This window comes from Dendrobates tinctorius, unplaced genomic scaffold (assembly GCF_039654945.1).
Source record: "Dendrobates tinctorius isolate UK_male_01 unplaced genomic scaffold, ASM3965494v1 ptg000048l, whole genome shotgun sequence".
In the NCBI taxonomy this organism is placed as follows: Eukaryota; Metazoa; Chordata; class Amphibia; order Anura; family Dendrobatidae; genus Dendrobates; species Dendrobates tinctorius.
The window spans coordinates 9,433,461-9,577,639 of record NW_027361716.1 but is presented as its reverse complement, the minus strand read 5'-3'; positions in this window follow the sequence as shown (position 1 = coordinate 9,577,639).

Below are 144,179 nucleotides of genomic sequence, written 5' to 3'. Positions count from 1 at the left end.
CTAATTTAAATTGCTTGAAAAACTTTGTAGCTATCATTGCACACAGGGCACATCAATAAGTTCCAATAGGAAGTTTTTGAATGATTCTACAAGACATAGACTTATAGAATGGCTACAAAAATACAGTGATTGTCCTCTACCAGCTTTGTGACCTTTGGGCTCACTGTAGGACCCCTCTGGATTATGGTTGGCACTTTTCTTGATAGATCTTCATTCTTACAGTGGGGAAAATAAGTATTTGATACACTGACAATTTTGTACGTTTTCAAAAATACAAAGAATGGAGAGGCCAGTAATTTTTATTGTAGGTATACTTCAACAGTGAGAGACAGAATCTAAAAAAAATCCAGAAAATCACACTGTATGATTTTTACATAATTAATTTGCATTTTATTGCATTAAATAAGTATTTGATACAGTAGAAAACAAAATTTACTATTTGGTACAGAAACGTTTGTTTGCAATTACAGAGGTCAGATGTTTCCTGTAGTTCTTGACCAAATTTGCACACACTGCAGCCGAGATTTTGGCCCATTCCTCCCTACAGATTTTCTCCAGATCTTTCAGGTTTGTGGGTTGTTGTTAAGCAACATTGAGTCTCAGCACCCTCCAAAGATTTTCTATTGGGTTCAGGTTTGGAGACTGGCTAGGTGACTCCAGGACCTTGAAATGCTTCTATGTTGCTACTCCTGAGTTGCCCTGGCTGTGTGTTTTGGGCCATTATTCGACCTTTTCTTACTGTTTCTCTTATTCATTCTTGTCTGGACTATTGTAACTCTCTTCTAATCGGTCTCCCTCTTACCAAACTCTCCCCCCTCCAATCTGTCTTGAATGCATTACACCGACATCTCTATCTTATGCCAGTCCTTACACTGGTTACCCATCCACTCCAGAATCCAGTACAAACTTTTTACCCTCACTGACAAAGCACTCCACGGCTCAGCACCACCCTACATTCCCTCCCTTGTCTCAGTCTACCACCCTACCTGTGCCCTCCATTCTGCTGATGACCTGAGGTTAGCACCCTCAATAATCAGAACCTCCAACTCCTGTCTCCAAGACTATACACGTGCTGCGCCAATTCTTTGGAATGCACTTCCCCGGTCAATGCGACTAGTTCCCAATCCCTACAATTTTAAGCATGCCCTAAAAATGCATTTATTCAGATTGGCCTACCGCCTCAATACATTAACCTAACTATCCCGTGTGGCACAGTCAAAAGTTTTACCATAACCAGGTTCCCCGCATCATGTTCCCACATGCTTTATGCATCCATTAGCCCTCTGTGTCTGCACTGTTACACACTTAACATTATGGCTGGTCCGAACAATGAAGGCAACTGTTACCACCCACCTTTCGTTTCTACCTTTTTTCTTCATAGATTGTAAGCTTGCAAGCAGGGCCCTCATTCCTCTTGGGATCTGTTATGATCTGTGTGATTATTGTTATGCTGTAATGACTAATGCCTGTATAAGTCCCCTCTGAAATGTAAAGTGCTGCGGAACATGTTGGAACTTTAGAAATAAAATTATTATTATTATTATTATCATGCTGGAAGACCCTGCCATGACCCATCTTAAGTGCTCTTACTGAGCAAAGAAGGTTGCTGGCCAAAATCTCGTGATTAGTGTTGAGCATTCCGATACTGCAAATATCGGGTATCGGCCGATATTCGCGGTATCGGAATTCCGATACTGAGTTCCGATACTTTTAGCATATCGAATACCAGAATCGGAAGTTCCCATAATGCTATGAGCCAGTTTGATTTGATTCAGCCAATGAGAAATCCTCAGAAGTGTGGGCACATCCTTTTAGGCATGTAGGCATGTTAACTAATGGCATGGCTGTGATTGGCTGCTGAAATGATGTCTTGATGCACTATAAAAGCAGCTGCCGCCGCCATTTAGGGATCACTCTGCTGTGAATAGACAGCGGAGCCTTTCTGCAGCCTTTCAGTGCTAGTACCCAGTTCTCTGCACTGTTCACAGCTGTCTGCGAGGTCTCTGTGTGTGAGTGCAGCTCACGTTGTAGTGTGTTCTGCAGCCACCTCTGGTTGTAGTCCGCTCAGCGTGCGTCACTGCCTCATACATAGTCCTTTTTTCTTTTATCGCAGCTCATTTTTCCTGATTTTTTTTTCTCCTATTAGTGTGCTTCCATCCGTATCCATCTACATTGGTTGGTTGCAAACACTATATAGGAGTACATAGAGGAGCCTATTTTCTGGCTTGAGCCCTGCAGCCGCAGCCAGATTAGCATTAGCCTATTTTTTGGAGCCTCGTCTATTACATTGTAGGTTACCTTCCTGCATTGTAATAGCTCCAAAAAGTTTGTGATACTATCGCTTTCACATCTTTGGTCACATCCTTTTTGTTTTTTGAAAAAAAAAACACCTAAATAAAGTTCACCAAACACTCCATTTGACAGTTGTGTAGGCCACATTAGCTCATATTAAAGTGTAGTCCACACACTTTATAAAATTAGTGTTTCTTATACCTGTTAGCAGCTGTTCAGGAATAAGCACACTAAGCCCCTACTTTGTACTTTTCTGCCTATCTTTATCAGTCTACTAAGATGAAGAAGGCAGGGAGTAAGGCACGTGGTCGTGGTCATGGAGTTTCAGCAGGGAGAGGACGTGGGGATTCTGTGCCTGCTGGGGCACCAGTAACTCAGCATCCCCCAGTTTTACCAGGCAACAGTCCTTTATGCGCAGCTTTGTAGGACCTCGCCGTACCCCACTGCTGCGGGACGAACAAATTGAAGCCGTTGTCGGATGGATGGCATCTAACGCATCGACTTCAATTACTTCCACATCCTCTCAGGGCCAGAGCACTGAAGAGCAACCATCTGTCTCTTCACCACCTGCCAAATTGCCCAGGCTGTCAGAGAGCCCTGGACAGGAGCCATCTCTACTTCTGATCTCTGAATCTCTTGGCTTGGAAAAAGGGGGCCAGCCAAGCAGCATTCTAGAATGTGAAGAAGAGGGAGTATGCAGTGATGCGCAACTGCTTTGTCCCTCTAAATCTGAAGAGGCGGGTGGGCCAGTGCCTATGGTCAGCACACCTCTGTACGCATCAGATGATGAGACTCAGGTGCCACTTTCTGGTGCGTACTGTGCTGGCGAGACTACCCAGGAGAAGCAGGTGCTTGAAGAGGGGAGTGTAGATGATGAGGTCCTTGACCCATCATGGCTTGAGGAACAGGAAGGTGGTGGGAGCAGCTCTGAGGAAGAGTTTCCCTGAACGGCCAAAACAGGAGGGAAAGGGAGGGAGCAGACTTGGTTGCCTGTAGCCTCCACTTCGGCACCCGTTAGGAGCATTCCTCTTGAAGAAACCAAAACGGGCGCTCGCAGGACTTGCAGTGCGTGGTCCTTTTTTGACACAGTTGCAGATGACATTTGCTTTGTCAAATGCAAGCTGTGTAATCATAAAGTCAAAAAAGGGAAAAGTGTCAGCAACCTGAATACCACAAATATGTGTAAACATGTGCGGACCAAGCACGTGGTGGAGTTACAAAGACACACTGAAGATGTAGGCCAACCTACAGCACCACCTAACACCTCTTCAGCTCGTGTTGTGGCCTCTTCCTCCAGCTCACACACAGCTGGTTCGGCTTCCTCACAGGATCGCCATGGAAGAACCTCTGGCACTGTTGTCAAGAGATCCAGTGACATTCCACCCACAGCACCACGTTCCCTGTCATCCTCACACCCCCAGGCCACTCTACAGCCATCGGTAGCACAGGCATGGGAGAAAAGGCGGCCATACTCGGCCAACTATCCCTGAGCACAGGCTCTGAATGCTGGCATTGCAAAACTACTGGCCCTTGAAATGCTCTCATTCAGGCTGGTGGAGACTGACACCTTCCGTAACTTCATGGCATTGGCAGTCCCACAATACACCGTGCTCAGCCGCTTTTATTTCAGCAGGCAAGCTGTCCCTGCCCTGCAAAAGCATGTGGAGGAAAAAATTAAACATGAGCTACTAAACGCCGTCAGTAGCAAGGTCCACCTGACCACTGATGCGTGGACCAGTAACCATGGACAGGGACGATACCTTTCCCTCACTGCCCATTGTGTCAATGTTGTGGAGCTGGGTACAGATCTTGAGAGTGGCGCTGTACGTGTTCTGCCAACTCCAAGGATTGCAGGAATCCAGTCTGTACACATTGACTCCTCCTCATACTCCAGTTCTTCTGAATCAGCGCTGCAAGAGCCTGCTACGACCGATATGAGCACAGCCATGGCCAAATGTCAACAGGCCGTACTGAAATTAATTTCTTTGGGGAATCGAAGCCACACAGCGCAGGAGCTCTGGAATGCCATCAAGCAAGAGAGCGACGTGTGGTTTGTGCCAGCGAATCTCCAGCCAGGCTTGGTAGTGTGTGACAATAGCCGAAATCTGGTGGCAGCTGTGGGCCTAGACAACCTCACTCACATCCGATGTCTGGCACATGTGCTCAACTTGGTCGTGCAGAGCTTTCTGAGGGACTATCTGGATCTTGATGCACTGCTACACAAGGTCCGCATAGAGTGCTCTCACTTGCAGCGTTCCAACATGGCATGATCGCGCATTGCAGCTCTGCAGCGCCGATTCCGCCTTCCGGAACATCGTATCATATGTGACCTACCTACCAGGTGGAATTCAACATTACATACTACTAGTAGTGGGAATGTGGACAGAGCAGGAGACATTGCCGGACACACATCAGGGGATCAGCTGACGTTACTGAACCCCAGTAACACAGGAACAAGTGTTGATTGTGCAGACGGCAGTTCTTAGCAGAAACTGGTGGTGTTGGAGGCCAGGGTAAATACTAGAGACAGAGTGGAGCCAGAGGCCTAATTGGAGCACGTTTAAAATCAGTAGTAGTCTACAACAGATATTAAACTTGATGAAATTAGGCTTCAGCCTACACCCTGATTGACCCTGGGCTCCAACATCGCCAGTTGCTGCTCAGAAGTGCTGTCTGCACAGTCAACATATGCTCCAGTGTTATTGGGGTTCAGAAATGTCATCTGATCCCCAGCTGTGTGTCCGGCAATTTCTCCTGCTCTGTCCACACTCAGACAACTACAGATTTTAAACTTGCTCCAATTAGGCCTCTGTTTTTAGTATTTTCCCTGGGTTCCAGCACCGTCAGCTGGTTCTTGGCAGTGTCTTTGGCACGGGTACTCCCTCCTGCCCAGCCTGGTTCCAGCACACCTGCTATTTCCGGGTAGTGTCAACGTCACTTTGCCACCAATACGTTGTCCTGTTGTGTTGCGGTCGGGTTAGCCTAGACTATGGTGCCTGCAGTTTATGGGCTTCCTATGTGGGCTGCGGGATCTGGCAACAAAGGCTGGTTCCGTAGTGCCAATAGGACAAGCACCCCCTGTAGGACTGTGGGTTTCGGTAACTGCGGCCAGCTTTCGGCCTTGCAACTTTGTTTTTCATGGGTACCTTCTGCTACCCATCCGGGTTCCAGTACCGTCAGCTGGTTCTCGACAGTGCCATTGGCTTAGGTGCCTCCTTCTCGGTATGCGAGTTCCAGCAACATCTGCTGGTCCTTGGTAGTGCTTTCTAGCACAGGTACCTCCTGCTTAGTAACGAAGGTTCCAGTACCGTCAGCTGATCCTCGCTAGTTCCATAGGCTCCTGCATTGTCTGCTACCCATCTGGGTTCCAGAAACGTCAGCTGGTTCTCGGCAGTGTCTTTGGCTTAGGTGCCTCCTTCTCGGTATCCGAGTTCCAGCAATGTCTGCTGGTCCTTGGAAGTGCTTTCTAGCACAGGTACCTCCTGCTTAGTAACCAGGTTCCAGTACCGTCAGCTGGTCTTCGGTAGTGCCATTGGCTCTTGTTCCTTCTGCTGCCCCTCCGGCTTCCAGCACCACCAGCTGGTCCTCGCTAGTTCCATTGGCTCTTGCAGCTTCTGCTACCCATCCGGGTTCCAGCACCGTCAGCTGGTTCTCGGCAGTGCCTTTGGCTTAGGTGCCTCCTTCTCAGTATCCAAGTTCCAGCAACGTCTGCTGGTCCTTGGTAGTGCTTTCAAGCACAGGTATCTCCTGCTTAGTTACCGGGTTCCAGTACCATCAGCTGGTCCTCGGTAGTGCCATTGGCTCTTGTTCCTTCTGCTACTCATCCGGGTTCCAGTACCATCAGCTGGTTCTCGGCAGTTCCTCAACCTTCTTGTACCTTCTGCTACATTTCCAAGTTCAAGCTTTTGGAAATGGTTTTTGGTTATCACTCTGGATCTCCCTGACGACGACCCTGAAGACGACGACCTGGAAGGCCAAAAAGATGACCCTGAAGAAGATGACCAAGAGGACAAAGAACATGAAGACAACCACCAACATACAGAACAACAAGAGACAGAAGACCAAGAAGCAGAAGAACAAAAAGCAGAAGAACATTAAGCATAAGACTAAAAATCAGAGCAAAAGATATTATCTAAATGATAAGCAGAAGAAGACTAAGCAGTGTATGGGGTGAGTCCATTCCTCCTCGTGGTGCCCCTGGAAAATGCCTGCTGCTGCAGGCCAAACTGAACGCGGACAAATCCTGTTGTAAATCGTTTATGACAGGCAGAACGGAAGGTGTAATCTTCAAACTTTTATAGATAACTACAGGAATGCCTGTCACAAATAATATGATGAAGACGAAGAATAGGAAGAAGATTAAGAAGTAGAATATGAAGAATAATAGTTGAATAAGAAGAATATGAAGAATGTAATAAAAAGAATAATAGGAAGGTGAAGAAGAAGATGAATAAGGTGAAGAAGAAGTTGATGAAAAAGATGCTGCTGCTGCTGAGGATCATGAAGGAGAAAGTGTGGGAGAAGTAAAAAAGAAGGGGAAGAGCATGGAAGTAGTGAAACATACATATCTGACAAAATATAAAAAAGGTTAACATGGTCAATATCTTTGTAACTCCGAACGTCTTTAAAAAAAAATGTATTCCTGCTTTTCCATTTGATTGGGCTAAACCTCTGTGCCTTTAATGTCTCTTCCACCTCCCACAATACATTCTACATTATTCTTAGTTGTTTTCCTTCATGTAGAATTAACCTACAAGGAAAGAAAGGGTTTATTTTAATTTCGATATTTCTGTCCCATTGACTTGCATTGGTTTCCGATATCGGAATCGGCGATATCCGAAACTTTTTGGGTATCGGTCCGATCCAATCCGATCCAATATTTCACAATATCGGATGGTATCACTCAACACTACTCGTGATACATGACCCCATCCATCCTCTCTGCAATGTGCTGCAGTCGTCCTGTCCCCTTTTGCAGAAAAGCACTCCCAAAATATGATGTTTCCCTCACCATGCTTCACGGTTGGTCTTGGGGTTGTATTCAACCTTGTTCTTCCTCCAAACTCAGTGAGTGGAGTGGATACCAAAAAGTTCTATTTTAGTCTCATCTGACCACATGACCTTCTCCCATGCCTCCTCTGGATCATCCAAATGGTCTTTGGTGAACTTAAAATGGGCCTGGACATGTGCTGGTGTGAGTTTAGGAAGCTTGTGTGCTCTTCAGGATTTAATTCATGATGGTATAGTGCTTTACTAATGGTAATTTTTGAAACTGTAGTCCCAGCTCTCTTCAGGTCATTGACCAGGTCCTCCCGTGTAGTTCAGGGCTTTCTCAGAAGCATCCTTACCCCATGAGGCGAGATCTTGCATGGAGCCCCAGACAGAGGAAGATTGACAGTCATCTTGTGTTTCTTCCATTTTCTAATAATAATAATCTTTATTTTTATATAGCGCTAACATATTCTGCAGCACTTTACAGTTTGCAAACATTATCATCACTGTCCCCAATGGGGCTCACAATCTAAATTCCCTCCATGAGGCGAGATCTTGCATGGAGCCCCAGACAGAGGAAGATTGACAGTCATCTTGTGTTTCTTCCATTTTCTAATAATAATAATCTTTATTTTTATATAGCGCTAACATATTCTGCAGCACTTTACAGTTTGCAAACATTATCATCACTGTCCCCAATGGGGCTCACAATCTAAATTCCCTATCAGTATGTCTTTGGAATGTGGGAGGAAACCCATGCAAACACGGGGAGAACATACAAACTCCTTGCAGATGTTGTCCTTGGTGGGATTTGAACCAAGGACCCCAGCGCTGCAAGGCTGCAGTGCTAACCACTGAGCCACTGTGAATTGCGACAATGCAATTGTTGCCTTCTCACCAAGCTTAGTGCCTATTGTTCTGTAGCTCATCCCAGCCTTGTGCAGGTCTACAATTTTGTCCCTGGTATCCTTTGACAGCTCTTTGGTCTTGGCCATAGTGGAGAGGTTGGAGTGTGAGTGATTGAGTGTGTGGACAGGAATCTTTTATAGAGGTAACAAGCTCAATCAGATGCAATTAATACAGATTATGAGTAGTGTTGAGCATTCCGATACCGCAAGTATCGGGTATCGGCCGATATCAGCGGTATCGGAATTCCGATACTTAATTCCGATACTTTTTTCATATCGGATTCCGGGATCGGAATCGGAATAGGAAGTTCCCATCATGCTATGAGCCTGCTTGCTTTGATTAAGCCAATGGGAATCCTCCGAAGTGTGGGCACATCCTGTTAGGCATGTAGGCATGTTAACTATTGGCATGGCTGTGATTGGCTGCCGAAATGATGTCATGATGCACTATAAAAGCCACCGCAGCCGCCATTTCTGGTCACTCTGCTGTGAATTCAGTTAGGGACAGGCTGCTGTAGAAGACTGTGAGGGACAGTTAGAAATAGCGATTCTAAAAACAATATTGTGCTTTATCCAGGCTACATAAACCACCACTGTAGCTTGCTTTTCCCTAGCAGCGCTGTTTTCACAGCTGTCTGCAAGGGCTGTGTGAGTGCAGCTCACGCTGTGGAGTGGGTCCTGCAGCCACGTCAGGCTGTAGGCCACCCAGTGTGATCACTGCTGCCTCATACATCTTTTATTTTTTGAGCTGCATTTTTTAAATAATTTCAATCTAGTGTGCTTCCATCCGTATCCATATACGTTGGTTGCAAACACTAGTAGTAGACAGCGGAGCCTTTCTGCAGCCTTTCAGTGCTAGTGTCCACTTTGCTGCACTGTTCACGGCTGTCTGAGAGGTCTCTGACTGTGTGTGAGTGCAGCTCACGCTGAGTAGTGTGTCCTGCAGCTACGTCTGGCTGTAGGACGCTCAGCGTGCGTCACTGCCTCACACATATTTTTATTTGAGTGCAGCTCATTTTTTCTTCTATTAGTGTGCATCCATCCGTCTCCATCTACGGTGGTTGCAAACACTATATAGGAGTACACAGCGGAGCCTTTCTGCAGCCTGTCAGTGCCAGTGCCCACTTAGCTGCACTGTTGACGGCTGTCTGAGAGGTCTCTGACTGTGTGTGAGTGCAGCTCACGCTGAGTAGAGTGTCCTGCAGCTACGTCTGGTTGTAGGACGCTCAACGTGCGTCACTGCCTCACACATATTTGTCTCTGAGTGCAGCTCATTTTTTCTTCTCCTATTAGTGTGCATCCATCCGTATCCATCAACATTGGTTGGTTGCAAACACTATATAGGAGTAGATAGAGGAGCCTTTTTTTCTGGCTTGTGCCCTGCCGGCGCAGCCAGATTAGTATTACCCAATTTTTTTGGAGCCTCATCTTTTGCATTGTAGGTTACCTGCCTGCATTGTAATAGCTCCAAAAAGTTGGTGATACTATCAGTTTCAATTCTTTGTTCTCATACTTTGAGTTTGTTTCAAACAAAGAAACCACATAAAAAGTTCACCAAACACTACATTTTGAACTTGTGTAGGCCACATCAGCTCCTATTAAAGTCTAGTCCACACACACACACTTCATAAAATTAGTGTTTCTTGTACCTGTAACCAGCTGTTCAGGAATAAGCACACTAAGGCCCCCCTTTGTCCTTTTTTGCCTATCTTAAGCAGTCTTGCAAGATGAAGAAGGCAGGGAGTAAGGCGCGGGGGCGTGGGCGTGGGCGTGGAGTTTCAGCAGGGAGAGGACGTGGGGATTCTGCAGGGAGAGGACGTGGGGATTCTACAGGTAGAGGACGTGGGGATTCTGGGCCTGCTGCGGGCACCAGTGGATCAGCATCCCCCAGTTTTAGCAGGCAACAGTCCTTTATGCGCAGCTTTGTAGGACCTCAACGTACCCCACTGCTGCGGGAGGAACAAATTGAAGCCGTTGTCGGATGGATGGCAGCTAACGCATCGACTTCAATTACTTCCGCATCCTCTCAGGGTCAGAGCACCGAAGAGCAACCATCTGTCTCTTCACCACCTGCCAAAGTGCCCAGGCAGTCAGAGAGACATGGACAGGAGCCATCACAATCTCTACTTCTGTTCTCGGAATCTGTTGGCTTGGAAAGAGGGGGCCAGCCAAGCAGCATTCCTGAATGTGAAGAAGAGGGAGTATGCAGTGATGCGCAACTTCTTTGTCCCTCTGAATCTGAAGAGGCGAGTGGGCCAGTGCCTATGGTCAGCACACCTCAGTACGCATCAGATGATGACGAGACTCAGTTGCCACTTTCTGGTGCGTACGGTGCTGGCGAGACAACCCCGGAGAAGCAGCTGTTTGAAGAGGGGAGGGAAGATGATGAGGTCCTTGACCCATCATGGCGTGAGCAACAGGAAGGTGGTGGGAGCAGCTCGGAGGAAGAGATTCCCCTACCGGCCAAAACAGGAGGCAGAGGGAGGGGGAAGACTTGGTTGCCTGTACCCTCCACTTCGGCACCCGTTAGGAGCATTCCTCCTTCCAAAGGCAAACCGGGCGCTCACAAGAGTTGCAGTGCGTGGTCCTTTTTTGACACAGTTGCAGATGACATTTGCTTTGTCAAATGCAAGCTGTGTCATCAGAGAGTCAAAAGAGGGAGAAATGTCAGCAACCTCAATACCACAAATATGTGGAAACATGTGCGCACCAAGCACGAGTTGGAGTTGCAGAGACACCCTCAAGACGTAGGCCAACATACAGCACCACCTACCACCTCTTCAGTTCGTGTTGGGCCCTCTTCCTCCAGCTCACACACTGCTGGTTCGGCTTCCTCACAGGATCGCCAAGGAAGAACCTCTGCCACTGTTGTCCGGAGACCCTGTCAGATTCCACCCATAACAGCACGTTCCCATCCATCACAGCCATCGGTAGCACAGGCATGGGATAAAAGGCGCCCTTACTCGGCAAACCATCCCCGAGCACAGTCTCTGAATGCTGGCATTGCCAAACTTCTGGCAGTTGAAATGCTGTCATTCAGGCTGGTGGACACTGACACCTTCCGGGACTTAATGGCATTGGCAGTCCCCCAATACAACGTGCCCAGCCGCTTTTATTTCAGCAGGCGAGCCGTCCCTGCCCTGCAGAAACATGTTGAGGGCAAAATAAAACATGCGCTACTAAACGCCGTTAGTAGCAAGGTCCACCTGACCACCGATGCGTGGACCAGTAACCATGGACAGGGACGATACCTTTCCCTCACTGCCCACTGGGTCAATGTTGTGGAGCCGGGTACGGATCTGGAGAGTGGCGCTGTACGTGTTCTTCCAACGCCACGGATTGCAGGACTCCAGTCTGTACACATAGACTCCTCCTCCTACTCAAGTTCCTCAGAAACAGCAGAGCAGGAGCCTGTTACGACCGATATGAGCACAGCCGTGGCCAAACGTCAACAGGCTGTACTCAAATTAATTTCTTTGGGGAATCGAAGCCACACAGCGCAGGAGCTCTGGAATGCTATCAAGCTGGAGAGCGATGTGTGGTTTGGGCCAGCGAATCTCCAGCCGGGCTTGGTAGTGTGTGACAATGGCCGAAATCTGGTGGCAGCTCTTGGCCTAGGCAACCTCACACACATCCCATGTCTGGCACATGTTCTTAACTTGGTCGTGCAGAGCTTTCTGAGGGACTATCCGGATCTTGATGCACTGTTGCACAAGGTCCGCATAGAGTGCGCTCACTTGCGACGTTCCAGCACGGCAAGATCGCGCCTCGCTGCTCTGCAGCGACGATTTGGCCTTCCAGAACATCGCATCATATGTGACCTACCCACCCGGTGGAATTCAACGTTACATATGTTGGAGCGGTTGTGTGAGCAGCAGGCAGCAGTCATGGAGTACCAGCTGCATCAGGCGCAAACAAGTCGCACTGTGCGCCGTTCACACTTCAGCACCATTGAGTGGGCCTCTATGAAGGACATCTGCCTCGTTTTGCGTGCCTTCGATGAATCCACGCGGATGGCGAGTGCAGATGATGCACTAGTCAGCATGACTGTCCCCCTTATCTGCCTGCTTCAACAAACACTGCAAGCACTAAGGGATGAGGTTTCAGAAGAGGTGGAGGATGAGGAGTCCCAAATGCCATCTGCTTCTGGACAGTCTGCGCTACGTGTTTCCTCACAAAGGCCTAGGCAGGGGACACTTTGTGAGGAGGATGAGGAGGAGTCGATGGAGGAGGAAGACATCTCTCCAGAGGAGGGAGGTACACAAACCTCTACTCAGTATGTACAGCGAGGGTGGGGTGATGCAGAGCAGGTCGAGGTCACGCCTCAAACAGGGGACAGCGGTTCTTTGGCAGTTGGGAGTCTGCAGCACATGGTTGATTTCATGCTGCAGTGCCTGAGAAACGACCGCCGCATCGCCCACATTCTCGTCTCGGCTGATTATTGGGTGTACACCCTCCTAGATCCTCGCTACCGGGACAGCGTACAAAGGCTCATACCAACGTTGAACCGGGAGCGTAAAATGCGGGAGTACGAAGAGTCACTGGTGCAGTCCATAATGTTTTCCATTCCACCCGACAGCATTGTTGCAAGTGCTTTACAAAGCAGCTCTGTGCGTCGAGGCAGTGGAGGAAACTCTGCACAAAGAGGGAGCAGAGGCAGTGCCGCAGCACAAGGCAAGACCACTATGGCCCAAATGTGGCAAAGTTTTGTGTGTCCACCACAATTGTCTACACCATCAGCGACGCCTCGAGTCAGCAGGAGGCAACGCTTCCGTCAGATGGTGTCAGACTACATGTCTTGCCCTGTCGCTGTACTCCCAGATGGCTCTTCCCCCTTCAAGTTTTGGGTCTCTAAGCTGGATACATGGCCAGAGCTTAGCCAGTATGCATTGGAGGTGCTGGCTTGCCCTGCTGCCAGTGTATTATCGGAACGTGTCTTTAGTGCCGCAGGTGGTGTACTAACAGACCGTCGCACGCGACTATCTTCCGATAATGTTGACCGGCTGACTTTTCTGAAAATGAGCAAGGCCTGGATCTCCAAAGACTTTGCCATTCCTCTTACAGACTAAATTAGTGGTTGGCAACTGTATCCAGGTCTGCTGGTGTGTTCATTTTTCTACCACCTGAACTATAATCCCTGTGCTTCAACACAGCCAGTTGTCGCTCAGATGTGTCGTCTGCACAGAGAAACACACTAGCTCCTGTGTTACTGGGGTTCAGTAATGCCAGCTGATCCCCTGCTGTGTGGACGGCAGAGTCACCAGCTCCATCAACATTCAAACCACTACTGATTTTTAACCGTGCCCAACTTAGGTCTCTGGCTCCACTGTCTCTACTATTTCCCCTGACCTCCAACCCCGCCATCTACATCTCTGAAGTGGCGTCAGCACAATCTACACTTGTTCCTGTGTTCCTGTGGCTCAGTCCCATCAGTTTATCCCCTGATGTGTGTCCGGCAAGGTCTCCTGCTCTGTCCACATTCCCATAACCAGTAGTGGGAATGAGGACAGAGCTGGCGAACTTGCCGGACAAACATCAGGGGATCAACTGATGGGACTGAGCACCAGTAACACAGGAACAAGTGTAGATTGTGCTGACGCCACTTCAGAGATGTAGCTGGCGGGGTTGGAGGCCAGGGTAAATAGTAGAGACAGTGGAGCCAGAGGCCTAAGTGGAGCATGGTTAGAATCAGTAGTAGTCCACAACCTCCATAAAAACCGCTGCCCATTGGCCTCTGCATGCGGCATGCGTAATCCTGGGCACCAACAGCGTCAGTTGGTGTTCAGAAGTGTCGTCTCCACAGAGCCAAACACATTCGTTCAAGTGTTAGTGGGGTTCAGCACTGCCAGCTGTTCCCCTGCTGTGGAGATGGCAAGTCTCCTGCTGCCTTCACCTGCCCAAATCCAGTAGGCCCCAGCCTGCTCCTCGCCTAATCCTGGGCTCCAACAGCGTCAGTTGGTGTTCAGAAGTGTCGTCTCCACAGAGCCAAACACATTCGTTCAAGTGTTAGTGGGGTTCAGCACTGCCAGCTGTTCCCCTGCTGTGGAGATGGCAAGTCTCCTGCTGCATTCACCTGCCAAAATCCAGTAGGCCCCAGCCTGCTCCTCGCCTAATCCTGGGCTCCAACAGCGTCAGTTGGTGTTCAGAAGTGTCGTCTCCACAGAGCCAAACACATTCGTTCAAGTGTTAGTGGGGTTCAGCACTGCCAGCTGTTCCCCTGCTGTGGAGATGGCAAGTCTCCTGCTGCCTTCACCTGCCAAAATCCAGTAGGCCCCAGCCTGCTCCTCGCCTAATCCTGGGCTCCAACAGCGTCAGTTGGTGTTCAGAAGTGTCGTCTCCACAGAGCCAAACACGTTCGTTCAAGTGTTAGTGGGGTTCAGCACTGCCAGCTGTTCCCCTGCTGTGGAGATGGCAAGTCTCCTGCTGCATTCACCTGCCAAAATCCAGTAGGCCCCAGCCTGCTCCTCGCCTAATCCTGGGCTCCAACAGCGTCAGTTGGTGTTCAGAAGTGTCGTCTCCACAGAGCCAAACACATTCGTTCAAGTGTTAGTGGGGTTCAGCACTGCCAGCTGTTCCCCTGCTGTGGAGATGGCAAGTCTCCTGCTGCCTTCACCTGCCAAAATCCAGTAGGCCCCAGCCTGCTCCTCGCCTAATCCTGGGCTCCAACAGCGTCAGTTGGTGTTCAGAAGTGTCGTCTCCACAGAGCCAAACACGTTCGTTCAAGTGTTAGTGGGGTTCAGCACTGCCAGCTGTTCCCCTGCTGTGGAGATGGCAAGTCTCCTGCTGCATTCACCTGCCAAAATCCAGTAGGCCCCAGCCTGCTCCTCGCCTAATCCTGGGCTCCAACAGCGTCAGTTGGTGTTCAGAAGTGTCGTCTCCACAGAACCAAACACATTCGTTCAAGTGTTAGTGGGGTTCAGCACTGCCAGCTGTTCCCCTGCTGTGGAGATGGCAAGTCTCCTGCTGCCTTCACCTGCCAAAATCCAGTAGGCCCCAGCCTGCTCCTCGCCTAATCCTGGGCTCCAACAGCGTCAGTTGGTGTTCAGAAGTGTCGTCTCCACAGAACCAAACACATTCGTTCAAGTGTTAGTGGGGTTCAGCACTGCCAGCTGTTCCCCTGCTGTGGAGATGGCAAGTCTCCTGCTGCCTTCACCTGCCAAAATCCAGTAGGCCCCAGCCTGCTCCTCGCCTAATCCTGGGCTCCAACAGCGTCAGTTGGTGTTCAGAAGTGTCGTCTCCACAGAGCCAAACACATTCGTTCAAGTGTTAGTGGGGTTCAGCACTGCCAGCTGTTCCCCTGCTGTGGAGATGGCAAGTCTCCTGCTGCCTTCACCTGCCAAAATCCAGTAGGCCCCAGCCTGCTCCTCGCCTAATCCTGGGCTCCAACAGCGTCAGTTGGTGTTCAGAAGTGTCGTCTCCACAGAGCCAAACACGTTCGTTCAAGTGTTAGTGGGGTTCAGCACTGCCAGCTGTTCCCCTGCTGTGGAGATGGCAAGTCTCCTGCTGCATTCACCTGCCAAAAACCATTAGGCCCCAGCCTGCTCCTCGCCTAATCCTGGGCTCCAACAGCGTCAGTTGGTGTTCAGAAGTGTCGTCTCCACAGAACCAAACACATTCGTTCAAGTGTTAGTGGGGTTCAGCACTGCCAGCTGTTCCCCTGCTGTGGAGATGGCAAGTCTCCTGCTGCCTTCACCTGCCAAAATCCAGTAGGCCCCAGCCTGCTCCTCGCCTAATCCTGGGCTCCAACAGCGTCAGTTGGTGTTCAGAAGTGTCGTCTCCACAGAGCCAAACACATTCGTTCAAGTGTTAGTGGGGTTCAGCACTGCCAGCTGTTCCCCTGCTGTGGAGATGGCAGTCTCTCCTGCTGTCTCCGCATTACAAAGACAGTAGGCCTCTGCCTACACCCTCCTATTTCCTGGGCTTCAACACAGCCAGTTGTAGTTCGGAAGTGCCGTCCACACGGAAAGAGATACTTGCTCCCGTGTCTCAGTGGGGTTCAGTAACGTCAGCTGATCCCCTGCTGTGTGGATGGCAGTCTCTCCTGCTGTAAACTCATTCAAAATACAGTAGGCCTCTGCCTACACCCTCCTATTTCCTGGGCTTCAACACAGCCAGTTGTAGTTCGGAAGTGCCGTCCACACGGAAAGAGATACTTGCTCCCGTGTCTCAGTGGGGTTCAGTAACGTCAGCTGATCCCCTGCTGTGTGGATGGCAGTCTCTCCTGCTGTCACCTCATTCAAAATTCAGTAGGCCTCTGCCTACACCCTCCTATTTCCTGGGCTTCAACACAGCCAGTTGTAGTTCGGAAGTGCCGTCCACACGGAAAGAGACACTTGCTCCCGTGTCTCAGTGGGGTTCAGTAACGTCAGCTGATCCCCTGCTGTGTGGATGGCAGTCTCTCCTGCTGTAAACTCATTCAAAATACAGTAGGCCTCTGCCTACACCCTCCTATTTCCTGGGCTTCAACACAGCCAGTTGTAGTTCGGAAGTGCCGTCCACACGGAAAGAGATACTTGCTCCCGTGTCTCAGTGGGGTTCAGTAACGTCAGCTGATCCCCTGCTGTGTGGATGGCAGTCTCTCCTGCTGTAAACTCATTCAAAATACAGTAGGCCTCTGCCTACACCCTCCTATTTCCTGGGCTTCAACACAGCCAGTTGTAGTTCGGAAGTGCCGTCCACACGGAAAGAGACACTTGCTCCCGTGTCTCAGTGGGGTTCAGTAACGTCAGCTGATCCCCTGCTGTGTGGATGGCAGTCTCTCCTGCTGTAAACTCATTCAAAATACAGTAGGCCTCTGCCTACACCCTCCTATTTCCTGGGCTTCAACACAGCCAGTTGTAGTTCGGAAGTGCCGTCCACACGGAAAGAGATACTTGCTCCCGTGTCTCAGTGGGGTTCAGTAACGTCAGCTGATCCCCTGCTGTGTGGATGGCAGTCTCTCCTGCTGTCACCTCATTCAAAATTCAGTAGGCCTCTGCCTACACCCTCCTATTTCCTGGGCTTCAACACAGCCAGTTGTAGTTCGGAAGTGCCGTCCACACGGAAAGAGATACTTGCTCCCGTGTCTCAGTGGGGTTCAGTAACGTCAGCTGATCCCCTGCTGTGTGGATGGCAGTCTCTCCTGCTGTCACCTCATTCAAAATTCAGTAGGCCTCTGCCTACACCCTCCTATTTCCTGGGCTTCAACACAGCCAGTTGTAGTTCGGAAGTGCCGTCCACACGGAAAGAGATACTTGCTCCCGTGTCTCAGTGGGGTTCAGTAACGTCAGCTGATCCCCTGCTGTGTGGATGGCAGTCTCTCCTGCTGTAAACTCATTCAAAATACAGTAGGCCTCTGCCTACACCCTCCTATTTCCTGGGCTTCAACACAGCCAGTTGTAGTTCGGAAGTGCCGTCCACACGGAAAGAGATACTTGCTCCCGTGTCTCAGTGGGGTTCAGTAACGTCAGCTGATCCCCTGCTGTGTGGATGGCAGTCTCTCCTGCTGTCACCTCATTCAAAATTCAGTAGGCCTCTGCCTACACCCTCCTATTTCCTGGGCTTCAACACAGCCAGTTGTAGTTCGGAAGTGCCGTCCACACGGAAAGAGATACTTGCTCCCGTGTCTCAGTGGGGTTCAGTAACGTCAGCTGATCCCCTGCTGTGTGGATGGCAGTCTCTCCTGCTGTAAACTCATTCAAAATACAGTAGGCCTCTGCCTACACCCTCCTATTTCCTGGGCTTCAACACAGCCAGTTGTAGTTCGGAAGTGCCGTCCACACGGAAAGAGACACTTGCTCCCGTGTCTCAGTGGGGTTCAGTAACGTCAGCTGATCCCCTGCTGTGTGGATGGCAGTCTCTCCTGCTGTCACCTCATTCAAAATTCAGTAGGCCTCTGCCTACACCCTCCTATTTCCTGGGCTTCAACACAGCCAGTTGTAGTTCGGAAGTGCCGTCCACACGGAAAGAGATACTTGCTCCCGTGTCTCAGTGGGGTTCAGTAACGTCAGCTGATCCCCTGCTGTGTGGATGGCAGTCTCTCCTGCTGTAAACTCATTCAAAATACAGTAGGCCTCTGCCTACACCCTCCTATTTCCTGGGCTTCAACACAGCCAGTTGTAGTTCGGAAGTGCCGTCCACACGGAAAGAGATACTTGCTCCCGTGTCTCAGTGGGGTTCAGTAATGTCAGCTGATCCCCTGCTGTGTGGATGGCAAAGTCTCCTGCTGCCTACACAGTCGTACCACTACTGATTTTTAACCGTGCTCCAATTAGGCCTGTGGCTCCACTGTCTCTCGTATTTCCCCTGTCCTCCAACCCTGCCAGTTACAGCTCCGAAGTGGCGTCTGCACAATCCACACTTGTTCCTGTGTTACAGGTGTTCAGTCCGATCAGTTAATCCCCTGATGTGTGTCCGGCAATGTCGCCTGCTCTGTCCACATTCCCATTATCGGAATGTGGACAGAGCAGGCGACATTGCCGGACACACATCAGGGGATTAACTGACCGGACTGAACACCTGTAACACAGGAACAAGTGTGGATTGTGCAGACGCCACTTCGGAGCTGTAACTGGCGGGGTTGGAGGACAGGGGAAATACGAAAATCAGTGAATCCACAGGCCTAAGTGGAGCTTGGTTCAAATTAGTAGTCTACAACCGATCTTAAAATTTCTTCAATGCAGCCTAAGCCTGCTCCGTGCTTGTCCCTGGGCTTCAACACAGCCAGTTGTTGCTCGGAAGTGCCGTCTTCACAGAGTAAAACACTAGCTCCTGTGTTTGTGGGGTTCAGTAACGTCAGCTGTTCCCCTGCTGTTTTGATGGCAATCTGTCCTGCTGCCTCCCAATTGACAGCACATCAGGCCTCAGCCTGCTAAGTGCTTGTCCTGGGCTCCAACATCGCCAGTTGCTGCTCATAACTGACTTTGGCACGGGTACTCCCTCCTGCCCAGCTTGGTTCCAGCCCTGCCTGCTGTTTCCGGGAAGTGTCAATGTCAGTTTGCCACCCCAAGTTGCCATGTCGTGTTGCGGTTGGGTTAGCCGAGGCTAGGGTGCCAGCAGTTTAGGTGCTTCCTATGTGGACTGCGGGTTCTGGTAAGAAAGGTTTGTTCCATAGTGCCAGTAGGACAAGCACCCCCTGTAGGACTGTGTGATTCGGTAACTGCGGCCAGCTTGCGGCATGCCAACTTTGCTTTTCAGGGGTAACTTCTGATACCCCTCCGGGTTCCAGCACCGTCAGCTGGTTCTCATCAGAGCCTTTGGCCTAGGTGCCTCCATCTCGGTATCCGAGTTCCAGCAACGTCTGCTGGTCCTTGGTAGTGCTTTGTAGCACAGGTACCTCCTGCTTAGTAACCGGGTTCCAGCACCGTCAGCTGGTCCTCGGTTGTGCCATTGGCTCTTATTCCTTCTGCTGCCCCTCCGGGTGCCAGCACTGTCAGCTGGTCCTCGCTATTTCCATTTGCTCTTGCAGCTTATGCTACCCCTCCGGGTTCCAGCACCGTCAGCTGGTTCTCGTCAGAGCCTTTGGCCTAGGTGCCTCCATCTCGGTATCCGAGTTCCGGCAACGTCTGCTGGTCCTTGGTAGTGCTTTGTAGCACAGGTACCTCCTGCTTAGTAACCGGGTTCCAGCACCGTCAGCTGGTCCTCGGTTGTGCCATTGGCTCTTATTCCTTCTGCTGCCCCTCCGGGTGCCAGCACTGTCAGCTGGTCCTCGCTATTTCCATTTGCTCTTGCAGCTTATGCTACCCCTCCGGGTTCCAGCACCGTCAGCTGGTTCTCGTCAGAGCGTTTGGCCTAGGTGCCTCCATCTCGGTATCCGAGTTCCGGCAACGTCTGCTGGTCCTTGGTAGTGCTTTGTAGCACAGGTACCTCCTGCTTAGTAACCGGGTTCCAGCACCGTCAGCTGGTCCTCGGTAGTGCCATTGGCTCTTGTTCCTTCTGCTGCCCCTCCGGGTGCCAGTACCGTCAGCTGGTTCAAGAGGACAAAGAACAGGAAGACAACCACCAAGATGCAGAACAACAAGAGAGAGAAGACAAAGAAGCATAAAAAAAACAAAGCAGAAGAACATTAAGCATAAGACTAATACTCTGAGCAAATGATATTATCTTATTTATAAGCAGAAGAAGACTAAGCAGTGTATGGGGGTGAGTCCGTTCCTCCTCGTGGTGCCCCTGGAAAAGGCCTGCTTCTGCAGGCCAAACTGAACGCGGACAAATCCTGTTGTAAATCTTTTGTGACAGGCAGAACGGAAGGTGTAAACTTCTAACTTTTCTAGATAACAACTACAGGAATGCCTGACACAAACAAGAATATGATGAAGAAGAATAGGAAGAAGATGAAGAAGCTGAATATGTAGAATAATAATTGTTGAATAAGAAGAATATGAAGAATGTAAGAAAAGGAAGAAGAAGAAGAAGAAGAAGAAGAAGAAGAAGAAGAAGAAGAAGAAGAAGAAGAAGAAGAAGAAGAATGTAAAAAAAGGAAGTAGAAGAAGAAGAAGAAGAATGTAAAAAAAGGAATAAGAAGAAGAATGTAAAAAAAGGAAGTAGAAGAAGAAGAAGAAGAATGTAAAAAAAGGAAGTAGAAGAAGAAGAAGAAGAATGTAAAAAAAGGAAGTAGAAGAAGAAGACATACATGTCTGGCAAAATATAAATGAGGCTAACATAGTCAATATCTTTGTAACTCCTAACATCTTTAAAAAAAAAAGTTTAATTCCTGCTATTCCATTTGATTGGGCTAAACCTCTATGGCTTTAATGTCTCCTCCACCTCCCACAATACATTCTACATTATTCTTAGTTGTTTTTCTTCATGTAGAATTAACCTACAAGGAAAGAAAGGGTTTTTTTTAATTCCGATATTTTGGCCCCATTGACTTGCATTGGTTCCCGGTATCGGAATCGGCGATACCGATACTTTTTTTTAAGATCGGCCGATCCATTCCGATCCGATATTTTCAAGTATCGGCTGGTATCGCTCAACTCTAATTATGAGTGCAGAGTAGGAGGACTTCTTAAAGGAAAACTAACAGGTCTGTGAGAGCCAGAATTCTTGCTGGTTGGTAGATGATCAAATACTTATTTAATGCAATGAAGAGCAATTTAATTATTTAAAAATCATACAATTTTATGTTTTTTATTTGTAGATTCTGTCTCTTGTAGTTGAAGTGTACCTACGATAAAAATTACAGACCTCTCCATTCTTTGTAGGTGGGAAAACGTGCAAAATCATCAGCATATCAAAAACTTATTTTCCCCACTGTGTATGATTAACATTTTATGATAGATCAATGAATTACTGAAACTCTGTACCAAACTAAAACTTGGTATATGAATGTCAAGCACTCCCCTGCTTTACTGATAGACAAAGCACGGGGTGGGGTATAGATAGAGTAAGCAATTCAGTTACTTCCATAGCAAGCAAGGAAATTAAATGCAGAAGAACCGAAGATGGTAGTTTGTTTCCCAAGAAAACAAAATGTACTTTAGCTCATCTACGGTCTTTTAGTCACATCAAAATATTCTTCTGGAATCTCCTCCCTCATCAGATATGCAGCATCACTAGATGGATGGAAAAAATTATACCGGCATTGCTGAGCAGTCAGAATATTTTCTTTCCAATACTCTGGAATGAGAAACCTAACCTCAAAGCATAATACAAATATAATACAGCTCGGCCAAGTATATTTACTCAAGAAACGATTTGGGATTTGGGCTGCCCAACAAAGCAGGTATGGTTTTTTCATTCATATGCTGATGCTGAAAATTTGGTGAGGGAGGAGAGCCCAGGAGGATAATCTCATGTGCCTCAAAGACTGTAAATGTAGTAAAGTGCATCTTATTTTTTGGTATAAAAAAAATTGCTTTTTTCAGTTCTCCATAACTTTGAATTGAGATGAGCAGATCACGCTGTATTGATACTTCAGTCCATGAGACACACATTGGTGCTGACTAGTGATGAGCGAGTATACTCGCTGCTCGGGTGTCCTCCGAGTATTTTAGCGTGCACAGAGATTTAGTTTATGTCGATGCAGTGCATGATTTGCGGTTGCTAAACAGCCTGAATACATGTGTGGAATCCCTGTTTGGTAGAGAATGCCCAAATATATTCAGCCTGTCTACAAGTCACAAATCATGCAGTTGAGACGACGAAATCTAAATCTCTGAGCACGCCAAAATACTTGGAGGACACCAGAGCATGCTCGGAAAAACCAAAGCAACGAGTATACTCATTCATCACTAGTGATGTGTCTCAAATGAGAAAAAAAGCTGTCATTTCCCCAAATAGTGCTTTCTCATCAATGGTCTGTTTGTGATTTTGCAGCCCATGAACAAGAATTGAGCAGTGTCTAAAACAAGCAGACCCTTTCCAATTCTAGACACTGCCTGAAACCGTGTTGTACTGTTCGACCCAAAGATAAGTTTGTGAAGCTGCAGATTATTTATTATGAGGATCTGCAAATCGTGGTTAGGGCAGTTTGTTTATGGATAGGTGTCGTTATGGGTGCTGTTGCTTTTTGTCTTTTTATTTTTTTTTTGTATGAAATAATAATTGTTCCATGTGTACTGCTCGATAGTGTTTTAAACAGATCTCCCGCCATATTTTCAGTCACATAAATGATTTATAATATCATTGTGATTTATCTATTGCATCTACAATTGTTTATCAATTTCTCCGGTTCCTGCAGGTCAAACAAACGATACGTTGGCAAGTTACTGCAGATGTATGGGGGCTTTGAGTACAGATCTGTGCAAGTCTGTTTCGCTGTAGTATATAAGCTCTTATTGTTGCTAAACTGGCTAGTGTTTGTTGTGATATTATTTTTATTGTATTCCACAACACTGATTTATTCTACCCCGTAAAAGTCGTGAGTGTCCATTATTTGAAACATTGGATAAGAATGTGGTGAAGACGTCCATTGAGAGTGAAGCTGAATAGCAAAAGCTTTCCAACGTCTCAGATTCGGAAGAAGATATCCAACTGGAGAAAGTGTGAAGAATAGGACCGCATAAGTGGTGGGGAAACTGATTACGAGAATTCTGATTCTGAAGTTGGATCTGATGAGGGGTGATACCCAGAAAACTAGACCGATGTAAGCAATTTCAGTCTAGATATAAAAATGTAATCTGGAACTTACAGCCTTCTGCCCAGGCAGGGAAATTGTCCTCTGCGAAACATCGGAATAATTCTCTGATAACTAGCAGCTATTAGAGAAGTTTGGGATAACTGGATAGAGATACTTCCAAAATTATACAGTACTGAAGAAAATGTCACTGTAGATGTACATCTTCTGTCATTCCGAGGTAGGTGCCTGTTCATTCAATATATGCAGAGTAAGCCAGCAAAGATATGGACACTGTGTGACAGCAGCAGTTCTTACGCTCTATACGCTTAGGTATATACAGGAAAAACGCCTGGAGAAAACCTGACGAGAATCAGGCTATGAAAGTCGTTTAAGACTTGAAGTATGGACTAAGAGGGCAAAATGTGACATGTGAAAACTTTTTTACATCACACCAACTGGGGCAGCTGTTGCTAAAATGAAAACATACATTGCTGAGCACTGTACGTCAAAGCAAGCCTGACCTGCAGCAAGGTATAGTTGGTAAAAGAGATGTTCATAGCTAGACATTTTACTTTACTGGAGAAACGACAGTGGCTTCTTGCATTCCCCCAAAAAACCCAAACATGCAAACATGTCATTCTGATGAGCTCGATGAACCATGACAATTCAGTAAGTAGTCGAGATGACAAAAAGCAACAGATGGTATTAGATTATAATTTCACCAAAAGGGCAGGTGATACAATAGATCAACTAATAGTTGTATACACAAGCAAACGCAAAATCGATCGGTGGCCAATGGCTTTATTTTTTAACATTCTTGATGTATCTGACTACAATGTATTTGTTTTATGGCATGAAATTAACCAGATTGGAAGGCCAATAAACTGCATAAACGAAGACTTTCTGGAATAATTAGGAAAGTCACTTGTTATACGGTCTACTTTAGGAAGAAAAGTAACACCCCGAAGTGAAGGAGCAGCTGACATAGTAAACCGTATCTAGCAGAATGCTCAACAAAACATACTCTTGGCAGTGGATTATTCAGGATACTCTCCAAGCGTGCGAAAAAAGAGATTCTTTTTTCAGGAACAATCTGGAACAATATATAACAGGCTTAATAGATCGGGAATAAATCATTTGTGTGTCTCTATCTGTGCAGCATCTGCAGCAGGCTGATTCTCTCATACACAGACACAGGAAAAACAGGAAATACAGTCACATGTTCTCCCTGTGTGAGCCTCTGGAAGTTTTTTTTCTTCTAACTTTATAAACAGCATACAAATCAAAAAACTAAACACTCATAGACAGAAATGGAGTTGTTGCACCAAACATGTTCCAACACCCCCACTCAGTAACTACTTATTCTGTTAGTCCCATTGCGGTTCTGAAGTCCAAAAACTTGGCTCTTGATAATTGTTTTGTCACACCATCAGCTATCATCTTGTCAGACTCATAGTTAACAAACTCGAGTACACCACGTTCCACTAAGTCACATAAGTGGTGATGTTTAACATCAAGGTGCTTAGTCCTTGCGCTAATCTTCTCACTGCTGGCAAGTTTAATGGATCCTTGGTTGTCCTCATAGATAACTGTTGGTTGAGCTAAATGGCTTGCCGAAATCTTCCAAAAGTTGTTTCATCCAAATTACTTGTTGACTTGCATAAGCAGAAGACATATATTCTGCTTCTGTAGAAGATAATACGACTGACACTTGTTTTCTGTTAGACCAAGAAATTGAATTTTCTCCTAACTTGAATAAGTAACCACTTGTTGATTTCTGTTGGCGCTATACAAATAATAATAATAATCTTTATTCATATAGCTCCAACATATTCCACAGCGCCTTACAGTTTAACAGTTTCAAAACACAAGTCATAAGTAACAACGTTAACAATACAATAATTAAAGCAAAATAAGACGACCCTGCTCGGGAGAGCGTACAATCTACAATGAGGTGGGGGAGATACAAAGTACAGGTGTGTATTTACAATGATGTATTTACAATGATGGTCCAGCCGTCTTGAGGGATGGATGTGTGGCGCCCCTGTGGGTCCAGTCACCACAGAGGTACTCCATCTCATCCAGAGGTGTGGTATCTCACGACCAGGTAAGATGAGGGCACCTCACCACACTCTTAACAATGCATTCAACACACACACTAGCTAGTCAGGGCACCTGGACTTACCCTACATGAGGAGGGCCTCATCCCAGACTGGCTTGGAAAGGGTGTTGGGAGCTAGTGGGGAAGGTAGGTAATGGGGTGGAGCTTAGAAAGTGGAGTGATGTAGAGTAGCCAATGGGAACAGCGAGTGGGCGGAGCTTAGAGAAAGAGTGGGAGATTTGAAAGGAGTGAAGAGAGTTGCCTCAGGGGAAGAGCAGGAGGAAGATTGCTCTTGAAGCAGCTCCTGTCAGGAGGAGCTGCCGGATAGATTGGCTGGGAGTGAAAGCTCCCGGGAGGAATGAAAGGAATTTCTAGAGTCCCATACTGATTGCTATCAGGTGGGAGAAGAAATCAGGTCGCAGAAGGGTCTCAGCCCCTAGCCTAGCGAAGAAAACAACAAACTTAACTAGCAAGCTGACAGTTGTGGTTGCTGTATGGGCCACAGCGTATCCCACAGTTACCTTCCCGGAAAGGCAGCCACATAGGATCAGGGAACCGCCTGAATGACGAATTCTGACAGGATCCGCGGCAGCTAGTCTGGGACACTTGACTGTGAAGGTACTGGAAAGGGAGAAAGGAGAGGAAACCAGTACAGTGAGACGGCCTAGGAAGGAACATACTGAAAGGGAGTGTTGGAGGGGTGTACTCATCTACCTGGAAGTTTACTGGACCCCTGACCTGGAGTACTCAGCACTGAAGCTGGCATCTGTACTGCAGACAGACTGTGAGTAAAGCCCATTGAACTACATGCGATTGTGTCCTCCATTTTATTCCTGCACCACCCCTCCACTCCACACCACAATCCTACCAACAACTTCATCTATTCTGCCCTGGGACTACAGCCCTACCTGTGGAGGGCTACATCATCATAGCTGTGCCCAACATCCATCCCAGAGAAGCAACACCACAGCGCTGGTCACCTCTTACCAGAATACCTCAGGTGGCGTCTCGTATTTAACCAACCATAAACTTTATTCCCATCTTCTTAAATACCACGCAATTAATTGCCTTTGACCACCTGGGGCCACGGACCGGGTCCCAGCTGCCGTGACACCGTCCCCCATTGAAGTCGACGGGCCTGGCTCCGTGTACCCCGCAGCCCCCGGGCGCATCAGATGGAGATAGTGAATGGGCTACCATGCACACTTACACATAGAATAACTTTGATTAGTGAATAGGCCGGATAATGATGTTTCTTAGATTGGGAGGTTGTCTGTAACATAGCAAGGGGGGGTCTTTGAATAGTGTTTTTAACCGGTCATCCTTGTGTAGGATATGGTGAAGTTTCTTAGCCATTTTTCTGAGTATTTCAAGCTGTGGGTTGTATGTCACTACCAGAGGTATACGATGATTTTCCTCTTTTTTTCTGTATTGAAGTACTTGACTTCTAGGGATCCTTGTGGCCCTAACGATTCGATCATCAATGGAGGTGGGATGGTAACCTTGATTTAAAAATGACATTTTAAGCTGGGTTAGGTGTTCATCCCTGTCCTTGGGACTGGAACAGATACGGTTATATCTGAGGGCCTGGCTGTAGACAATGGATTTCTTAATGTGTTTAGGATGGAAGCTGTCCCATTTGAGGTATGTGGGACGGTCAATTGGTTTCCGATATACTGATGTATGGAATGAACCATTTTGGATTTTTATGGTGGTGTCTAGGAAGTTGATTTTTGGTTTTGAATGGTCTAATGTCAAGTTTATGGTTGGATGAAATTTGTTGAATTTGTCATGGAAATTTAGAAGTTCTTGTTCAGGCTCAGTCCAGATTATTAAAGACCCCCCCTTGCTATGTTACAGACAACCTCCCAATCTAAGAAACATCATTATCCGAAGTTCAATGCCCTCTGATTCACCAAGAGAAACATATCCTTGCAATGGGAGAAGATGCAAAACCTGCATTCATATAGAGACCAAAGACAAAATCCAAATTCCCAACACACAGCAGGACTATAAGATCCCAGGGACATTCACATGTTCCTCTTCCAATGTGGTGTATTTAATTCTATGCAATATATGTCCTGTGGGTGGCCTCTATGTTGGAGGAACAGGACAGAGACTGAGAGCAAGGATGAGGTCTCATAGTCATACAATTACAGACAAAAAAAACCATTTACCTGTGGCTAAACATTTCTGTGGTCCAGGACACAACATAGGCAATATGAAAGTTGTCATTTTAAAAGGCAATTTTAAATCACAGACTCATCGGAGAGTGTGGGAGCATAAATTCATTACTATCTTTGATTCTATTCACACAGGACTCAATTTGTCAGAAGGTTTTATGACCCATTACCATGTCTGAGCTATCTACTCCAAGTAGCCCTTTGATCTTCAGAACGTTTCATACTTCCTATCCGATCTTACCTAATTAAGGATTCTCTCTTCAAGCTCATTGTTTGTTTATTGAAATGTTGTGCTTTAAACTGTATATAAATAAGGTTTCTTCAAATACTTTGTCATATCAGCCTGATGAAGGGACATAAGCAGTCCCGAAAGCTTGCTTTGTAACATCATTCACTATTATTTGTTAGCCATTAAAAGGTATCATACCCACAAGATTCTTATTTTGTTTCTCTCACTGAGAGCACTTTATATATATTTTTTTCTACTGGCTAACACGGTACCAAACCACTTTTTTGTTTTAACAAGTACTTTGAATTGGATCCTATAATGAATGGGCAGCCAATGTAAGGACTGGCGAAGAGCAGACGGGTCCGAGTACAGAATAGCCAGATGGATGACCCTGGCTGCTGCATTAAGGATGGACTGGAGAGGGGATAGTTGAGTAATGGGGAGGCCAATTAATGGAACGTTGCAGTAATCCATGCGGGAGTGGATCAATGCTACAGTGAGGGTTTTTGTTGTTTCCATGGTGAGAAAAGGGCGGATTTTAGAGATGTTATTTAGGTGTAAGTGGCAAGAGTGGGCAAGAGATTGTATATTGTATATGGGATGTGAAGGGGAGATTGGTGTCAAACATAACACCCAGACAGCGTGCCGCCCACGGAGAGGGAAATGTCAGATTTAGGGAGGTTAGTAGATGGCGGGAGCAGAAGTTGTTCAGTTTTTGAGAGGTTGAGTTTCAGATAGAGAGCGGACATGATGTTGGAGACTGCGGACAGACAGTCACTGGCGTTCTGTAATACAGCAGGGGTAAGGTCGGAGGATGACGTGTATAATTGTGTGTCATCAGCATAAAGAAGGTACTGAAAGACAAATCTGCTGATGGTTTGTCCAATTGGGACCGTGTAGAGAGAGAAAAGAAGGGGGCCAAGGACTGAGCCCTAAGGTACCCCGACAGCGAGAGGAAGAGGAGGTGACGTGGAGCCAGACAACAAGACACTGAAGGAGAGATAGGAAGAGAACCAGGAGAGAGCTGTGTCCTTAAAGATTAGTATTATTATTATTCTTATATATGCCTGACTATAGCAATACATTAACCTGTACAACCCTTTTCTAAAGAAAATAAAGCAGACTGAAGTATTTATTTTTATTTTTCATTTGTTTTTGACCAACCATGTTCACATACAATTAAAATAATGCAACGGGTATTGAAAGAATAGGCTTAGAATAGCTAAATGTCAAAATCAACTGACTTAAAGGGAATCCGTCATCCCTTTTTTGAGATATCATATAATGATATCATTCAATTGTGTGTCACATAAGGATTCTCTTAGTACTTTTGCTTCCCCCTGACCCTGCACCTTTCATGCATAAATACCTTGTTTATATCGGTTCAGATGTATGTAAACTGCCACGGTCCGGTCCAATGGGCGGGGCTTATTCACCTGCTCCTCCCCTCCCTGTCTTGCTCTACACAAGAAGAAATGCGTACAGCAAGACAGGGAGGGGGGAGCAGTTAAATAAGCCCCGCCCATTGGACCGTGGCAGTTTACATATATCTGAACCAATATAGAAAAGGTATTTATGCATGAAAGGTGCGGGGTCAGGGGGAAGCAAAAGTACTAAGAGAATCCTTATGTGACACACAATTGAATGATATCATTATATGATATCTCAAAAAAAGGGGTGACAGATTCCCTTTAATAGGTCATATTAACCAAAACATTACAAGTGTATAGCCAACATGAACAGAACAGCAGGGTTCAAGAAAACCTGTCACCAGATTCATGCTTACTGGACCATAGCCGCACAATGGCAGCCAGGACTGTGTGACACTGAAATGCTGCAGTGTTTGAGGAGCTGACCGGGACCTATTTGGTTTGGCTGATTAGTCAAGTGTGGTTCGCATCTTTATTCTTCGCACTATCCATGTGTGGCGCCCTCAGGAGTACGGTCGCCACAATGGCATTACCTTCCTCCTAGGGAGTGTGATGTCAGGCTTGGAAGCAATAGGGGATCTCTCTGGCAGTTAACCACAGCACACAACACAGCTCCCACTCCAGGGCAGCAGAGGGAGCTCTGAACCCAAAACTGGGGGAGGAGCTGCTCTCTGAGGGCCGGGAAGGGAGTTCGTGTGAGGAGGGCAACGTGTGTGGATGTGAGGAGAAGAGCTGGGGGATTGAGCAGAGAGTTCAGGCTCATTCCCAGCTATTGCACGTGATCAGGAGCCCGGTCTCCAAGGCTGTACGGACACTGATGGTCCTGCAACAGAAACCGGAGGAATAGGAAGCTGTAAATGCTCTGTTCCCACATAAGACTCGGAGGCACAACAGCGACGTGTGAGCCAAAAGAAGAAGGCTACAGCTGTCTGCCATACAAGGGAGTTCTAAAGAGGATAAGCAAGTGGAACTTCAGTGTAACACAGTACTGCAAGTACCTAAAACTAAGCGCTAGGAAGGAGACTGCACAACCCACATGCCTAGAGAGATTCCTAAGTTGCTTCGGGCTAGCCAGCTCCTGCGCCATCTGTAATCTGGACCCTGGACTGCATTTGCCAAGCAAAGTAAAGGTAAAGAAACTGCACCCTGTTGTGTCCTTGCCTTCTTCCTGCAACCTCTCCAGCACTGCTACATCTCTGTGCCAGACACTGCACCCTCTTCCTCAACACCATCCCTCTTCATCTACTCTGCCCTGGGACTACAGCCCAGCCTGTGGAGGACTACAACATCATTGCGGCACCACACCATCTGTCCCAGAGGATCTGTCTGCAGAGTCGGTTTAACACCTTCATTGCCGAACACCACATTCACCTTCATTGCCGAACGTCACGTATCATTAATTCACAAACTTTATTCCATCACTTCATCCCTTTTACATGGGCACCCAGGGCCACGGACCGGGTCACCGCTGCTGTGACATTCCCCCTCTGAGAGACCAGCCCGGTACTGAGTACCCCACAGCCCTGGGAGGGCGACCCACATGACTAACAGTCCTGTCCCTATGTTAAAAGATAGAGAAAGACCAGTCAATTAACTGGAAAAAGGGTTGGGAAAGATGGCTGGAGTCCTCATGGAACTAGTTGTCCAAGAAACATAGGCCCTGATTTATCAAAATGTTTTTGCCTGAAATCTGGTGTAAATCAGTTAAATAAATTGCTATTTTTTTGTAACTTGAGGTAGCGCAAAGCTTTAGAAACTTTTGGTGTTTTCACGCTAGTTTCGACCAGTTTCAATGAATTGGGACCATAATCCCTAGCTGGAGTATTAAATTATGTGTAAAACATACACGGTTGCCATTGTGCAGCCACGGGTCAGGCAGCATGAATCTGATGACAGGTTACCTTTAACTCACCAGCCAGCATATAAATGAAATGCAAGCAATTGATTGCTATTCCTTTATGCTGCTATTCAAATCTCTGCAACCCCCCCCCGATAAATTCATATTAAATAAAGCGAGCAATTAGTAAAACTGATTGTAGACCATAAGCTATGCATATATCAGTGACAGTTAATATCTCCCTTCAAGTACCATAAAGCTTATGGAATGCAAACATGAGCGCTGACTGCTCTCAGCTGTGTATGCCGCTGTATGAGGGATGGTGTGATTAGCCCTGCAGATGGTCCTATAGATTATCTACGGTTATTTTTATAGATTGCACTGTTCGGTTGAAGATAATGAATTCTCAGATGGTTTCACCAAAAGAACTGAATATATTATAGCACAGACTAGAGAGGCGTAGAGATCTGCAAATTATGATGTGGATTCAGATTAGAGGTGGCGAATTACTTCTAACAAAATCCTTTGTAAAATTTGTTGTCTGATGTAAGAAAAAAAAAATCAATGTTGTTTTCTGTACGTTTTATCATAGGGAGCACACATAGACAGGGCTGGAACAATGTTGTTACAGAACCACTCAGCACCCAGAATATGTTGTGCAGTTATATGTATATATAATAGGTTCCATGTGAGATGCATGTCCCTAATGCATCAGCAGTATCCGCCCTCCCCCCACCTTTGTAATTCCCACTGTAAACATCCGCAGGCTCCAGACACCTGCGGCTTTTGTAATGCATGTCTGGCCTGACGCTTGTCTATTGGCCGGCCCTCTGTATCTGTGTGATATATTCTGTGTCCTGTGAGTAAAGTGTTGTCAGACTGGAAATACATGGAGAAGCAGTGATCTTTTATATGTGCCCATGCACTCAGAGGAATTCCAGCCAGCGTCATTCATTCAGACTCCAGCCAACGCAGAGCGGACCTCCGAAAACACGGGGTGGTATTGAAAGAGGTACCCCAGCTTGGAAGACCCCGTTACAAATGTATTTTGGTGTCCCAGGAAGATGAAGCCGATGATGACCCCTCTCCACATGAAACCTCAGCCCCCATATAAAGGAGTGGGTCATAGACTAAGGTAACAAGACCCAACAACCCCCTCCCCCCCTCCAATGACTCAGATAACAAGCTCTGATGACTAGTGATGGAAAGACACTAACATGCTTGAGTGCCCGTTACTCAAATCAAGCAACTCGTAATTCTTGGGTGCTTGATTCGCGTAACGAGCATAATGGAAGTTAATGGGAAACTCAAGCATTTTTCCGGAGGACCCTACCAGGAGGATCTGGGGGACGGGGTGCATAAAATCTCTGAAATGGATGGAAACACAGTTGAAATCTAATGGGAATAGCATAGGGAAGACACCTGGGCACATCTCTGACTCCCAGGCGCTGCTGGGAACAATGTTGTCAAAGTATTATGCCACTTTTATGGACTGACAACAAAGCATATAAAACCGAAGAAAAAATGGATTTTACAGGAAAAAATATTAGGAAACTTTCTTTCCCCCCAAATGACTTGTATATAAGAAAAAATAAAAAAGAGAAGAAAAAAAATGCCATGTATCACCGCATTTCCCTGTTGTTTTAAGCAATAAATAAATAATTTAAAAACATTATGTGGGGTCCGTCCTATCTACTATATAATTGTCTTATTCTGTCTGTCTGTAATGGAAATCCTGCCTTGCTGATTGGTAGCGGCAGTTAGGCTGCGACCAATCAGCAACAGTTGCTTAGTCGTCGCGGCAACACGGCTGCATTGCTTATTGTACAGGCACATTACAGCCATTAAAGGCATCACTGCTGCGTCGCTCATTACACAGGCACAGTCCTGTATATATTCTGGAGTACAATACATTAGGTAACAGCAGAACAGTGACTGCAGCTCTCTGTGTAACTTGCGTACAATACATTAGGTAACAGCAGAAAAGCGACTGCAGCTCTGGGTGTAACTGGAGTACAATACATTAGGTAAGATCTGAATAGTGACTGCTGCTCTGGCTGTAACAGGAGTATAATACATTAGGTAAGAGCAGAACGATGACTGCAGCTCTGGGTGTAACTGGACTACAATACATTAGGTAAAAGCAGAACAGTGACTGCAGCTCTGGGAGTAACTGGAGTGCACTACATTAGGTAAGAACTGAACAGTGACTGCAGCTCTGAGAGTAACTGGAGTACAATACATTAGACATTAGATAACAGCAGAACAGTAACAGCAGCTCTGGGTGTAACTGGAGTACACTACATTAGGTAACAGCAGAACGGTGACTGCAGCTCTGGGTGTAACTGAAGTACAATACATTAGGTAAAAGCAAAACGTTGACTGCAGCTCTGGCTGTAACAGGAGTATAATACATTAGGTAAGAGCAGAAAGATGACTGCAGCTCTGGGTGTAACTGGACTATAATACATTAGGTAAAAGCAGAACAGTGACTGCAGCTCTGGGTGTAACTGGAGTACACTACATTAGGTAAGAACTGAACAGTGACTGCAGCTCTGGGAGTATCTGGAGTACAAAACATTAGATAACAGCAGAACAGTGACAGCAGCTCTGGGTGTAACTGGAGTACAATACATTAGTTAACAGTAGAACAGTGACTGCAGATCTGGGTGTAACTGGAGTGCACTACATTAGGTAACAGCAGAACGGTGACTGCAGCTCTGGGTGTAACTGGAGTACAATACATTAGGTAAGAGCAGAATGGTAACTGCAGCTCTGGGTGTTACTGGACTACAGTACATTAGGTAAAAGCAGAACGGTGACTGCAGCTCTGGGTGTAACTGGAGTACACTACATTAGGTAAAAGCAGAACGGTGACTGCAGCTCTGGGTGTAACTGGAGTACACTACATTAGGTAAGATCTGAATAGTGACTGCAGCTCTGGGAGTAATTGGAGTACTATACATTAGATATCAGCAGAACAGTGACTGCAGCTCTGGGTGTAACTGGAGTAAAATACATTAGGTAACAGCAGAACAGTGACTGCAGATCTGGGTGTAACTGGAGTACACTACATTAGGTAACAGCAGAACAGTGACTGCAGCTCTGGATGTAACAGGAGTACATTAGGTAAAAGCAGAACAGTGACTGCAGCTCTGTGTGTAACTTGCGTACAATACATTAGGTAAGAGCAGAACAGTGACTGCAGCTTTGGGTGTAACTTGAGTACAATACATTTGGTAAGATCTGAACAGTGACTGCAGTTCTGTCTGTAACAGGAGTATAATACATTAGGTAAGAGCAGAACGGTGACTTTAGCTCTGTGTGTCACTGGACTACAATACATTAGGTAAAAGCAGAGCAGTAACTGCAGCTCTGGGAGTAACTGGAGCACAATACATTAGATAACAGAAGAACAGTGACTGCAGCTCTGGTTGTAACTGGAGTACAATACATTTGGTAACAGCAGAACAGTGACTGCAGCTCTGGCTGTAACTGGAGTACAATACATTAGGTAACAGCAGAACAGTGACAGCAGCTCCGGGTGTAACAGGAGTCTAATACACTAGATGGTCGCCCGATTCTATCGCATTGGGTATTCTAGAGTCTCTGTTAAAATAAAAAATAGTTATATACTCCCCTTCCAATGGCCCCCGGACTCTGTCCCGCCTCTCACCATGCTCCCGGCATCCTCCGGTCCCAGTAATGCTTAGCGAGAAGGGCCGGAGATGATGTCACTCTCACGTGAGCACGACGTCATCAGCGGTGTTTCGCGCAAAGCATTACTGGAACCGGAAGATGCCGGGAGCATGGAGAGGAGAGAAAGAGTCTGGGGGCCGTCGGAAGGTGAGTATATAACTATTTTGTATTTTAACAGAGACTCTAGAATACCCAATGCGATAGAATCGGGCCATCATCTAGTTTTTAATAACAGCTAAAGCAAAGAAGACAGCAGGGGGCTGATATTATCAGACTGGGAAGGGCAACGGTTATTTGCCCCTTCCCAGCCTAAAAATACCAGTCCACAGCAGCACCAGAACTGGCACATCACATTAGATGTGCTAATTCTGGTGCCCTGTCTCAGCTCTTCCCTAATGCTCAGATGCAGTGGCACACGGGGTAATGAGATTTGTAGTTAATGACTGGTTTGATTTATTAAAAATCCCAGCTGGCATCAACCCCTGGGGTTAGTAATGGAGAGGTGTCAGTTAGATACCCCCATCACTAACCCTGTAAGAAAAAGGAAAAAATACACTCCCCGACAAATGCCCATTTTGATGAACGCACACCTCGACACCCTGCCTGATGTCACTATTTCGTCAGAAGGATCATGTAGTATGGTATCCCCACTTTCACCAGCGTGATGTTTGCAACCCCCATTGGAGACGTAAGGTTAGCTTGGTACAGTTTTACATAGACACTCCCTGTTCACACTGGCCAAGGGAGGCATGCGGAGTGAGAGGATCTGGCCCACACAGTCACTGACATGGCACCACACTCACTCACAACTCTGACAGGCTGAGAGACCTCTTTCACTAGCACCAGCAAAACAGAGAGCTGCCAGCCCTGTAGAACTGCCACCAGTTCCTCGGTAACGGGATTATATTGGGCCAGAAACCACACCGGCAGCATGGAAAGTTATACCAAAAATACGGATGTGTAGATTCATGGATCATGATAAAAGAGCAGCCTAAGTTTAATTGCATATCTAATTGCCTTAAAGGAACACTACACAATACACTCTATACTCATTCTACTTAAATGCTTGTATATGCCCTCATCATCTCCTGCCTCGACTATTGCAACATCCTTTTCTGTGGTCTCCCTGCTAACACCCTCGCACCTCTCCAGTCCATCCTTATCTCTGCCGCACAAATAATTCATCTCTCTCCTCGCTACTCCTCCGCTTCTCCCCTCTGCAAATCTCTTCACTGGCTCCCATTCCCTCAGCGTATCCAGTTCAAATTACTAATACTGACCTACAAGGCCATCTATAACTTGTCTCTGCCATATATCTCTTAACTAATCTCCCGGTATCTTCCCTCACGTAATCTCCGGTCCTCTCAAGACTTCCTTCTCTCCTCCACACTTATTTGCTCCGAGTCCTCACCCAACCACCTCCAAGACTTCTCCAGAATAGCCCCCATCCTCTGGAATTCTTTGCCCCAACACGTCCGACTATCAACCATAATCAGATCCTTCAGACAGAACCTGAAAACCCATCTCTTCAGGAAAGCCTACAGCCTGCAATGATCCCCGCTGCCTCCTCACCACTACTGGAGCTGCTGCAACCCACCAACATACTGTCTCCTTCCCCACCATCCTGTAGCATGTAAGCCCGAAAGGGCAGGGTCCTCTCCCCCTCTGTATCAGTCTGTGATTGTTAGTTTGTTTACTGTAAGTGATATCTTTACTTTGTATGTTATCCCTTCTCATGTATAGCACCATGGAATCAATGGCGCTATATAAATAAATAATAATAATAATAAAAATAATATACACAATGGTTATACATATACAATGGTCACATAGGCAAATAAAAATAGTGTTTGAAAAGGAGAACAGCGGGAGTGTTTAAGAATTAGTAGAATTTTTTTATTGAACATATAAAAATATTTAAAAACCAGGCATATAAAGTGCAGGACAAGGACACCAATAAGTGGAATACAGTACTTTCATAATTAAATGTCATGCTGTATCACATAAGGAAGGGAAAACTTCAAATATACTGTAGCTATCCTCTGGTTACCAAAAACGTCACATTGTGGCTAACAATAAGACAAACTCAATCAAAATATATATATAAATACTAGATGGTGGCCTGATTCTATCGCATCGGGTATTCTAGAGTCTCTGTTAAAATACAAAATAGTTATATACTCACCTTCTGACGGCCCCCGGACTCTTTCTCTCCTCTCCATGCTCCCGACATCTTCCGGTTCCAGTAATGCTTTGTGCGAAACACCGCTGATGACGTCGCGCTCACGTGAGAGTGACATCATCTCCGGCCCTTCTCTCTAAGCATTACTGGGACCGGAAGATGCCGGGAGCGTGGTGAGAGGCGGGACAGAGTCCGGGGGCTGTCAGAAGGTGAGTATTTAACTATTTTTTATTTTAACAGAGACTCTAGAATACCCGATGCGATAGAATTGGGCCACCATCTAGTGTATTATAGTCCTGTTATACCCGGAGCTGCTGTCACTGTTCTGCTGTTACCTAATGCATTGTACTCCAGTTGCAGCAAGAGCTGCAGTCACTGTTCTGCTGTTACCAATGTATTGTACTCCAGTTACACCCAGAGCTGCAGTCACTGTTTTGCTTTTACCTAATGTATTGTGCTCCAGTTACTCCCAGAGCTGCAGTTACTGTTCTGCTTTTACCTAATGTATTGTAGTCCAGTTACACCCAGAGCTGCAGTCACCGATCTGCTCTTACCTAATGTATTATACTCCTGTTACAGCCAGAGCTGCAGTCACAGTTCAGATCTTACCAAATGTATTGTACTCAAGTTACACCCAGAGCTGCAGTCACTGTTCTGCTCTTACCTAATGTATTGTAGGCAAGTTACACCCAGAGCTGCAGTCACTGTTCTGCTGTTACCTATTGAACTCCTGTTACATCCAGAGCGCATTCACTGTTCTACTGTTGCCTAATGTATTGTACTCCAGTTACACCCAGATCTGCAGTCACTGTTCTGCTGTTTCCTAATGTATTTTACTCCAGTTACACCCAGAGCTGCAGTCACTGTTCTGCTGTTATGTAATGTAGTGTACGCCAGTAACACCCAGATCTGCAGTCACTGTTCTACTGTTACCTAATGTATTGTACTCCAGTTACACCCAGTGCTGCTGTCACTGTTCTGCTGTTACCTAATGTATTGTACTCCAGTTACACCCAGAGCTGCAGTCACCGTTTTGCTTTTACCTAATGTATTGTACTCCAGTTACACCCAGAGCTGCAGTCACTGTTCTGCTGTTAGCTAATTTAGTGTACTCCAGTTACACCCAGATCTGCAGTCACTGTTCTACTGTTACCTAATGTATTGTACTCCAGTTACACCAAGAGCTGCTGTCACTGTTCTGCTGTTATCTAATGTTTTGTACTCCAGTTACTCTCAGAGCTGCAGTCACTATTCAGTTCTTACCTAATGTAGTGTACTCCAGTTAAACCCAGAGCTGCAGTCACCGTTCTGCTTTTACCTAATGCATTGTAGTCCAGTTACACCCAGAGCTGCAGTCACCGTTCTGCTCTTACCTAATGTATTATACTCCTGTTACAACCAGAGCAGCAGTCACTGTTCAGATCTTACCTAATGTATTGTACTCCAGTTACACCCAGAGCTGCAGTCACTTTTCTGCTGTTACCTAATGTATTGTATGCAAATTACACCCAGAGCTGCAGTCACTGTCTGCTGTTACCTAATGTATTGTACTCCAGAATATGTACAGGATTGTGCCTGTGTAATGAGCGACGCCGCAGTGATGCCTTTAACGGCTGTAATGTGCCTGTACAATAAGCAATGCAGCCATGTTGCCGCGACGACTAAGCAACTGTCGCTGATTGTTTGCGGCCTAACTGCCCAGACCAATCAGCAAGGCGGGATTTCCATTACAGACAGACAGACAGAATTAGACAATTATATAGTAGATCCTTAATCAATAGATATAATCTCACTGTTTTCACACACACCATATGATAACCACAATCAGAGTACTTAATGATCATGTCAGAGGAGTCAATGATAGTTCTGCCATATATCATATACATAGTCAAATTTCAGGCACATGTCACAGTACAGAAAAATTCCCTTAAAAAATACTGAGGACAACCAAAAATATCTGGTCCATCCCAACGTGCATTTCTCTATGTTCTTCATGTTGCTTTCTCAAGGGGAGCGCAAGTTAAGCGCAAGTGCTCGCTACTTGAGTTTGCATTGGGTGGTCAGGTATGCATGGAGTATCGCAAATCTCCACATGTTTTTTGGGCATGTCTTACAGCAACGAAATATGCAGGGCAGGGACTCGTACATGTCACTCGAGCACCCACGATATTCGGTGGCTAACCGAGTACCCGATGCAAACTGGTGTAGTGAGCACATGCACTCAACACATGATGACATAATCAAAACGACAACCTAATGTTATCAAATTCTGTGTCATAGTTGTGGGTTCAAAATACTCACTATACCCCTAGATAAAATCCTTGAGGGGTGTTGTTTACAAAATGGGGTCACTTGTGGGGGGTTTTCACTGCTTAGGCATATCAGGGGCTCTTCAAATGCAACATGACTTCCACTCTCGATTCCAGACAATTTTGCATTCAAAAAGTCAAACTCTGCTCCTTCCCTTCCAAGCCCTGCGGTATGCCCAAACAGTAGATTTTCCCCACATATGGGGGATAGGCGTACTCAGGAAAAATTGCACATCAAATTTTATTGTCCAATTTTCTCTTGTTACCCTTGTAAGAATAAAAAAGTTGGTGTCTAATGTAAACTTAAGGGTTAATAAACTTCTTGAATGTGGTTTTGAGCACCTTGAGGGGTGCAGATTTTATAATGGTATCACTTTTGAGTATTTTCTGTCATATAGACCGCCTCAAAGTCACTTCAACTGTAACATGGTAGATAAAAAAATATTTTTTAAAATTTTGTTGGAAAAATGAGAAATCGCTGGTCAACTTTTAACCCTTATAAATGTAAGGAGAAGACCCGGACCAGGCCTACCTACTGGTGATGGATCCGAAACTGTCGAGGCTATCACACAGGTTTCCCGGGGGAAAGCTTAAAGCCCCAGACCGACCTCTGCACCTTGGAGTAGGGGGCGTGGCTAAGATAAAAGGGCTACAGTGCACGGCAAATCAGTTAGCTGCCGTGGGATCGTGCATTGCGCAGGAGGGCAGTGTCAGGGCTTCTGCGGGGGAGCCAACTGTCAGAGCGGGCAAAAACCAGCAGAGGCTAAAAGCTGTTAAGAGAGACTGCCGACAACGACGTACCTGGTCCCCGCTGACATCACTGACCGTGAGTGACAGGACGCCCAGTCAGGGCATAAGTCTGCGTTCGCAGTCTCGGAAGAATTGCAACACCCACTGGGAGGGGTTTCCCTTTGTACCTGAATCGAGTTGCTCATTGTCCCTGTACACTGACAGGGGGAAAGACTGTGTTGTGTCCGGCTCATCGTTTCCTGACACACTGATCACCAACCAGACCACAAGGAATCACTGTCGCCGCCAGGAGTCAAGAAGTCATCTTTTCCAGGACTACACCGGACCACAAGGAATCACCGCTGCCAGGATCCAGCACACAATCTTTTCCAGGACCATACGGGACCACTTATGCATCACTGCTTTGGCGCCAACATCCACATCCTGAACGAACCGCATTCTGAAGTCGGCAGACTGATAAGTTTGCTATCCTTGAACTTCCTACCCTATTCTTCACACCCGCTTCCCCTGATTTCCGTCCCTTGTGTTCCTTTATAATGTTGTATCTGTTTTCTCCCTGCGAGTAGTATACCTGTTAAATTAAACCCCACGTTAACACCTGCTCTGCCTCCAACCCGTTACTGCATCTACCTACCTACTCACATAACGTCCTAACAAAAAAAATATATGTATATGTTTCCAAAATTATGCTGATGTAAAGTAGACATGTGGGAAAAAATATTTATGAACTATTTTGTGTGACATCTCTCTGATTTAAGGGCGCAAAAATGAGAAGTTTGAAATTTGCAAAATGTTCAAAATTTTAGACAAATTTCCTTTTTTTTCAATAAATAAATGCAAGTCAGATGAAACAAGTTTTACCACTATCACGAAGAACAATATGTCATGTAAACAACAGTCTCGGAATTAGTGGGATCCATTATTCCAGAGTTATTACCTCTTAAAGTGACCATGGTCAGAATTGTAAAAATTTGCTTGCTCATTAAGGTCAAAATTGGCTCGGTCACTAAGGGGTAAAGGATGTACAGAATTGAATTTCAATATGGTAGTTGAAATTTAATAAAATAAATATAAGATCATGCACTTGAGCCAGACAAAAATGAAATGCATAATTATAAAAATGTCACTGAAAAACACTTATCTGTAAGGGTGGACTAGTGTCAGTCAGCTGCTTCCAAGACAAGTAAAATAATGGGATGCATTAAAAGAGGCATAGATCCTAATGACGAAAGCACAGTGTTTCCTCTATGCACATCAGTAGTGCGATGACAATTAGAATGCTGTGTAGAATTTTAGGCTCCAGTGTCTAGGGAGGACATAGATCAACTAGAGCGGGTGCAGAGAAGAGTGACCAAGCTTATTAAGGAAATGAGGGAGCTGTAATACCAAGACTGGTTATCAAACTAGGGTTATTCAGTTTGGAAAAACGAAGGCTTAGAGGCGATCTTATTCCAATGTACAAATGTATGAGGGGATAGTATTGAGATCTTTCTAAGGATCTTTTTTACATGCCGGTCTTTAATAATGACAAGGGGGCATTCTCTGCGTCTAGAGGAAAGAAGGTTTAATTATAATCTATCTGTGAGAGCAATGAGGTTATGGAGCTCTCCGTCACATGATGTTGTAATGGTTAAATCACTGATAGGAATCAGCCTTTTGGAGTTCTTTCCTTCTTCTGGATCAACTTGTTAGGTTATAGGTTGCCGCATGTATGCAACCCTTGACCAGCCGGTCGAGGGTGCATACTGCTGTGCGAGATGTGAGCATGTAAGTGCGAACGGTGATAAGTGTGTGACTTGTGAATCAGTGACTTTGGATTCAGGGAGTTTCCAAGGGAGGTATTACTGAATTACTGTTATATTTTATTAATACTTTTCATTTATTTTTAATTATCTTTTTTGTCTGGTGCAATTCCCATTAGCATGTTCTCCACTATTGCCAATGCCATCCAGTGTACATTTTGCCACATGCATGCAATCCTTGACCAGCCGGTCGAGGGTGCATACTGCTGTGCGAGATATGAGCACGTTATGCATTTGGAAGCCCAGATACTGCATCTAAATATGCAGCTGGCAACACTGAGATCCATATGGAAAGGAGTCTTCTGCTCACTGAGCAGATGCTCAATGGGATAGATGAGGGGGGATGCTAGGTTGGAGCTGCATGACAGTGAAGCAGCAAGCTGGGTGACAGTTAGAAGTCGGGGTAGAGGGAAGAGCACCAGGGAGGCTAGTCCTGATCTGGCACAACCCAATAAGTTTTCTAAGTTGGCAGATGAGGGGAGTGTCAGTGTAGGGGTAGCACTGCTGCAGCAAGGCATGTCCTCTGAAAGCCAGAGGAGTGTCTGCTCCTGTAAGGGGGGAAATAGCAGAGCAGGGCAGGCCAGACAGGTGCTGGTAGTGGGGGACAAAATTATTAGGGGAACAGATAGGGCAATCTGTCACAAAGACAGGGATCATCGAACGGTGTGCTGCCTACCTGGTGTTCGAGTACGACACATCGCTGATCGGGTTGACAGATTACTGGGAGGGGCTGGTGAGGACCCAGTGGTCATGGTGCACATTGGCACAAATGAAAAAGTTAGAGGTAGGTGGAACATCCATAAAGATGATTTCAGGGAATTAGGCTGCAAGCTTAAAGCAAGGACCTCCAAGGTGGCATTTTCGGAAATACTTCTTGTACCACGTGCCACGCCAGAGAGGCAACGGGAGATTAGGGAGGTTAATAAGTGGCTCAGGAATTGGTGTAGGAAGGAAGGGTTTGGGTTCCTGGGGAACTGGGCCGACTTCTCAGTTGACTATAGGTTATATACTAGGGACGGGCTGCACCTCAATGGGGAGGGTGCAGCTGTGCTGGGGGAGAAAATGGTCAGAAGGTTGGAGGAGTGTTTAAACTAGGGACTGGGGGGAAGGTATTCTTTTTATAAGAGGGCAAGACAGTGCAGATAGAGACCTGGGCACAAATAATGAAATTGGGTGTGGGGTTAGAACAGTTAATAATTTAAGAAAGAATAGAGGTACAGAGAGATACATAAAGTGCATGTGTGGTGCCCCTGAGGCTCAGTCGCCACAGAGGTACTGTACCTTCTCCTAAGGTGTAGTGCCCCACCAGCTAGGTAAGTTGGGAACTCCTTTCCACACTCCAACACCTGCATCCCACACACAGGATAGTTCAGTAGGTTCACCTAGTAGCTTCAGGCTGGGGGTAGCAGAGCACCCTTCGTGGAACCCTGCTTCGTAACACGAGATGTGCTGGGAGGTGGGTGGAGTTAGTATAAAAGAGGGGGAAAGTCTAGAATTGTAGGTTAGTCTGACGGAAGGTTAGTCTGACAGAAGGTCAGTCTGACAGAAGGTCAGTCTGGGGTGAGTCCCAAAGAAGTTTAGTTCTGAAGTTAGTTTTGAGTTCAGTTTGAGTTCAGTTTAGAAAGAGTGCTGCAGCTGCCTCAGTGATTTGAGCCAGCTGGCATGGGAAGGAGAAGAGAAAGAGAAAGGCGTAGACCTGCAACCTAAGCTTCCATAAGAGAGAGAAGGAACAGCGCGGAACGAAGGAGTAGGAGAACAGAGAGGAGTTGTGGGTTGGAAGAGGAACCCTGCCTATAGGTTCTCAGCGCAAGGCCAGGGCCCGGTCCCCGAGGTTGTACGGACACTTATGGTTCTGCAGCAGACACCGGTGGAGTAGTTGGCTGTAAATGCACTACTCCCATCCAAGACTTGGGACAGAACAGCAACCGATTTGCGAGCCAGGACTCTGAGAGGAGTCCCCGAGAGAGGCTACTGTTGTGAACTCATTTTCTGCTCCACCAGTTGAGAGTTCTTCTTCCGTTCTCCCTCTGGTGGTGACAGGAGGTAGTGAGGTTGGTTTAATTGGTAGTGATCTGCCACCTGATCAGGAGGATAACGATTGGATCTCTGGAGTATCAGACTGGATATAAGACAGCCGACGCCCTATCCTGGTGCTGGTGATTCAGTCTGCTTCTCAGGTCTTGGACTTCAGCTCTGTTCCAGTCTTCTCAAGTTAAGTTTGTTTTTGCTATTGTTCACACTTGCTCTTGTTGGTCAATTCAGTTTTTTGTGGTCAGCCAGCCCCTGCTGGGGTTGTGCTGAATTTCCATTCCTATTTATCTGTATTTGCCTTTTGGTCCCTTATTAGATTGGCCTCTTTTTGCTCTGTCTCAGAATATTTCAGAGTGCTGATATAGTGGGAGAAGTCTAGTGACTTCAGGGTTAATTTTGCTATCAGAAGTGTTGGACATTATTTTGGTAGGGTTTTTGGCAGATTGCAGACAGTGTCTTTCCTTTCTTGTCCTTTCTAGTTAGTCGGGCCCCATCGTTTGCTCAGCCTATTTTTCTGCCTTTGTTTGTGTTTTCATCTTGTTTCACTGTCAATACATGTGGGGGGCTATCTTTCCTTTGGGGTCTGCTCTGGGGCAGTTAGTTTTCCTCTTTTCCTGCATTAGGCTTATGTAGCTCTCCAGTTGTGACGAGGCGTCTAGGATCATCGTTGGTACGCTCCACGACTGCTGCTAGTTGTTGTGGTAAGATCAGGGATCTGCAATCTGCATAGTTACCAACCTCTCTGGTTTTCTGAGACTTGGCTTGTGTTGCTTTTTCCTCCTCGGTAACCCATTCATAACAGGCTACAGCTGGCTGTCATACAAGTGAGGTTCTAGTAACGTCTGACAGGAGGAATTCCAGAGAACTACAGTACTGGAGTTCTTCACACTAAAAGGCGCAATAGAGGAGTCGTTCAGGATTGGCACATGTTGGCGGAGTGTTGGAGAGGAGAACCCTGACTTGCCCGGGAGGTTGATTGAGTCTCTACCCCGGAGGACATGGCACAGAGGCAGGCACCAGTGGGTACCACGAACTGTGAGTAAAGCTTTGAAACTGCAAGCCCTGGTGTCCTCCATTCATTCGCCATTAACACCTTCAGCCCCGCTACATCTGGGTACCAGCATCTATACCATTCTGCGCCTCTCCTCATCCATTGCACCCACACTGCCCTGGGACTACAGCTCCATCTGTGGGGAGCTACACCATCTTTGCTGCACCACACCATCAGTCCCAGTGGATCTGCATGCAGCGTTGGCTCAACATCTTATTTGCCAAACACCACGGGTGGCGTCACAAACTATTCAAATAAACTTTAATACCATTAACATCACTGCCATTGATATTGGGCGCCCGGGGCCACGGACCGGGTCACTGCTGCTGTGACACATCCACCTGACACCGGCCCGGTACCGAGTACCCCGCTGCCCTGGGTGTGAGGGGCGACCCACATGTATACTAATGCCAGAAGCCTTGCCAACAAGATGGAGGAATTGGAGTTAATGTTGTTGGAACATAATTATGACATGGTGGGGATATCTGAGACATGGCTGGACGAGAGCCATGACTGGGCAGTTAATTTACAGGGCTATAGTCTGTTCAGAAATGACCATACAAATAAACGAGGGGGAAGCGTGTGTTTATATGTAAAATCATCCTTAAAACCCATCCTTCGTGAGAATATATATGAATCCAATGAAAATGTAGAGTCCCTGTGGGTAGAGATAAGGGGAGGGGGAAAAAAATAACAAAATTACTGATAGGGGTTTGTTATAAGTCTCCAAAAATAATGGAAGCAACAGAGAATATCCTCATAAAGCAAATAGATGAAGCTGCGACTCAAGGAGAAGTCATTATTATGGGGGACTTCAACTACCCTGAAATACATTGGGGAGGCGAAACCTGCAGTTGCAGCAAAGGTAATGGGTTTTTGACAACTATGAGAGACAATTACCTTTCACAACTGGTTCAGGACACAACAAGAGGGGGGGCACTGCTAGACCTAATATTAACCAACAGGCCAGACCGCATGTCAGCTATCTATAAGGGTTGGGGGTTACTTGGGTAATAGTGATCACAAATTAATACGTTGTCATGTATCCTTTAATAAGATGTGTAGTAGAGGGGTTACAAGGACACTAAACTTCAGGAAGGCAAATTTCCAACGGATGAGAGATGATCTTGGTGCAATTAACTGGGACGATATCCTGAGACATAAAAATACACAAAGAAAATGGGAAACATTTATTAAGCTATGTGCACACGGTGCGGATTCTGCTGCGGATCTGCAGCGGATTTGGCCCTGCGGATTCGCAGCAGAACTGCATGTCATGTACAGTACCATTATAGACTATGTAAACCAAAATCCGCAGTGCACATGCTGCGTTTTTTTCCACGCAGATTTGCCGCGAAATGAAAAATGCAGCATGTCACTTCTTTTGTGTGGATTTGCTGCAGTTTTTCACCTGCTCCATTCTAGAAATCCGCAGGTGAAAAACTGCAGGGGAAAACAACACAAAAAATGCATTAAATCCGCACAAAAAATGCAGTAAATCCGCAGGTAAAATGCAGGTAATTTTACCTGCGGATTTAGTAAAATCTGCGCGGAAAATTCCTGAGCAGATTCTGCACCGTCTGCACATAGCCTTAGCATCCAGAATAGGACCTGTGCACAATATATACAGTATGGGAATAACAATACTAGAATTAGGAGGAAACAACTATGGCTAAATAGAGCTGTAAGGGGCGCAATAAGTGACAAAAAGAAAACATTTAGAGAATTAAAGCAAGTAGGTAGTGATGAGGCATTAAATAAATACAGAAGATTAAATAAATTCAGTAAAAAGCAAATCAAGGCAGAAAAGATTGAGACAGAGAGACTCATTGCCAGCGAAAGTAAAAATAATCCCAAAATATTCTTTAACTACGGTACATAAATAGTAAGAAAATAAAAAATGATAGTGTTGGCCCCCTTAAAAATAGTCTGGGTGAAGCGGTGGATGAGGATGAGGAAAAAGCCAATATGCTAAATGACTTTTTTTCAACAGTATTTACACAAGAAAATCCCATGATGGATAACATGATCAGGGATAAAAAAAAATCATCAAATGTCACCTGCTTAACCCAGCAGGAAGTATGGCGGCGTCTAAAAATCACTAAAATTGACAAATCCCCGGGCCCGGATGGGATACACCCCCGAGTACTGCAGGAATTAAGTATGTGGCGCCCCTGAGGCTCAGTCGCCACAGAGGTACTGCACCTTCTCCTAAGGTGTAGTGCCCCACCATCCGGGTAAGGTGGGAACTCCTTTCCACACTCCAACACTCGCACCCCACACAACAGGGTAGTTCTGCACAAACTCATTGCGGCTCCTTGCTCAGAGGGTAGCAGAGCACCTTTGATGGTTCCCTGCTTGGAACACTGGATGTGCTGGGAGGTGGGTGGAGTTAAGATACATAAAAGAGTGGGAAAGTGTAGGATGACAGAGTCAGTCTGACAGAAGGTCAGTCGGGTAGGAAGTCACTCAGACAGGAGTGAGGATCCCTGGAAGAAGGGATGGAGGAAGGAGTGCTGCAGGTGCCTCAGTGATCTGCGCCAGCTGGCACGCGAAAGCAAAAGAAGGAGAAAGACGTATAACTGAAACATAAGCTTCCATAAGAAAGAAAGACAAGTACGGAACGAAGGAGTAGAGAGAACAGAGAGGACGTGGGTTAGAAGAGGAACCCTGCCTATAGGTTCTCAGCGCAAGGCCGGGGCCCGGTCCCCGAGGTTGTATGGACACTTATAGTTCTGCAGCAGACACCGGTGGAGTAGTTGGCTGTAAATGCACTACTCCCATCTAAGACTTGGGGCACAACAGCAATTGGATAGAGAGCCAGGACTCAGGAGAAGGGAGTCCCCGAAGCAGGCTACAGCTGTCTGCAGTACAAGTAGAGTTCTTGTGAACATCAGTCAGGAGGAACTCCAGTGTAACTCAGTACTAGGAGATCTTCACACTTTAAGGCTCTATAGAGGAGTCGTTCAGAAAGGTACATGTTGGCGGAGTGTTGGAGGGGAGAATCCTAACTTGCCCGGAGGTTGATTGAGTCTCTGACCCAGAGGACATGGCCCGGTGGCAGGCACCTATGTGTGTGTACAACGGACTGTGAGTAAAACTTTGGAACTACAAGCCCCGGTGTCCTCCATTCATTTGTGCACTAACACATTCAGCACCGCTACAGCTGGGTACCATTCTCCACACCGCCTGCACCTCTCCTCTTCCATTGCATCCACGCTGCCCTGGGGCTACAGCTTCACCTGTGGGGAGCTACACCATCTAGGCTGCAACACACCACCAGCCCCAGAGGATCTGCATGCAGCGTCGCCCTAACATCCTACTTGCCAAACACCACAGGTGGTGTCACGAACTATTCCATCTAACTACATTCCACCATTTACATTCCCCCATTGATTTGGGCGCCCAGGGCCACGGACTGGGTCCCTGCTGCTGTGACACATCCCACTGACACTGGCCCGGTACCGAGTACCCCACAGCCCTGGGAGGGCGACCCAAGTACACTCATAGATAGACCATTATTTTTAATCTTTAAATATTCCATAATAACAGGGTCTGTACCATAGGACTGGCGTATAGCAAATGTGGTGGCAATAATCAAAATGGGGACAAAAACTGAACTTGGAAATTACAGGCAAGTAAGCTTAACCTCTACTGTGGGTAAAATCCTGAAGGCTTTTCAAAGAGATACTATACTGGAGTATCTGAAGAAGAATAATCTCATGACCCAATATCAACATGGGTTTACAAGGGACCATTCCTGTCAGACTAATCTGATAAGCTTTTATGAAAAGGTAAGTTCCGGACTGGACCAAGGAAATGCAGTGGGCATGGTGTACATGGACTTTTCAAAAGCTTTTGATACGGTGCCACACAAAAGGTTGATACGTAAAATGAGAACAATGGGGATAGGGGAAAATACGTGTAAGTGGGTTAAGAGCTGGCTCAGGGATAGGAAACAAAGGGTGGTTACTAATGGAGTACACTCAGACTGGGTCACGGTTAGCAGTGGGGTACCACAGGGGTCAGTATTGGGCCCGCTTCTTTTTAACATATTTATTAGTGACCTTGTAGGGGGCATAGAGTGTAGAATTTCAATATTTGCAGATGACACTAAACTCTGCAGGGTAATCAATACTGAGGAGGACAATTTTATATTACAGGAGGATTTATGTAAACTAGAAGCTTGGGCTGATAAATGGCAAATGAGCTTTAATGGGGATAAATGTAAGGTCATTCACTTGGGTAGAACAAACAAGATGTATAATTATGTGCTTAATTCTAAAACACTGGGCAAAACTGTCACCGAAAAAGACCTGGGTGTATGGGTGGACGACAAACTCACATTTAGTGGCCAGTGTCAGGCAGCTGCTGCAAAGGCAAATAAAATAATGGGATGCATTAAAACAGGCATAGATGCTCATGAGGAGAACATAATTTTTGCAAAAAAAGACAAAAACACACCGGCGCTGCAAATACACAGTCAATAGATAAGCTGCTGGCACACCTGGCAAATTAAGTGTGCTATCTGCCACTGGAAAAAACAACTGCAACATAACTGAAGGTGGCCGCGCTTATAACGCTGTGTAATGAATATATCACCCAAACTGAAAGTAGCAGTCAAACTTTAAAAACAGGCATTACTCACTGTTGCGAAGGCTAATTATGGCTGATCATGTCGCTCTTGTATTCACAATTGTTGGAAAGAAAAATCTCTAAACTAAAGCAAAAACAGGGAGCGTCCTCCCGTTTGCAAAAAAGAAACAGCTCCCCGCAAGAGAGCGCGTCCCCCTGGGCGGCAGACAGCCACGGCCGATGGCGCCGCCGAACAGTAGCGTGGTGAGCAGGGGGCGTGACTGGCGGGGGGCGTGAATTGTGGGTGGTGACGTCACCATGCAAGAACCAATCCTGACGCGTTTCGGGGAAGCCGTCCCCCTTCCTCAAAGGTATGGATCATACACTGCCACCCACACTCTATATACCCCCGCCTCCACAAGAAAATAACGCACACTTAACCCATTATGTGGCGCAACCTCCTTAAACTAAATACTGCACAAATAAAAAGCTGAACTTTATTCAAACAAAAAACTAATGAATGGGACAATTGAATGCAAAATGCTTAAAATCAATTATAATAAAAATAGAAATAGAAAAACAAATAGATATAGAACAAACTCCACCCCCCCCAAAATATTTCAATTGGTGGTTATAATTCCAACAATAAATAATAAATAATATCCAAAGGGACAGTCCTTCTTATCTACAAGGGTACCAGAAAGGATCTTTTTATTATTATTACAAGAAAAAAGAATTCTGCATACAAAAAGAGAAAAGGAGGCAATATATATGGGTCACAAAGCATAAAGTTCGATTTCATAATTAAGCCCATTTGGCACCAAACTATCCAATGTAAAAATCCACCTGGATTCGACCCTCGACATACTCTTAATATAGTCACCACCCCTTGGATTTTTTTGGACCTTTTGAATGCCATTACTCGCAACAGTGAGTAATGCCTGTTTTTAAAGTTTGACTGCTACTTTCAGTTTGGGTGATATATTCATTACACAGCGTTATAAGCGCGGCCACCTTCAGTTTTGTTGCAGAACATAATTTTTACCTCTATATAAGTCACTAGTGCGACCACACTTAGAATACTGCGTACAGTTCTGGTCTCTGGTGTATAAGAAAGACATAGCTGAACTGGAGCGGGTGCAGAGAAGAGCGACCAAGGTTATTAGGGAACTAGGGGGTCTGCAATACCAATACAGGTTATTACACTTGGGGTTATTTAGTTTGGAAAATCGAAGGCTTAGGGGTGATCTTATTACAATGTATAAATATATGCGGAGACAATACCAAGACCTTTCTAATGATCTTTTTACTCTTAGACCTGTGACGGGGACAAGGGGGCATCCTCTACGTCTGGAGGAAAGAAGGTTTAAGCATAATCACAGAAGCAGATTCTTTACTGTAAGAGCAGTGAGACTATGGAACTGTCTGCCATATGATGTTATAATGAGTGATTCCCTACTAAAATTTAAGAAGGGCCTGGATGCCTTTCTTGAAAAGTATAATATTACAGGGTATATACACTAGTTTCCTTAATATTGCGTTGATCCAGGGAGCTAGTCTGATTGCCGTATGTGGAGTCGGGAAGGAATTTTTTTCCCCAATGTGAAGCTTACTGTTTGCCACATGGGTTTTTTTGCCTTCTTCTGGATCAACATGTTAGGACAAGTTAGGATAGGATATGGGTTGAACTAGATGGACTTAAAGTCTTCCATCAACCTTAATAACTATGTTACTATGTTACTATGACTATCTACCTTCATCCTTAAAACTATGAATTGATGAAACATCTTTAAGCTGCCATATGTACATCTGCACATGAGACAAATTATGAAGAGCACTTCTAAGTAGAAAACCTTTGGTATTCCAGTGGCATGTTTTTCTTATTAAGCAATGTGCAATATTTTGGCACAGAATGACTCTTATGCATAATGTACTGTGCCATGCATTGGCTTGATTGCAATCAACAGCGTTACGAGTGCTTATTAGCGTGATATTCCCATGGAGCCATTGCAGCATTTCAATATTTATGTCATATAATTAGGAATTTCTTTCATTTCTTGCTTTCTATTAACATTACAACATAAGTGCCCGGGGGCATATGGAAGGCAAAACGGCTACTGTAAATTAATGTGAGATGACAGGGCTTTAAGACGTGACAGCTCCAAATATAACTGATAAGAAACAAGATTTCACCCTGGGGTTGTGCAAATCACACTTCAATGACCTTTTTCTCCCATGTTCTCAGCTGTAATTGTACAGAATTTCTTACAAGGGACACATTGACAAATTCATCCTTTTTACGTAGTTGGTGAAGGCTGAAAAAGGTGACCAATGACCCGGAATAGAGATTCGTTGTTGGATTGTAGGTTGATCATATCTAGCTTAAATGCATGAAACCTGGGAAAAAGATCTTCTCATGTTTTTAGTTTTAGCCAATGGATTCTTTGTGAACCTTATAAGAGTACCATTGTTTCTAAAAAAAAAGCCAAAAATAAAGAAATATACAGCAGCCTCCAATCTGATTAATTCTTTTTGGTCATTTAGGTCCTGTCTAAACATGGGAACTCCCTTAAAAACACTGAAAATGCACTGAGCACAACAGGTATTTATTTTATATATTACTAGCTGAAGAGCCCAGCGCTTCCCAGGCATAGTAACTAACTACGGATAGTTATAACAAATTATAATGATTATATCTATATAAATACAGCTGAGTGTATAGCCCTGCCCACTCCGCATAGCCACATTCACTATAATATCCCACATCATCCCATCAGCCAGAGCTACTGGACTACTACCCCTAATATCACACATCGTCCCATCAGCCAGAGCCACCGGACTACTAATATCCCACATCATCCCGTCAAAGCCATCGGACTACTCCCCCTAATATCCCACAACATCCCGTCAGCCATAGCCGCCGGACTACTACCCCTAATATCCCACATCGTCCCGTCAGCCAGAGCCACTGGACAACTACTACTAATATTCCACATCATGCCGTCACAGCCGCCGGACTACTACCCCTAATATCCCACATCATCCCGTCAGCCAGAGCCACCGGACTACTACCCCTAATATCCCACATCATCCCGTCAGCCAGAGCCACCAGACTACTCCCCCTAATATCCCACATCATCCAGTCAGCCAGAGCCACCAGACTACTATCCCTTATATCCCACATGATCCCGTCAGCCTGGGGTCAGAACCAGAGCACTGAGCGGAATGGCCCTAACTTCCATACCGGGTATCCCTTTAAGAGAGGCCTGGAGTCAGAACCAGAGAGCATGAGTGGATTTGCCCTGACTTCCATACCAATGATCCCTTTAATAAAAGCCTGGGGTGAGAATCAGAGCGCTGAGAGATTTACCCTAACTTCCATTCAGGAGATCCCTTTAAAAGAGACCTGAGGTCAGAACCAGAGCGCTGAGTGGAATTGCCCTAACTTCCATACCAATGATCCCTTAAAGAGGCCTTGGAGTCAGAACCACAACACTGACTGGAATGGTCCTAACGTCCATACCGGAGATCCCTTTAAGAGAGGCCTGGCATCAGAACCAAAGTGCTGAATGGATTTGCCCTGACTTCCATACCAATAATCCCTTTAAGAAAGGCCTGGGGTCAGAATCAGAGCGCTGAGGGATTTGCCCTAGCTTCCATACTGGAGATCCCTTTAAGAGCGGTCTGGGGTCAGTACCAAAGTGCAGAGTGGATTTGCCCTCACTTCCATACTGGGATCCCTTTAAGAGGGGCCTTGGGTCAGAACCAGAGTGCTTAGTGGAACTGCCCTAACTTCCATACCAATGATCCCTTTAAGAGACCCAGGGGGGTCATAACCACAGAACTGAGTGGATCGATCCTAACTTCCATAGCAGGGATCCCTTTAAGAGACCCTGGGGTCAGAACCACAATGCTGAGTGGAACAGTCCTAATTCCATACCGGGGATCCCTTTAAGAGCGGCCTGGGGTCAAAACCAAAGCGCTGGATGGATTTGCCCTAACTTCCATACCAATGATCCCTTTAAGAGAGGCCTGGGGTCACTATCAGAGCGCTGAGGGATTTGCCCTAACTTCCATCCCGGAGATCCCTTTAAGAGGGAAGATGTGCCTATGTGATGGAGGATGTGTGATGGGTATATGGGCACGGGAGAAGGTGATTCATTTCTGTCATGTGCTCTCTGCTCCATTCTGGGGGGCAGACAATGGCTGGGAGCTTATATTTCCAGGGATGCTAGATTTCTCCTACCATGTCAGTGCCTGCTGAGGTATTGTCGAGAGGGAAAACTGTTGCTCATAGCAACCAATCACAGCTCAGCTTCTTTTAAACAGCTCTGGTGAAATGAAAGATGCTTCGTGATTGGTTGGTGATACACACACACACACACACATTCAATTTTATATATATAGATTCACACTGTCCAATAATTTCCAATTATTGTGGATAGTCTATAAAATTATAAATGATTACAAATCATCCCTGCTCAGTCCTTTCCCAGACGTATATACGGCACTGTAGGAGCTGCGTTCCTGCAAAGCGCTGTACGGTGCTGCTATTTCCGGTCACCGTGCTGCATCGCGCAGTGACCGAGTTAAGATGACTGTTGTCTCTGACAGCAGGTCATCCCTGCACATTGCCCTGGTGGTCTGTACTGCCCTTCTCGGGCGGGCATCGCTGTGATTGGCTGGTCAATTCTGACCAGCCAATCACAGTGATCTGACAATAAAATTGTAAAAAAAAAAAAAAAAAAACATGTGACATGCTGTGATCGGTGCAGCACCAATCACAGAAGTCAAAATGGGTGGGTGATCACAACATCACCTCTCCTGATTAATCCCTTTGGTGCTGATTGTTCAAGAACTTTTGTTCAGCCAATCAGCTCCAATGGGGTTAATCTAAAATAGTAATATCCACTCTGCACACCATATTTACCTCAGAGTTGGCATGCAGATTCGATGTAGACCCTTGTTTTACCCTGATTGAGAGAATTTCATTGGTGGCCGGTGCAATCCTCCTGTGATTCGTGTCCTCCTGCTATTTGTGCCTGCTGCGATCTCCTGTGCTGTGTGATGGATGCTGTGTCACTGATCTGTTCCAGTTCTCTACCTCCCCCATCATCACCCACTCTTCTTCCCAATTCCCCTTACTCCCAATTGTATTATTTGAGCACTTTTTTGTGCTTTTTCTTTGTGTGAAGCGTCCTGCATGTGTGCTCCTCCCATGGCCACAGCGCTCTGCTCAGTATAACTGGTGATCAGAGTCTGCGCAAAGGGACTTTTTTGTTTTTTTAGTTAGAGTCGCGGACGTCTGATTTTTTTTTCTAGAAAAAAAATAGTAGCTAGTACAGAGTAGTTTTATAGGTAGAGAGGTAGCATTTTTCTTTTGCAAATTAAAAAAAAAGAATTATTATCATGGGTTAATTTCTTAGCTAGTGCACTAGTGCATTAGGGTAGCGACCATTGCATTGTTAGTGACTATAGGGTAAAGTTTAGTGTGCACACTGTCGAGAGAGGTGCTGGTAGAACGGTCTGTAAAGCCCTTGGTACTAGACAATCAAAATTCACCGCACACTCCTGAGTTCATGGTGAAAAAGGTTATTTTATTTGAGTCCGTATAAACTGAGTAAGGTTTGTTGGATGCAGTTGTAACACCACTTTAGGGCTACCACGGTACACTGGGTGTTATGGGGGGGGTCTCACCTCTCTAGGGTGCTGTGCCTCCACCCAAATCTGGATTGGAGCTCTCTCTCTGGGACTGCAGAAGGACAGTTATCTTCTGCCAAGGGCTGAATCGGGAAACCCCTGCCACAGCTCAGTACACACACTCTGAGAACAGGAGTAAAACCGTTTAACATTTTTATTGCTATGCAGCAGAATTGGGGTGGGTTTAAAGGAATCACATACAATACAAGTAACGGTGCTCTCTAAAAGTCATATGCACATCACAGTCTACTTCTACTCCGACCCTGCAAAGATAATGTAGCAGATTCCCCCTCTTTTGTATTAACTCAGTCCAAACGTTGGGGCTCAGTTGCCACAGATGTTGGCACACAAATTAGAACCATTGGTGCACTTAGATGAATATTACTGTCAATAGACTGGGTTGTAGTGTACTCACTGTAAATAGAGCAGCAAGGTAGAACCACAAGTCTCAGAAGGGCACTCACTGTGTGTCTCAAACGGTCGGAGGGTTCTCTAGACACCGGCTGGGGGCGGCAGGATTTAGGCCTTTATGCGGTGGGAGTGCCGGCAAAACTCTCCGGGTCTTTGTTGTTAATGCATCAAAGGGTGACAGGACTGCGCTCTCTCCAGCAGCACGGGTATCTCAGCGGGGGCCACCACACTCTGCAGCGCAGAGGAATTCAGATCCACACCGCTCCGTCTCTCACAGCAAGCTGCCACGCTCCTACTCCTCTGAACATTTACTTTCACTTCCTGCCCAGCTCCCTCCCCCAAGTCCCTTCTCCTCCAATCCACTCTCTCTCCTTCTATCCTTCCAGGCCATGTCATCTGACTGAAACAAGGGTCCCTGGGAATTGTAGTCCACTGCCGCTCAGGGGAAAAACGGTTAATGTCTGAAGGTCCCTGTTTAACAGCCGCTGCAAAACTCTTCTTAGGCTAAGTGCACACGTACCGGAACTCTCGCAGAAATTACCTCGAGAATTCCGGAATTCCATTCCGCAGGAAAATCGCATTTTAAATTCCCGCGATTTTCCCGAGGAAAAACTAGCATTTTGCAAGCGTATTTAGCTTGCAAAATGCTAGCGTTTTCCAAGCGATCTGTAGCATCGCTTGGAGAACTGATTGACAGGTTGATCACACTCGTCAAACATAGTGTTTGATGAGTGTGACCAACTTTTTACTACTGAGGCCGCCTATGCAGCATCAGTAGTAAAAGATAGAATGTAAAAAAAAATAAAAAATGGTGTTATTCTTACCTTCCGACGTCCCTCACATCCGTTCCCAGTAATCCTTTGCAAAAATTCCCGCGATGACGTACGTTCTCGCGGGATCGCGATGTCTCGCGGTAATTCGCGATGACGTCGCGCGAATGACCGCGAGACTTCGCGATCCCGCGAGAACGAACGCCATCGCGGGCATTTTCGCAAAGGATTACTGGGAACGGACGCGTGGAGAGAGGCGGGAAGGCTGCGCGGGACGCTGGAAGGTAAGAATAACAATATTTTTTATTTTAAATTCTATTTTTTTACAGGTATATGGTACCCAAAGCCTGGAGGAGAATCTCCTCTCCTCCGGACCATGGGTACCATCCGCAATTGTTCTGCTTACTTTCCGCATGGTGTGCACAGCCACATGCGGGAAGTAAGCGGAACAATGCATTCCTATGGGTGCGGGATCGCCGCGATTCCGCAAATTAATGAGCATGCTGCGTTTTTTACCGCGAAGCGATTCCGCCGCGGTAAAAACCGCAGCATTAGCACAGCATTGCGGAATCCCATAGGAATGCATGGGATGCTTATTTTTCGCGTTTTCGCGGCAAAATCGCGCGGTTAAATCCGCCGCGGAAACGCGAAAAAAATGCCACGTGTGAACTCAGCCTTAGTGCCTGTACGCTCCAATATACCGGTAGCTGCTCCGACAGTTCCCTGTGCAGGTGTTACACAGTGAAGAGCCGGAGGCAGAGAAGGGGATAACAAGATTTACTGAACAGGCAATTAACAAGTAATACTCCACGCAGGGAGGCAAGAATAGTACGGCAGCGGCAGGAATTGCACACAAATAAAATGCTCAAGAATAAGATATATAAAAACAGGGTAACTTATCACTTGTAGTTCTTGCAGGGGAAAGGCTGGAAAATCTCCCGAGGGCAAAGCAAATCGTGGACAAAGTCTCTAGCTCTGCTATGGAGAAACAAGAAGCACTGTCTCCAGACGGTGCTCATGGATCCGGTCCTGCTTGGCTTGAGTGCGATGGAACGTGGAAACAATCCTTGATATAGATTCCTCACTAATCGCGCTGAACACGAGCCGTCGGCACGCTCACAGTCCGCAGCAGCAAGTGGTCCTTTGGGGTAGTCTCTATGCAGCTTATCTGTTACCACAGACAGGACAAGGCTATCCAGAAGAACAGGGTCAGATGATAACTCAATAGCATCAAAGTCAATCTTATAGTCAGCACGCTGAGGTATGAGTGATGTGGGGTTGTCAGCCGGAGCAGCGGAGAGGGAGTCAACCTTCTCCTGTCGCTTTCCCACCAAGCCTGACCTTATCCCGTCCAGTCCTTCTTATATACCCTGTGCCCCCTTCTGTCCAGCGGGAAGGTTCCTCCCAGAAGAACCCTCCCCCGGCAACAGTGGTAACAGTCCCCATAGCTCCAGCCCTAAAGGGCACCGGAAACCGCTGACTCTGCCTCGGCTCATCCTCTTACATCCGTGAACAAAAACAATATTCAAGGGAGCAGGTCAAATGGTGATACACAAGAGCGACTAGAACTAAATTACGATGTTTCAACCCATACCCTCTCTTAATCTAAGTCGCTCAAAGAAAAAGACAACATGTGAGAATAGAGACAAGTAACGTAAAACATACATCATAACATTTAATAGAGATATACTGTATACTGAAAAACATGGCTCAGTGTTGTAAGTCAAAAATGCTGGAACCACATAAAAAATAATACATTTGAAAAATAAAAGTAAAAAGCTGAAACAGTAGTTGTCCACTATAGTGAGTAGTGTGAAAAAGATATATCTCTAGAGGTAGTCTAAATAATGTGGATAAAGGTTGAAAATTTAGTACTCCTGGACTGAGGAAACATAAAAGAAACAAAACATAACTTTTTACAGAATTTTAACAGCAGATATATAAACTTTGGCGAAGTCCTGATATGGGGAGTCCTTTTCATCTAACAAAGTACAATATGAGGGAACCCGTCTCAAACCCTCAACGTAGGCCCTGGGAGTGACTACAGGGCATTAGTGGTCACCAAGTTGGACTACTTTTTCAGTCACGCCAGACGGTTTTTATTCTGTAGTCATTGGTGCTAACTATTTACAATCATTGTCCAGGTCACTATGAGTCCAGTGACCCAATTGTCCATATAATCAAGAAAACAAGAATGGTCAAAAGTTCATACAGTAAGTCTCTGTAGGCTCCTATACATAACGGTTGCAATTATGAACATTTTTAACTTATTTACATTAGCATTACACTTGTATTTTAGTCCGTATACCTGGCTGGGACCTGACCTCTGGTACTACAGGTAGATCTACGCAGTACAGGTGTCTGCTGTAGTGATCTAGCCTGGTCTAGTGCGTTTATTGGTAAGCTGGGCAGTAGCCGTCTACGACTTCTTAGACTCACCGTGGGACTGACAGATTCACTACTAGCAGGGGGCAGATTTTCGCGTTCCACTGCAGATGTGGCTTCTGTTACTTGAGCTTGTGGATCTTCAGGCTGGATTGTTGTCCGTGAAGATGATAAACTTTGCCGCAGCTAGGTAGTGTTTGAATCGCTTGGTCACAGCCCAGACTATGGCGAGGACCTTCAGTTTAAAGGATCTGTAGTTGTCAGGGTTCCTGGGATGAAGCTTCCTGCTTGCGTAGGAGATTACTCTTTCATTGCCTTTCTGTACCTGCGACAGTACTGCTCCCAGTCCCACGTTGCTGGCATCAGTAAAGAGGATGAATGGTTGGTCATAGTCTGGGTAGGCCAGAACTTCATCCCCCTTGAGAGCTAACTTCAACCGAATGAAGAATCTTTCCAGTTCGTCATTCCAGTCAAACGTAGAACCACGAGAAGGTTTTGCAGGGTTGCGGCTATTTCAGTGAAGCCCTTGATGAACCTTCAGTAGTAGCTTACCAACCCGAGGAACTGACGTATTTCATGAATGTTGCTGGGCCTCCGCCAGTCCCGGATAACAGTGACTTTGTCGGGGTCCAGTGACACGCCTTCAGTGCTCACTACATGGCCCGGGTACTTCACTTTGGGCTTCAGGAGGTGGACAGTTTCACTTTCAGGCCAAAGTTGGACAGGGCCTTGAACACCTTGGCCAGTTGCTTCCAATGGTCTTCGTAAGTCTTGGAGAAGACAATGACGTCATCTAGGTACAACAGAACTGTCTAGAAGTTCTTGTGTCCAAGGGAGCACTCCATCAACCTCTGGAACATTCCTGGCGCATTGCAAAGCCTGAACGGCATGTAGTTGAATTCTGAGATGCCCATTGGTGTATTGCGAAGGTGGTCTTCTCTTTGTCTGCCTCTGCCACGCGAACCTGCCAATACCCACTGGTGAGATCCAAGGTAGAGAAATAGTTAGCGGTTCTCAGTGCAGCTAGTGATTCCTCTATCCTAGGTAACGGATAGGCGTTTTTATGGGTAATGCTATTAATTAGCTTGTAGTCAACATACATCCTCATTGTGTCATCTTTCTTTCTAACAAGGACTAATGGAGCTTCCCAGGGGCTACAACTGTCTCTGATCACCCCAGCCTCCTTCATCTCCTGTAACATACTCTCGGCACATTGATAGTGAACTTGGGGTACAGGCAGGTACCTCTCTTTAATGGGCGGATGATTTCCAGTGGGGATATGATGTTGGACCCCTTTTACCTGTCCAAAGTCTAAAATGTGCTTGCTGAATACCCATTCAAACTCTTGGACGACTCGGTAAACCCCATTCTTTTGGTGTGGAAGGGTGGAGTCAGTGCCTACGTGCAGCTGCTGACACCAATCCTCCAGCTGTTTTGCAGAGCCATTGTCCTCTGCCTCGTCAGATGAGACCAAGGGTTCTGCTGTCTGAATTGCGTTGTGATTAACAGTGAACAGCTTAGCAACGGTGGCATACCGAGGTAGTTTGTCCTCCTGCTCCCCACAATTTAAGATGCGCACTGGCACCCTCCCCTTGCGGACATTGACTACCCCTCTGGCTGTCAGGACAGTGGGCCTACTATCAGAGTACAGTGGTTCTCCCAGGGCTTGGTAATATCTTCCCCTGAGGTCTATGGCTGTCTGACACCAAATTAACATTTCACTCCTTGGGGATATTGCAGTGGGGAATGAATCACTCTCACTGAAGCTGCTAATTTTTCTGCCAGATAGTTCTACTTGCTGTCTTTGCATCTGGACCTTGATCTCCTTTTGCAGGACCCTTTGCTTACTGGAACCAGTAGTCTCAGCTACCTGTTGCAACAAAACAATAACCTCGGCAAGGCAATTTTCAATCACATTACTAACTATGGTCATTATTGGGTTACATTCTCATTGATCAATGTCTACAATTATCAGGCCTTGGGATTTTAATTCTACTCGCCCCTCCTTAATGGTCACCTCCTTATACCCCACCTGTGACAAAGATTGACCATTGCTGGCAACTACTGTCAGCTCATGATTTGGGCCATGAGTAATATCAAGTCAGCTCAGTACCGTTTGTAAAGAATATATGGCATAGTCGGCACTTGAGAGCCGGTGTCCAGTAAAGCGTTCATTGGGATGCCGTCAATCACAACTGGGAGGACTGGTCATCCTCCGACGTACTTGGCTCGCCAGTTCTGTGGGCCTGGTCGTCCTACTCCTGGGGGTTAGCCCTCTGCCCCAGGGGTTGCTTGTTTAAATGGCAGAATCTTGTGATGTTCCCCGCTTTTCTGCAGCGTCGGCAAATGGATCGTCCATCCTGGTCGTAGCGATCATTGTCTCTCCCTCTGATCGGTGGGATCCTCTTCAGCCGTTTCCATCTGGACTGGAGGCCAACTGGATTTTCTCCTTCAGGGGCACTTGCATGGACTGCATGGTTTTGGCTAGTGCAGCCACACTTTTGGTCAGCTACCGGACTTGAAGGCGTAATTCTGCAGATGGATCATTATCCAGGGTCTGTGCGTCGGACTCAATGGGGGCCTGAGGAAATGATGCCATCTCCTGGTGGTATGTAATTGCTGGGCACCTAGGGGGCACTGGGCATCTGACATTTGGTTCGTGCAGCACCCGGATAGCCCTATCTTTAAAGTCTGCAAAGTTCAGGTCAGGGTTTTGTAGGGCCATGATACGCAGCTGTGTCCTGTGGGTGCTGGACAGGAGTCCCTCAATAAATTGTTCCTTTAACAATCTGTCTCCATCCTGCATGCTGTCTGGATCAATCTGCTTTATGGCCCGCAGTGCCTCCTGAAGATTAAGGGCATAGTCTTGTATACTGTCCTGCACCCTTTGTTTGCACCTAAAGAACCTCATTTTTATTTCTGCTGCAGTGTGGGTGTCAAAGGTGCTCCTCAGCTTAGCCATATATGATAAAATGAAAACCTGGCACTCAGCTTAATGCTTGGTGATATTTTCAACTATTAAGATTATCCTGCATTACAGCAGCATTCTGATGATTTGATTACTGGCATTATCAGTGAATAACATAAAAAGTGTCCTCCTTCAAGCTACTTTCAAACATACTAGCACGTAACTGATGAAGGTCTATATCGACCGAAACATTTTCTGGTACTACAATAAACTGCTTCACCAAGCATTAAGTTGAGTGCCAGGTTTTCATTTTATCATGTATGATTTGGGAACCTAACTTGGCACCACTACAGTAGTGCCCACGGTGTTTTCTACCTCAGCTTAGCCAGACCTTGCTTAACTATCTCTATATCAGTGTCCTGCCAGAAATGTACTTCTCTTTGAGCCGCACCAGTTACCTGTCCAATGAGAATGCTTACTTTTTGGCTTTCAGACAGGGAGTATACTTCAAATAAACTGCACAGTCTCTCCTTGAAATTGCTCAGGGTATGCGACTCCCCTGAGTACTGCGGTAACCAGGCTGCTCACGGTATATATGGCATTGATAGTGGCATTATAGGGACTGCAGCGGCGGTCGCCAGATCTTGCTGCACTCTGGGGGCTGTGGCTGCGCCGGCTGCTGGATTCTGCTTTGCTATGGGGGCTGCAGCTGCGCCAACCACTATATCTTGTGGCACTATGTGGGCTGCGGCTGCGTCCGCCGCTAGATCTCCATCTGCGCTGGACATTTTCTTCCCCCTAGTGAATCTTAGCCAGGCTCTGAGTTTCCACTGGCTTACCAGGCTGTTGCTCTGTTGGCAGGATGAACTGTGCATGCTGGGACTCTAGGCCTCAGCTCCCTATTCTCTGCCAGCTGCTGTCTCTGCGAGCGCAGCACTTCTTTTTTGCACTCTCTCTCTGGCTTCACCCATGATGGCACGCCATTTCTTCTCCTGCGCGCCTCATGGAACTGTAATGGTGGCAATCACACAGTTCAATGCAGTCTGTGGCACACAGTACCCGGAAATACCGGGATACGGATCCTGTTCGTGATGCCAAGTTGGAGTGCCCGCCAGGGCAGTGGGGATACTCGGTACTGGGCCAGTTCTTAAAGGGGATGTGTCATGTCAGCAGTGACCCGGTCTGTGGCCCTGGGTTTCCAATAAAAAGGGATATTTACATGGGAAAAATAAAGAGTTTGTAAAGTGTTTGTGACGCCACCTGTGGTTTCTGGTCAGAGGTGACCAGCACTGCAGATCAGATCCTCTGGGGCTGATGGTGATGCAGCAGAGTTGGTTTAGCTCTCCACAAGCAGAGCTTTGTCCCAGGGCAGTTGTTGTAGTAAAGATGTTGTGTTTGATGATGATAGATGTAGCAGAGTTGGATAGGTGATGCAGGAATAATTAGAGGACACAACAGAGTGCAGTTTCCTTTACCTTTTACTGAGCAATTCAGGCCTCATTTCTAGCTCTATTCTCTGAGGTACAGTACTTGCTGCTGTAAACTCTATTCAAGCTCCTCTCTCTGTTACTTAGGTAGAACTCCACTCGCATGACAGGCAGCTGTAGCCTGCTTCAAGAATCACTCCTCTCTGGCATCTCTGGTTCACATGTGCTGCTGTGTCATCGAGTATCAGTTAGGGACAGAGGATCTGCGGTATTCTGTCCTCCGAATTCTGCTGCTGCGACTTTAGTACCCACACAGCCTCGGGCTCTGGGGCCCGGTCTCTGGCGCTCAAGCCTGGGGGTGAGCTCAGCTATAGCTCCTATTCTCCAGCTTCTCTCCACACGTAGTGCCTCACCCCTCTTCAGGCACTAACTAACTACTAATTTCCTGATTCTGACCTGAGAGCAGCTCCAGAGAAGTCGGGTTTAGAGCTCCCTCTGCTGGCCTGGAGCAGGAACTGTGTTGTATGCTAAAACTACCTGTTAAGGGGATCCCTTCCTTGCTTCTAGGCATGACATCACTCCCCTTTGGAAGGAAGGCAAGGCCATTGTGGCAACCTAACTCCTGGGGTGCAACAGAGGGAGGAGAAATAAAATAATTGGCAAAATTGATTGGAGTGTAAAAAGTAAAACCCTATTAGTGAGCTATGTAGGCTGGGTACCTAGGTGACACATAGGCAATACTGGTGTATAGGTGGAAGAGGACAGGGACAGTATAATGTCAGCATAGGTTATTTACCTGCTGTCTGAAGGTAGAGGAGCAAGGTATCATAATATTATTAGGAGAAGAGGGGGATTTCCCTGAGAGATCCACAAAGATGATGCTGTGGGAGAGAAATAAATTAATGCACAGGATCCTGGTTGGTGTAAAGTGAGGCACTCCTGAAGACAGACTGGATACCTGAATGGTGGATATTGTGAGGATTGCTTGCTGCTGATGACAGAGAAGTCAGGTATGGAGTTAAAGATAGGCACAGCTGGGTTTGCAATGTCCGAGGGACAGTGGTGGTGCAGAGTGTGGATTACCTGGTCTGGTGGCTCTGAATAGCTGTGCTCCCACACCTTGCTTCAGTGCTGACGTGATGTTAGACAGCTGGGGGTGGTGTATATGTAGCCGTATGAACCGCCGGACAGTAAGTGCTCAATCCGGTCCCAGATTAGAAGTGATGGGGTGCCACGAATGGGAGCATCATCGCGCATGTGTGCTGGTTGTTATGGTGTGGGAGGAACGGCCCCCGTCGAGTGTCCGGGCCGGAACCAAGGGAGCTGTCATCTGGGTTCCTTGGGGACAGAGTTCGAGGACGGAACATTGTGACAGACAGATGGGCTGGGGGAGGGACCAATATAAAGGAGGCGGGGAATACCCGGGACGATGAGTCAGCAGACCGGGACAGAGGCAGCAGGAGACTGTGGGAGCGACTGCAAGATAGAGCGACCTACCAGTGCCAGGGAAGACGCCGACTGAGGACTCCAGAGGGACGGCGCCAGGGCGATCATCCGAGATTTGCCGCCCCACTCCAGCCCACGGCTGCGGCCTACCCGCGGTCGCCCACGGCCACTGCCATCTCGCTCCAGCCCGCGGCTGCGGCCTACCCACGGTCGCTGCCATCTTTTTCCAGCCCGCTGCTGCGGCCTGTTCCCCACCACCCGCAGCCGCTCTGCTCTCACCAGTGGCCGCGGCAAGTACAGTGTTGCCGCCGGCTGCCACTGTCCCGCTCCGGTCCGCCGCAGGGGCAGAGCCTCTGCTGGCCGCGGACTCCTCGTCGCAACCATTAGCTGCGCAGGTGGTCTGTGATTCGCCACCCTACATCGCTGCTGCTTGCCCCAGTCCGGGGACTGCGGCCCATCCGTCAAAGGACTCCGCCGGGGCCTGTGTGGCTCCAGTGTCATCAGCGCGCTGTAGCGCTCGAAGACTTCACCAACGCCTCAGCAACTGGGCCCAGTGACTACTACGCCGAAAGACCACCATCCCGAATGGCGAGGGACATCTGGATGGCTAAGTTGACTATATATTTACGGACCCGTAGTCGACCATCCCGCGGCCCTATAGTGACTGGCTATTGCCGGAAGTAGTCATGTTCTACCCGTTTGTGTTTGCTTGTTTTAGAGCCCCTGCGAGGGCAACCCGTGTTACCCCTTTTGGTGATCAAGCCGTGACTGAGGAAAGTTCCCTCTAGTCTTATAAACGTTATTATATAAATCACCAAATTGTCTCGCGACTCGTCACCGCATCCTGCGTACCTGCAATTACCACATTGAAACAAGACAAAAGATGTATGTCAGTGTATTGATGATGGGGAGAAGGGGGGAAAGTTGCCATGTGCAGGTCCTGTTAAATGCTGTGGTCCCAAAGAGAAGGATCAACAACATATCGTAATAGTGGGGAGGTAGATACCTCCTATGTGTCCTGTTTAGGGCTGCAATCATATAGAGGAGTAATAAAAGAAGAATGATAATGTGTAGATAGTAGGGGAGGCAGATACCTCCTGTATAAACTATCAATAATGAGGGTGGTAAGGAACGGAATTCTCCTGCAGGGATGACACCATGATATATGGGACATACTAATAGTGTAGAATGGTGGGAGGCTTAAAGCAAGATGATGATGGACAGTGGAGAATAGTATAAGGAGATAAATATATAGGCTTGTAAGGGGGCAGAAGGATGAAATAGTTACAAAGGGGTAGATAATTAGCTGTAAGGCTTGTGTGATGTATGTAATATAGCAATGACTCACCTAGTAATGAGGGGAGCGTGTCTGTGGGAAGAGAATACATAAGGGTTAGATAAGGGTTAGATGATGATGGTAATACTTATACTTGCCGACCCTTAGGTGTAAGGGTCTCTTGGGTACTGATCCAGAAGGTTTCTCTGGATTTTAGAAGTTTAATGTGATTGCCTCATCTTCTTGGTCTAGGGGTCTGCTCGATTGTCTGGAACCTTAGTTGCGCCACAGTGTGTCTAGCTTTATAAAAATGGTCTGGTAGTGGTCTACTGCGTATATGGTAGACGTGGGGCTAGCAATTCAGTTCTTAATGTGTTGACTGGTTTCTCCAACATAGAGGAGGCCACGGGGCATTTGACCACATAGATGACAAAGTTGGAGTCACACGTGTAGTAGCCTCTGATGGGATAGGTTTTGTTAGTCCTGGGGCGAGTAATGTTGTCCAACCTGATGATATTAGAACAGGCAGTTCAGGCAGGGAAAGGTGCCTTGTCTCTGGGTGCTGAGGAAACGCTGTGTAGGTGCTAGACGCCTGCTGCCTATGTCGGCACAAATTAGTTTGTCCCGGATGTTGGGAGGCCTGTTAGCGCACATCAATGTTGGTGTATTGACGGATTTGATTTTGGGGTTTTCCCTGGATACAAGTGGCCAATGTCTCCTAATGATGGCATTTATTTTAGGCATTAGCGGATTGTAAGAGTGTACAAAAGGTACTCTCTCGTTTATTTAATAGGGGAGAGGAGGATTGTGGAGTGAGGGTACGGGTTTCTTCCCTAGCTAAGAGTTTTACCAGATAACATTTGTCTCTGAATTTTCATGACATATCCCCTAACCTGGTGGGAAGTATGTTAGGGTCTGTAACAATACAAGATATCCTCTGAAATTGTGAGCATGGGAGACTATCTTTGGTTTCTCTAGGATGACAACTGGAGCAATGTAATAATTTTTTATACAAAGTTTTTTTTATATCTACTGATTTTTCTTTTCATTTTTTCTTCTAAGTGTTTGTCTACATTTTTCCTTTCTACTTTTTCTCTACTGCTTTCTTCTCTACTTTTTTAATAAATAGTACCCTTTACACAAGCTTCACGCAATACAAGTGTACATGCACCACTAATACACACATCCCCAGTGTTTTGAACAATAAAATAGAAATGGTCCATTCGTCAAGTAGACACTATTCACCAGAAGAGGCATACGTTTTCCTTTGCTCCGACACGGATTCAGCCAGTGAGGAAGATCCCACATTTCTCTTCGACATCCTCCCCATCTAGTGACGAAGGACCCCCAGCAAAGTGCCCTAGGACCCAGGCAACCTCTACAGCAATTGATCTCATATGGAATCCACCACCAAAAAATTATCAGCTTGTTTTTCCAGATTTCATGGGCAACTTAGGAATCCAATTTGATGTTATTGGCCTCACTTAAATAGATTTTTTAAAAACTTTTTCAGAAAGGAAATAGTATAGCTTATAGTTAACCAGACAAATTTGTATGCCCTTCAGGTTTTCACCTAAAATCCCATGTCATCATATGCCAGATGGACCCCTGTGAATCCAGCAGAAATTATGGCATTTTGGGGCATTGTGCTATATATGGGCATAATCAGAAAATCACAGCTTCGGCAATACTGGATTCTGATATACTTTACAGTACACCGGTATGGCCATGACAAGGACATGATTTGTAGAGATCAAAATTTGCTTGCATTATAGTGATAATGAGCAGTGTCCTCTCCGAGATGATCCGAACTTTGATAGTCTATGCCAAATTTGGCCAGCAGTTGACCACTTCCGCAGAAAATTTGCTGAGCCGTACAACCCCCAAAGGGACATAATAATAATACATTTTATTTCTATAGTGCCGACATATTCCGCAGCACTTTACATTTCAAATGTGAATACCTTAATCTCTGGTTCATTTCAAAGGGAGGATAACATTCCAACAACACCTGCCCAGTAAGAATGCCAGGTACAGAATTAAACTGTTAAAGCTGTGCGAGAGTACCTCAGGGTACACCCACAGATTTATGGTCTATGAAGGGAAAGACACCCAAATTGACCCCCCTGAATGCCCCCCTGTCCTGGGAATGAGTGGGAAAATTGCGTTGTAATTGCTGCACCCACTGCTGGATAAGGGTTAACTTTTACCTCAGCGTCCCACTATACAAGACCCTTACTGTCATAGGTACAGTTGCATGTGGCACCATATGAAAAAATCAGAGAGGCCTCACTTAGCCGCTAATTGGCAATTGTTGAGCAAAGGAGACAGCAAAGTCCAATGTAAAGACAAAATGCTGGTGGGTAAGTATAAGGGAAGAGGTGTGTCCTTATCTTGACCACCATACATCCTGACAGCAGCTCCCTTGTCATTGTCTGAGGTACCACAACACAAGTCCCAAAGCCAGATTGTATCTTGGATTATACTGAGTACATGGAGGGGGGTAGGTCTCTTAGATCATGTCTTCACACTATACAGTGCCATGTGAAAAGCTAAAAGCTAAAGTATGGTACAAAACATTGGCAGTGCACATCGTACAGATTGCACTGTACAAATGCTTTTGAGCTGTTTCGATCTGCAGGCAATATGTGTTAAGGGCTGGCGGAACGCACCAAAAAAATAAAGATGAAATAATATATGAGGTGCGTTCGCAGCCCGGGCCCACTGTGCAGAGGTGACTAACTGCAGCTGAGCAATGAGGGAGCAGCTTGTAGAAGAAAGCCGGACACCGGTGGATAACCACTGACCCGGTGTTAGCAGGCATGAACCCCGTTGCTTCACGAAGCACGTACCAGCTGGCAAACAACCGCAACCTGTTAACGTCACAGGTCACGGTAGTGCGAACCACCGCTTAGTACGGGTGCATTGTCCGCCCTGACGGACACCACTAACCAGCCTATCAACTGAGCTGGAAAGCACCCCTAAGGCGCATGGCGTTACTCAGTCGGATGCTGCGGTAGCAGTGGTCCAGGAGGCCTATACTGGCTGATGCCGAAGGCGATGGAGGAAGACGATGAGGAACATTGCGGCGCTATGCAGTGTCAGAGCTGCTGTGCTGACTCTAATTTCTAACCCTAACTCATGCGTAATATCCAAGGAGGGGGAATTATAATGCATCAGTCACCAGGCTCATTCATCTATCATCACACATACACTAAGTACTATAGCCTCAGAGTCTATCATAGCGCATGGCGGGGTGGCGATGTGAACCTTTTATAGCCGTGCCCTTCTGGAACCTTCCTGATCCTCCTGATGGGCCAATCAGAACTGGAGAAGGACCTGAGCATGCGACTCCCGATCCCCAATGGGAGATCGTCTCATGAGCATGCTCAGCGGACCGAAGGAAAAACAGAATCTGGAGTCTTTTGCTGCTGGCCAGGCTGCATTGCCATGACTGGACCAGAGGTGCCAGCAGCAACCGAATCCACAATGCTTGTATGGGCAGGACGCTGGGATCGTGGAGTCTGCTGAGCAGGCTCCACTGTGGCCGGAGAGGAATGGGAGACCGACGATGGCAAGGCTTGGGATTCCTGCTGTGCAGTGCCTGGAACCCGACGCCTAACAATATGGGAACCTTCCTTCAGTCTCAGGAGGTAGTCATCAAGGCCCTAATGTTTGGCACTCAGGAAGTGAGAGTCCCAGTACTTCTGAAACTGATAGTGCCCTTATCTTCCCAGGTCAACATTTTCCAGCAGAGGTTTCCCAAACAGTAAAGAAGGGAACATCACAGAAAAGGTGCAGAGTGCACAAAGAAGGAAATCTGAAAAGAGACTATTTACTTGCCTTGTGAAACCTGGCCTTTGCATTAAGGATTGCTTCAAAGTTGCCACACGTCCATAAATTTAATAAAATTTGCTTTTACCCGGTTGACACAACACATTTTTATAATCTACTCTACTCTGCACAACTTACACATACCACCACATTATAAATTCATACACCAGTCAAACCAAAAGAATTGTTATAACTATTATAACTATGCCTCTAGATAAATTCCTTGAGGGGTGTGGTTTCCAAAATGAGGTCACTTGTGGGAATTTCCACTGTGTAATGCTAGAGGGAACCTAAGTTAGAGAGTGGACCCTCTGGATCGCGGATCCGGAGCCCCAGGGTCGAGCACACCAGGTGAAGACCGACCCCTATACAGGGATCGTTTGGGGCAGGACCACAGAGGACGGAGGCGCGACAGCCGGAACCAAGAGGGACGGCTCCACGGACAGAAGGACAGGGAAGGCAATGGTACGAAGAACGAGCAGGGACCAGAGGAGCAGGACAGAACCAATACGGAAGACAGGCACGTGGATAGACCTAGGCGGACTGAAGACGGAGGACGGCACCGGGGATGGAAGACAGCGCCCAGGCAGGCTGGGAGGAAAGGGAGCAGGAGACAGGGAGCGACAGGGAGAGTCAGGCAGAAAGCGGTTAAGCTACAGGAGAACTGTAGAGGCCAGAGGGTGCAGGAAAACTACACAATCATCAGGCGTCCTCCTAACTGCGAGGACGCCTGAAGTACAGCAACCCCCGGATGTGCGTCAGCCAAGCCCGCCCCTCGGCGCCGCCCATCGTAGGGGAGACCCAAGCCCGCCCCTCAGCGCCGCCCATCGCAGGAGAGAGAGAGCGGAAGGCGGCGAGCGCGAACCAGGGGGCGGAAACCAGGAGCCGACGTAAGGAGGAATTGACGGCGGGCGCGTGACCGGGCGGGAGCGCGCAGGTGAGGGGATGCCGCAGCGGCCGCCGCAGCAGAAGGGGCATCGGCGGGCATAACCGCCGATGTCACAGTACCCCTCCCCTTACGGCGTCCCTTACCGAGATTGGCCAAAAACTTTTTTAGAATGTGAGGGGCGTTGATATTTTCCCGAGGCTCCCAGGACCTCTCCTCGGGACCAAAACCCACCCAATCGATAAGAAAAAGGGTCTTACCCCGGGCTTTCTTCATAGCCAAGATGTCCTTGACCTCGAAGACGTTATCCGAGATGGCAGGAGAAGGAGGGACGATGGAAACTGGTTGGAACCGATTCAGGGCTACGGGTTTCAGGAGCGAGACATGGAAAGCGTTGGGCACCCGGAGCGAAGCAGGCAACCTCAGTTTGTAAGCCACGGCATTAATACGTCCAATCACTTCAAATGGTCCAATGTACCGAGGACTCAGCTTGTAAGAGGGAACTCTCAGACGGATATGTCGAGTTGAAAGCCAGACCTTGTCACCTGGATGGTACGGGGGTACGTCCTTCCGTCTTTTGTCTGCATGCTTCTTGATTCGGTCGTTGGCACTTTTGAGCGCATCCCTGGTCTCTCTCCAAATCTGCGAGAATTCTTTAGCAAGAGAATCGGCTGCGGGTACCTCAGTAGAGGTGGAAAAAGGCAACGGAATACCTGGGTTTTGACCGGTTACCACAAAAAAAGGTGACCTGGTGGTAGATTCACTGGGATGATTATTGTGCGAGAATTCAGCCCAAGGTAAGAGCGCAACCCAGTCGTCTTGATGAGCGTTGGTGAAGTGACGTAGGAAGGTGGTTAACCCCTGATTAATTCGCTCCACTTGCCCGTTGGTCTGAGGATGATATGCGGAGGAAAAGTCGAGAGATGTACCCATAAGCCGGCAGAGTGCCCTCCAGAAGCGGGAGGTGAACTGGACCCCCCGATCCGACAGAATCCGCTGAGGAAGACCATGCAGCCTGAAGACCTGGTGGATGAAGATCTCAGCTAACTTCGGGGCGGACGGTAGTCCCGATAAGGGAATGAAATGGGCCATCTTGGAAAAGCGATCTGCCACGACTAAGATGGTGGTACATCCGGCCGAGCGGGGCAAGTCAGTCACAAAGTCCATGGCGATCTGTTGCCAGGGGGCCTCAGGAACTGGCAAAGGGTGAAGAAGACCGGCGGGCAAAGTCCTAGCCACCTTATTCTGGGCACAGATTGTGCAAGAGGCCACGTAGTCCATCACATCCTGGCGAAGCGTGGGCCACCAATAATACCGGGAAAGTAGTAAGAGAGTCTTCTTGGTCCCAACGTGTCCAGCAATTTTGGAGGAATGTCCCCAGCACAACACCTCTATACGTTTGCCTGGAGGGACGAAGGTCTTACCGGGCGGAGGGGTAGCAAAATTCACAGGAGCCACGGTGATCATCCTAGAAGGCTCGATGATACAGGATGGGACTTCCTCCCTCTCTGAAGACTGCAACGACCTGGAAAGGGCATCGGCCTTGATGTTCCTATTACCCGGTCGGAAGTGAAGTTGGAAGTCAAAGCGGGAAAAAAACAGGGCCCACCTGGCTTGCCGGGCATTGAGCCTTTGGGCGGATTGCAGATAGGCCAGGTTTTTGTGGTCTGTGAGGATGGTAAAGGGATGTACAGCTCCTTCGAGTAAATACCGCCATTCAGTCAAGGCCATCTTAATGGCCAGTAATTCACGGTCTCCAATGGAGTAGTTGCACTCCGCCGGTGAAAAGACTTTAGAGAAGAAGCCGCATGGAACCAGCCGTCCGGACGAAGCCTGCTGGGACAGGACCGCCCCAGCTCCAGTGGAGGAGGCATCCACTTCCAGGACAAAGGGTCTGCTGGTCACAGGCCGATGCAAAATGGGTGCTGAGGCAAAAGAACGTTTCAGAGTTTGGAAAGCGTTTTCCGCTTCAGGGGACCAGCTGTTGGGCTTCGTTCCTTTACGGGTCAGATCCGTGATGGGTTTGGTAACCGTAGAGAAGTGAGGCACAAACTGACGGTAATAGTTTGCGAACCCAAGAAACCGCTGGATGGCCTTAATCCCCACAGGACGAGGCCACTTGAGAACCGCACCGAGTTTTTCGGGATCCATGCTTAGACCGGAGTCGGTGACGACATATCCCAAGAAGGGTAGTGACGACTGCTCAAAAAGGCATTTCTCGATCTTGGCGTAGAGTTGGTTCTCTCGAAGACGGTGCAAGACCAAGCGTACACTCTTGCGATGAGAGGGCAGATCGGGGGAGAAAACGAGGATGTCGTCCAGGTAGATGACAACACAAGAATAGAGTAGATCCCGGAATACCTCATTGATAAATTCTTGGAACACAGCGGGGGCATTGCAAAGGCCGAATGGCATGACTAGGTATTCATAATGCCCGTCACGGGTATTGAAGGCCGTCTTCCACTCGTCCCCAGCACGGATTCGGACCAAATTGTAGGCTCCCCGCAGGTCTAACTTCGTGAAGATCCGGGCTCCTCTCAGCCGGTCAAAAAGCTCCGGAATCAACGGAAGAGGGTAACGATTCTTGATGGTGATTTTGTTCAGGCCCCGGTAATCAATGCAAGGCCGCAGTGATCCATCTTTCTTCCGGACGAAGAAAAAACCCGCGCCTGCAGGAGAGGAGGACTTTCGGATAAACCCCTTGGACAGATTTTCGTGGATATATTCCGTCATGGCAGCGGTCTCGGCTGGAGAGAGAGGGTATGTTCTACCTCTGGGAGGAACCGCTCCAGGAATCAGGTCGATGGGGCAGTCATAAGGCCGGTGCGGAGGCAGGGAATCCGCCTCTTTCTTGCAGAAAACATCAGCATAGGCGTGATATGGCACAGGAAGACCAGGGAGGTCTGTAGGCTTGCGCTGAGGATGGGGACGGACCAGGGTACGTAAACAGCTTACATGGCAGGCGTGCCCCCAGCGCAGGATCTCTCCGGAGCGCCAGTCGATAACAGGCTCATGCCACCTAAGCCAAGGTAGCCCCAAAAGAATGGCGTGGGATAACTGAGGCAGGACATAAAAGGCAATCTTTTCAGAGTGAAGTGCGCCAACTTGCAGGTTTACTTCAGTGGTTACCGTGGTGATGAGCCCAGGAAGAGGTTTGCCGTCAACCGAGGTGATTGCTCGGGGATTACTTAGGACGACCACGGGAATCTGGAGTCTGTCAACCTCCTCCTGGTGGATGAAGTTGCCTGCCGCGCCCGAGTCCACATACGCCTCCACAGAGCTACGCCCGCGACCTGAAATAAGCAGAGCTGAAACAGTAAGTGGAAGAGAGGGGGTCGAATCACCTAGGGGGCCCTCTCCTACCTGGCCTAGGCGGATGCGTTTCCCGGTCTCTCAGGACAAGTGCGTATGAAGTGATTGGCCCCTCCACAATAGAGACAGAGTCCCTTGGTCATTCTCTCCCTACGCCGTTGTTCAGACAGCTTGATGCGATCAACTTGCATGGGCTCAGGGGCGGTGTTACTAGGGAGGGCTACGGTGCGCGGAATAGGAGCTTGGTATAACCTAAAGGGCCTCCTCTCCCTAGCTGACTCTCGGGCGCGCTCCTGAAAACGCAGGTCAATACGAGTAGCCAGGGAGATGAGATCCTCCAGGGTGGTGGGGAGGTCACGCCCGGCCAACTCGTCTTTGATTTTACCAGAAAGTCCTCTCCAAAACGCACCAACCAGGGCTTCATTATTCCACCCCAGCTCCGAGGACAAGGTCCGAAAACGGATGGCGTATTGCCCTACCGTAAGGGACCCCTGGCTGAGGTTAAAAAGGGCCTCAGTGGAGGAAGCAAAGCGTCCAGGTTCATCAAAAACCTTACGGAATGTCTCCAAAAAACACTGGATGTTGGTCACCACCGGGTCATCCCTCTCCCATAATGGATTCACCCAAGCCAACGCCTCCCCCTCTAGGTGGGAGATTATAAAGGCCACTTTAGCACGGTCCGTAGGATACTGTTGGGGCGAAAGATCAAAGTGCAACCTGCACTGATTTAAAAATCCCCTACACAATTTTGGGTCCCCACAGTACCTGGGCGGTTTACCGAGACGGGAGGGGGAAGAAGAGACGGTGTCCCGGCCTAGGGTGGAAGCGGCCGCAGAGGACTGCAAAGAAAGCAGCCGATCATCCACGGACGCCATATACCCCAAAATGTGAGACTGAGCATCGCGCTGTTGTGCGAGCTCCTGCTGGAGACTGACTAAGAGAGGTGCGTGTGCTGGGTCTGCGGTCTGAAGAGCGGAGAGCCGGGTGTCCATGGACTTCATGAATGACATGATACGGGTCTGATTTTCTCTAAGGAAGAGCAGTTCCTTTTGAGTGGCAGCCGCGGCACCGGCGGGGTCCATGGCCTGATGATACTGTAATGCTAGAGGGAACCTAAGTTAGAGAGTGGACCCTCTGGATCGCGGATCCGGAGCCCCAGGGTCGAGCACACCAGGTGAAGACCGACCCCTATACAGGGATCGTTTGGGGCAGGACCACAGAGGACGGAGGCGCGACAGCCGGAACCAAGAGGGACGGCTCCACGGACAGAAGGACAGGGAAGGCAATGGTACGAAGAACGAGCAGGGACCAGAGGAGCAGGACAGAACCAATACGGAAGACAGGCACGTGGATAGACCTAGGCGGACTGAAGACGGAGGACGGCACCGGGGATGGAAGACAGCGCCCAGGCAGGCTGGGAGGAAAGGGAGCAGGAGACAGGGAGTGACAGGGAGAGTCAGGCAGAAAGCGGTTAAGCTACAGGAGAACTGTAGAGGCCAGAGGGTGCAGGAAAACTACACAATCATCAGGCGTCCTCCTAACTGCGAGGACGCCTGAAGTACAGCAACCCCCGGATGTGCGTCAGCCAAGCCCGCCCCTCGGCGCCGCCCATCGTAGGGGAGACCCAAGCCCGCCCCTCAGCGCCGCCCATCGCAGGAGAGAGAGAGCGGAAGGCGGCGAGCGCGAACCAGGGGGCGGAAACCAGGAGCCGACGTAAGGAGGAATTGACGGCGGGCGCGTGACCGGGCGGGAGCGCGCAGGTGAGGGGATGCCGCAGCGGCCGCCGCAGCAGAAGGGGCATCGGCGGGCATAACCGCCGATGTCACACACTGTTTAGTCACATCAGGAGCTCTCCACACGCTACATGGCGAGCGTAGATCATACCATCAAAGTCTGCATTCCAATCTGTCACTCCTTTCCCTCCAAGAAATGCCCAAAAAGTAGTTTTCCACCACACATGGGATATTGGTGTACTTGTACAACAATTTTTGGGGTCCATTTTTTCCTGTTACCCATGTGAAAATAGAAAACAATGGGCTAAAAAACATTTTTGTGGAGAAAATGTTATTTTTTTAGTATTTTCACGGTTCAATGTTATAATTTTCTGTGAAGTGCTTGGATCTTCAAGGTGCTCACCACACATCTAGATAAATTCCTTGGAGGTCTAGTTTCCAAAATAGTGTCACATGTGGGGGGTTTCCCCTGTCTAGACACATCAGGGACTCTCTAAATGTGAAATGGTGCTCGCACAGTATTCCATCAAAGTCTGCTCTCCAAACCGTAACTCCTTTCCTTCTGAATTTTGTCGTCCATTTTCTCCTGTTATTCTTGTCAAAATAAAAAGAGAGTCTAAAGTTTAATTTTTGTGAAAAATGATAATCATTCATTTATTTCTTTCACATTTCTTCAGTTCCTGTGAAACACCTGAAGAGTTAATAAACTTCTTGAATGTGGTTTTGAGCACTTTGAAGGGTGCAGTCTTTACAATGGTGTCATTTTTGGTATTTTCTGTCATATAGACCCCTCAAATGTGAGGTGGTCGCTAAAAAAATGGATTTGTAAATTTTGCTGTAAAAATGAGAAATCGCTGGTCAATTTGTAACCCTTCTGACTTCCTAACAAAGAAGAATTGTTTCAAAAATGGTTCTTGAATAACGTAGACATGTGGGAAATGTTATTTATTAACTATTTTGTTTGATGTAACTCTGGTTTAAGGGTATAAAAATGAAAAGTTTGAAAATGGCAACATTTTCTAAATTTTTGTCATATTTCCGATATTTTCACCAATAAACCCAAGTCATACCTAACAAATTTTACTGCTGTCTTGAATGGCAGTATGTTACAAAAAACTTTCTCCGAGTTGATTGGTTCCATTGTAGTGTTCCAGAGTCATTACCTTATAAAGTGATACTGGTCAGAATTGAAAAAATTGGTTTGTTCCAGAAAGTTGAAACAGGTTTCAGGGTGAAGGGATTAAATTGTAAGATTGGAGGCGATTACCCAAAATTCTATTTAAGAGGTGGCTTTCTAGAATGTGATCTGGTCAACAAAGATGGCCAATTTAGATATTGTGTGGAGGATCTGATAAGCGGTTACAGGAAATCTTATCTAAAGATGGGGTGATCTTTTCAAAGAGGTGGTCTTTGGGAAAGGTTTTAATGCAACTCTTGGAAGTCTGAATCTAGCCATACAAATTAGATAGTTGTTGGCGAATTATCATTTGTCTGAAAGCTTTCTCGACACCTCCAGACACAGAAACCCTCAGTTTGGGCAAACACTGCTGTGTTCACTATGTGAGGGCCACTGCCAGAATCCTTATCACCCCACTGAACAAAAGGATCCAACTGCCTGTTCCTTATGTACCCTGACATAATCTCTTGGGAACCCCCCTCATAAACATAAGATGGCAGGCTAATCAGTGGATTTGGCCAACTTTTATCTATTGGATAAGGGAGGCTTAGGAAAGTTACTGAGCTGACCACAGATTATGTGAAGAGCCAGACATGCCTTGGGTAAGTATTAGCAGTTAGACAGCATCTCTCCAAATTCTAATATCTTGTTCAACCGAAGACTATGATACTAAATATGTTATTAAAGTTGAATGTCCACTCGATTTCTGAGCACAAAACCTTATTTATTACGGCTATTAGAATTGGATTGATGTCACATCCATATAGATTAAATGTTACCATTCACATTTATGTGCATCGCAGTCTTTATTGAGGCTATTTACAGCATATAAAGCATAATGAAAACAATTATTCCTCGTTAATTGATGCGGAGGAAACTGTGGGAATAATGAACAGTTTAATACACAAGAGAAATATTGATTCCAAGAGTCAATGAATGGATCGAGAAAGCTTACTTGTCCCCAGTGAGATGTAACTGTTGTTTCTTTCTTGTTCTCTTTGCGCATCCAATCAATATAAATGGAATATTAATATGTCACAAGGATTTTTTATATGTGAAGAGATATTTAAAGGGGTTGGTCAGTGAAAACAAGATTTGCTATTCGTAGGATATATGATAACTTGCTGATCGGTGGGTGACTCATTGCTAGAATTTGCACCAATCGGCAAATCAGGAAATTTTCATCGCCGACGGATAACTCTTACGTCCATTTCAAAATGAAGCGGCAGATCAGGTGCATGACTGCTGCTCTATGCATTCTCTCTAGAATGCCAGATTTTTACAGAGAGAGACAGAGAGACTGACAGGGCTCGGTTGCCCTATAATGAATTAATGCAGCAGCGATCGAGTTAGCACACCGACCCTCCATTTTATAAGTTCTAAATTCTACCAATTGCCCTGGGGCCCAGTGGTCAGACTTTCAACCATCAACACCTAACTTAGACATAGACTTGCTTTAAGTGGAGAAGCCTTTAAAGGGAATCTGTCACCTCATTTTTGACCTATGAGATGCGGCCACCGCCATCAGGGGCTTATCTGCAGCATTCTGTAATGCTGTAGATAAGCCTCTGATGTAACCTGAAAGAGAAGAAAAACAAGTTAGATTATACGCGGGAGCGGGTGTGGTGGGTGCCTGAGTCCGGTTCGGCGCCTCCCATCTTCTAGAGATGACGTCCTCCTTCTTACTTCTGCCGCGGCTCCTGCGTAGGTGTACTTTCTCTGCCCTGTTGAGCGCAGATAAAGTACTGCAGTGCGCAGGTGCCGGGAAAGATCAGTGAGGTCAGGCGTCTGCACACTGCAGTACTTTACTCTGCCCTGAACAGGGCAGATAAAGTACACCTGCACAGGAGCTGCGGCAGAAGTAAGAAGGAGGACGTCATCGCTAGAAGATGGGAGGCGCAGGACCGGACTGCGACACCCATTGGACCGGATCGGATGCCCAGGTGAGTATAATCTATCTTGTTTTTCCTATCTTTCAGGTTAAATCAGGGGCTTATCTACAGCATTACAGAATGCTGTAGATAAGCCCCTGATGGCCATGGCTACAGCTTATAGGGCTAAAATGGGGTGACAGATTCTCTTTAACTGTTTGATACACTGTACCCTATTAAATAAAAATATACACAAATAACCACACAACATTACAGCAATCAGGACAAGGTGCAACTTTCTGATAAACGCTTCTTTCTTAATTCTTCCTCCTTGCTCAGACCATGAAATTTAAAATGAACCTTTTAACATTGCGCCATTTTACGTCTACCCTTTTGTGCTAACTATGGAAATTTTGTAATTTAAAACATTCTATCATTAAAGAGGTCAAACCTCAGTCCTTTTGATAAAGGGGTTCACAGCCTATGTTTGGACATAGGCATAAACCATAATTAGTGATGAGCGAGTATACTTGTTGCTCGGGTGTCCTCCCAGTATTTTGGCGTGCTCTGAGATTTAGTTTTCATCGTGGGTCGCCCTCGCACACCCAGGGCAGCGGGGGTACTCGGTACCGGGTCGGTGTCGAGGCGGGAATGTGTCACAGCAGCGGTGACCCAGTCCGTGGCCCTGGGCACCCAATATCAATGGCGGTGATGTTAATGGTGTTAAAGTTTATATGAATAGTTTGTGACGCCACCCGTGGTGTTTGGCAAGTAAGGTGGTAAGCCAACGCTGCAGGCAGATCCGCTGGGACTGATGGTGTGGTGCAGCAGAGATGGTATAGCTCCCCACAGGTGGAGCTGTAGTCCCAGGGCAGTGTAGGTGCAGTGGATGAGGAGAGGCGCAGAATGGTATGGAGGCTGGTACCAAGGTGTAGTGGTGCAGGAATAACTGGAGGACACCAGAGTATGCGGTTCCAAAGCTTTACTCACGGTTTGCAGTTCACACAACTGCCTGCCTCCGAACTGTGTTCTCCATGTCAGGGCTCCAGCCAACCTCCAGGCAGGATAGGATTCTCCCTTCCACACTCCGCCAACATATACCTTACTGAATGACTCCTCCAATGCGCCTTTAGGTGCGAAGCACTCCAGTACTTAGTTACCCTAGAATGCCTCTCTGGAGGTGTTCCTAGTCTTTACTTGTATCACAGACAGCTGTAGCCTGCTTCGGGGACTCCACTCTGTGTCCCGGCTCTCTTTTCAGTTGCTGTTGTGTCCCAAGTCTATGATGGGAGCAAGGCGTTAGCGGCTCACTACTCCTCTGGTGTCTGTTGCTGGACATAAAGATCCAATCAACCTCGGGGACCGGGCCCCGGCCTTTGCGCTCTCTGGACTGGAAGGGTTCTCTCTCTTTCTCAACCTGCTTCCCACCGTCCTTCTGTTCTCCTTCGTTCTGATCTGTTCTATCTCTCTCTTATGGAACCTGTAGTCTTCAGTCTATGTCTCTTTCTCTTCCTTCCCTGAGGAGCTCGTTCCACTAAGACCAGTCCTCAGCCTCTCCTGACTGACTGCCTTCCTCCGCCTTGAGCTCCTCTCAGGCTGACCTGCTGTCAGCCTGCTCTCTCTGGGACTCACCCCAGACTGACCTTCTGTCAGACTGACTTGAAATCCTACACCTTCCCTCTCTTTTAAATCTAACTCCACCCACCTCCCTAGCACCTCTCGTGTTACGATGCCAGGGACCACAAAAGGCACCCTATGACCTTTCCAGCATAAAGCACGGATGGGTCCCTGCTGAACTATCCTGTGTGTGGGGTGCAGGTGTTGGAATGTGGAAAGGAGTTCCCAGCCTACCTGGATGGTGGGGCACTACACCTTAGGAGAAGGTGCAGTACCTCTGTGGCGACTGAAGCCTCAGGGGCACCACAGTCATCTCAGCAGCATGATTTGTGGCTGCTGGACAACCTGAATACATGTGGGATTTCCCTAGCAAACAGGCAATTCCACACATGTATTCAAGCTGTCTAGTATTCGCAACTCATGCAGCTGAGACGACGAAATCTAAATCTCCGAGCTCACCAAAATACTTGGAGGACACCCGAGCATGCTCGGAAAAACCCGAGCAACAAGTATACTCGCTCATCACTAACCATAATATTCTAGCTGCCTACAGCCACCACTAGAGGGAGCTTAATACTTTTTATGCCTTTAATGCAGGGGTGGGCAATTAGTTTTCTCTAAGGGCCACATGAAAGACTGTGACTGTTGTTGAGGGCCATAGTAATAGATAGAAAATAGTTCTACTCATTGTTAATATTAAACACATTATATAATGTTTTTGTTTCATATTAATATTAATGTTATGAGTTAATATTGATAAGAATTAAGTATGTTTTGCACCTCCTTTATATGCACAAAGTCTCTATATAAAGTGGTTTTCGAAAGAATTCACCCTCTTGGCTTATTACCTATTTGGTACATTACAACCTGAGTTTAATTACTTTTGTAATAAGTTACACGCAAAAATTGCAAGTCTGGTTTTGAGTTTGCCAAAAGACTCCCCAAATGTATGGAGGAAGGTGTTGTGGTCAGATAAAACCAAAATTGAACTTTTTTGGCCACCAAGGTAAATGCTATGTCTGGCGCCAAACCAATACAATTAATCACTCCAAGAACACCATCCCCACAGTGAAACATGGTGGTGGCAACATCATGCTGAGGGGATGTTTTTCAACAGCAGGAACAGGGAAAATGGTCCATGTCAAAGGGAAGATGAATAGTGCGAAATACAGGAATATTCTTGAGCAAAACCTGTTTGAGTCTGTCAGTAATTTGAAACTGGGACCTTCCAAAAAGACAATGACCCAAAGCATACTGCTAAAGCAACACTTGAGTGGTTTAAGGGGAAATATGTAAATTTTGAGTGGTCTAGTCAAAGCCCAGACCTTTATTTTTATTTAGAATCTGTTGTCAGACTTGATGATTGATGTTCACAAAATGAAAACATCTAACTTGATGATGCTGGAGCAGTTTTGCCTTGATTAAGGGCAAAAAACCCAGGGGCAAGATGTGGAAAGCTCAGAGAGACGTATCCAAAGCAACATGCAGCTGTAATTGCCACAAAAGAATGCCCTACAAAATACTGAATTTAGGGGGGTGCATAGCTATGAATACTGATGTTTTCAGCTATTTTGTCCTATTTTTTGCTTGTTTCACAATAAAAAGAAAACCAAATAGTTTACAGTCCTAGGTATGTTCTTTACATGAACTGATGCAAACATTGAAAGAAAATAAACAGTGAAATTTCAGGTTGCGAGGCAGCAAAATGCAAAAATACTAAAGGGCATGAATACTTTTTCAAGCCACTGTACAGTATAAGCCCCCCATAGCCTCCTATACACGGTTTGAGACCCCACATAGCTTCCCTATATACAAGAAGGAAAGGTATCCAGCAACAGATCCATCGGCGAATAGTTATTTAAAACAAAAATCTTAATGTATAACATGGTTAAAAGTATAGTATAGAACCATTAGTTTAGAAAAAAGGCAAGTAACCTGGGAAAATTATGGCCTTACGGGTTTCAACCAACTGGTTCTTAATCATATAAATAACTATTCCCCGATGGGTCTGTTGCTGGATACCTTTCCTTCTTTGATACTGCTTGTTCGCTGCAAACACGAACTTCTTTCCATGCACGGCCGTTGGATTCTACTGCGGTGAGCTGGATTTTTTCTACTTTTTTTTTTCCTTCCTATATACAGTATGAGCCGCCACATAGCCTTCGTATATACATTATGAGCCGCCACATAGCCCCACATAAACAGCATGAGCCCAACACAGCCCCCTATATAGTACGAGCCCCCACGCAGTCCCCCAAATTGCAGCATGATCCCACACACATTCATATATTTAAAAAAGAAAAAAACTCATCCCGCTCTCCCGATGTTTTGCTCCAGTCTTTGCTGTTGTGCACTGATGCTCCAGACAGCGGACAAGATATAACGGCAGCGGAGGAGAAGGAGAAATTATTTTCTCCGTCTCCTCCACAGCTGTGCTCCGATCCTCTCTCAGTGAGATAACAGACCACAGATGCCATGGCTAATGTGACTTCAGCCTTAGAAGGAGAAGCTGTCGGCCGCCTCCTCCTCCACTATATTCAATGCTAATCAAAAGCAACATAAGCCAGCTCACCACACTTCCACCGCAGACCTCGGAACTCCGTCTGGACTGACGTGAGACAAGTAGGAGAGAGCAATTAGTTCCAGCTGCGTGTAAAAGTCTTTCTTTATTTCTTCAATAAAATGCATAAATCTTCATAATGTGTGCCCCAACACGGACAACGGCAACGCGTTTCGATCTGTAAGATCTTTGTCAAAGCCATAAAGACACATTGATCTTGTCTGCTTTATATAATACATGTAGTCCAATGGCATTCATAGAATACAATCATGTGACAATCTATAAAACTACAAATCACAATTTTAAATGTATAAATTAAAACATATTGTGAAAAGACAATATTTTGCTCTTTAACAGTAATGGAGCATTAGGTCATTTCGTTTGTTCAGACCTTGCGGAGATCGAGTATTAAGGTGATAAATCCAAAAAGCCTCTCTTGTTAAGAGACGTGGCTTGGAGTCTCCACCACGGAAAGAAATTTTAACCTGTTCTATTCCCTGCACTCTGAAACCAGAGATATTGCGGGCATGGTGTGTAATGAAGTGCTGGGATACAGCTGACAAATTGCGATTTAAATTATTCATATTATAAATGTCAGATAAATGTTCCCTAATGCGCACCTTCATTTTTCTAGAGGTGCAACCTATATATGACAATTTACATATTGTGCAATCTATTTTATATATTATATTAGTAGAATTGCAGTTTATATATTGTTTTATATTGTAATACACTGTCTCCCCAGCATTAGAAAAATTCTTAGTAACATTTGCATATCTACATGTCTTGCAATTAGTTGTTCCACACCTAAAAAAACCCTTATATGACAACCATGTTTTATCTGATTTTTTATTGTTATTATCAGAGAATAAATTGGGCGATAATTTATCGCCCAGTGTAGGGGCTCTCCTCGATACTATATTTATACCCGGCGCCAAAATTTCTGCTAATTTGGTGTCCTCATATAAAATAGGTAAATATTTGTTAATAATTTTTTTAATATGAGAAAATTGTCGGCTAAACTGAAAACAAATGTAAGGTTTTTTACCTATAATAGACTCGCTAATGTTTCTGCTAGTAGAAATCATATCAGTTCGATTTTTACTTTCTATTATTTTTCGTGCTCGATTTAAGGACCTCTCTGGATACATGCGATTTTTCAGTTTTTTACTCATATGTGCCAATTCACCATTTAAATTACTTTCTTCACTACAATTACGTTTAACCCTCGTATATTCCCCCACCGGTATTGCTTTGAGGGTATGCTTATCATGTCCACTAGTTGCATGAAGGATGGTATTCCCACTATAGGGTTTATGATGCGTTTTGGTGGAAATTATTCGGCCTTCAATACCTGCCAAATCCAAATCCAAGAAAGATATATGATCCAAATTGGATTCATATGTAAATTTAATGTTATATTCGTTAGAATTTAGATAATGAATAAAGTGTGGTATGGCAGATACATCTCCACCCCAAATTATTAGGGTATCATCGATATATCTACCATACCATACTATTTGACTATAAAAAGGATTGGAACTGGAAAAAATAAATTCATATTCCCAATAAGACATAACCAAATTGGCAAGAGATGGTGAAAATTTGGCTCCCATCGCCACTCCTTTTAACTGTAAATAATAACGCTGGTTAAACGAGAAAAAATTGTGTGACATTAGAAATATAACTGCTTGCAAGACATAATTGATCAAATCTGAAGAATAGTTGCTATATTTTTCCAAATGAAATTGTAGCGCCCTCATCGCTAATGTGTGAGGAATACATGTATATAGTGATACTACGTCACAACTCAACCAAGAATATGAAGACAACCAAATTTTATCAGAAAAAATTTGTAAAACCTGCTTAGAGTCCCTAACATAGCCAGGCATCCTTTGTACAAGGGGTTGCAATAATGTGTCCACCCATTGTGATAAATGCTCATGAGCTGAACCAATGCCCGAAACAATTGGACGCATCGGAGGAATGCCAGCATATTTATGTATCTTAGGTACTCCATAAATAATTGGGAGCACCGGTTTATCAACTTGCAGAAAATCTGCTTGTTTTTTGGTAATGACTCCCAATTCTAGACCCTCTGCTATAATTTTATTAGTTTTTTCACTAAACTTCTGAAGAGGATTATAGTGTAATTCTTTATATGTTTGTTGATCTGATAACATCTCTTTCATTTTATCACAATAATCTTTAGAATCTAAGACCACCACCACCCCACCTTTGTCTGACATCTTTATGACTACATCTGTCATCAATTCATCAATTAGTGAAAAAACTAATAAAATTATAGCAGAGGGTCTAGAATTGGGAGTCATTACCAAAAAACAAGCAGATTTTCTGCAAGTTGATAAACCGGTGCTCCCAATTATTTATGGAGTACCTAAGATACATAAATATGCTGGCATTCCTCCGATGCGTCCAATTGTTTCGGGCATTGGTTCAGCTCATGAGCATTTATCACAATGGGTGGACACATTATTGCAACCCCTTGTACAAAGGATGCCTGGCTATGTTAGGGACTCTAAGCAGGTTTTACAAATTTTTCTGATAAAATTTGGTTGTCTTCATATTCTTGGTTGAGTTGTGACGTAGTATCACTATATACATGTATTCCTCACACATTAGCGATGGGGCGCTACAATTTCATTTGGAAAAATTTAGCAACTATTCTTCAGATTTGATCAATTATGTCTTGCAAGCAGTTATATTTCTAATGTCACACAATTTTTTCTCGTTTAACCAGCGTTATTATTTACAGTTAAAAGGAGTGGCGATGGGAGCCAAATTTTCACCATCTCTTGCCATTTTGGTTATGTCTTATTGGGAATATGAATTTATTTTTTCCAGTTCCAATCCTTTTTATAGTCAAATAGTATGGTATGGTAGATATATCGATGATACCCTAATAATTTGGGGTGGAGATGTATCTGCCATACCACACTTTATTCATTATCTAAATTCTAACGAATATAACATTAAATTTACATATGAATCCAATTTGGATCATATATCTTTCTTGGATTTGGATTTGGCAGGTATTGAAGGCCGAATAATTTCCACCAAAACGCATCATAAACCCTATAGTGGGAATACCATCCTTCATGCAACTAGTGGACATGATAAGCATACCCTCAAAGCAATACCGGTGGGGGAATATACGAGGGTTAAACGTAATTGTAGTGAAGAAAGTAATTTAAATGGTGAATTGGCACATATGAGTAAAAAACTGAAAAATCGCATGTATCCAGAGTGGTCCTTAAATCGAGCACGAAAAATAATAGAAAGTAAAAATCGAACTGATATGATTTCTACTAGCAGAAACATTATCGAGTCTATTATAGGTAAAAAACCTTACATTTGTTTTCAGTTTAGCCGACAATTTTCTCATATTAAAAAAATTATTAACAAATATTTACCTATTTTATATGAGGTCACCAAATTAGCAGAAATTTTGGCGCCGGGTATAAATATAGTATCGAGGAGAGCCCCTACACTGGGAGATAAATTATCGCCCAATTTATTCTCTGATAATAACAATAAAAAATCAGATAAAACATGGTTGTCATATAAGGGTTTTTTTAGGTGTGGAACAACTAATTGCAAGACATGTAGATATGCAAATGTTACTAAGAATTTTTCTAATGCTGGGGAGACAGTGTATTACAATATAAAACAATATATAAACTGCAATTCTACTAATATAATATATAAAATAGATTGCACAATATGTAAATTGTCATATATAGGTTGCACCTCTAGAAAAATGAAGGTGCGCATTAGGGAACATTTATCTGACATTTATAATATGAATAATTTAAATCGCAATTTGTCAGCTGTATCCCAGCACTTCATTACACACCATGCCCGCAATATCTCTGGTTTCAGAGTGCAGGGAATAGAACAGGTTAAAATTTCTTTCCGTGGTGGAGACTCCAAGCGACGTCTCTTAACAAGAGAGGCTTTTTGGATTTATCACCTTAATACTCGATCTCCGCAAGGTCTGAACAAACGAAATGACCTAATGCTCCATTACTGTTAAAGAGCAAAATATTGTCTTTTCACAATATGTTTTAATTTATACATTAAAAATTGTGATTTGTAGTTTTATAGATTGTCACATGATTGTATTCTATGAATGCCATTGGACTACATGTATTATATAAAGCAGACAAGATCAATGTGTCTTTATGGCTTTGACAAAGATCTTACAGATCGAAACGCGTTGCCGTTGTCCGTGTTGGGGCACACATTATGAAGATTTATGCATTTTATTGAAGAAATAAAGAAAGATTTTTACACGCAGCTGGAACTAATTGCTCTCTCCTATATTCAATGCTACCTGCATCCTCAGAATGCAGATAGTGGTGACATCGGGACACCGAGCAGGAGAGGGCGGTTGTTTTGTGTAGTGTGTAGGCTATTGTTTTCAGCACTTTGCCTATCTCGGTCGGAGGGATGAATGTGACCCAGGAGCCATACTTTGCTCAGGCCTGCTTAATGTACTAAATTAAATATCTCTCATGCTGACTACAGGTAGCATGAATTTGGGAACTTTGGGCTCTGAGATGGTAAGAAAGCCGTAACGGGGCTCATTCCATTTAAATATATTGTAAGTTTTACCTTTGACATCATCTTATTGTTGTCCTTTGCCTACGTTACTCTTTAGCAGCACCCTCCTCCATCCCACCCACACTGCAGAATAAGCGCTTTCATTACTTTTATAATGTCAAGACTCAACGACAAACACATTCCATGGACATTACTTACGCATTTCCGGAATATTCTAAATCAGGCTAAGTATGCGTATTTCTCAATAGAAAGTCTACTGTGTCGAAAAGAAACTGATTGCGTGTTTCCAGAGCTTTGTGCACATTTCATTTCGCAGAAGCAGAACTAATGAGACATCTTACCTTTCAGCAAAGAAATTCAGGAGCAGTAAAACTTTCAGGAAAGAAAGTACATTAGGTTTATATTGCAAAAGTCTCATTGTGAGTTTTCAGGCTTCTGAAAAAAAATAATTCATTGGATTTTTTCATTTCAATTTTATTATCCCAGCTGTGTAAAAACACGTTCTTTGTATGGACAGCCATGTGTAACAGTCGGAGTGATGGTGGCATCAGATGTCCAAATAGTTCTCAGCCTCATTTGCATATTTATTCAATGTTTTATTAAAGGGAAGCTGTCACCAAAAAAACGCTCTTAGCTGCATATATAGGGTTAATCTACAGGTTAATAGTGTGGGTGGTCTGTTTTCCCCTTTATGGTTTTATCATGAAATTATGTGAATAAAACTTATCGTGGATTTTATTAAGTCTCCAGTGCCGGATCTTCCTTCTCTCTTCATGTTTGCAACACATGGTGGTCAGCCATTTGATCCCTAGGCACGACCGGCTTACAGGACTATTTTGGTGAGCACAAAATTTCCCTTTCCCCTTCCTAATTTTCTAATAGTGTTTATAACCTGCCCGATGCCCATACTTATGCGAACGTTGCGGGGCAAAAACGACCTTTATTCCCCGCAGCAGTGTTTGGGTTTGAGTCATGGGGGCACTTTTTCTGTCAGTATAGCGCACCGGTAACCGCGCCCCCGGCCCTGAATGGCACTGGCTTTTCATTAGGGCCGGCTGCCAGCCAATGCCAAGGGCACTGTTGTAGCTGCTTTTTGTTCTGACCAACAGTCAGGTATGCCAGATCACCAGTGAGGCCGGATTAGGAGTTTTTCCCCCTTAATTCACAAGCGCTTGGAGACAAAGAGACTCAACACACACGAGCTGTGCTCAAATCACTTTATCTGACGTAATGAAATACAAGGCAATCTTTTATACGATTTACAACAATATGTAATGTGATGGAGTTCATGTGGCCCCCACCATCACCTTCAGGGTTACAACATGTTTACAATGTACCCAGAACATGTTGTTACTGACTATTGAGAACAAATATGATAACAAGTATAGTTTCCTTGAAAACAGAGACTAATAGTCTACATAAGAATAATTCTAGCAATAATAGTCAAAAGGCAATTTAAGTCTTAAAGGCATTTAAAGGGATATAAAAGCAAACCATTAACTCTTATACATCAATTTCCCCCTTTTGTAAATGGTATAACCTTTGCCACAGGGTCAGCTGATGTCCACAAAGGAGCTACTGTCTCATGGGTCTAGTAGCCATAAGGGGGCTTCCTACCTGCTCCGCCCATTCACCCTCAGTGTGGACACTCACTTTCCCCATCAGCAATGGCTACCTGGGGTCTATGATACACTACAGAAGGTTCAGCCTTAGATTCTATTTTTATGCATACATTATTCAGCAGCTTAAGTAATACATATATTAGCGCTTTTACGGCTACATAAAACAATCAGCAAAACAACAAAATTTGCATACAAGTTTGTACAGTGCCAAAAATCCATCCTGCTAGGCCATTAAACCGATCTGCTGGATTTAGGAAAGAGAATGTGTTACCCCACCAGGAGTCTCTGTTTGCTCTGTGTTGCTTTAACTATTGGTCTCTAGGTTCACCTATTTTGTCTATACTGACCCTGATCTGGAGATTGCCAGCAGGGTCGATATACTTACAACACGTGGGACCAATTATCTGACACATTCCTCCTTCTTTTGCTGTCAGGTAATCTAACACTATAGTATGTTGGTTAGTAACTATGATTAATTATCTCTGTATTGTATTAGTTTCATTAAGAACTTCAAGAATCTGGAAAAGCTGATCGTCCAGGTAGTCGGTAGCTTCCATTAATTTATCCCACATTTGTGTTATGAAGGGGTATATTAGCATACTACTGAGTATTTTATTTGTTATCCCCATTTCTACTAGATGCGGCCTACCATTTGGACGGGGCTTATTGTCTGCAGCCCTTCTATACAAAGTATGAATTGGAACTGCTGCTGTGTCTATTTTACTAAGAGGAACTATGAAAGCGGCTGGTGTTAGTTTGGCCAGAGTGCAAACCCCTCTTATGTCTGGGCTCACCCAACTGTAGGCACGATGTCCGCAAGCCAAGAATACTCCTTCAGGGAGAACACAAACGTGACCAGGGGTCTGTATACATTGGTATAAACTCAAAAGTCCTGACATAGGCTTATGGGCAAACCAAGTATTATTCATTTGTTTTCTGCTTATACCAGATATACATTTACCCCATTCTTTCCTTATTATTTTACCCGTAGATGATTTACAGTCTTCAACACCATCCTGGTACACCATCTCATTAACCTGTGTTTGATCATGAGTAGTGTTGAGTATTCCGATACTACAAATATCGGGTATCGTCCGATATTCGCGGTATCGGAATTCCGATACTGAGTTCCGATACTTTTTGCATATCGAATACTGGAATCGGAAGTTCCCATAATGCTATGAGCCAGTTTGATTTGATTCAGACAATGTGGAATCCTAAGAAGTGTGGGCACATCCTGTTAGGCATGAAGGCATGTTAACTAATGGCATGGCTGTGATTGGCTGCTGAAATGATGTCATGATGCACTATAAAAGCTGCTGCTGCCATTTTGGGTTCACTGCTGTGAATTCAGTTAGGGACAGGACGCTGCTGTTCAGACTCTGAGGGACAGTTAGAGATAGCGATTTTCTATATAGTGCTTTACCCAGGCTACTTTATCAACCGCTGTAGCTTTCTTTTGCCTTGCAGCGCTGTTCACAGCTGTCTGCAAGGTCTGTCTGTGTGAGTGCAGCTCATGCTGTAGTGTGTTCTGCAGCCACCTCTGGTTGTAGTCCGCTCAGCGTGCGTCACTGCCTCATAGATAGTCCTTTTTTTGCTTTATTGCTGCTCATTTTTCCTGATTTCTCCTATTAGTGTGCTTCCATCCGTATCCATCTACATTGGTTGCAAACACTATATAGGAGTAGATAGCAGAGCCTTTCTGCAGCCTTTCAGTGCTAGTGCACAGTTCTCTGCACTGTTCACGGCTGTCTGTGAGGTCTCTGTGTGTGAGTGCAGCTCACGCTGTAGTGTGTTCTGCAGACACCTCTGGTTGTAGTCCGCTCAGCGTGCGTCACTGCCTCATACATTGTCCTTTTTTGCTACAGTGCTGCTTATTTTTCCTGAATTTCACCTATTAGTGTGCTTCCATCCGTATCCAGCTAGATTGGTTGCAAACACTATATAGGAGTAGATAGAGGAGTCTTTCTGCTGACTTGTGCCCTGCAGCCCCAGCCAGATTAGTATTAGCCTATTTTTTGTAGCCTCATCTATTGCATAGTAGGTTACCTTCCTGCATTGTAATAGCTACAAAAAGTTTGTGATACTATCGCTTTTACATCTTTGGCCACATTCCTTTTTTTTGTGAAAAAAAACAAGTAAAAAAAGTTCACCAAACACTTCACTTGACAGTTGTGTAGGCCACATTAGCTCATATTAAAGTGTAGTCCACACTTTATAAAATTAGTGCTTCTTACACCTGTTAGCAGCTGTTCAGGAATAAGCACACTAAGCCCTTAGTACTTTTCTGCCTATCTTTATCAGTCTACCAAGATGAAGAAGGCAGGGAGTAAGGCACATGGTCGTGGGTAGAGTTGAGCGAAACGGGTCGAAAAAATTCAAAAGTCGCCGACCTAGGATGAGGTCGGCCACGAGGTCGGCGACTTACGCGCCAAAGTCGCGTTTCAAAAGTTTGTTTTGCGCTCTTTTTCAGCCAATCAGGATCCACGGACACTGTGGGCAACGTGATGACATAGGCACGGGTCACCACCATCTTTCAGAAGGGCATGCAAGTGATTGGCTTGCTTTGGTGGGCGTCACAGGGGGTATAAAAGGGCGTGCACGCCGACCGCCATCTTACTTCTGCCGATCTTAGTATAGGGAGAGGTTGCTGCTGATTCTGTAGGGAGAGCGTTAGGCAGGGAAGAAGACAAAAAAACTGCTTCTGCTGCTAGCGATTTGGCCTGCACAACACACAAGTCACTGTGTGTGCAGTGCAAGGGGAGGCTATATTGTGGTGTATCAGTGGTGTTGGTTGTTGGGCTGCCTTCTAAGGCTTCCTGACACGCTGGCATTGCTGTTTACCCACTGCTCCGCAAACTGCTTTTTTAAAAGCAATCCAATCTCCCTTATCCTCTCGTCACTTTGGTCACAGGCAGCTGTGCCATCGAGCGTGTCACATAGCGCTCAGATATCAGTGGGCCGCACACAATCCACAAGTGTCCACTGTCCACAAGTGTACGCAGAGATTCAAAATCTCCATTATTCTCTCGTCACTTTGGTCACAGGCAGCTGTGCCATCGAGCGTGTCACATAGCGCTCAGATATCAGTGGGCCGCACACAATCCACAAGTGTCCAGTGTCCAAAAGTGTACGCAGAGATTCAAAATCTCCATTATCCTCTCGTCACTTTGGTCACAGGCAGCTGTGCCATCGAGCGTGTCACATAGCGCTCAGATATCAGTGGGCCGCACACAATCCACAAGTGTCCAGTGTCCAAAAGTGTACGCAGAGATTCAAAATCTCCATTATCCTCTCGTCACTTTGGTCACAGGCAGCTGTGCCATCGAGCGTGTCACATAGTGCTCAGATATCAGTGGGCCGCACACAATCCACAAGTGTCCACTGTCCACAAGTATACGCAGAGATTCAAAATCTCCATTATTCTCTCGTCACTTTGGTCACAGGCAGCTGTGCCATCGAGCGTGTCACATAGCGCTCAGATACCAGTGGGCCGCACACAATCCACAAGTGTCCAGTGTCCAAAAGTGTACGCAGAGATTCAAAATCTCCATTATCCTCTCGTCACTTTGGTCACAGGCAGCTGTGCCATCGAGCGTGTCACATAGCGCTCAGATATCAGTGGGCCGCACACAATCCACAAGTGTCCAGTGTCCAAAAGTGTACGCAGAGATTCAAAATCTCCATTATCCTCTCGTCACTTTGGTCACAGGCAGCTGTGCCATCGAGCGTGTCACATAGCGCTCAGATATCAGTGGGCCTCACACAATCCACAAGTGTCCAGTGTCCAAAAGTGTACGCAGAGATTCAAAATCTCCATTATCCTCTCGTCACTTTGGTCACAGGCAGCTGTGCCATCGAGCGTGTCACATAGCGCTCAGATATCAGTGGGCCGCACACAATCCACAAGTGTCCAGTGTCCAAAAGTGTACGCAGAGATTCAAAATCTCCATTATCCTCTCGTCACTTTGGTCACAGGCAGCTGTGCCATCGAGCGTGTCACATAGCGCTCAGATATCAGTGGGCGCACACAATCCACAAGTGTCCAGTGTCCAAAAGTGTACGCAGAGATTCAAAATCTCCATTATCCTCTCGTCACTTTGGTCACAGGCAGCTGTGCCATCGAGCGTGTCACATAGCGCTCAGATATCAGTGGGCCGCACACAATCCACAAGTGTCCAGTGTCCAAAAGTGTACGCAGAGATTCAAAATCTCCATTATCCTCTCGTCACTTTGGTCACAGGCAGCTGTGCCATCGAGCGTGTCACATAGCGCTCAGATATCAGTGGGCCTCACACAATCCACAAGTGTCCAGTGTCCAAAAGTGTACGCAGAGATTCAAAATCTCCATTATCCTCTCGTCACTTTGGTCACAGGCAGCTGTGCCATCGAGCGTGTCACATAGCGCTCAGATATCAGTGGGCCGCACACAATCCACAAGTGTCCAGTGTCCAAAAGTGTACGCAGAGATTCAAAATCTCCATTATCCTCTCGTCACTTTGGTCACAGGCAGCTGTGCCATCGAGCGTGTCACATAGCGCTCAGATATCAGTGGGCCGCACACAATCCACAAGTGTCCAGTGTCCAAAAGTGTACGCAGAGATTCAAAATCTCCATTATCCTCTCGTCACTTTGGTCACAGGCAGCTGTGCCATCGAGCGTGTCACATAGCGGTCAGATATCAGTGGGCCGCACACAATCCACAAGTGTCCAGTGTCCAAAAGTGTACGCAGAGATTCAAAATCTCCATTATCCTCTCGTCACTTTGGTCACAGGCAGCTGTGCCATCGAGCGTGTCACATAGCGCTCAGATATCAGTGGGCCGCACACAATCCACAAGTGTCCACTGTCCACAAGTGTACGCAGAGATTCAAAATCTCCATTATCCTCTCGTCACTTTGGTCACAGGCAGCTGTGCCATCGAGCGTGTCACATAGCGCTCAGATATCAGTGGGCCGCACACAATCCACAAGTGTCCACTGTCCACAAGTGTACGCAGAGATTCAAAATCTCCATTATCCTCTCGTCACTTTGGTCACAGGCAGCTGTGCCATCGAGCGTGTCACATAGCGCTCAGATAACAGTGGGCCGCACACAATCCACAAGTGTCCACTGTCCAAAAGTGTACGCAGAGATTCAAAATCTCCATTATCCTCTCGTCACTTTGGTCACAGGCAGCTGTGCCATCGAGCGTGTCACATAGCGCTCAGATATCAGTGGGCCGCACACAATCCACAAGTGTCCAGTGTCCAAAAGTGTACGCAGAGATTCAAAATCTCCATTATCCTCTCGTCACTTTGGTCACAGGCAGCTGTGCCATCGAGCGTGTCACATAGCGCTCAGATATCAGTGGGCCGCACACAATCCACAAGTGTCCACTGTCCACAAGTGTACGCAGAGATTCAAAATCTCCATTATCCTCTCGTCACTTTGGTCACAGGCAGCTGTGCCATCGAGCGTGTCACATAGCGCTCAGATATCAGTGGGCCGCACACAATCCACAAGTGTCCACTGTCCACAAGTGTACGCAGAGATTCAAAATCTCCATTATCCTCTCGTCACTTTGGTCACAGGCAGCTGTGCCATCGAGCGTGTCACATAGCGCTCAGATATCAGTGGGCCGCACACAATCCACAAGTGTCCAGTGTCCAAAAGTGTACGCAGAGATTCAAAATCTCCATTATCCTCTCGTCACTTTGGTCACAGGCAGCTGTGCCATCGAGCGTGTCACATAGCGCTCAGATATCAGTGGGCCGCACACAATCCACAAGTGTCCACTGTCCACAAGTGTACGCAGAGATTCAAAATCTCCATTATCCTCTCGTCACTTTGGTCACAGGCAGCTGTGCCATCGAGCGTGTCACATAGCGCTCAGATATCAGTGGGCCGCACACAATCCACAAGTGTCCACTGTCCACAAGTGTACGCAGAGATTCAAAATCTCCATTATCCTCTCGTCACTTTGGTCACAGGCAGCTGTGCCATCGAGCGTGTCACATAGCGCTCAGATATCAGTGGGCCGCACACAATCCACAAGTGTCCAGTGTCCAAAAGTGTACGCAGAGATTCAAAATCTCCATTATCCTCTCGTCACTTTGGTCACAGGCAGCTGTGCCATCGAGCGTGTCACATAGCGCTCAGATATCAGTGGGCCGCACACAATCCACAAGTGTCCAGTGTCCAAAAGTGTACGCAGAGATTCAAAATCTCCATTATCCTCTCGTCACTTTGGTCACAGGCAGCTGTGCCATCGAGCGTGTCACATAGCGCTCAGATATCAGTGGGCCGCACACAATCCACAAGTGTCCAGTGTCCAAAAGTGTACGCATAGATTCAAAATCTCCATTATCCTCTCGTCACTTTGGTCACAGGCAGCTGTGCCATCGAGCGTGTCACATAGCGCTCAGATATCAGTGGGCCGCACACAATCCACAAGTGTCCAGTGTCCACAAGTGTACGCAGAGATTCAAAATCTCCATTATCCTCTCGGCACTTTGGTCACAGGCAGCTGTGCCATCGAGCGTGTCACATAGCGCTCAGATATCAGTGGGCCGCACACAATCCACAAGTGTCCACTGTCCACAAGTGTACGCAGAGATTCAAAATCTCCATTATCCTCTCGTCACTTTGGTCACAGGCAGCTGTGCCATCGAGCATGTCACATAGCGCTCAGATATCAGTGGGCCGCACACAATCCACAAGTGTCCAGTGTCCAAAAGTGTACGCAGAGATTCAAAATCTCCATTATCCTCTCGGCACTTTGGTCACAGGCAGCTGTGCCATCGAGCGTGTCACATAGCGCTCAGATATCAGTGGGCCGCACACAATCCACAAGTGTCCACTGTCCACAAGTGTGTGCAGAAATTCTAAAACTCCCCTGTCCTATAGACACCTTGTACCTTGTTTTACATTACTATATAGTTTGTTGGATTTTGTCTACATTTCTACCAAAAATGAGGAAGGCTGGTGGAAGAGGCCGTGGAATTGGGCGGGGGTTGGCAGCTGGTAATGATGGTGTTGGTGGTGGATCTGATGGTAGTGGCAAGAGCAAAATAGGACCGAATGCAGGAGGTGCTGACCCTGCGTCATCGTCTGGCTACATAAGGCCTCGAACGCTTAGTTTTCTAGGAGTTGGCAAACCGCTTTTAAAGGCAGAGCATCAGGAAAAAGTTTTGTCTTACATTGCTGACTCAGCCTCCAGCTCTATCGCCTCCTCTTCTTCAGTTGTAAAAAGTAAAAGCACTGAGTCGTCATTGGAGGCTCATGTTCATGAACCACACCTTTCCTTGTGTCCTTCACCACAACCAAGATTGAAGGATGACACAGGCCATACTACTGATTACTCCATGGAGCTGTTTTCACATACCATGCCTGGATTATCAAGTGAAATGGTGAATTACCCAGGCCAAGATGAATCTGACATGGAGTGCACTGATGCACAGCCGCTGATGGATGATTCTGCTGGTACATTCACTCAGAGCACTACATTGTCCTCGCAGTGTACAGAGCCAGATTTTGACCCTGATGAGACTCAGGTGCCCCTTCCCGCACACTATATCACCATACACGGTGACACAGAGAAAGGTGCACATGACATAGAAGAGGAGGAGATGGATGACCCAGTTGTTGACCCAGATTGGCATCCAGTGGGGGAAGAGGGTGCTGCTTCCAATAGCTCAGATGAGGAGCATCCACAGCAGACATCGACATCGCAACAGCTGTTATCTGGCAGGCCCGGAGCACTCCAAAGACAGGTTCCAAACATCAAAAGAGTTGCTGGACAGCTTGTCCAGAGGGTCAAAACATCACAGCGTGCTAGGCCGCAAAATGTCTGCCAAAGTAGGAAGAGTGCAGTGTGGCACTTTTTTGAACAAAATCCTCATGATCAGGCCAAGGTTATCTGTAAGAAGTGCGCAAAGACCTTTAGCCGAGGGAAAAATCTGAAAAATTTGAATACCAGTTGCATGCTTAGACATTTAACCAGCATGCACTTGCAAGCGTGGACACAACACCAAACCTCAAGTGCCACATGTGCAACTGATCACAACGAAGGTAGTCAGCAACGCTACATTGTTTCCCCCACTGTAAGCCCACCGGTTAGCACAGCAGCAAATGTTGAGGTGTCGTTGCAAGGCCACAGCAGTCAGGGAATCCCACTGTTATATCAACGAAAGACTGATTCTAGGCCATCAGAAAGAACACCAACTCCATCACCATCATCAACCCTCTCTCAGTCCGCCCTGTCCACTGCTACTTCCACCATATGCAGCTCTCAAGTCCAGCTCACCCTCCCAGACACTATGAGTAGGTCAAGAAAGTACTCAGTCTCTCATCCGCGTACACTGGGTTTGAACGCCCACATTGCCAAACTAATCTCGTTTGAGATGATGCCCTTTCGGTTGGTGGAAAGCACAGCTTTCCGCGAACTCATGGCCTATGCAGTACCACGCTATGACCTACCCAGTCGCCACTTCTTCTCTCGCAAAGCCATCCCAGCCCTCCACCATCATGTGAAAGACCGCATTGTCCATGCACTCAAGCAGTCAGTGAGCGGAAAGGTGCACCTCACAACTGATGCATGGTCCAGTCGGCATGGCCAGGGCCGTTACGTGTCCATCACTGCGCACTGGGTTAATGTGGTGGATGCAGGGTCCACAGGGGACAGCGGTGGTGGGACAGTGCTGCCTAGCCCACGGTATAGGAAACAGTTGGCTGTAGGCGTTCGACCCTCCTCCTCCTCCTCCTCCTTCAAAAGCGACAGCTCGTCCACAGAGCGCAGTCGTACGAGCACTCCATCTGCAGCTGCCACTGTTGCACACGATGTGTCCCCCTATCGAGCAGCTAGTGGAAAGCGTCAGCAGGCTGTGTTGCAGATGATGTGTTTGGGCGACAGACACACCGCCGAGATGCTGGCCGAGTACTTGAAGCGACAAACTGAGTCATGGCTGGGCAGTGTACATCTTGAGGCAGGCAAGGTAGTTAGTGATAACGGCCGTAATTTTGTGGCAGCCATAGCCCTTTCAAAACTCAGCCACATACCTTGCTTGGCTCACACCTTGAACCTGGTGGTGCAGTGCTTCCTCAAAAATTATCCGGAGTTAACAGCCCTGCTCCAGAAGGTGCGAAGACTGTGCGCGCACATCCGCCGGTCGCCTGTACACTCCGTTCGTATGCAGAAGCTGCAGCGATTGCTCCACCTTCCCAACCACCGCCTCATTATCGACATTGCAACAAGGTGGAACTCCACCCTGCACATGGTGGAGCGGCTGTGCGAGCAGAGGCAGGCCATAATGCATTTGTGGGAGGATACACGGCCAGGCACTTTGAGAGCAGACATGGAGTTGACAGGCGTGCAGTGGTCGAAGCTGAAAGACCTTTGTAAAGTCCTTCAGTGTTTTGAGGAATGCACACGGCTGGTAAGCGCAGACGACGCCATCCTAAGCATGAGCATCCCACTTATGCGTCTGCTCATGCAAACTTTGACGCACCTTAAGGAGCAGGCGTCTGCAGCCAATGTTGATGAGGAGGAGGGAATCCTTGATGACATTCAGCCATTGTCTGCTCAGGGACCTCTCCTGGACGAGGTGGAGGAAGAAGAGGAGGAGGAGGAGGAGGATGATGGGGATGATTACTTAGGGGAGGAGGATGCATCTCGTGGGGCAAGTGAAAATGTTGGCGTGGCAAGGTCTGGTACAGGGTTTGTGCGTGACTGGAGGGATGTGGATTTGCCAGAAAGTGCTCCTCCAACCAGCACTCGCAGTGCATCATTGACACCGGGAACATTGGCCCACATGTCAGATTATGCCTTGCGGATCCTAAAAAGGGACCCCCGCATTGCCAAAATGATGAACGATGACGATTACTGGTTGGCCAGCATCCTGGATCCACGCTATAAAGGCAAATTACAAAACATCATGCCACAGGAGAACCTTGACCTAATATTGGATAACAAACAAGCAACTCTGGTAAATCGGTTGCTTGAGGCATTCCCAGCACACAGCAGCGGTGATGGTTCTCACACGAGCCGTACGGGCCGGGGGCAGCTTGGCAGAGGTGTTCGTGGTGCACACAGCAGAAGTGGCGTTGGAGACAGGGGTTTCATGACAATGTTGTGGACTGATTTTTCAAATACCGCTCACACAACTGGTAATACTGCATCGATGGAAAGTGACAGGAGACAGCAGTTGTCAACTATGGTTACAAACTACTTTTCCTCCCATATCGATGTTCTCCCACACAGGTCATTCCCCTTTGACTATTGGGCCGCTAAACTGGACACCTGGCCTGAATTGGCCCAATATGCCTTACAGGAGCTCGCTTGCCCAGCTGCAAGTGTGCTATCGGAAAGAGTCTTCAGTGCAGCTGGATCAATCCTGACAGAAAAAAGGACCCGTCTGTCAACCCAAAATGTGGATGATCTAACCTTCATTAAAATGAACCACGCATGGGTTTCCAAGGATTTTGTCCCACCTTCCCCTGATGACACATAGGGTGACAGAAAAATGGCTTGCTTTGGTCCACCTCTTCCTGGTACTTCACCTATTTCGCCTTTTGCATCAGTTGAATGTCCAACATCAACATATGTCACTTTCTAAAACTCCCTAACTGTGCTGCCTCCCCCCCCATGGCCGGGGTCACCACCTAGCGCACGACACCGTGCGAGTGCCGTTGCCCTGGACAGGTGGGTAGGCCGACTCTTGGGCGCGGGCACTGGCACAGGGTCCCTCATAGTGCAATCAAGTGTCTCTGACGGTGGTGGTGCACACCCGCCGTCAGACACACCGCTGTACTATGAGGGGCCCAGTGCCAGTACCGACGCCCACGAGTGGGCCCCCCTTGCTTGGCCAGGGCCCCAGCATTTGCAATCTTTACCTCTCCCTGCTCCTCCGCTGTGTAATCTGGGCCGTCAAATTCATACTGTGCCTGACACCGTCTGAGCCTGCCTCCTGAGACATATATTTTGAATGTGTACGCTATCCATACATGTTATCCGGGGATACGGTACTCTTTCTAACCTTTGTGCAATGACGTGCAATCCATACTGGGCCTAACACCATCTGAGCCTGCCTCATGCTGTATAGACATATATTTTGAATGTGTACGCTATCCATACATGTTATCCGGGGATACGGTACCCCTTCTAACCTTTGTGCAATGACGTGCAATCCATACTGGGCCTAACACCGTCTGAGCCTGCCTCATGCTGTATAGACATATATTTTGAATGTGTACGCTATCCATACATGTTATCCGGGGATACGGTACCCCTTCTAACCTTTGTGCAATGACGTGCAATCCATACTGGGCCTAACACCGTCTGAGCCTGCCTCATGCTGTATAGACATATATTTTGAATGTGTACGCTATCCATACATGTTATCCGGGGATACGGTACCCCTTCTAACCTTTGTGCAATGACGTGCAATCCATACTGGGCCTAACACCGTCTGAGCCTGCCTCATGCTGTATAGACATATATTTTGAATGTGTACGCTATCCATACATGTTATCCGGGGATACGGTACCCCTTCTAACCTTTGTGCAATGACGTGCAATCCATACTGGGCCTAACACCGTCTGAGCCTGCCTCATGCTGTATAGACATATATTTTGAATGTGTACGCTATCCATACATGTTATCCGGGGATACGGTACCCCTTCTAACCTTTGTGCAATGACGTGCAATCCATACTGGGCCTAACACCGTCTGAGCCTGCCTCATGCTGTATAGACATATATTTTGAATGTGTACGCTATCCATACATGTTATCCAGGGATACGGTACCCTTTCTAACCTTTGTGCAATCACGTGCAATCCATACTGGGCGTGAGAACGGCTGGCGAGCTGTTAAGCAAGCTACAGCACCTGTCCAGACAAGTACAGGGATTCCCTAGCGATTAGACTTATTTGATTGTTTTCTATGTTGGGACAGCAATTTTTGGGGAGCACTATACTCTGGAGAATGATAGATGGGGCCCACCATACACTGGAACATTCCAAAGGTGGACATCAGACACTGGAGCAGCATTTACAGGGCCCATTATACACTAGAGCAGTAGAAATGGGGCCCATTATGTTTGGAGCATTATTTGGGCCCATAAGACAGTGGAGCTTCATCCATGGGGACCAACATATACTGTAGCATTATGTGGAGCTCATCATATACTGTTTCAAACATTATATGGGACCAATGATTTTGTATGGAGAAATAGATGGGCCTCGTCATGAGATGTAAAAAGTGAGGTATTTTTCATTGTACTATACCGCTATTTCTCTGCCGTATCGGAGCATGATGAGTTGTGGTATGTGTTAAAGGGGCGCTCTTTCGCCCAGGGCACATGAAAACCTGCAGCCAGCCCTCCCCCCAACAAATTTAGCCAAATAACCCCCATTTTTCAGTGCGTAACTTGTATTATGAAGTTAATTAAGGTTGACAAGCTTAAGTAAGAAGAATTGATGCTTTTGGCATTCAAATGGGCACTGTAGGTGTGTTTCCTGTCCTCCTCTCACTGCCGACTTTTATTCCCCATCGACTTACATTGGGTTTCGTGTTTCGGGACGACCCCGACTTTTCCCTATAATCGGACGATCTTGCTCGACCCGACTTTTGGAAAAGTCGGGTTTCACGAAACGAAACGCGACCCTAAAAAAGCAAAAGTCGCTCAACTCTAGTCGTGGGCGTAGAGTTTCAGCAGGGAGGGGACATGGGGATTCTGTGCCTGCTGCGGGCACCAGTGACTCAGCATCCCCCAGTTTTCCCAGGGAACAGTCCTTTATGCGCAGCTTTGCAGGAGCTCGCCGTACCCCACTGCTGTGGGAGGAACAAAATGAAGCCGTTGTCAGATGGATGGCAGCTAATGCATCGACTTCAATTACTTCCACATCCTCTCAGGTCCAGAGCACTGAAGAGCGACCATCTGTCTCTTCACGACCTGCCAAATTGCCCAGGCAGTCAGACAGTCCTGGACAGGAGCCATCTCTACTTCTGTTCTCTGAATCTCTTGGCTTGGAAATAGGGGGCCAGCCAAGCAGCATTCTAGAATGTGAAGAAGAGGGAGTATGCAGTGATGCGCAACAGCTTTGTCTCTCAGAATCTGAAGAGGCGGGTGGGCCAGTGCCTATGGTCAGCACACCTCAGTATGCATCTGATGATGAGTCAGGTGCCACTTTCTGGTGCATACTGTGCTGGCGAGACTACCCAGGAGAAGCAAGTTTTTGAAGAGGGTAGTGTAGATAATGAGGTCCTTGACCCATCATGGCGTGAGGAACAGGAAGGTGGTGGGAGCATCTCTGAGGAACCTCAATATCACAAATATGTGGAAACATGTGCGGACCAAGCACGTGGTGGAGTTACAAAAGGCCAACCTACAGCACCACCTACCACCTCTTCAGCTCGTGTTGTAGCCTCTTCCTCCAGCTCACACACAGCTGGTTCGGCTTCCTCACAGGATTGCATTGGAAGAACCTCTGGCACTGTTGTACAGAGACCCAGTGTAATTCCACCCACATCACCACGTTCCCTGTCATCCTCACACTCCCAGGCCACTCTACAGCCATCGGTAGCACAGGCATGGGAGAAAAGGTGGCCATACTCGGCAAACCATCCGTGAGCACAGGCTCTGAATGCTGGCATTGCAAAACTACTGTCCCTTGAAATGCTCTCATTCAGGCTGGAGGAGACTGACACCTTCTGTAACTTCATGGCATTGGCAGTCCCACGATACACCATGCCCAGCCACTTTTATTTCAGTAGGCAAGCCGTCCCTGCCCTGCAAAAGCATGTGGAGGGAAAAATTAAACATGCGCTACTAAACGCCATCAGTATCAAGGTCCACCTGACCACCGATGCGTGGTCTAGTAACCATGGACAGGGACGATACCTTTCCCTCACTGCCCATTGGGTAAATGTTGTGGAGCCGGGTACAGATCTTGAGAGTGGCGCTGTACGTGTTCTGCCAACTCCAAGGATTGCAGGTATCCAGTCTGTACACATTGACTCCTCCTCATACTCCAGTTCCTCTGAATCAGCTCTGCAGGAGCCGTCATGGTCGACCTCCACATGGACGCTTACCTGTTACGACCGATATGAGCACAGCCGTGGCCAAACGTCAACAGGCCGTACTGAAATTAATTTCTTTGGGGAATCGAAGCCACACAGCACAGGACCTCTGGAATGCCATCAAGCAGAAGAGCGACGTGTGGTTTGTGCCAGCGAATCTCCAGCCAGGCTTGGTAGTGTGTGACAATGGCCGAAATCTGGTGGCAGCTCTGGACCTAGGCAACCTCACTCACATCCCATGTCAGGCACATGTGCTCAACTTGGTCGTGCAGAGTTTTTTGAGGGACTATCCGAATCTTGATGCACTGCTGCACAAGGTCCGCATAGAGTGCGCTCACTTGCGGCGTTCCAGCATGGCAAAATCGCGCATTGCAGCTCTGCAGCGCCGATTCCGCCTTCCGGAACATCGCATCATATTTGACCTACCCACCAGGTGGAATTCAACGCTACATATGTTGGAGAGGTTATGTGAGCAGCAGGCAGCAGTAATGGAGTACCAGCTGCATCAGGCACAAACAAGTCGCACTGCGCGCCGTTCACACTTTACCACCACTGAGTGGGCCTCTATGAAGGACATCTGCCTCGTTTTGCGTGCCTTCGATGATTCCATGCAGATGGCGAGTGCAGATGATGCACTAGTCAGCATGACTGTCCCCCTTATCTGCCTGCTTGAAAAAGCACTGCAAGCACTAAGGGAGGAGGTTGTGGAAGAGGTGGAGGAGGAGGAGTCACAAATGCCATCTGCTTCTGGACAGTCTGCACAACGTGGTTCCTCACAATGTCCTAGGCAGGGGACACTTTGTGAGGAAGATGAGGAGAAATCAAAGGAGGAGGAAGACATCTGTCCAGAGGAGGGAGGTACACAATGCTCTAGTAGTCAGTATGTAGAGCGAGTGTGGGGTGATGCAGAGCAGGCAGAGATGACGCCTCAAGCAGGGGACAGCGTTTCTTGGCCAGTTGGGAGTCTGCAGCACATGGTTGATTTCATGCTGCAATGCCTGAGAAACGACCGCCGCATCATCCACATTCTCAACACAGCTGATTATTGGGTGTACACCCTCCTAGATCCTCGCTACCGGGACAATTTGCAAAGCCTCATAACACCGTTGAACCGGGAGCATAAAATGCGGGAGCACCAAGACACTCTGGTGCATTCTATCATGTTCTCCATTTCACCCGAGAGCAGTGCTGCTACTGCTTTACCAAGCAGCTCTGTGCGTCGAGGCAGTGGAGGAAGCTCTGCACAAAGAGGGAGCAGAAGCATCGCCTCAGCACAAGGCAAGACTAGTTTTCTGTCCCGCCACAAAAGTCTACACCATCACAAACGGCTCCAGTCAGCAGGAGGCAACGTTTCCGTCAGATGGTGACAGACTACATGTCTTGCCCTCTCAGTGTACTCCCAGACGGCTCTTCCCCCTTCAAGTTTTGGGTCTCTAAGCTGGATACATGGCCAGAGCTTAGCCAGTATGCATTGGAGGTGCTGGCTTGCCCTGCTGCCAGTGTATTATCGGAACGCATCTTTAGTGCCGCAGGTGGTGTACTAACAGACCGTCGCCTGCGACTATCCTCTGATAACATTGACCGGCTTACTTTTCTGAAAATGATCAAGGCCTGGATGTCGCCGGAATTTGCCAGTCCTCTTCCACATTAAATAATTGGTTGGCAACAGTATCCAGGTCTCCTGTTGTGTTCATGTTTCTACCACCTGAACTGTAATCCCTGGGCTCCAACACCGCCAGTTGCTGCTCAGAAGTGCCGTCTTCACAGAAAAACACTAGCTCCTGTGTTAGTGGGGTTCAGTAACGCCAGCTGCTCCCCTGCTGTGTGTCCGGCAATGTCTCCTGCTCCCTCCACATTCACACAACATCAGATATTAAACTTGCTCCACTTAGGCTTCAGCCTACACCCTGATTGACCCTGGGCTCCAACACCGCCAGTTGCTGCTCAGAAGTGTTGTCTGCACAGAGAAAAACACTAGCTCCTGTGTTAGTGGGGTTCAGTAATGTCAGCTGCTCCCCTGCTGTGTGTCCGGCAATGTCTTCTGCTCCGTCCACATTCACACAACATTGGATATTAAACTTGCTCCAATTGGGCCTCAGCCTACACCCTGATTGACCCTGGGCTCCAACACCGCCAGTTGCTGCTCAGAAGTGCCGTCTGCACTGAGAAAAGCACTAGCTCCTGTGCTAGTGGGGTTCAGTAATGTCAGCTGCTCCCCTTCTGTGTGCCCGGCAATATCTCCTGCTCTGTCCACATTCACACAACATCAGATATTAAACTTGCTCCAATTAGGCCTCAGCCTACACCCTGATTGACCCTGGGCTCCAAAAGCGCCAGTTGCTGCTCAGTGTCATCATCCAGGATGGGCTTTGTCTTTGGCCCGTCCTGGTCACACAGGGGTTAATTGTTTCTGCCTCTCTCTGGCAGAGGGCGGCTATTTAACGCTCACTTGACCTAGGTCCGGTGTCAGTTATACTCCTGCCCTCGGCTGAGTTAGTTGACCTCGTGCGTACGTGTGCCTTGTGCCTGATATCTTGCTTGCTTCTATGGTTTTGATCCGGTTCTGTCCCTGTTACGAGTTCTGCCTGTCCCTCTTGTACTGCGCTACCTCTCTGTGTATGACCCTCTGCCTGTGACTTGACTATTCTCTGCTCGTCTCTCTGGTACCGCACAGCCCTCTCTGTGTACGAACCCTCGCTTGTCTGACCTGCGTTTTCCTCTACTACAGTTTCCCTGCAGTAGGTACATTATATCATCTGCAGCAGTAGGATGCTAAGCCCCGCCCCCTGCAGTCACATGATCTAGGTCCTGGGACTCCTTACTATTTTCAGTGCCACAGGTCCTGTCTGCTTGAACCGTCACTACTGTATTGGACCCCGCGCTCTCCCCTAGTGGGAGTAAGTCACCCTGCTCGGCGTGGCAGTTTGCCAACGCTGACATGGTCCTGACATTTGAGTCCTGACATTATAACTGACCGTTACCATTTTTTTTTCTCTTCTCCCTTTCTCCTGTGTGTGTGATGGATCCTATGCACGCTCTTTCTGAGCACCTGACTTAGATGTCTCAAAGACTCATGGGGGAACAACTCGCCCTGGCTCAGTCTCAGCAGTTGATCGCTGACACTGTGCAGGGGGTTTTATCATCGGGGGCTCGGGATGTTACATTAATTTCCCCTGAGTCTCCGGCTGAGTTACCAGATACCTTTTATGGTGATAAAAGGGAATTCAAAGTGTTCAAGGAGGGCTGTAAGCTTTTTTTTTCTTTGAGACCACACTCTTCTGGGGATGAAAGTCAGAAAGTGGGGGTCATTATGACTCTGTTAAGGGGAGCTCCCCAGGCTTGGGCTTTCTCCCTTCCGACCACTGCCCCTGAGCGTATGACTGTGGATGCATTTTTTGAGGCCCTGGGGCATATTTATTATGAGCCTGATCGGATGCGTATGGCTGAGGACAGGGTGATGAGTGTGTGCCAGGGGAAGCACTCAGCTGAGTGGTTTTGCTCAGAGTTCAGACACTGGGCTGTTGAGGTCTGCTGGAATGATGCCGCCCTCCGGGGTTTGTTCCGTAGAGGCCTGTCTGAATGTCTGAAGGATGCCTTGGCTCTCCACCCTCCGCCTGATTCCCTGGAGGACACTATGACACAAGCCATCCGAATGGAGCGCAGGCTACGGGCCAGGGGAGTGATGCAGATTGAAACCCTGTTATTTTCCCAAGGAGGGGGAGCCAGTCCTACATTGGAAACCATGGAGATGGGAACCATCGATGCCAAAGAAAAAGAAAAGAGACAACGGCGCTTGGGAAAATGCTGTTTTCAATTTGGTGATTCCGGACATTGGAAAAAGGATTGCCCCTCCTGTCCACTGACCAGCAAGCGACTTAGCCCGGAAGGCCATTGCTAGAATATTTTGGTGGTCTTCTTTAGCCTCTGATGTTGGGGAATATGTGTCTGCGTGTGATGTTTGTGCCCGTGCGAAAACCCCCCATAACCGTCCGGCCGGGGAATTGCTACCACTGCCAATTCCTGAGAGACCATGGACTCATTTATCCATGGATTTCATCACCAACCTTCCCCCCTCCAAGGGTAATACCATCGTTTGGGTTGTGGTGGTCAGGTTTAGTAAGTAAGCACATTTTTTTACCTTTGGCAGCTCTACCTATTGCAGAAACGTTGTCCAGATTGTTGAGCATGTGGTGCGATTGCATGGGGTACCCTTGAATGTGGTGTCTGATAGAGGAGTACAATTTGTTTCCAGATTTTGGAGAGCATTTTGTAAGAGGTTGGGTATTGGTCTGTCCTTTTCATCCACTTACCATCCAGAGACTAACGGGCAGACGGAGCGGACCAATCAGTCTCTGGAGTTAATTCTGCATCGCTTGACCTCAGCCCGACAGGATGATTGGTGTACTGCATTACCTTTGGCCGAGTTTGCATTTAACCACCGTATTAACCAGTCTACGGGTACATCTCCCTTTTTCTGCAACTATGGGTTTCATCCTCATTTCGGAGAGTTTTCACATTTGGACTCTGGGTGTTCTGGGGCGGATGAGACTATCCAGCAGTTGGGGGAGGTATGGCGGGAAGTCCAGAGTAACATTATGAAGGCCCAGGATAAATATAAGTTTTTTGCAGACAAAAAACGGTCCATGGGGCCGGTGTTCCAGATTGGGGATAAGGTATGGTTATCTACCAAGAATATAAGGCTCAAGGTCCCATCTGCGAAGCTTGGACCTAAGTTTATTGGTCCCTATGAAATTACCGAAGAGGTTAACCCGGTGGCTTTTCGGTTGCGTCTCCCGCCATCTCTACGGATCCCCAATGCTTTCCATAGGGCCCTTTTGATACCTGTGAGGTCCTGTGGGGAGGGATCATCGTCTTCCCCACCACCGGTTTTGGTAGACGGGCAGTCTGAGTACGATGTGGAACGAATTGTTGACTCTAGGTTGGTCCGTCGTGCCCTTCAATATCTTGTTCATTGGAAAGGCTACAGTCCTGAAGACCGGTCGTGGGTTCCTGCTCAATCGGTTCATGCGGATCGGTTGGGCCGGGCCTTTCACGCCAAGTATCCTGAGAGACCCGGGGGTCCAGTGGCCCCCCAATGAGAGGAGGGTACTGTCATGATCCAGGATAGGCTTTGTCTTTGGCCCGTCCCGGTCAGACAGGGGTTAATTGTTTCTGCCTCTCTCTGGCAGAGGGCAGCTATTTAGTGCTCTCTTGACCTAGGTCCGGTGTCAGTTATACTCCTGCCCTCAGCTGAGTTAGTTGATCTCGTGCGTACGTGTGCCTTGTGCCTGATATCTTGCTTGCTTGTTTGGTTTTGATCCGGTTCTGTCCCTGTTACGAGTTCTGCCTGTCCCTCTTGTACTGCGCTACCTCTCTGTGTATGACCCTCTGCCTGTGACTTGACTATTCTCTGCTCGTCTCTCTGGTACCGCACAGCCCTCTCCATGTACAAACCCTCGCTTGTCAGACCTGCGTTTTCCTCTAATACAGTTTCCCTGCAGTAGGTACATTATATCATCTGCAGCAGTAGGACGCTAACCCCCGCCCCCTGCAGTCACATGATCTAGGTCCTGGGACTCCTTACTATTTTCAGTGCTGCTGGTCCTGTCTGCTTGAACCGTCACTACTGTATTGGACCCCGCGCTCTCCCATAGTGGGAGTAAATCACCCTGCTTGGCGTGGCAGTTTGCCGACGCTGACAGGGTCCTGACATTTGAGGCCTGACACTCAGTAGTGCCGTCTGCACAGAGAATAACACTAGCTCCTGTGTTAGTGGGATTCAGCAATGTCAGCTGATCCCCAGCTGTGTGTCTGGCAATTTCTCCTGCTCTGTCCACACTCACACAACTACAGATTTTAAACTTGCTCCAAATAGGCCTCTGCCTCCACTCTGTTTGTACTATTGACCCTGGGCTCCAACACCGCCAGTTGCTGCTCAGAAGTGCTGTCTGCACAGTCAAAATATGCTCCATTGTTATTGGGGTTCAGTGATGTCAGCTGATCCCCAGCTGTGTGTCCGGCAATTTCTCCTGCTCTGTCCACACTCACACAACTACAGATTTTAAACTTGCTCCAAATAGGCCTCTGCCTCCACTCTGTTTGTACTATTGACCCTGGGCTCCAACACCGCCAGTTGCTGCTCAGAAATGCCATCTGCACAGTCAACATATGCTCCTGTGTTATTGGGGTTCAGTAATGTCAGCTGATCCCCAGCTGTGTGTCCGGTAATTTCTCCTGCTATGTCCACACTCACACAACTACAGATTTTAAACTTGCTCCAAATAGGCCTCTGCCTCCACTCTGTTTGTACTATTGACCCTGGGCTCCAACACCACCAGCTGCTGCTCAGAAGTGCCATCTGCACAGTCAACATATGCTCCAGTGTTATTGGGGTTCAGTAATGTCAGCTGAAACCCAGCTGTGTGTCCGGCAATTTCTCCTGCTCTGTCCACAGTCACACAACTACAGATTTTAAACATGCTCCAATTAGGACTCTGTCTCCACTCTGTTTGTAGTATTTACCCTGGGTTCCAGCACCGCCAGCTGGTTCCCGGCAGTGTCTTTGGCACGGGTACTCCCTCCTGCCCAGCCTGGTTCCAGCACGCCAGCTGTTTCCGGGTAGTGTCAACGTCACTTTGCCTCCAAAACTTTGTCCTATTGTGGTGCGGTCGGGTGAGCCAACTCTATGGTGCCTGCAGTTTAGGTGCTTCCTATGTGGGCTGCGGGATCTGGCAATAAAGGCTGATTCTGTAGTGCCAATAGGTCAAGCACCCCCTGTAGGACTGTTGGGTTTTGGTAACTGCGGCCGGCTCGCGGCCTTGCAACTTTGTTTTTCATGGGTACCTTCTGCTACCCATCCGGGTTCCAGTACCGTCAGCTGGTACTCGGCAGTGCCTTTGGCTTAGGTGCCTCCTTCTCGGTATCCGAGTTCCAGCAACGTCTGCTGGCCCTTGGTAGTGCTTTCTGGCACAGGTACCTCCTGCTTAGTAACCGGGTTCCAGTACCATTAGCTGGTCCTCGGTAGTGCCATTGGCTTTTGTTCCTTCTGCTGCCCCTCCGGGTTTCAGCACCGTCAGCTGGTCCTCAGTAGTTCCATTGGCTCTTGTAGCTTCTGCTACCCATCCGGGTTTCAGTACCGTTGGCTGGTTCTCGGCAGTGCCTTTGGCTTAGGTGCCTCCTTCTCGGTATCTGAGTTCCATCAACATCTGCTGGCCCTTGGTACTGCTTTCTGGCACAGGTACCTCCTGCTTAGTAACCGGGTTCCAGTACCATCAGCTGGTACTCGGTAGTGCCATTGGCTCTTGTTCCTTCTGCTGCCCCTCCGGGTTCCAGCACCGTCAGCTGGTCCTCGGTAGTTCCATTGGCTCTTGTAGCTTCTGCTACCCATCAGGGATCCGGCACCGTCAGCTGGTTCTTGGCAGTGTCTTTGGCATGGGTACTCCCTCCTGCCCAGCCTGGTTCCAGCATGCCGGCTGTTTCCGGGTAGTGTCAACGTCACTTTGCCAACAATACGTTGTCCTGTCGTGTTGCGGTCGGGTTAGCGACTTTATGGTGCCTGCAGTTTAGGTGCTTCCTATGTGGTCTGCGGGTTCTGGTAATAAAGGCTGGTTCTGTAGTGCCAATAGGACAAGCACCCCCTGTAGGACTGTGGGTTTCGGTAACTGCGGCTGGCTCGCGGCCTTGCAACTTTGTTTTTCATGGGTACCTTCTGCTACCCATCCGGTTTCCAGCACCATCAGCTGGTTCTCGGCAGTGCCTTTGGCCTAGGTGCCTCCTTCTCGGTATCCGAGTTCCAGCAACATCTACTGGTCCTTGGTAGTGCTTTCTACCAAAAAACATTTCAAAAAGCTTGAACTTGGAAAAGTAGCAGAAGGTACAAGAAGGCTGAGGAACTGCCGAGAACCAGCAGACGGGACTGGAACCTGGATGGGTAGCAGAAGGAACAAGAGCCAATGGCACTACTGAGGACCAGCTGATGGTACTGGAACCTGGTAACTAAGCAGGAGGTACCTGTGCTAGAAAGCACTACCAAGGACCAGCCGACATTGCTGGAACTTGAATACCGAAAAGGAGGCACCTAAGCCAAAGACACTGCCGAAAACCAGCTGACGGTACTGGAACCCGGATGGGTAGCAGAAGCTACAAGAGTCAATGGAACTAGCGAGAACCAGCTGACAGTGCTGGAACCCGGATGGGTAGCAGAAGGTACCCATGAAAAACAAAGTTGCAAGGCCACGAGCCAGCCGCAGTTACCGAAACCCACATTCCTACAGAGGGTGTTTGTCCTATTGGCACTACGGAACCAGCCTTTATTACCAGAACCTGCAGCCCACATAGGAAGTACCAAAACTGCAGGCACCATAGACTCGGCTAACCCGACCGCAACACGACAGGACAACGTATTGGTGGCAAAGTGACGTTGACACTACCCGGACACAGCAGGCGTGCTGAAACCAGGCTGGGCAGGAGGGAGTACCCGTGCCAAAGACACTTCTGAGCAGCAACTGGCGATGTTGGAGCCCAGGGTCAATCAGGGTGTAGGCTGAGGCCTAATTTCATCAAGTTTAATATCTGTTGTTGACTACTACTGATTTTAAACGTGCTCCAACAGAGTGGATCCAGAGGCCTAATTGGAGAAAGTTTGAAATCAGTAGTAGTGTGAATGTGGAGGCAGCAGGAGATATTGCTGTCCACACAGCATGGGAGCAGCAGGCATTACTGAACCCCACTAACACTGGAGCATGTGCTTTTCTCTGTGCAGATGGCACTTCCTAGCAACAACTGGCTGTGTTGAAGCCCAGGATCAATCATGTAGCAGGCTGAGGCCTAATTCCAGCAAGTTGTATATGTGATGTAGCTTGAATGTGGAGGCAGCAGGAGATATTGCCGTCCACATAGCAGGGGAGCAGAAGGCATTACTGAACCCCACTTTACTGGAGCATGTGTTTTTCTCTGTGCAGACGGCACTTCCGAGCAACAACTGGCTGTGTTGAAGCCCAGGATCAATCATGGAGCAGGCTGAGGCCTAATTGCAGCAAGCTGTATATGTGATGTAGTTTGAATGTGGAGGCAGCAGGAGATATTGCCGTCCACACAGCAGAGGAGCAGCAGGCATTACTGAACCCATCTAACACTGGAGCATGTGTTTTTCTCTGTGCAGATGGCACTTCTGAGCAACAACTGGCTATGTTGAAGCCCAGGATCAATCATGCAGCAGGCTGAGGCCTACTTGGAACAAGTAGAAAATCGGATGTAGTGTCAATGTGGAGGCAGCAGGAGACTTTGCCATCCACACAGCAGGGGAGCAGCTGACGTTACTCAACCCCACTAACACAGGAGCTGGTGTTTTGCCTGTGCGGACAGCACTTCCAAGCAACAACTGGCTGTGTTGAAGCCCAGGATCAATCATGCAGCAGGCTGGTGCCTAATTGCAGCAAGTTTTATATAGGTTGTAGACTACTACTGATTGTAACCGTGCTCCACTTAGGCCTCTGACTCCACTGTCTCTAGTATTTCCCCTGGCCTCCAACCCCACCAGTTGCTGCTCAGAAGTGGCGTCTGCACAATCCACACATGTTCCTGTGTTACTGGGGCTCAGTCACATCAGTTGATCCCCTGATGTGTGTCCAGCAATGTCTCCTGCTCTGTCCACATTCTCATTACTAGTAGTGGGAATGTGGACAGAGCAGGAGACATTGCCGGACACACATCAGGGGATCAACTGACGTGACTGAGCCCCAGTAACACAGGAACAAGTGTGGATTGTGCAGACGCCATTTCTGAGCAGCAACTGGCGGGGTTGGAGGTCAGGGGAAATACTAGAGACAGTGGAGCCAGAGGCCTAAGTGGAGCGCGGTTAAAAATCAGTAGTAGTTTGAATGTGGAGGCAGCAGGATACTTTGAAATCCACACAGCAGGGGAGCAGCTGACGTTACTGAACCCCACTAACACAGGAGCTGGTGTTTTTCTCTGTGTGCACAGCTCTTCCGAGTGAAACTGGCTGTGTTGAAGCCCAGGATCAATCATGCGGCAGACTGAGGCCTACTTGGAGCAAGTAGAAAATCGGATGTAGTGTCAATGTGGAGGCAGCAGGAGACTTTGCCGTCCACACAGCAGGGGAGCAGCTGGCGTTACTGAACCCCACTAACACAGGAGCTAGTGTTTTTCTCTGTGCAGACGGCATTTCTGAGCAACAACTGGCTGTGTTGAAGTCCAGGGATTACAGTTCAGGTGGTAGAAACATGAACACAACAGGAGACCTGGATACTGTTGCCAACCAATTATTTATTCTGGAAGAGGACTTGCAGATTCTGTCGAGATCCAGGCCTTTATCATTTTCAGAAAAGTAAGCTGGTCAACGTTATCGGAGGATAGTCTCGTGTGACGGTCTGTTAGTACACCACCTGCGGCACTAAAGACACGTTCCGATAATACACTGGCAGCAGGGCAAGCCAGCACCTCAAATGCATACTGGCTTGTTATGATGAGTCACCGAAGGAGGAAAAAACAAAATACCAGCTAAGTCCAGAAAAACCAGAGAGGTTGGCAGCTATCGGATTGCAGACCCCTGAACCTATCCACAACAACTAGCAGCAGCCGTGGGGGGTTCCTACGGTGCCCTCGACCCCTCGATCACAGCCGGAGAACTACATAGCCTAAAGACAGAAAGGGGAAAAACTAAACTGCCCCAGAGAAGACCCCAAAAGCAATAGGCAGCCCCCCAACATATAATGACGGTTAGAGTTGAGCGAAACGGGTCGAACAATTTCAAAAGTCGCCGATTTTTGGCAAAGTTGGGTTTCATGAAACGAAACCCGACCCTAGGATGAGGTCGGCCACGAGGTCGGCGACTTACGCGCCAAAGTCGCGTTTCAAAAGTTTGTTTAGCGCTCTTTTTCAGCCAATCAGGATCCACGGACACTGTGGGCAACGTGATGACATAGGCAGGGGTCACCACCATCTTTCAGAAGGGCATGCAAGTGATTGGCTTGCTTTGGTGGGCGTCACAGGGGTTATAAAAGGGCGTGCACACCGACCGCCATCTTACTTCTGCCGATCTTAGCATAGGGAGAGGCTGCTGATTCTGTAGGGAGAGCGTTAGGCAGGGAAGAAGACAAAAAAACTGCTTCTGCTGCTAGCGATTTTGCCTGTGCAACACACTAGTCACTGTGTGTGCAGTGCAAGGGGAGGCTATATTGTGGTGGATCAGCGGTGTTGGTTGTTAGGCTGCCATCTAAGGCTTCCTGACAGCTGCATTGCTGTTTCCCCACTGCTCTGCAAACTGCTTTTTTAAAAGCAATCCCAATTTTTTTTTTTGTCCTGCTAAGGTACTGAGCGTGCATTTATTCACACCATACAGCAGTGTACGCTCCTCACACAGTACCGTGTAACGGCTGTTATCACAGCCACAGTGAAGCTATCTGTGTGTCACTGTGGAAGGATAAGTGGAGGACTTGTTCCGTTCTTACAGACCTACACTCTAGGGAGATTCCTATTCTGCCCAATTCTACAATTCACTTTTTTCACACCTGTGCCATCGAGCCTGTGACATAGCGCTCTGATATTCAGTGGGCCTCACACAATCCAAAAGTGTCCAGTGTCCACAAGTGTCTGCAGAAATTCAAAATCTCCCTTATCCTGTAGTCACTTTTTTCACACCTGTGCCATCGAGCCTGTGACATAGCGCTGTGATATTCAGTGGGCCTCACACAATCCAAAAGTGTCCAGTGTCCACAAGTGTCTGCAGAAATTCAAAATCTCCCTTATCCTGTAGTCACTTTTTTCACACCTGTGCCCTCGAGCCTGTGACATAGCGCTCTGATATTCAGTGGGCCTCACACAATCCAAAAGTGTCCAGTGTTCACAAGTGTCTGCAGAAATTCAAAATCTCCCTTATCCTGTAGTCACTTTTTTCACACCTGCTGCATCGAGCCTGTGACATAGCGCTCTGATATTCAGTGGATCTCACACAATCCAAGTGTCCAGTGTCCACAAGTGTCTGCAGAAATTCAAAATCTCCCTTATCCTGTAGTCACTTTTTTCACACCTGCTGCATCGAGCCTGTGACATAGCGCTCTGATATTCAGTGGGCCTCACACAATCCAAGTGTCCAGTGTCCACAAGTGTCTGCAGAAATTCAAAATCTCCCTTATCCTGTAGTCACTTTTTTCACACCTGCTGCATCGAGCCTGTGACATAGCGCTCTGATATTCAGTGGGCCTCACACAATCCAAGTGTCCAGTGTCCACAAGTGTCTGCAGAAATTCAAAATCTCCCTTATCCTGTAGTCACTTTTTTCACACCTGCTGCATCGAGCCTGTGACATAGCGCTCTGATATTCAGTGGGCCTCACACAATCCAAGTGTCCAGTGTCCACAAGTGTCTGCAGAAAATCTAAATCTCCCCTGTCCTATAGACACCTTGTACCTTGTTTTACATTACTATATAGTTTGTAGGATTTTGTCTACATTTCTACCAAAAATGAGGAAGGCAGATGGAAGAGGCTGTGGAATTGGGCGGGGGTTGGCAGCTGGTAATGATGGTGTTGGTGGTGGATCTGATGGTAGTGGCAAAAGCAAAATAGGACCGAATGCAGGAGGTGTTGAGCCTGTGTCATCGTCTGGCTCCATAAGGCTTCGAAGGCTTAGTTTTCTAGGAGTTGGCAAACCGCTTTTAACGCCAGAGCATCAGGAAAAAGTTTTGTCTTACATTGCTGACTCAGCCTCCAGCTCTATCGCCTCCTCTTCTGAAGTTGTAAAAAGTAACAGCACTGAGTCGTCATTGGAGGCTCATGTTCATGAACCACACCTTTCCTTGTGTCCTTCACCCCAACCAAGATTGAAGGATGATGCAGGCCATACTACTGATTACTCCATGGAGCTGTTTTCACATACCATGCCTGGATTATCAAGTGAAATGGTGAATTACCCAGGCCAAGATGAATCTGACATGGAGTGCACTGATGCACAGCCGCTGATAGATGATTCTGCTGGTACATTCACTCAGAGCACTACATTGTCCTCGCAGTGTACAGAGCCAGATTCTGACCCTGATGAGACTCAGGTGCCCCTTCCCGCACACTATACCACCATACACGGTGACACAGAGGAAGGTGCACATGACATTGAAGAGGAGGTGATGGATGACCCAGTTGTTGACCCAGATTGGCATCCATTGGGGGAAGAGGGTGCTGCTTCCAATAGCTCAGATGAGGAGCATCCACAGCAGACATCAACATCGCAACAGCTGTTATCTGGCAGGCCCGGAGCACTCCAAAGACAGGTTCCAAAAATCAAAAGAGTTGCTGGACAGCTTGTCCAGAGGGTCAAAACATCACAGCGTGCTAGGCCGCAAAATGTCTGCCAAAGTAGGAAGAGTGCAGTGTGGCACTTTTTTGAACAAAATCCTCATGATCAGGCCAAGGTTATCTGTAAGAAGTGCGCAAAGATCTTTAGCCGAGGGAAAAATCTGAAAAATTTGAATACCAGTTGCATGCTTAGACATTTAACCAGGATGCACTTGCAAGCGTGGACACAACACCAAACCTCAAGTGCCACATGTGCAACTGATCACAAAGAAGGTAGTCAGCAACGCTACATTGTTTCCCCCACTGTAAGCCCACCGATTAGCACAGCAGCAAATGTTGAGGTGTCGTTGCAAGGCCAGAGCAGTCAGGGAATCCCACTGTTATATCAACGAAAGACTGAATCTAGGCCATCAGAAAGAACACCAACTCCATCAACATCATCAACCCTCTCTCAGTCCGCCCTGTCCACCGCTACTTCCACCATATGCAGCTCTCAAGTCCAGCTCACCCTCCCAGACACTATGAGTAGGTCAAGAAAGTACTCAGTCTCTCATCCGCGTACACTGGGTTTGAATGCCCACATTGCCAAACTAATCTCATTTGAGATGATGCCCTATCGGTTGGTGGAAAGCGCAGCTTTCCGCGAACTCATGGCCTATGCAGTACCACGCTATGACCTACCCAGTCGCCACTTCTTCTCTCGCAAAGCCATCCCAGCCCTCCGCCATCATGTGAAAGACCGCATTGTCCATGCACTCAAGCAGTCAGTGAGTGGAAAGGTGCACCTCACAACTGATGCATGGTCCAGTCGGCATGGCCAGGGCCATTACGTGTCCATCACTGCGCACTGGGTTAATGTGGTGGATGCAGGGTCCACAGGGGACAGCAGTGGTGGGACAGTGCTGCCTAGCCCACGGTATAGGAAACAGTTGGCTGTAGGCATTCCACCCTCCTCCTCCTCCTCCTCCAGAAGCGAAAGCTCGTCCACAGAGCGCAGTCGTACGAGCACTCCATCTGCAGCTGCCACTGTTGCACACGAGGTGTCCTCCTATCGAGCAGCTAGTGGAAAGCGTCAGCAGGCTGTGTTGCAGATGATGTGTTTGGGCGACAGACACACCGCGGAGGTGCTGGCCGAGTACTTGAAGCGACAAACTGAGTCATGGCTGGGCAGTGTACATCTTGAGTCAGGCAAGGTAGTTAGTGATAACGGCCGTAATTTTGTGGCAGCCATAGCCCTTTCAAAACTCAGCCACATACCTTGCTTGGCTCACACCTTGAACCTGGTGGTGCAGTGCTTCCTCAAAAATTATCCGGAGTTAACAGCCCTGCTCCATAAGGTGCGAAGACTGTGCGCGCACATCCGCCGGTCGCCTGTACACTCCGTTCGTATGCAGAAGCTGCAGCGATTGCTCCACCTTCCCAACCACCGCCTCATTATCGACATTGCAACAAGGTGGAACTCCACCCTGCACATGGTGGAGCGGCTGTGCGAGCAGAGGCAGGCCATAATGCATTTGTGGGAGGATACATGGCCAGGCACTTTGAGAGCAGACATGGAGTTGACAGGTGTGCAGTGGTCGAAGCTGAAAGACCTCTGTAAAGTCCTTCAGTGTTTTGAGGAATGCACACGGCTGGTAAGCGCAGACGACGCCATCCTAAGCATGAGCATCCCACTTATGCGTCTGCTCATGCAAACTTTGATGCACCTTAAGGAGCAGGCGTCTGCAGCCAATGTTGACGAGGAGGAAGAGGTGGAGGGAATCCTTGATGACATTCAGCTATTGTCTGCTCAGGGACCTCTCCTGGACGAGTTGGAGGAAGAAGAGGAGGAGGAGGATGATGATGGGGATGATTACTTAGGGGAGGAGGATGCATCTCGTGGGGCAAGTGAAAATGTTGGCGTGGCAAGGTCTGGTACAGGGTTTGTGCGTGACTGGAGGGATGTGGATTTGCCAGAAAGTGCTCCTCCAACCAGCACTCGCAGTGCATCATTGACACCGGGAACATTGGCCCACATGTCAGATTATGCCTTGCGGATCCTAAAAAGGGACCCCCGCATTGCCAAAATGATGAACGATGACGACTACTGGTTGGCCAGCATCCTGGATCCACGCTATAAAGGCAAATTACAAAACATCATGCCACAGGAGAACCTTGACCTAATATTGGCTAATAAACAAGCAACTCTGGTAAATCGGTTGCTTGAGGCATTCCCAGCACACAGCAGCGGTGATGGTTCTCACACGAGCCGTACGGGCCAGGGGCAGCTTGGCAGAGGTGTTCATGGTGCACACAGCAGAAGTGGCGTTGGAGACAGGGGTTTCATGACAATGTTGTGGACTGATTTTTCAAGTACCGCTCACACAACTGGTAATACAGCATCGATGGAAAGTGACAGGAGACAGCAGTTGTCAACTATGGTTACAATCTACTTTTCCTCCCATATCGATGTTCTCCCACACAGGTCATTCCCCTTTGACTATTGGGCCGCTAAACTGGACACCTGGCCTGAATTGGCACAATATGCCTTACAGGAGCTCGCTTGCCCAGCTGCAAGTGTGCTATCGGAAAGAGTCTTCAGTGCAGCTGGATCAATCCTGACAGAAAAAAGGACCCGTCTGTCAACCCAAAATGTGGATGATCTAACCTTCATTAAAATGAACCATGCATGGGTTTCCAAGGATTTTGTCCCACCTTCCCCTGATGACACATAGGGTGACAGAAAAATGGCATGCTTTGGTCCACCTCTTCCTGGGACTTGACCTATTTCGCCTTTTGCATCAGCTGAATGTCCAACATCAACATATGCCACTTTCTAAAACTCCCTAACTGTGCTGCCTCCCCCCCCATGGCCGGGGTCACCACCTAGCGCACGACACCGTGCGAGTGCCGTTGCCCTGGACAGGTGGGTAGGCCGACTCTTGGGCGCGGGCACTGGCACAGGGTCCCTCATAGTGCAATCAAGTGTCTCTGACGGTGGTGGTGCACACCCGCCGTCAGACACACCGCCGTACTATGAGGGGCCCAGTGCCAGTACCGACGCCCATGAGTGGGCCCCCCTTGCTTGGGCAGGGCCCCAGCATTTGCAATCTTTACCTCTCCCTGCTCCTCCGCTGTGTAGTCTGGGCCGTCAAATCCATACTGTGCCTGACACCGTCTGAGCCTGCCTCCTGATGTATAGACATATCTTTTGAATGTGTACTTTTGAATGTGTACGCTATCCATACATGTTATCCGGGGATACAGTACCCTTTCTCACCTTTGTGCAATCACTTGCAAGCCATACTGGGCCTAACACCGTCTGAGCCTGCCTCCTGATGTATAGACATATCTTTTGAATGTGTACGCTATCCATACATGTTATCCGGGGATACGGTACCCTTTCTCACCTTTGTGCAATCACGTGTAATCCATACTGGGCGTGAGAACGGCTGGCGAGCTGTTAAGCAAGCTACAGCACCTGTGGTTTGCACACGTAAGTTTTTCATTTTTTCAGGAATGACGGTTAGGCCTAATTCCGGAACTGCGGTTGACCTGCACTTACTGGGAAATCATCGTTCGCGAGTAATATTTGTAATCAGTGATCCACATCACTAACGTTGTTCAGCGGGTTATCTGCACCTGTAAGCGACAAACGCTGGCCTTTTCAGTGTAGCGCACATGCAACCACGGACATGTAAGGGCATGACACACCAGTTATTGGCCAATCTCATGTGCCAGAGCCTCACGTGTCCCTCTAGTAAGCCGGACTCGGACCGCGGGGCATGACGGAGTCTCGTTCGTTAACGGAATTAAGCTTGCAATGTGTGCATCTGTTCTGTAGCTGGCATGGTTGAGGTTGCCCGTGTTGAGTCAAATTACGCCGTAGGCTCCACTCCTGGTGGTGCCCTTCTGGACATTCCTTTAAGGTTCAGCTTTGCAACCATACTGCCCACGTAAAACAAACACTTTGCCTTCATGAACGCTGTTTGGAGGGTCATGAGTCGTGGGAATAACGCCGCCCAATCAGTTAACCTGCTAGAGAGATCCTTCGTTGCTCCCAAGCATGACATCACACTCCCTAGGAGGAAGGTAATGCCACTGTGGCGACCGTACTCCTGGGGGCGACACAAGTGCACTGATGCCCAGCCACTGCTCGGTGAATCTGCTGGTACATTGACCCAGACCACTACATTCCCCTCGCACGCTACCCGGCCAGAATCTGACCCTGATGAAACTCAGGTTACCCTTCCCATATACAGTTCCATCTTACACGGTGACAAAGAGGAAGCTGCAGATGAAAGTGCAGGTTCGGCCCACCCGCCATCAGACACACCACCGTACTATCAGGGGCCCTGTGCCAGTGCCATCGCCAACGAGTGGGCCCCCCCTGCTTGCGCAGGATCACAGCACTTGCAAGGTTGAAATACTGTGCAGTGAGATGGAAGATGGGGACGACGAGGAGTCCAGACTAGTACAGGGATTCCCTAGCGAGGAGACTTATTTGATTGTTTTCAATGTTGGGACAGCAATTTTTGGGGAGCACTATACTCTGGAGAATGATAGATGGGGCCCACCATACACTGGTACATTCCAAAGGTGGACATCAGACACTGGAGCAGCATTTACAGGGCCCATTATACACTAGAGCATTAGAAATGGGGCCCATTATGTTTGGAGCATTATTTGGGCCCATAAGACAGTGGAGCTTCATCCATGGGGACCAACATATACTGTAGCATTATGTGGAGCGCATCATATACTGTTTCAAACATTATATGGGACCAATGATTCTGTATGGAGAAATAGATGGGCCTCGTCATGAGATGTAAAAAGTGAAGTATTTTTCATTGTACTATACCGCTATTTCTCTCCGTATCGGAGCATGATGAGTTGTGGTATGTGTTAAAGGGGTGCTCTTTCGCCCAGGTCACATGAAAACCTGGAGCCAGCCCTACCCCCCCACAACTTTAGCCAAATAACCCCCATTTTTCAGTGCGTAACTTGTATTATGAAGTTAATTAAGGTTGACCAGCTTAAGTAAGAAGAATTGATGCTTTTGGCATTCAAATGAGCACTGTAGGTGTGTTTCCTGTCCTCCTCTCACTGCCGACTTTTATTCCCCATTGACTTACATTGGGTTTCGTGTTTCGGGACGACCCCGACTTTTCCCTATAATCGGCCGATCTTGCTCGACCCGACTTTTGGAAAAGTCGGGTTTCACGAAACGAAACTCGACCATAAAAAACCAAAAGTCGCTCAACTCTAATGACGGTGAAGCAAGATGAAAACACTAACACAGATAGAAAGATAGGCTGAGCAAATGATGGGGCCCAAGCTAACTACATAGGACAGGATAGGAAAGCTGCTGTCTGCCATCCGCAAAAACCCTATCAAAAAGAGCCAACCGACTGATAGGAAAAACAGGCCCTGAAGTCGCTAAGCTTCAAAAGACTATATCAGCACTCAGGTATATTCTGAAGACAGAGCAAAAGATCAACAGATCAGAGACAAAAATGGAATTCAGCTCACCCCCGGCCGGGGATGGCAGAACCCCCAAAAAACAAGGCAAAACAAAAACAAAACTGAAGAGTACAAAGCAGAGCAGAAAAACTTAGCTTTGAGATGCAGGAATCAGACTGGTCTCCAAGAATCCAGCAGGAAAATCACCAGCCAGGAAGAAGGGCGTCGGCAGCCTTATATCCAGTCCTCAATTCCAGCCATCCAGTCATCATCTAGCTGCCCATGTGTTTGATAATCAGCCTCACTACCTTCCTTCACCAGAGGAGGGAGTTCATCAGACCTCAATAGTGAAGGGAAAAATGAACTCACAACAGTACCTCCCCCTTGAGGAGGGGTCACCGAACCCTCATCCATGCCACCAGGGCGATCCGGTTGAGCCCGATGAAAGGCACGCACCAATCTTTCGGCATGAATATCAGAGGCAGAGACCCAGGAATTATCCTCCTGACCATAATCCTTCCACTTAACCAAATACTGGAGTCTCTGTCTAGCCAGACGGGAATCCAGTATCTTCTCTACCTCATATTCCATATTACCTTCAACAAATATAGGGTCAGGAGGTGCCACCACAGGAACTACTGTTTCAACAAACCTCTTCAACAAGGACTTATGAAACACATTATGAATTTTAAATGTGACAGGAAGAGCCAACCGAAAAGAGACCGGATTAATAATCTCCAAAATCTTGTAAGGTCCAATAAATCTAGGCTTAAACTTAGGAGAAGCCACCTTCATAGCGATATTTTTTGATGACAACCAAACCATATCACCCACCTTAAACTGGGGACCAACGGTCCTACGCCGGTTGGAAAACCGCTGGGCCTTTTCCTGGGAGAGAGACAACTTATCCACTACTTGGTCCCAGATCTGGTGCATTCTCTCCACCACAGTGTCAACACCTGGGCAGGCAGAAGGCTCCACCTGCCCTGAAGAAAATCGAGGGTGAAAAGCAAATTTACAAAAAAAAGTGACATCAAAGTGGCAGAACTGGCTCTATTATTTAAAGCAAATTCGGCCAAGGGCAAAAATGAAACCCAATCATCCTGATCGGCAGAAATAAAACATCTCAAATATGACTCCAAAGTCTGGTTTGTTCTCTCCGTCTGCCCATTGGTCTGAGGGTGAAACTCAGAGGAGAAGGACAACTGAATTCCCAGCTTGGAACAGAAAGTCCTCCAAAATCTAGACACAAACTGAACTGCTCGGGAAAAGAAAGCACAAGGATTCATTTTAGAAGTCACAGGATCTTTTTGGGACAACACCGCTCCTGCACCAATCTCAGAAGCATCCACCTCCACCTGAAACGGGAGTGAGACATCAGGTTGCCGCAAAACCGGAGCAGAAGTGAATCTTCGCTTCAGCTCCTGAAAGGAAGAAACAGTCTCCGGAGACCAATTCAGCACATCAGCACCCTTCCTAGTCAAATCCGTCAATGGCTTGGCAATAGCAGAAAAATTAGCTATAAATTTCCGATAAAAATTAGCAAAACCCAAAAACTTCTGGAGGGCCTTCAAAGAAGTGGGCTGAACCCAATCATAAATGGCCTGTACCTTGGCCGGGTCCATTTCAATAGTTGACGGAGACAAAATAAATCCCAAAAATGAAATCCTCTGTACCCCAAAAAGGCATTTCGATCCCTTGACATACAGGGAATTCTCCCTCAAAATCCGGAACACAGTCCGAACATGTTCCACATGAGAGTCCCAATTCTTGGAGAAGATCAAAATATCATCCAGATAGATAATCAAAAATTTATCCACAAAGTCTCGGAATATATCGTTCATGAAGCACTGGAAGACAGAAGGGGCATTAGTGAGCCCAAAAGGCATCACCAGGTACTCAAAATGTCCCTCTGGAGTATTAAACGATGTCTTCCATTCATCCCCATGCTTAATGCGTATATGATTATACGCCCCCCTGAGGTCAAGCTTGGTAAACCAGCAAGCACCTTTAACTCTGGAGAATAGATCAGAAATCAGGGGTAACGGATACTGATATTTAACAGTAATTTTGTTGAGGGCACGATAGTCAATACAAGGCCTTAATGAACCATCCTTTTTAGCCACGAAAAAAAACCCAGCACCTAAGGGTGAAGAGGATGGTCTAATATGACCCTTCTCCAACGCCTCCTTAATATAGGATCGCATAGCCTCGTGCTCGGGTACAGATAAATTGAAAAGCCGACCCTTGGGGAATTTACACCACGGGTTCAGCTCAATTGCACAGTCATAACTTCTATGAGGACGCAAAGACGCAGACTCAGTCTCACTAAATACATCATAAAAGTCAGCCAAATAGTCAGGAACATCATGCGACTGGGGAGAGGTGGAGAAAACAGGAGCATCACTAAGGGCACACCGACAACCCCAACTCACCACAGACAAAGATTTCCAATCCAGAACTGGATTATGAATTTGCAACCAGGGAAGCCCCAGAACAATGGTATCATGCAAATTATGCAACACCAAAAATCTGCAATTTTCTTGATGGTCTGGGGCGACCCGCATTACCACCTGGGTCCAAAACTGAGGTTTATTCTTCGCCAAAGGAGTAGCATCAATACCCCTCAAAGGGATAGGCGTCCGCAGAAGTGTCATAGGAAATCCACAACGTTTAGCAAAATCCAAGTCCATCAGGTTAAGAGCTGCTCCTGAATCCACAAAAGCCTTGGCGGAAAATGTGGACAGGGAGCAGATTAGAGTAATTGCCAGAAGAAACTTGGGTTGAACACCACCCACAGAAAACGTGTGTGCACGTTTCTCTCATTTAGGGCAGACAGAAATAATATGTGAGGCATCTCCACAAAAAAAACACAGCTTATTACGCCTTCTGAACTCCTGACGTTGCGCCCTAGACAAAACTCTATCACATTGCATAGGTTCAGACATTTGTTCAACAGGTGGCAACATCTCTCGTGTAGTTTTGCGTTCATGTAAACGCCGATCCACCTGAATGGCTAATGACATAGAATCGTCAAGACCAGAGGGAACAGGAAATCCCACCATAGTATCTTTTACAGTTTCTGACAAACCCTTCCGAAAGAGGGCTGCCAAGGCACCATCATTCCAGGTAGTAAGGACCGCCCACTTTCGGAATTTTTGACAGTACAACTCTGCCGAATCCCGACCCTGGCTTAATGCCAACAGGGTCTTTTCAGCCTGATCAATAGCATTAGGTTCATCATACAACAACCTCAAGGCTTGAAAAAATGCGTTCACATTATTCAGAATAGGATCATCAGGTTTCAAAGAAAACGCCCAATCCTGGGGATCGCCGCACAGCAAAGAGATGACAATTTTAACCTGCTGCGCGGAGTTCCCTGGCGAGTTAGGCTTCAAGGCAAAAAATAATTTACAATTATTCTTGAAATTCAAGAATTTAGACCGATCCCCCAAAAATACATCAGGTGTAGGAATCTTTGGTTCAGCAGCATGTGAATGAGCAAGATAGGCGGAAATTCCCCGCACTTCAGCAGCGAGCTGCTCCACACGATCAGACAATTGCTTCATCTCCATTGAGAGAAAAATTCCCCCTACGGCCTCAGAGATATAGAGGAAAAAATATGCACATAAAAAAAAAAAAAAAAAAAAAAAAAATTCTGACTTTTTTTTTTTTTTCCTTTTTTTTTACAATTGAGTACCCTAGGATCTGCAGTATGGCTGGTGATTCTGTTATGATGAGTCACCGAAGGAGGAAAAAACAAAATACCAGCTAAGTCCAGAAAAACCAGAGAGGTTGGCAGCTATCGTATTGCAGACCCCTGAACCTATCCACAACAACTAGCAGCAGCCGTGGGGGGTTCCTACGGTGCCCTTGACCCCTCGATCACAGCCAAAGAACTACATAGCCTAAAGACAGAAAGGGGAAAAACTAAACTGCCCCAGAGCAGACCCCAAAGCAATAGGCAGCCCCCAACATATAATGACGGTGAAGCAAGATGAAAACACTAACACAGATAGAAAGATAGGCTGAGCAAATGATGGGGCCCAAGCTAACTACGTAGGACAGGATAGGAAAGCTGCTGTCTGCCATCCGCAAAAACTCTATCAAAAAGAGCCAACCGTCTGATAGGAAAAATAGGCCCTGAAGTCGCTAGGCTTCAAAAGACTATATCAGCACTCAGGTATATTCTGAGGACAGAGCAAAAGATCAACAGATCAGAGACAAAAATGGAATTCAGCTCACCCCCGGCCGGGGATGGCAGAACTCCCAAAAAACAAGGCAAAACAAAGACAAAACTGAAAAGTACAAAGCAGAGCAGAAAAACTTAGCTTTGAGATGCAGGAATCAGACTGGTCTCCAAAAATCCAGCAGGAAAATCACCAGCCAGGAAGAAGGGCTTCGGCAGCCTTATATCCAGTCCTCAATTCCAGCCACCCAGTCATCATCTAGCTGCCTATGTGTTTGGTAATCAGCCTCACTACCTTCCTTCACCAGAGGTGGGAGTTCATCAGACCTCAATGGTGAAGGAAAAAATGAACTCACAACACTGGCTAAGCTCTGGCCATGTATCCAGCTTAGAGACCCAAAACTTGAAGGGGGAAGAGCCGTCTGGGAGTACACTGACAGGGCAAGACATGCAGTCTGTCACCATCTGACGGAAACGTTGCCTCCTGCTGACTGGAGCCGTCTGTGATGATGTAGACATCTGTGGCGGGCACACAAAACTTTGCCACATTTGGGCCATACTGGTCTTGCCTTGTCCTAAGGCGCTGCCTCTTCTCACTCTTTGTGCAGAGCTTCCTCCACTGCCTCGACGCACAGAGCTGCTTTGTAAAGCACTAGCAGCACTGCTCTCGGGTGGAATGGAGAACATGATGGACTGCACCAGTGTCTCTTGGTACTCCCGCATTTTACGCTCCCAGTTCAACGGTGTTATGAGGCTTTGTAAGTTGTCCCTGTAGCGAGGCTCTAGGAGGGTGTACACCCAATAATCAGCCGTTTTGAGAATGTGGGCGATGCGGCGGTCGTTTCTCATGCACTGCAGCATGAAATCAACCATGTGTTGCAGTCTCCCAACTGCCCAAGAAACGCTGTCCCCTGCTTGAGGCGTCATCTCTGCCTGCTCTCCATCACCTCACCCTCGCTGTACATACTGACTAGAGCATTGTGTACCTCCCTCCCCTGGAGAGATGTCTTCCTCCTCCATTGACTCCTCCTCATCCTCCTCACAAAGTGTCCTCTGCCTAGGCCTTTGTGAGGAACCACGATGGCATTTGTGACTCCTCATCTTCCACCTCTTCCAAAACTTCCTCCCTTAGTGCTTGCAGTGTTTTTTGAAGCAGGCAGATAAGGGGGACAGTCATGCTGACTAGTGCATCATCTGCACTCGCCATCCGCGTGGAATCATCAAAGCCACAAAAAACAAGGCACATGTCCTTCATAGAGGCCCACTCAGTGGTGCTGAAGTGTGACCGGCGCACTGTGCGTCTTGTTTGCGCCTGATGCAGCTGGTACTCCATTACTGCTGCCTGCTGCTCACACAACCGCTCCAACATATGTAACATTGAATTTCACCTGATGGGTAGGTCACATATGATGCGATGTTCCGGAAGGTGTAATCGGCGCTGCAGAGCTGCAACGCGCGATCTTGCCGTGCTGGCACGCCTCAAGTGAGCGTACTCTATGCGGACCTTGTGCAGCAGCGCATCAAGATCCGGATAGTCCCTCAGACAGCTCTGAACGACCAAGTTCAGCACATGTGCCAGAAATGGGATGTGAGTGAGGTTGCCTAGGCCCTGAGGTGCCACCAGATTTCGGCCATTATCACACACTACCAAGCCTGGCTGGAGATTCGCTGGCAGAAACCACACGTCGCTCTCCTGCTTGATGGCATTCCAGAGCTCCTGCGCTGTGTGGCTTCGATTCCCCAAAGAAATTAATTTCAGTGCGGCCTGTTGACGTTTGGCCATGGCTGTGCTCATATCGGTCGTAACAGGCTCCAGCAGCACTCATTCTGAGGAACTGGAGTATGAGGAGGAGTCCATGTGTACAGACTGGATTCCTGCAATCCTTGGAGTTGGCAGAACACGTACAGCGCCACTCTCAAGATCTGTACCCGGCTCCACAACATTGACCCAATGGGCAGTGAGGGAAAGGTATCGTCCCTGTCCATGGTTACTGGTCCACGCATCGGTGGTCAGGTGGACCTTGCTACTGACGGCGTTTAGTAGCGCATGTTTAATTTTTCCCTCCACATGCTTTTGCAGGGCAGGGACAGCTTGCCTGCTGAAATAAAAGCGGCTGGGCACAGTGTATTGTGGGACTGCCAATGCCATGAAGTTCCAGAACGTGTCAGTCTCCTCCAGCCTGAGTGAGAGCATTTCAAGGGCAAGTAATTTGGCAATGCCAGCATTCAGAGCCTGTGCTCGGGGATGGTTTGCCAAGTATGGCCGCCTTTTCTCCCATGCCTGTGCTACCGATGGCTGTAGAGTGGCCTGGGAGTTTGAGGATGAACGGGAACGTGGTGCTGAGGGTGGAATGTCACTGGGTCTCTGGACAACAGTGCCAGAGGTTCTTCCATGGCGATCCTGTGAGGAAGCTGAACCAGCTGTGTGTGAGCTGGAGGAAGAAGCTACAACACGATTTGAAGAGGTGGTAGGTGGTGCTGTAGGTTGGCCTACGCCTTCAGTGTGTCTTTGTAACTCCACCACGTGCTTGGTCCGCACATGTTTCCACATATTTGTGGTATTGAGGTTGCTGACATTTTTCCCTCTTTTGACTTTATGATGACACAGCTTGCATTTGACAAAGCAAATGTCATCTGCAACTGTGTCAAAAAAGGACCACGCACTGCAAGTCTTGGGAGCGCCCGTTTTGTCTTTTGGAAGTGGAATGCTCCTATCGGGTGCCGAAGTGGAGGCTACAGGCAACCAAGTCTGCCCCCCCTCTCCCTCCTGTTTTGGCCATTCTTGGAATCTCTTCCTCAGAGCTGCTCCCACCACCTTCCTGTTCCTCATGCCATGATGGGTCAAGGACCTCATCATCTACACTCCCCTCTTCAAACATCTGCTTCTCCTGGGTAGTCTCGCCAGCACCGTACGCACCAGAAAGTGGCACCTGAGTCTCGTCATCATCTGATGTGTACTGAGGTGTGCTGACCATAGGCACTGGCCCACCCACCTCTTCAGATTCAGAGGGACAAAGCAGTTGCGCATCACTGCATACTCCCTATTCTTCACATTCTTGAATGCTGCTTGGCTGGCCCCCTCTTTCCAAGCCCACAGATTCAGAGAACAGAAGTAGAGACTGTGATGGCTCCTGTCCAGGGCTCTCTGACTGCCTGGGCACTTTGGCAGGTGGTGAAGAGACAGAGTGCTCTGGCCCTGAGAGGACGTGGAAGTCATTGAAGTCGATGCGTTAGCTGCAATCCATCCGACAATGGCTTCAATTTGTTCCTCCCGCAGCAGTGGGGTACGGCGAGGTCCTACAAAGCTGTGCATAAAGGACTGTTGCCTGCTAAAACTGGGGGATGCTGACTCACTGGTGCCCGCAGCAGGCACAGAATCCCCACGTCCTCTCCCTGCAGAATCCCCACGTCCTCTCCCTGCTGAAACTACACGCCCACGCCCACGTGCCTTACTCCCTGCCTTCTTCATCTTGGTAGACTGATAAAGATAGGCAGAAAAGTTCAAAGGGGGGTTTAGTGTGCTTATTCCTGAACAGCTGCTAAGAGGTATAAGAAACACTAATTTTATAAAGTGTGTGTGTGGACTACACTTTAATATGAGCTAATGTGGCCTACACAACTGTCAAATGAAGTGTTTGGTGAACTTTATTTTGTTTTGTTTTTTTCAAAAAAACAGAAAGGATGTGACCAAAGATTTGAAAGCGATAGTATCACAAACTTTTTGGAGCAATTACAATGCAGGAAGGTAACCTACAATGCAAAAGATGACGCTCCAAAAAATAGGGTAATACTAATCTGGCTGCAGCTGAAGGGCACAAGCCACAAAAAAATGCTCCTCTATAGTGTTTGCAACCAACCAATGTAGATGGATACGGATGGATGTACACTAATAGGAGAATAAAAAATGAGCTGCAATAAAAGAAAAATATGTGTGAGGCAGTGACGCACGCTGAGCGGCCTACAACCAGACGTAGCTGAAGGACACACTGCTCAGCATGAGCTGCACTCATCAGTCAGTCAGAGACCTCTCAGACAGCTGTGAACAGTGCAGCAAACTGGGCACTAGCACTGAAAGGCTGCAGAGAGGCTCCGCTGTCTACTCCTATAGTGTTTGCAACCACCGTATATGGATACGGACGGATGCACAGTGCACACTAATAGGAGAATGAAAAATGAGCAGCAACACGCAGTGACACGCTGAGCGTCCTACAACCAGACGTGGCTGCAGGACACACTACTCAGCGTGAGCTGCACCCACACAGACCTTGCAGACAGCTGTGAACACTGCTGCAAGGCAAAAGAAAGCTACAATTATTGAGAATGTAGCCTGGGTAAAGCACAATGTCATTTGTAAAATCGCTCTCTAACTGTCCCTCACAGTCTTTAACAGCAGCCTGTCCCTAACTGAATTCACAGCAGAGTGAACCAGAAATGGCGGCTGCAGCGGCTTTTTTAGTGCATCATGACATCATTTCAGCAGCCAATCACAGCCATGCCTTTAGGTAACATTAGTTTGATTAGTTAACATGCCTACAAGCCTAACAGGATGTGGCCACACTTCTGAGGATTGTCATTGGCTGAATCAAATCAAACTGGCTCATAGCATTATGGGAACTTCCGATTCCGGTATTCGATATGATAAAAGTATCGGAACTCAGTATCGGAATTCCAATACAGTGAACATCGGCCGATACCCGATACTTGCGGTATCAGAATGCTCAACTCTATCTGTGTCCACTCCCTCTCTTTGTGATTGGCCAATCACCCATACACCTCCAATTTTCTGGGACTCTCTGATTCTTTCTTTATTCAGCCATATTTTTAATCAATTGTTCTTGTATACATTGTTTTCTTTTGTTGCCATTATTGTTTCTCTGATTTTGTAATAAGTATTTAATAAAATATTATATTATTATCATACATCTTTTGGACGTTCTGGTTGGTTTTTCTCTCTTCTTTATATTTTCATATTTTGCAGCGGCCGAATTTTTCATAGGAAACCATCTATTATTTTCTTGTATCATGTGATCGCAGTTGGACATGTGATTATATCACATGACCAATAACCAGAGACGTTGGTGCATGGTGCATGGGATGAAGTCAGGTGACACTGACGTCACGCTCCTGTGGCGGACCAGGAAGCAACACACTTTGGCTGGACGTGTGACTGCATCAAATGACTGCTATTCTGTAACGCCAGGTCACATAATCTTGTCACGTGTCATGCTCCGCTGCTTAACCAGGCAGAGACTTACGCAGAACCTCACACACAAGTAAATAATCAAGAGAGGCAAATGGCCTATCTGTCATTTGCCATTGACAATTCAAATAGCTCTCCCTCCAGCTGCCCGTTGCGCCTTGGTGAAGCTTTACACAGCAAAACGCGCGTCGGGTGCGGTGGGTCTCTGGTCTCTTGCTCTGCTGGGAATGTTATTCTTATGATTTTTTCTTGTTTTATTGTGTCTCCTTATAAATGCCATTTGATATGTATGTGCTACTTTGGTTGTTAACAGGACTCTTTCTATATTTGTATTGATTAACTCTGTTATTGTTCAAGTCTGGTGCCATACAGGTCTGTAATCGATTTAAGAGTATTAGAAAAGTTTTTTTTGTGTGTGTGATGAATCTGTCATAATGTGAATCATATGGCGGTCTAGATGCATTATTTTTAGAGCCCTTAATAATCTTGATAGACTTTAATAGACATAGCAGTGCATCATATGGTATTTATTAACCTGGAATACCCACCTTTTTTCCTGCATTTGCATTCCTCATTTGTTTTATATACATATGCATTCATTCTTTTTCATTTTTAATGTACTGAAATAAAAAAAAATGTTTTAATCCTTTTCCAAAAAGCATCGGGTTTCAGTGTTCGAATAAGGCAGGAGGTAGCAAGTCCACAATTTGGGATTCATTATATGCAATAATTCCCCTAAATCCAGTCATGCCGTATATATTTCTCCCCCTCACCATTACCGGGAGCTTGTGTCTACAAAATACAGAAACTACTAGAATCTGTTGAATCTGACACATCTCTAAATTGGTTTTCCCATTTCAAGAATGAGACAATCTATAAAAATGTCATATTCTGTCTCTAATGGGATAATTACATACTTATCAAAGTGCACTGTGAACTTTAGAAGATTAAACCTCGGAGAACACAGCCTCTGCAAGAACACTCTGCTGAGAGTTATCACAGGCTGCGCTCTACGGAAATCTTTAAAATCAGATTAAAATATATCTGTTTATCCAAGCATTTGATTAATGTAAAACCAACCTGACAGCTTTTCATGTCTCTTTAATCTCTGAAGAAGATCCATCATTGTTGTCTTTGTTTGGACAAATAGTCCTATGTTTCACATACAGTTTTACTATTTCACTATTTTTGACATTTAATTATGTATTACCATTAGATGCAATACCACTATTAAGAGTCACATATTCAGATACTTCTCAAAACGTACAGACAATCCTTTCACCTAATCTTTTGCTGTCTCTTTAAAGTGGTGCTATAATTTATCTTTAAGCTATTGATCCACATAAAGGGTGATCAATGCATTTAGCACTGTTCCATAGAATAGAAGAAAAATGTCAGATTGCCCGGACTTCCACTGTTCTTATGACTCACTTCTGCACCAACTACTTCCCTTTGAGATTTTAAGAAAATAGGAGGACTATAAACAAGGGGCCGATATACTGTAAATGCAAAACCCCTCAAAATGAGCTGAGCATAAGTTGTTATACGTGCATCGTGTAAGAGTGCATTCACACTGGACATTCCACAGACAAAACCCAATAAAAAAACAAAAATTAACATATACCCCGTGGTAAGTAAATAAATAAAGAGTAATAGTACATATAATTAACATAGGATACTTAGTTGACACTATTTTAATAAAAAAAGAGTAAACGACATTTCATGGTGACAAGTGTACCGAATCGGGATGGTTCTGTCCTGTTTCTAGTATCAAAACCTTACCTTATGTCAGCTGACCTCAATGTTGGTAGGGGCAGAGCAGGAAAGGTGCCCAAATGTTTGATCACCTGTCAATTGGAAACTACCGTATGTAAATGAAATGCCTGCCCCCAAAAAGAACGTCTATGCCCCTGTGCGACGAGCGTCAGCTTACGCTGAGTCGTTTTTCTTTAGAGAGTGGACCCTCTGGGCTGTGGCACCCACCCACCTAGGGCAAGCTGACCTTGTGAGAAACCACCCCCTATACAGGGAGTGTCAGGGGCAAGACCAAGGGGGTGAGCCACCACAACAGCTGGAACCAGACGGCCGGCTCACGGAAGCAAGACAAGGCGAAAAAAGACGTAAGTTCAAGATAACTTCATTACGGAACACTTCAGGGTAACAACAGGTGCAAAACGTAAACACACAGGGAACACATAACAAGGTGCGTGCAGGGCACGCCAAGGTCCAAAGCATGGTACGTGCAAGATGGTAGGCAGAGGCACGGTGACGTCGGACTCCGGACAGCAAGCTACGATCAACCGGGACATCAGGTTCTGTAGCTCTGATGGCGATCGGCAGGCTCCGGGCATCCGGTAAGTAAACCAGGGTTCCGATGATGTCAGACTCAGGTCAGCAAGCAAGGATCAACCGGGACATCAGGTTCTGTAGCTCTGATGGCGATCGGCAGGGTCCGGGCATCCGGTAAGCAAACCAAGGTTCCATGCAAGAAGACAAGACAAGTTAGAGACATGATGCGTATTAAGAAACACGCCAGGGTAAGGTTCAAGGCAGCGTCCTGCGCATGCAGAGAGGCATGCCAGGGTAAGGTACAAGAACGGAGGCCTGCGCATGCAGAGGACATGCCAGGGGCAGGTACAGGGATGGAGGCCTGCGTCTGCAGAGGACATGCCAGGGACAGGTACAGGGACGGAGGCCTGCGTGTGTAGAGGGACACGCCAGAGACAGGTACAGGGATGGAGGCATGAGTGTGTAGAGGGACACGCCAGGGACGGAGGCCTGCGTCTGCAGAGGACATGCCAGGGACAGGTACAGGGACGGAGGCCTGCGTGTGTAGAGGGACGCGCCAGGGCAGGTACAGGGACGGAAGCCTGCGCGTGCAGAGGACACGCCACGGACAGGTACAGGGACGGAGGCCTGCACGTGCAGAGGACACGCCAGGGACAGGTACAGGGATGGAGGCCTGCGCGTGTAGAGGGACACGCCAGGGACAGGTACAGGGACGGAGGCCTGAGTGTGTAGAGGGACACGCCAGGGACGGAGGCCTGCGTGTGCAGAGGACACGCCAGGGACAGGTACAGGGACGGAGGCCTGCGCGTGTAGAGGGACACGCCGGGGACAGGTACAGGGACGGAGGCCTGCGCGTGTAGAGGAACACACCAGGGACAGGTACTAGGATGGAGGCCTGCACGTGTAGAGGGACACACCAGGGAAAAGGATAGGACCTGTGCGTGCAAGAGGGTACGACAGGTTACATGGCAAAACCTGCGCGTACTATTAGAGAAGCATGGGGAGGTATGCCAAGGGGCAGGCGAGGACCTGCGAATGCTTTAGAGAGCACGTAGAGCACAGTGTAGACACAGCATGAGGTGTGTTGTGAGTTCATTTTCCCCTTCACCATTGAGGTCTGATGAACTCCCTCTTCTGGTGAAGGAAGGTAGTGAGGCTGATTACCAAGCATCTGGGCAGGATGATGATGACTGGGTGACGGGAATTGCTGACTGGATATAAGGCAGCTGACGCCCTTCTGCCTTGCTGGTGATCTCTCTGAGGGATTCTAGGAGACCAGTCTGATTCCTGCTCCTCAAAAAGTTTTCTGCCCTGCTTTTTGCATTTGTGTTTTGGTTTTGTTTTTCCTTGTTTTTCTGGATTTCTGCCATTCCCTGCTGGGGTGTGCTGAATTCCTTTTTGCTCTGTCTTCAGAAAATACCTGAGTACTGATATAGTCTTCATGAAGCCTAGCGTCTTCAGGGCTTTTTTCCCTATCAGCTGTTGGCTCTTGTTTTGATAGGGTTTTGGCGGATTACAGACAGTAGCTTTTCTATCCTGTCCTATGTAGTTAGCTTGGGCCCCATCATTTGCTCAGCCTATCTTTCTATCTGTGTGAGTGTTTTTCATCTTGCTTCACCGTCATTATATGTTGGGGGCTGCCTATTGCTTTGGGGTCTGCTCTGGGGCAGTTTAGATTTCCCTTTCTGTCTTTAGGCTATGTAATTCTCCGGCTGTGATCGAGGGGTCTAGGGCACCATAGGAACCCCCCACGGCTACTGCTAGTTGTTGTTGATAGGTTCAGGGGTCTGTAATCCGATAGCTGCCAACTTCTCTGGTTTTGTGGACTTAGCTAGTATTTCTGTTTTTGCCTCCTACGGTGACTCATTCATAACAGAGGTGCAAGGAAGCACAGAGAGCACAGCTGGGGCACTGGCTAGCTTATCGGGCTGCAGCACTGACAGACGGGCAAGACTCCAGCGAACCCGGCTGAGGCATGGCAGGCAACACAGCTGTCACTGACCGACGAGCACGGCTGAGGCACAAGCAGGCGGGCACGGCTAGGGCGGGCACGGCTGAGGCACAAACAGGAGGCTAGGAAGGCCAGGCGCATGCAAAGGGCACACAAAGCAACAAAGCGAGGCAAGACAAGAAACAAGGCAGAGCTTAAGCAGAGTACGGAACCAGGAACAGAAGCATAGGCAGAACCACAGAACGGAATCAGAGCAAGGAAGGACTACAAGGCAAAGCAGAGCAGAGACAAAACATGGCACGATGGACAAACACAAGACAAGGCACAAGACTAAGGCAGAGTACAATCACAGAGCGTGTTTAGAGACGCACGACAGGGCAAAGTGCAGGGGCACAGAATACAGAGAGCGACCCAGCAAACCAAGCAGCCATGCAGGGAAACAACATAATATTCACGCCCTGACCATAGGGAGAGGCGGTTTGATATAGGGCATTAGCATTTCCACTTCTGGGTCAGGACCAGGGGAGAACTTCCAGTTCAGATCCTCTGGGATCACAGAGAGCAGTCACATGATCAGGGATTCCAGACATGCAGAGATGATTGCAGAACCAGACAGTGCTGGAACCTAGGAAGGACACATGATCAGGGATTCTTGGAACACAGAGATGATCTCAGAAGGCAGAGCAGAAATGCAGGCATCTTGCAGCCCAACAGTCATGAGGTGAGTATGCACACTGCTCTAGGGAACATGCAGGATAGCAGACATGAGATGCACATGCACACAGCTCCAGGGGTCATGAGGCAAAACAGACATGGCGAGCATGACACTCTGTATGTGCAAAGTACAGGAAACCACAGCTAAATCAAACAAATAAATCAGAACATAAGTTGGTATACATGCAATGCGTAAGTGTACAAAACCTAAGAAAAATAACAAAAAGAGCATATACCCCATAGTAAGTAAATAATAATAGTACATGTAAATAACATGGGGTACTTAGTTAACTCTCTATTGATCATAAAAGTGTAAAAGCCATCTCACCATGACAATGTGCACCCAGTTTTGGCGGTCCTATCCTCGAGGTCCATTCCCATAACATTCACTGTTTCTATGAGTGGCCTTTGTGTGAGGGGAGCCAGGGCCGTAGTCGTAGCTGACATATCTTGCTTAAATGCGTCCTTGTCACCCACTAGATACATTCAATGTCCCCTTTGCAGCGTACCTTCTGTCACACATTCTGCACCATCAGTGTCCCATCTGATCAGCTGAGGTTCTGCTGCTGGCGTTGTTACACATAAAGAGACAGAGTCCAGTTTTAACTCAACATAAAAGAATTTACTTGCATCCGTACAGAGTATGCCCATTTCAGTTACAGGTTACAGCCACATCATAAGGTTCCACACAGTATGCATTCTTCACTTTCCCTGTGTCTACCCTCTCCTCCCAAGGTGTCCTCAGGATGTACAGATCCATCCAGTATCACAGCATTTCTCTTGTGCAGTTTCACTAACTTTAGGAGTTCCCTTGTCCGTTTCACCCCAGACATAAAGACATCTGCCTATGTAGGTAGCTGCCTCATCCTGGGGCTGCCCTGCATCGTTTTCCTGCTGCAACCCTCGGCCAATATCAAGCCCTGGACAAACTGGGCTCCTAACTTGTGAACATTGCAGGGTCACTGTGCTGTCCTGGGCTTTAAAGCCCTACAGGACTGTCTGGGCTCCTTGGCCTACTAACTATAATCAGGAAATGTTCCTGGCTTACCAGCAGCAGACTCTTTCTAACTATGTACACTAATGTGCCCCATCTAGTGTCCACATTGGGGTACTGCAGTAACCCTAAACTACAGCATAATATCACAGCACATAAGTACAAAACACTAGATACAGAGTAAGACGTTCAAAACCGGGATGTGTACAGGGCATTAATAGTTTCTGCAACCCCTTACATCTGTACTGTCAAACTATTTAGCTCTGAGATGGTAAAAAAATGGGAGGACTGTAGAACAGGGACAGATATACCATAAACACAACCTGTTCAGTCTGTAAAGGAGTCAAATTGCTACTTCCAAAGACATCTTATCGATTTAGTCGCATGCAATGCACTGAGCTAATGTGGTTCATGGCTCATTATAAAATTTTAGTGTAATAATAGAGAGACCCAAGGGGCATTCTATAAAAAACTGCTAAAAAGGAAAAGGCCAGTATGTTGTTCTTGCAGAGACCCCCAGTTGAAGCATCCTAGGGTTGGGCCGGCAGCAAACATACATTTTTTGTTGATAGTTATAAATGTATTTGTTGGGTAAGTCCCCGAAAACCAAGTGAGTATTTTCTTCTTGAAGTTATAGGTACGTATGTAAAACAATTAACATCTCAAACTTACCTTCTTTACATCTTCAAAATCAGTTCTTATACACACTTTGATGCCAAATGTTATTTTGCCCTCTTTCCAGAAATTGGAGGCTTTTTCTAGTGATTATTGTCATTTGACTGGACTTTTTAAAATGTCTTATTTGGATCTCGAACTTGACCGCAGACTCCAAACCCCATTCAAGTCAATGGAGACCCGAACTTCAATGCTGTAAAATGGCTGTAAAATGGTCGGAGTATGAGCTAGGGGGCTGCAAAAGGAAGCTAAAAGGGGGTAAAAGCAGAACAATTGCCCTGCAAACAAATGTGGATAGGAAAATGACTTAAAGGGGTTCTGTTACCATAGCATTCATGGTAAAATAGGAAGTAATGGAATAACATAAACATTTTAATCGTGTCTACACAAAGACTGGGGATTGCTACTGCAAGTCCAGTTAAAAAATTCACCTACAGAGAATGGAGCAGAGTAACCCCACAGAAGTAGCCTAAAAATGTCACCCACAGAGCATGGGACAGTGTACCCCTACATTAGCAGAGTACAAATTTCACACACAGAGCAGTAACATAGTAACATTGTTAGTAAGGCCAAAAAAGACATTTGTCCATCCAGTTCAGTCTATATTCTATCAGAATAAATCCCCAGATCTACGTCCTTCTAAAGAACCTAATAACTGCAAGATACAATATTGTTACGTTCCAGGAAGACATCCAGGCCGCTCTTGAACCCCTCGACTTAGTTCGCCATCACCACCTCCTCAGGCAAGGAATTCCAGATTCTCACTGCCCTAATAGTAAAGAATCCTCTTCTATGTTGGTGGGAAAATCTTCTCTCCTCCAGACGCAGAGAATGCCCCCTTGTGACCGTCACCTTCCTTGGTATAAACAGATCCTCGGAGAGATATTTGTATTGTTCCCTTATATACTTATACATGATTATTAGATCGCCCCTCAGTCATCTTTTTTCTAGACTAAATAATCCTAATTCTGCTAATCTCTCTGGGTATTGTAGTTCCCCCATCCTTTTTATTCATTTTGTTGCCCTCCTTTGTACCTGCTCTAGTTCTATTATATCCTTCCTGAGCATCGGTGCCCAAAACTGTACACAGTACTCCATGTGCGGTCTAGCCAGGGATTTGTACAGAGGCAGTATAATGCTCTCATCATGTGTATCCAGACCTCTTTTAATGCACTCCATGATCCTGTTTGCCTTGGCAGCCGCTGCCTGGCACTGGCTGCGCCAGGTAAGTTTATCATAAACTAGGATCCCCAAGTCCTTCTCCATGTCAGATTTACCCAGTGGTTTCCCGTTCAGTGTGTAATGGTGATATTGATTCCTTCTTCCCATGTGTATAACCTTACATTTATCATTGTTAAACTGCATCTGCCACCTTTCGGCCAAAGTTTCCAACTTATCCAGATCCATCTGTAGCAGAATACTATCTTCTCTTGTATTGACTGCTTTACATAGTTTTGTATCATCTGCAAATATCGATATTTTACTGTGTAAACCTTCCTACAGAATCTTATAAGAAGAGTTCACCAACACAGCATGGAGCAGATTACCTCTACATTAGCAGTTTACAAATTTCACTTACAGAGCACGTTTCCACATTTCCCTGAGAGAGCAGATTAAACATTTCACCCATAGAGCATGTTTCCACATTTCCCCCACAGAAGCTAATAACAAATTTCTGATAGAGTGAAATATACACGGGCGCTACCCAGCCACAAAATAGCTCAGATGCAGCGGATAGGGAGACAGGACTGTGTCGATTCCTGTTTAAAACCAAAGAATTGTATAATTAAATACCTTACCGCGCTATACTGAGCAGATATAAAAAACAGAAACAAGGGACAAGGAAAAAAAAAAAAAGGGGGGGGGGAAAGAGGGGGTTTATAAACCAATACTTACTTTTAATTGAAAGGATTTTGAGGAATATTCTTAGTGATATAGGGCGTTTGTCTGGCGGATACCTCGCCTGTGATGTTGTATTCGTGATTTCTTGTAGTGATCAGTGATACTGATAAAAGAATATATTAATAGGATTAAAATATCAGTAGTGTTAATATCCTATACTAAACCTTAATGAATTAACTGTACTCACTATGATTTACTGGATATTGCTATTTCCTTCAGGTTGGTACCGTGGTGTTTACTGTGGTGCTTGCTGATAGCCCACTTTCACAGTGCTGACCAAATAAAATTAAATACAATTAGTATTAATAACCGTGATAAAGAATCACAGCTATGGAGTAGCCGCTGCACTTACTTATATTTGTATGTAAGAAGTAAGCAGGAACAGTATCCTCTCATGTAAGCATTGTAATGAGGCTTTAGCTGTAAAGAAACTTTCACTTGTAGAGTGCTTGTGGTAATTCCTGCTAGTTGGATAAAGCAGGAGCAGGGTTTGCTGGTTATGTCAGGCACTAGACAGGAAGAAAACCACTTGATATAGTGATGCTATAGTAAACGGTCAGTCCGAACAGGACTTACTTACTTGTACCGCTTGCTGAGTGCCGCAATCAGCCTAGGTGGTGGCTGTTGGCGCAAAAAATCCCTGCACACGGGGAGGATGAGGCTGCACCGCACGTAGCGGGGGAGCGGGAGAACGCCGGCACCTCGTGTGCTCCGGCCGGAAGCAACAGCGAGGACGCGGCGCGATGGGGGGCGGAGCTATGTGACGTCACAAGCTAGGTAAACAAGGACGGGAGCACAGAAGGCACAAACCAACGCGTTTCGAGGGTGGCTTCCCTCTTCGTCAGGGCTATAACAAGTGTCTATCTGCCCGTCCTTATATATTAGGTCTCCCAGCTGCATTCAATCATCCTTAAACAGGTTGTGGTGCTAATGGATAATCATTAATGACTTGCGGTAACCCTGCTTTGTACTGATTAATGGAACCAATGGGGTTGTAGCACTTTTTGTATACTATAAAATGTATCATCATAATCCATCTAGTAGATTATTAAAAGAGGAGAATATGAATAATCATCCATTTATATTAAAACTTAACTTTTATTGTTAATAAATTAAATTAAATAAACCTCCATCATATTAATACATTTAAAATGAAAAAAATTAATCACAATAAATACTAAAAAATTAATTACGATGAATTCATCGTAATTAATTTTGTAGTATTTATTGTGATTAATTTTTTTCATTTTAAATGTATTAATATGATGGAGGTTTATTTAATTTAATTTATTAACAATAAAAGTTAAGTTTTAATATAAATGGATGATTATTCATATTCTCCTCTTTTAATAATCTACTAGATGGATTATGATGATACATTTTATAGTATACAAAAAGTGCTACAACCCCATTGGTTCCATTAATCAGTACAAAGCAGGGTTACCGCAAGTCATTAATGATTATCCATTAGCACCACAACCTGTTTAAGGATGATTGAATGCAGCTGGGAGACCTAATATATAAGGACGGGCAGATAGACACTTGTTATAGCCCTGACGAAGAGGGAAGCCACCCTCGAAACGTGTTGGTTTGTGCCTTCTGTGCTCCCGTCCTTGTTTACCTAGCTTGTGACGTCACATAGCTCCGCCCCCCCATCGCGCCGCGTCCTCGCTGTTGCTTCCGGCCGGAGCACACGAGGTGCCGGCGTTCTCCCGCTCCCCCGCTACGTGCGGTGCAGCCTCATCCTCCCCGTGTGCAGGGATTTTTTGCGCCAACAGCCACCACCTAGGCTGATTGCGGCACTCAGCAAGCGGTACAAGTAAGTAAGTCCTGTTCGGACTGACCGTTTACTATAGCATCACTATATCAAGTGGTTTTCTTCCTGTCTAGTGCCTGACATAACCAGCAAACCCTGCTCCTGCTTTATCCAACTAGCAGGAATTACCACAAGCACTCTACAAGTGAAAGTTTCTTTACAGCTAAAGCCTCATTACAATGCTTACATGAGAGGATACTGTTCCTGCTTACTTCTTACATACAAATATAAGTAAGTGCAGCGGCTACTCCATAGCTGTGATTCTTTATCACGGTTATTAATACTAATTGTATTTAATTTTATTTGGTCAGCACTGTGAAAGTGGGCTATCAGCAAGCACCACAGTAAACACCACGGTACCAACCTGAAGGAAATAGCAATATCCAGTAAATCATAGTGAGTACAGTTAATTCATTAAGGTTTAGTATAGGATATTAACACTACTGATATTTTAATCCTATTAATATATTCTTTTATCAGTATCACTGATCACTACAAGAAATCACGAATACAACATCACAGGCGAGGTATCCGCCAGACAAACGCCCTATATCACTAAGAATATTCCTCAAAATCCCTTCAATTAAAAGTAAGTATTGGTTTATAAACCCCCTCTTCCCCCCCCCCCTTTTTTTTTTTTCCTTGTCCCTTGTTTCTGTTTTTTATATCTGCTCAGTATAGCGCGGTAAGGTATTTAATAACAAATTTCGCCTGTTCAGTTCACAGAGACACAGTCGGTAAAGGAGTCAAATTGCTACTTCAAAGGACAGCTTCCTATCGATTTAGTTGCATGCAATATACTGAGCTAAAGTATTTCATGGCTCATTATAAAATTTTAGTGTAATAATAAGAGACCCAACGGACATTCTATAAAACTTTTTGAACTTTTATATTTTTTTTTAAAAAAATGTAATTTTTTTAAAAAAAATTTTTCTTTCCACTGGATTGTTTAGACGAAGCTGATCATCATCCGATTGTCTGTTTTACAGCGCTCATAGCAATCCAGCAATGACAAACACAGGGGTCTCTTGCAGACCCTGGGTTGTCATGCCAACCCATCGGCGTCCTGTGGTTATGTGACATGGACACCGATGGGCGGAATTTGTGACATGCATCGAGATTGCGATTCCACCCGCGGCTGCACATGTCATAGGTTGTGAAGGGGATAAAAAAATACACACAGTGGCTGTTTGCAAAGTACTCCCACAGATATTAAAAGAGCCACACATCGACTTTTGGCAAAGTACTCCCAGAGTTATGTGTTAATGAATACACACAGTAACTTTTGGCACAGTACTATCACAGACATGGTTGCATAAGAGTAGAAAAATATGATCTCCCACCATCACAGTTGAAGATTATAAAAGCTTTTGGCTACACACGGTACTATCACAGACATGGGTGCAGAGTACACATAGAGAGTGCTTTTGGAAAACTGCGCACATGCAAAACCTAAACAATTTACATAACAAAACTAGCTATCTAGAAACGCAAGGCCAGGGTCCAAGTGGGGGAATAGTTGGATGTGTCAGTATAGTTGGAAGAGGCAAAAGAGCAGTAATCCAACATTTAAAAAAATGTGTTTTTTTAATTTTACATTTTTTTTATTTTTTTATATAACTTAACTTAAAACAACCTCCAATTTACAAAAACTAAACTAGCTATCTAGAACCACAAAGCTTAGTTCCAAGTGGAGGAAGATTTAGACATGCCAGTATGGGTGGAATAGGCAATGGAGGAGTGATCCAATACTGATTTTTGGAGGATTTTTGTATTTTTTTTCCTTTTTCACATTTTTTTTATGTAACTCACTTAAAACAACCTAGAATTTACAAAACTAAAACTAGCTATCTCGAACCACAAGGTCCAAGTGGAGCAAGATGTGATCGTAGTGGTAGAGGTGTAAGAGACAAGGAAGAGTAATCCAACACTGTTTCTTTTCATTTTAGGGAACTGACTTTAAAAAACATATAATTAACCCAAAATAAACTAACAAGTTACAACCAGGGGTCGGATGTCCAACCGGAGCAGGAATTAGAGGAGGCGGATGTGGTGATGTAGGTGGAAGAGGAGGAGACAAAGGTAGACAGCACAATTTTTTTTTTTTATTTGGGAGGACACAAGCAAATGAAACAAATGACAAATCGAGTTGAACACTGGCTGGGTGCGGAAGTTTTAGTTGTCTAGTCATCCAAAGGTATGGAAAAGTCCTATGGGATCCACACCTGGTTCATATTAAGGAATTTTAGCTTCCCCATGTTAGATGTGGACAGGCGCCTGTCTGTGACAAAACCCCCTACCGTGCTAAACACACATTCTGACAGTACACTTGTCACAGAGCAGGCTAGCACCTCCAATGTATAAAGGGCAAGCTCAGGCCATGTGTCCACTTTAGAGACCTAGAAGTTAAATGAGGCACATCCATCTGATAGTAGATGGAAACATGTGGACATGTACTCTTCCACCATGTTTTTGTAACCTGCCACTTGCTAATACATAATCTATATTGGAGGGTAGTGCCAGATGTTGTGGCATGCTCATAAAGTTTTGCTGCATTTCGGCCATGTTAACCTTGCCCCAGCTACATTGGCAACTTCCTCCTCTGCCTCTGCATTATTGTTCCACTGAGCCCCCACTGTCAGGTGGGAAAGCCACTAGTAGTTTTTCTACCAGTGTGTGCTTATATTTTGCAATCCTTTTCCAGTGAC